The sequence below is a fragment of the Oncorhynchus nerka genome, linkage group LG9b (assembly GCF_034236695.1).
Source record: "Oncorhynchus nerka isolate Pitt River linkage group LG9b, Oner_Uvic_2.0, whole genome shotgun sequence".
In the NCBI taxonomy this organism is placed as follows: Eukaryota; Metazoa; Chordata; class Actinopteri; order Salmoniformes; family Salmonidae; genus Oncorhynchus; species Oncorhynchus nerka.
In genome coordinates this window covers 32,264,050-32,405,718 of record NC_088424.1, presented here as the reverse complement: position 1 = coordinate 32,405,718, position 141,669 = coordinate 32,264,050, and the positions used below count along the sequence as shown (strand labels likewise).

The 141,669-nt window shown below is 43.4% G+C and overlaps 8 protein-coding genes and 3 pseudogenes across 14 annotated transcripts; 8 read left to right on the top strand and 3 right to left on the bottom strand.

Annotated features, from left to right (window-relative positions):
• Nucleotides 1-7,566: 7,566 nt before the first annotated feature.
• Nucleotides 7,567-12,844, top strand: LOC115114651 (nicastrin-like). The gene is made up of 10 exons (XM_065013614.1): nt 7,567-7,886; nt 9,081-9,182; nt 9,310-9,433; nt 9,599-9,725; nt 9,940-10,098; nt 10,218-10,316; nt 10,994-11,081; nt 11,251-11,417; nt 11,534-11,746; nt 11,976-12,844. Exons 1-10 carry the CDS (start codon nt 7,832-7,834, stop codon nt 12,114-12,116), a joined length of 1,275 nt encoding a protein of 424 aa, XP_064869686.1. The 5' UTR covers nt 7,567-7,831; the 3' UTR covers nt 12,117-12,844.
• Nucleotides 12,845-13,613: 769 nt separating this feature from the next.
• LOC135565702 (uncharacterized) lies at nt 13,614-17,766 on the bottom strand. 2 transcript variants are annotated; one of them, XM_065013552.1, is made up of 11 exons: nt 16,929-17,766; nt 16,558-16,628; nt 16,294-16,470; nt 16,142-16,203; nt 15,973-16,059; nt 15,844-15,885; nt 15,601-15,775; nt 15,487-15,522; nt 14,835-15,387; nt 14,476-14,577; nt 13,614-14,381 (listed from the first exon to the last, which is right to left on the bottom strand). In XM_065013552.1, exons 1-7 carry the CDS (start codon nt 17,084-17,086, stop codon nt 15,608-15,610), a joined length of 765 nt encoding a protein of 254 aa, XP_064869624.1. In that variant the 5' UTR covers nt 17,087-17,766; the 3' UTR covers nt 13,614-14,381; nt 14,476-14,577; nt 14,835-15,387; nt 15,487-15,522; nt 15,601-15,607. The 2 variants fall into 2 exon arrangements, with proteins under 2 accessions (XP_064869624.1, XP_064869623.1); XM_065013551.1 differs by having other exon boundaries at nt 14,835-15,522.
• Nucleotides 17,767-20,078: 2,312 nt separating this feature from the next.
• On the top strand, nt 20,079-21,812 carry LOC135565781 (putative nuclease HARBI1). The gene is made up of 3 exons (XM_065013888.1): nt 20,079-20,589; nt 20,870-20,971; nt 21,066-21,812. Exons 1-3 carry the CDS (start codon nt 20,521-20,523, stop codon nt 21,432-21,434), a joined length of 540 nt encoding a protein of 179 aa, XP_064869960.1. The 5' UTR covers nt 20,079-20,520; the 3' UTR covers nt 21,435-21,812.
• A 21,673-nt stretch (nt 21,813-43,485) lies between these two features.
• LOC115114650 (vang-like protein 2) lies at nt 43,486-50,471 on the top strand. The gene is made up of 7 exons (XM_029643067.2): nt 43,486-43,810; nt 44,041-44,164; nt 44,426-45,033; nt 45,234-45,367; nt 47,314-47,449; nt 47,910-48,156; nt 48,394-50,471. The coding sequence occupies exons 1-7, from the start codon at nt 43,740-43,742 to the stop codon at nt 48,652-48,654; spliced, it is 1,581 nt and encodes a 526-aa protein (XP_029498927.1). The 5' UTR covers nt 43,486-43,739; the 3' UTR covers nt 48,655-50,471.
• Nucleotides 50,472-52,476: 2,005 nt separating this feature from the next.
• On the top strand, nt 52,477-54,683 carry LOC115114649 (high affinity immunoglobulin epsilon receptor subunit gamma-like). Of its 3 annotated transcripts, XM_029643065.2 has the most exons (6): nt 52,477-52,638; nt 53,047-53,141; nt 53,423-53,482; nt 54,153-54,215; nt 54,334-54,422; nt 54,520-54,683. In XM_029643065.2, the coding sequence occupies exons 1-5, from the start codon at nt 52,584-52,586 to the stop codon at nt 54,400-54,402; spliced, it is 342 nt and encodes a 113-aa protein (XP_029498925.1). In that variant the 5' UTR covers nt 52,477-52,583; the 3' UTR covers nt 54,403-54,422; nt 54,520-54,683. The 3 variants fall into 3 exon arrangements, with proteins under 3 accessions (XP_029498925.1, XP_029498926.1, XP_064869621.1); XM_029643066.2 differs by having other exon boundaries at nt 54,195-54,215; nt 54,334-54,683; XM_065013549.1 differs by having other exon boundaries at nt 54,334-54,683.
• A 14,596-nt stretch (nt 54,684-69,279) lies between these two features.
• On the top strand, nt 69,280-85,802 carry LOC115114646 (nectin-4-like). 3 transcript variants are annotated; one of them, XM_029643062.2, is made up of 13 exons: nt 69,280-70,616; nt 71,115-71,209; nt 72,828-73,025; nt 73,194-73,361; nt 73,590-73,868; nt 73,956-74,073; nt 76,097-76,248; nt 76,462-76,627; nt 76,864-76,939; nt 77,067-77,129; nt 77,239-77,451; nt 77,574-79,506; nt 85,526-85,802. In XM_029643062.2, exons 2-12 carry the CDS (start codon nt 71,146-71,148, stop codon nt 77,871-77,873), a joined length of 1,797 nt encoding a protein of 598 aa, XP_029498922.1. In that variant the 5' UTR covers nt 69,280-70,616; nt 71,115-71,145; the 3' UTR covers nt 77,874-79,506; nt 85,526-85,802. The 3 variants fall into 3 exon arrangements, with proteins under 3 accessions (XP_029498922.1, XP_064869620.1, XP_029498920.1); XM_065013548.1 differs by having other exon boundaries at nt 69,280-71,209; nt 77,574-77,926; nt 79,379-79,506; XM_029643060.2 differs by having other exon boundaries at nt 69,281-71,209.
• Nucleotides 78,190-81,262, bottom strand: LOC115114647 (zinc finger protein 24-like; annotated as a pseudogene).
• Nucleotides 85,803-93,792: 7,990 nt separating the features above from the next.
• Nucleotides 93,793-95,756, bottom strand: LOC115114648 (zinc finger protein 16-like). Its single transcript, XM_029643064.2, has 2 exons — nt 95,371-95,756; nt 93,793-95,115 (listed from the first exon to the last, which is right to left on the bottom strand). The coding sequence occupies exons 1-2, from the start codon at nt 95,654-95,656 to the stop codon at nt 94,193-94,195; spliced, it is 1,209 nt and encodes a 402-aa protein (XP_029498924.1). The 5' UTR covers nt 95,657-95,756; the 3' UTR covers nt 93,793-94,192.
• A 20-nt stretch (nt 95,757-95,776) lies between these two features.
• On the top strand, nt 95,777-120,730 carry tep1 (telomerase-associated protein 1). Of its 2 annotated transcripts, none has more exons than XM_065013538.1 (56): nt 95,777-95,970; nt 96,933-97,453; nt 97,583-97,759; nt 97,906-98,055; nt 98,168-98,332; nt 98,633-98,770; nt 98,849-98,920; nt 99,938-100,059; nt 100,195-100,352; nt 100,454-100,563; nt 100,813-100,891; nt 100,979-101,171; nt 101,399-101,630; nt 101,933-102,085; nt 102,256-102,330; nt 102,421-102,542; nt 102,771-102,836; nt 102,937-103,083; nt 103,358-103,649; nt 103,840-103,961; nt 104,133-104,246; nt 104,334-104,451; nt 104,546-104,734; nt 104,870-105,054; nt 105,191-105,332; nt 107,762-107,941; nt 108,207-108,299; nt 108,383-108,515; nt 111,931-112,090; nt 112,280-112,416; nt 112,514-112,602; nt 112,694-112,808; nt 112,917-112,961; nt 113,072-113,273; nt 113,392-113,512; nt 113,679-113,803; nt 113,909-114,008; nt 114,100-114,252; nt 114,367-114,579; nt 114,817-114,873; nt 114,962-115,108; nt 115,206-115,425; nt 115,543-115,700; nt 116,188-116,295; nt 116,434-116,538; nt 116,750-116,879; nt 116,999-117,084; nt 117,201-117,336; nt 117,443-117,573; nt 117,682-117,803; nt 118,016-118,147; nt 118,240-118,339; nt 118,461-118,575; nt 118,693-118,775; nt 118,876-118,980; nt 119,095-120,730. In XM_065013538.1, exons 2-56 carry the CDS (start codon nt 96,935-96,937, stop codon nt 119,212-119,214), a joined length of 7,761 nt encoding a protein of 2,586 aa, XP_064869610.1. In that variant the 5' UTR covers nt 95,777-95,970; nt 96,933-96,934; the 3' UTR covers nt 119,215-120,730. The 2 variants fall into 2 exon arrangements, with proteins under 2 accessions (XP_064869610.1, XP_064869612.1); XM_065013540.1 differs by having other exon boundaries at nt 96,930-97,453.
• An 88-nt stretch (nt 120,731-120,818) lies between these two features.
• LOC115114627 (zinc finger protein 672-like) lies at nt 120,819-125,608 on the top strand (annotated as a pseudogene).
• Nucleotides 125,609-125,704: 96 nt separating this feature from the next.
• LOC135565699 (zinc finger and SCAN domain-containing protein 2-like) lies at nt 125,705-128,401 on the top strand (annotated as a pseudogene).
• The last annotated feature ends 13,268 nt before the right edge of the window (nt 128,402-141,669 follow it).

The window sequence follows — 141,669 nt, the reverse complement described above, 5'->3', positions numbered from 1 at the left end:
GTTTAGTCTTTTTCGTCCCTCTCTCTCTATGTTCGCTATATGGATTGTACAGTGCATGTTCTTCTGGAAGGTGACTCCATGGAATTTTGCTTCTTTTTCTACTTTTATTGTTTCACCGTAGAGTTTGAGATCTATGGGTTTCCTGTTTTTTTGCTGGTGCTTCTTGTGAAGAGGACACATTGGGTCTTTTGTGGGTTCAATTTCTTTGCAGCAAGTTGAGGACATTTGGAGCTGGACCAGTAGCAGAGGTCATCGGCAAACTGTGAGGCTTGACCTATGGTGGGTGGAGGGTAGTAAATATCTGATATGTAGAGTAGAAAAAGTAGCGGGCTTAGAACTGCCCCCTGTGGGACACCTGCTTCAGGGGTGAAATGTGAGGATATTGCTGTGGAGACCTTCACTTTAATTGTACGGTTGTGGAGAAAGCTAGTGATGATGTTTCTGATGGAGAGCGGTAGTTTGAGATTGGAGTCTGCAAAGCCGGTAACACAGTCCATTGTGCCACATCTTGTCAAATGCTTTCTCTATATCAAAGAAAACCACCAGGGTAAGTTATTTTTTCTTGAAGTTCTGAAGGATGTCCTCTGACAGTCTTAGAATGTTATTGGTGGTTGATCTTGTTTTCCTGAAGCCTGCTTGGTGGATTCCAAGGAGGCCCATTTCCTCAGTGTGGCCACTCAGTCTTTGGGTGAGTACTCTCTCAAACAGCTTCCCGACATGACTGAGGAGGTTGATTGGTCTATAACTTGTGACGTTGTATGGGTCTTTGCCGGGTTTGTGGATCATTGTGACAACTGCAGATTTCCATGGTAGGGGAAAGTAGCCTTCCATGAGACATGCTGTGAAAAGGTTAGAAAGAAGGTGCAGGTATTCATCAGGTGCTTGTTTGATGAGTGTGCTGTCAATGTTGTCTTCCCCTGGTGCTTTGTTTTTTTTCAAGTGAGTCTTGATTTCTTCAATGCTAACAGAGCGAGTGAGGGGATGGTCTACTGGTGTCGGATTTGAATTGTACACTGTTTTCTGTATTTCTCTGTCGACGATGGTTTTCCAGTCTTTGTCAAAGAGAGGATCGTCGGGACAAGAATTAACATTTTGTAGGTGGTTCATTGTCTTCGATTAGTTGGTTTTGAGACTTTAGCACGGGTATGATATTATTGGTTTTGTCTACGTTAATTGTTTCGATTTTTTTTGCCAGAAGGTCCGGGGGTTGGTGTCTGTATCTAGCTGGTGATAAAAGGCAGTCCACTGTTTCTGTTTGTGGAGGGTGAGTTGATGTCTGATGTGATTCTGCAACCGATTAACTTCTCTCGTCAGTTGGGTGCTCTTGTTCTAATAAAGTCTCTCCGGATCTTTCTTTTCTGCTTGATGAGACTGAGGATATGTGGTGGGAGTTGTTGTTGTGGTGGTCTGATGGTGGTAAGTGAGATAGTCTCTTCCCGGGCCTGGATGAGGATACTCCCTATTTTCTCAGCCAGCTGGTCCAAATCCTTGGGGTTCTGTTTTGTTACTGCAATATTTGTTATCTTGTCTAATGCAATTTCTGTATTTTTCCCCAGTCTGCTTTCTTGTAGTTGAATCTTTGTTTTTCAGGTGCTTTATGGAGTTGGAGAGAGGAGGCAAGGACAGGAAGGTGGTCACTTCCCACGTCATGGCTGATGGAGAAGCTAAGGAGTTTAGCAGCCAAGTCCGGGGAGCAGAGGACAAGATCAAGGATGTCTGCCGTGGAGGTTGAGGAATGGATGTGTGTGGGCACGTTGGTGTTGAGGATGGCCAGGTTTGTGCTGTCATTAAGGACATCCCTTAATACTCTTCCTGAGTGACTTGTGGTATTACAGTTGAAGTCGATGTGTTTGGCATTGAAATCTCCCATTATGATGGTATGGCCGTTGTCTGCAAGGGCAGCGATCAATTTTTCGGAGGGAGTTGTTGCCGGTGGACAGTATATGGTGGCTACCAGAAGAGTTGTTTATGCGTTTAGGAGTATTTTCGCTGCAGTGTACTCATTGTTGTTGAGTTGTTCTTTGGTGAGGTTGAAAACGGCTTCAGAGTACTCGATTCCTCCCTTTAAAAGCAGTCCCACACCCCTTCTGCATCCCTCTAGTCGATCCTTCCTTAGAATGTTAAAGCCAGGAATACGGAATCTTGCATTAGTACTTAGAAAGGTTTTGTTGATAGAGGCAATGCTGGTTTGCTTTTCTAGAAGAAGTTAATTCAGCTCCTGCTTGTTTCTCCTTAACCCTCTGATGTTGATATGTAGAACATTTATTGGAGTAGCCATTTGATTTGGAGTGTAGTTAAGGCTGTAGAAGGCGATTCCAAGTTAAGAGGTGGGGCCATCTCTGTGTTTCCTTATGCTGTCCATAACTCTTTACCATTTCTTCGTCTCTGCATATTCCTTTCAGATCCTCCTGCAGGTGAGTGGTGTTGGTGAGAGGCTGAGAGCCGGAGAGGCTTGGTGTTGTGAGATGGTTGGTAGTGGCTGTGCTGATGGTGGTAGTAGCCCTGGTGGGCTTGGTGGTGGTGAGGGCTAGATAGGTGGGGCATTGTCTGGAGACCGATGAGTGGGCGCCGCCACAGTTGGCACAGGTGGCATCATTTCTCTCTTTGGGGCACTCTTTATGGTGGTGGTTTTCAGCACATCGCAGACATTTGACCTGATTTTTGCAGTCGGTGGATACGTGGTTGAATTCTAGACATTTGTAGCACTGCTTAATGCTGGTGGGGGGTGGCTGTGCTTTTTCCACCCTGAAGGGGAAGTAGTTCATGTAGAATCCCTCTAGCAGTAGGCCAGGCTCGTCGTCCGGGTTGCTGAGGTTAATACGGATGAAAGTAGTCGGTTGCTGTGTGGCTCGGCTGACGATCCTGTATACTTTAGTGGTTGTAATGCGCTGCCTCTCCAGCTCCTGATGGATTTCGTCGCTGGTGGTTTCCATTTGGATGCCCTTGATAAGCTGTTTAGTGGGTTTGTTGTCTTGGGTGGTTTGGTTTCCTCTCTGTGCCAACCTACACTTTATCGTTGTCCCATTAAAGGCCCCTGTGGGCCAGGGGGAGAGGAGGGAGTTCAGGGAGTGGATATCCTTGGCAAATACAAGGATTCCACCTCTTCTCATCTGGATGAGCTTTTACAGTTTATTAAGTAGGATTTCTTTGTAGATGTCTTTGTTTGAAGGAGGTGGGCGGGCATAACTGTTCAAGAAGTCAATTACCACAGGAGACAGTTTCTGCTTGTCGCTTGTGCTTTCCCTTCTGGCCTGTTTTTGTGGGTGGCTACTGTACAGCTTCCCATATCTTCCCATATTCAGATGTGACAGTATCAGAATAGGTATCTTGAGGTGGGGATAGAGGTAGAGCTTGTGGAGGGTTAGTTGCTGTGGTATCGCCGTGTACAAGCGCCGTGCTCATTTCCATGAGGGTATCTTGTATTTGGAGAGCAAAGGGGGTAAGAGGGGTTGATTGGGTATGTTTGCTGAGTTCGCTGGCAAGATATTGGAGCTGGACTAGTACTTCATGGAGCGCTATAGGGTCCATTTTGTCCTTGGTAAGTGGTATTTCTTCTCCGGTGGTGATGCTTGTTGGAGAAATTGAGATGGTGTCCTTGTTCGATTCAATACACTCCTTGGGGGCCCTGGTAGCATTCATTGGTTTGCTAGGTTGGATCACTCTAATATATTGTGAGGCCAGTTGGACATACTGCCAAATTCTCCAAAATGACGTTGGAGGCGCATATGGTCAAGAAATGAACATTAAATTCTCTGGCAACAGCTCTGGTGGACATTCCTGCAGTCAGCATTCCAATTGCATGTCCCTCAAAACTCGAGACTTCTGTGGCGTTGTGTGACAAAACTGCACATTTTAAGGTGGCATTTTATTGTCCCCAGCACAAGGTGCACCTGTGTAATGATGATGTTTAATCAGCTTTTTGATATGCCACAACTGTCAGGTGGATGGATTATCTTGGCAAAGGAGAAATGCTCATTAACAGGGATGTAAGCAAATTTGTTGACATTCTATTTATATATCTACTACTGTACAAAATAATATTATTTTGTGCTTATAGGCATTTACTGCATTATTTGATAGGAACTATGAACACAAGCATTTTGCTGCACCCACCATAACACCTGCTAAACTGTGTACCGACCAATACAATTTGATTTGGTTTGGTGTCTTGGGAATACATCATTACAGAAACTGGTCACTTCAATTCAATTGTTTCTCTTCTTTTGTCTTTCAGATGTGAGTTGTAACTCTGTTGTTCTGCCCCTGAACGAGGCAGTTAACCCACTGTTCCTAGGCTATCATTATAAATAAGAATTTGTTCTTAACTGACTTGCCTAGAAAAACAAAAAATTGTAAAATTGTAAAATGTCAAGAACTTTGAAAGTTTCTTCAAGTGCAGTCGCAAAAACCATCAAGCGCTTTGATGAAACTGGCTCTCATAAGGACCACCACAGGTAAGGAAGACCAAGAGTTACCTCTGCTGCAGAGAAAAAGTTTGAGTTACCAGCCTCACAAATTGCACGCAAAATTAATGCTTCACAGAGTTCAAGTAACAGACATCTCCAAAACAACTGTTCAGAGGAGACTGCATGAATCAGGCCTTCATGGTTGAATTGCTGCAAAGAAACCACTACTAAAGTACACCGACAAGAAGCAGAGACTTGCATGGTCCAAGAAACACAAGCAATGTACATTAGACCGGTGGAAATCTGTTCTTGGGTCTGACGAGTCCAAATTTGAGATTTTTGGTTCCAACCACCTTGTCTTGTGAGATGTAGAGAAGATAAATGGATGATCTCCGCATGTGTGGTTCCCACCGTGAAGCATGGAGGAGGAGGTGTGATGGTGCTATGCTGCTGACACCGTCTGTGATTTATTTAGAATTCAAGCCACACTTAACCAGCAAATCAAATCAAGTTTTTTAAAATTTATTTTATTTTTTATTTCACCTTTATTTAACCAGGTAGGCTAGTTGAGAACAAGTTCTCATTTGCAACTGCGACCTGGCCAAGATAAAGCATAGCAGTGTGAACAGACAACACAGAGTTACACATGGAGTAAGCAATTAACAAGTCAATAACACAGTAGAAAAATAATGGGCAGTCTATATACAATGTGTGCAAAAGGCATGAGGAGGTAGGCGAATAATACAATTTTGCAGATTAACACTGGGGTGATAAATGATCAGATGGTCATGTACAGGTAGAGATATTGGTGTGCAAAAGAGCAGAAAAGTAAATAAATAAATAAAATAAAAAAACAGTATAAAAACAGTATGGGGATGAGGTAGGTGAAAATGGGTGGGCTATTTACCAATAGACTATGTACAGCTGCAGCGATCGGTTAGCTGCTCGGATAGCTGATGTTTGAAGTTGGTGAGGGAGATAAAAGTCTCCAACTTCAGCGATTTTTGCAGTTCATTCCAGTCACAGGCAGCAGAGTACTGGAACGAAAGGCGGCCAAATGAGGTGTTGGCTTTAGGGATGATCAGTGAGATACACCTGCTGGAGCGTGTGCTACGGATGGGTGTTGCCATCGTGACCAGTGAACTGAGATAAGGCGGAGCTTTACCTAGCATGGACTTGTAGATGACCTGGAGCCAGTGGGTCTGGCGACGAATATGTAGCGAGGGCCAGCCGACTAGAGCATACAAGTCGCAGTGGTGGGTGGTATAAGGTGCTTTGGTGACAAAACGGATGGCACTATGATAGACTGCATCCAGTTTGCTGAGTAGAGTGTTGGAAGCCATTTTGTAGATGACATCGCCGAAATCGAGGATCGGTAGGATAGTCAGTTTTACTAGGGTAAGCTTGGCGGCGTGAGTGAAGGAGGCTTTGTTGCGGAATAGAAAGCCGACTCTTGATTTGATTTTCGATTGGAGATGTTTGATGTGAGTCTGGAAGGAGAGTTTGCAGTCTAGCCAGACACCTAGGTACTTATAGATGTCCACATATTCAAGGTCGGAACCATCCAGGGTGGTGATGCTAGTCGGGCATGCGGGTGCAGGCAGCGATCGGTTGAAAAGCATGCATTTGGTTTTACTCGCGTTTAAGAGCAGTTGGAGGCCACGGAAGGAGTGCTGTATGGCATTGAAGCTCGTTTGGAGGTTAGATAGCACAGTGTCCAATGACGGGCCGAAAGTATATAGAATGGTGTCGTCTGCGTAGAGGTGGATCAGGGAATCGCCCGCAGCAAGAGCAACATCATTGATATATACAGAGAAAAGAGTCGGCCCGAGAATTGAACCCTGTGGCACCCCCATAGAGACTGCCAGAGGACCGGACAGCATGCCCTCCGATTTGACACACTGAACTCTGTCTGCAAAGTAATTGGTGAACCAGGCAAGGCAGTCATCCGAGAAACCGAGGCTATTGAGTCTGCCGATAAGAATATGGTGATTGACAGAGTCGAAAGCCTTGGCGAGGTCGATGAAGACGGTGAAGACGTTTATTTGTCACGTGCACCGAATACAACCGGTGTAGACCTTACAGTGAAATGCTTACTTAAAATTCTTGTCATCAAGGCAAAGGGTGGCTACTTTGAAGAATCTCAAATATAAAATATATTTCGATGTGTTTAACACTTTTTTGGTTACTACATGATTCCACGTGTTATTTCATCATTTTGATTTCTTCACTATTATTCTACAATGTAGAAAATAGTAAAAATAAATAAAAACTCTTGAATGAGTAGGTGTTCTAAAACTTTTGACCAGTAGTGTATATATATTTTTTAAGCAATATTTTTTTCCACAAAAGTAGTGCACTGGGCCTTTAATAGTCCTGTATTAGTGGAGCAATATCGCCTTATGAAGCATGGGCAAAAACTCTACTTCCCCAGCTATGCCTGTCTGGCTCCTGGTCTATTTAGAGTGTTTATATGCCGTTTAATATGACATGTAGCCTGTTTGAAATTATGAGCTCTTACATTCACCTTTTCATGTTTATTAATATACTTTTCATTCAAATCATATAAAGTTAAATAAAGGCAACACATTTTTTTCTATGGTTTTGTTTCAATACTTCAAAACCAAATGGTAGGTCCAGGTAGTCACAGAAATAGATGAGTGTTGGTTAAATTGTGATTTTAATGAATGGAGCTTATTTGGAGTGGCAGTTTTTATCCCTGTGGGGCAGAGAGGTTTTTAGCTGGAGTGGTTGGTGTCACAAACCGGCTCAATGCCCGTAACAAAGGGAGACAACGTGGAGATAAGGAGTAACAAAATATATATTTATTAACTAAAGCAACTAAGGAAAATATACAATGGTGTGTGTAATCAGTAATATAAGTGAGTGTTTTGCATGCATGAATGTGATAATGCAGGGTGTTGAAAGGTGCCAAAGCAAACAAACAAAAGGCCACCAAGAACCACAACACAATCTACAAAGGTGTCTGCATGGAGAGAGTCTCTTCCATGAATGTGGAAGAGGTCTATTTATCCTGGGAGACACCTGGCCCAGGTGTTTCCCATGTAGCTGACGACCCTCCCAACTCCGCCCACCGGCATCCTAATAAGGAAACAAGACCAAAGAGAATACGGCAGACAGAGTGGGAGGGTCGTCACATTGGGTAGAACCTGAAGTGGTCTGCTTCATTAGCGGTTCAACTCCGCCACATACTTTGACTGGGTGGGATTTCTATAGGTTTGAAGACTCAATCGCGCTGCCCATGTTGTCAAAGACACTATTATGGCTATAAAGATGAGTCCTCTATCTATCTCTATGTTCTGTTTTCACTGCCGTTTTGATGAGGTTTTGCAATATCGGAACCCAGAACAAGTTTTACTGCAACGCTTCCTGTGTTTTTAACTGTTCTTTATGAAACCAGGAAGATGGTTTTGGAATCATCGAAATGGGTTATGTTCATAGTTGGTTGGCTTTTCAAAAGTAAGAATACCTTTAGTTTGTAACGTTAATACTAGCTACATGCTTTCACTTACCAATATCTTATTACAGTTTTAGTTTGGGTCAGTAAGCTACAGCTAACTAATAGCCCAATTATTTAGCCAACGACGTTGCTGACAGTGAGGTCCTTTGGATTATAATGCTTTATAATTTTACACTAGACAACCCGAATTATGTAGCAAGTTTTTTTTTTATCCCGTATGTGATGCATTTAGCTAGATAGATAGCCAAGTTAACCAGCTGGCTAGCTAGCAAACGTGTGAAACTAATAACTGTTGCTGCTAGGCACCACAACTTGAGTCTGCCACAGCGTGACCACTCGTGAGCTCAAGGCAAGCAGTGGGTGGGCGGCTATACAGGCAACATATACAAAACAAAAATAAATGCAACATGCAATCATTTCAACGATTTTACCGAGTTCCAGTTCATATATGGAAATCAGTCAATTGAAATAAAATAATTTGGCACTAATCTATGAATTTCACATGACTGGGCCTGGGACAATCATAGGTTTTCCCCACAAAAGGGTTTTATTACAGACAGAAATACTCAGTTTCATCAGCTGTCCGGGTGACTAGTCTCAGACAATCCCGCTGGTGAAGAACCTGGATGTGGAAATCCTGGGCTGGCGTGGTTACACGTGGTCTGCGATTGTGAGGCCAGTTGGACATACTGCCAAATTCTCCAAAATGACGTTGGAGGCCGCATATGGTTGAGAAATGAACATTCAATTCTCTGGGGGACAGTCAGCATTCCAATGGCATGCTCCCTCAAAACTCATGACTTCTGTGGCGTTGTGTGACAAAACTGCACATTTTAAGGTGGTATTTTATTGTCCCCAGCACAAGGTGCACCTGTGTAATGATGATGTTTAATCAGCTGTCAGGTGGATGGATTATCTTGGCAAAGGAGAAATGCTCATTAACAGGGATGTAAGCAAATTTGTTGACATTCTATTTATATATCTACTACTGTACAAAATAATATTATTTTGTGCTTATAGGCATTTACTGCATTATTTGATAGGAACTATGAACACAAGCATTTTGCTGCACCCACCATAACACCTGCTAAACTACCGACCAATACAATTTGGTTTGGTTTGGTGTCTTGGGAATACATCATTACAGAAACTGGTCACTTCAATTCAATTGTTTCTCTTCTTTTGTCTTTCAGATGTGAGTTGTAACTCTGTTGCGCAGAAGATTTATGTCGAACTGAATAACACTGTACCATGCGTCCGACTGCTCAATGCTACACATCAGATTGGCTGCCAGTGTGAGTGACACGACACACACACACTCTGCTTGGTACAATACTGTGCTCTGTATCCTTGCTATATTTATGTAATGCTGGATATTTTCATACTAAGACAAGCATTTTTTTTTTCTATCCTGTGTCTCAGCCTCGATATCAGGTGATACAGGGGTGATGCATGTCTTGGAGTCTGAGGCAGATCTGGAATGGCCTTTGAGCAAAGGACCCAATCCTCCTTATATGGTCCTGTTGGAGTCATCCCTCTTCACCAAGTAAGCTACACACACACAGCCGAAAACAGTCAACTCCATCTCCATTGACCTCCAGAACAAAGTTGGAACACACTCACTGTGACTATTGTTCAGCACAACCACAGAATGATATTATCTATATCCTAGTAGCCCCCCTCATACTCAAACATTGTCATCATTTTACAGGTCCATCATGATGAAGATGAAGAATGCCTCCAGCAGGGTGGCAGGGGTTGTGGTGGTCCCAAAAACTAGCCCACCAGAGTTCTCGCCACATACGACATGTCCCAATGAGAACACAGGTAGGAGTAAGGCAATAAATAGGCCATAGTGGTGAAGTAATTACAATTTAGCAATTAACACTGGAGTGACAGATGTGCAGATGATGTGCAAGTAGAAATAATGATGTGCAAAAAAGTAAATCAAAACAATATGGGGATGAGGTAGGTAGTTGGATGGGCTATTTACAGATGGGCTGTGTACAGCTGCAGCGATCGGTGAGCTGCACAGATAGCTGATGTTTAAAGTTAGTGAGGGAGATACAAGTCTCCAACTTCAGCTATTTTTGTTTACCCATGCGCAGGTACTATGAGAGTTTTTATGACAATGCTGCCCACCTGAACCTGACTTATCCATCTAACTTGAGTCCAGAGGAACAGCTAGAGTTTGTGACTGATACTGCAAAGGTATTGTTACCATAGTAAACCCACTGATGGGTTTATTTGTAGTAGTCACAGTTTCCATTACATTGTCCACTGTTAGAATAATATCTCTCTCTCTTCCCTCCCTCACTGTACTCTTTCAGTCTCTTACCGAGGTGGCTACTGCAGTTGCCTGCGCTCTCTTCAAGCAGGCTGGGGGAAACAACTCCCAAGTAAACAAAATCAATGCAGACCCCAAAACAGTAAGACTCGATGATTGATGAGGTGTTGTACAAGTGAAACTGATCAGTCATGGCTTCCCGAGTGGTGCAGTGGTCTAAGGCAGTGCTAGGTGTGCCACTAGAGATTCTGGGTTCGAGTCCAGGCTCTGTCGCAGACGGCCGCGACCGGGAGACCCATGGTGCGGTGCACAGTTGGTCCAGCGTCATCCGGGTTAGGGGAAGGTTTGGCCTGCAGGGATGTCCTTGTCCCATCGCGCACTAGCGACTCCTGTGTCGGACCGGGCGCAGTGCACGCTGACACGGTTGCCAGGTGCACAGTGTTTCGGTCGACACATTGGTGCTGCTGGCTTCTGGGTTAAGTGGGCATTGTGTCAAGAAGCAGTGCGGCTTGGTTGGGTTGTGTTTCGGAGGACGCATGGCTCTCAACCTTCGCCTCTCCCGAGTCCGTACGGGAGTTGCAGAGATGAGACCAGACTGTTACTACCAATTAGATACCACAAAATTAAAATTGGGGAGAAAAAGGGGTAAGAAATGTTTTTTAAACTGATCAGTCATACTGTTATAGTCTGTTATTTTCCATGACACTTTCAATATGCCTGTTAACATATGTCATTCTCAACATCTAAAATCTTTTAAAATTCACTTTTTTGGAACAGTGAGCAGAATTGTTTGACCAACACTGTGCATCTCTCTCTCAGGTGACCCAGATGCTGTATGGGTTTCTGGTTAGATCCAACAACAGCTGGTTTCAGGCAGTGATGGCCCCAGAACTGAAGGACATCCTCCGTGAGTTTTAGTCTGATACTTTTTCACAAGGACACCCTTTGACGCTATAGAGGTATTCTGCTACTACTGACGTCGTAAAACCCATGCAGATATGGACTAGTCACAGACACACTCACATCCATAAAGAAGGTACTTGGGTCTTCATTGCGTTGTGTTTTCTGTCTCTCAGAGCCCAACCCACCCCAGTACTACGTTGGTGTTGCCAAGTCGTCCCATCAGGCTAACGCACTGACCTATCTGGTCCAATATCTCCTGGCTAATTTAACGGGAACAGCCACCAACCTCACCCAGAGCCAGTGCAAGAAGCCAGATGAGCTGCCGAACGAGAGCACATATGTAAATGTGGCTCTGTATCTGTCTGTACTGATGGATAGATGTTTACAAATTAAAAATGTGTTTCTTTGTATTGCTGGAACCACACCGCACTCTGATTCGCTCATTCTCTCCCTCAGTTGTACTCTTATCTCTGGGTTCAGGGCGTGGTCCCACCCAACAGCACCCAGAGGGAGTCTTTCTGCATACGCACAGCAGTACGCCTGGTCAAGGCAGTGTCCCCCGCCTTCGATCTGGGGGATTACGTTTCCAAAGAATATTCCACATGGACAAAATCGCAGTGGAAGTTCATCAAAGCTCGGATTTTCCTAGTAGCCAGCCGGGACCTGGAGGTAAAACTGCATGCAATTTTCCCACCATGATCCATCTGTTTAATTAATTACAGTTTTGTATACATTCATATAGTTATGTTTGAATCTAGTAAGCCTGTGTAAGTGGTAAAATATTGTATTTTTATTGTATATTGTTTTTACATGTTTGACTGTCCATTGTCTGATAAAGATGATGGTAGAAGAGAATCACATTATTTACCTTTTTCTTTCCTCTTAATTTCTCTCGTAGATGCTGGCTGACCTTAGGCGTGGGAGTGGCCGTGTTGTTCACATCGCTACTGGTCACATACTTTGTCAGTACCAAGGCAGATGTCCTCTTCAGCTCCGTCAGGGAACCCAACAACCTCGCATACTGATTGCCTCATACTAACCTGTGACCAGCGACCACTACTCTCACAACCAAACAGTTTTTTTTACACACAATAGGTACACAGACAAATAGACAGACAGGTTAGGGTGACCAACAGACAGGTTAGGCAGAACTTGAGGTTTTAACTCACAGTGAATGGCCCGTTTGGACTCAAACAGATGAGTTTTAACACATAACCGGATTTGATTGGCCTGGATGGATGTGGACTCAACAGGGTCAGATTGCCACCAGTGTAAAATATGTTCATATTTAATTTTTTTTGTTTTGTCAAATAATGTTTTGTTTACTGTATCATGGGATTAGGCACTAAACTTTGTTTGACCTTGACGTGTGTGTGTGTCCAAATGGGAGGTGAGTGTTTGCGAGCGTGTGCAAGTGTGTTTATTGAGTATGCGGTTGTAGTATGTACAATAGCTTTCCTGTCATTTCTCAGGAGAATGAAACCTTATGTCGGGCAAATGGACTTTGGATGTGGGTTCAGCTGAACGACCATTACTATGCTTAAACATTCAGATATCCAAATAGTATTTTTTTGATTTGGGTTGCAGTCTTTAAAAATCAACTTTATTTTAAGTCTAGACATAAATTGCAGGATTTAATAACATCATGCCCACATGTTTTTAATCATGTATTGATGGAATTGTTAATTGACCTAGGGTTTTTTTGTGTGTGAAGGTGATCTCTGATTTTGACCAACTGGGGAATAAATGTGATTATTGCCTTGATAACAGGTTGCAATTGTAAATGAGAGCTGGTTCTCAACTTGCCTACCTGGGGCCTGTTGCAAAAAACTAGGATAAGGGATTAAGCCAGGATATCTTGGTGATCCTGGCTCAATTGATCCGTAATCCGGTTGCACTAAAGATGGATAGGGGGCAGGAGGATATGTTATGGTATAAATTACCATGGAGATTTATTCTGTGGAGCTAGCCTGCTCCAGACCAGGCTAAATTCCAGGATCTATTTAATCTCATCCCTAATGTCAGTCAGCAGTCACCACAAATGGAAACCAATAGTTATTTCACTGCTCACTATACATTGTTATCACATATAACTAGACCCACTGTTATTATTTAAACATTTGTGATCATTAATTTCAATGATTTTGGATAAAAAATGATTTTTAGATGTTGCTATCATTAGATAATTTACAGTTTCCCATAGACTATAAGGCTATATATAAAATGATAGAATATTAGGGCCACAGAGGGGAAAAAAACACAAGTCATAATATTGTAACCAGTTGTTTTAAAGGAGGACAGTTGTTAAAATGACAGATGTGGGGCATTTCGTGAAATTGTACTTCAGTATGGTTTCATAAACAAAGACATGCTGATGTGCCAGAATATTAAGTATCACATTGTCATAAGTATCAAAACTGTAAAAACAATATGTAGCTTTTCTGCAGAAAGAACCAGCCTCATAAATTTATGACTTTATCCTTTTTCTTCAGTGTGGCCCTAGTACTCTGTCATATAAACAAATACACATTCCATATGAATATAAAAACACAATGTGTAACATTATGTTCCTTTATTGAATAAGGACAAAACAAAGCAGGTAAACCATCAGCTCCTTTCAAAACTGAAGTCACAGTGACTCTACAAGATGGAAAGCACAGAATCCAAGCATATTATACAAAATGATACATACACATTCAAAGGTCTGTATAACACACCCTGCATGTCTGCACACTAAAATAAATGCAGGACAAATCCATACACATCAACTGAACAGACAAATGAATGGATGCAGTAGCCTCCCTGCAGCCTTGTATTACACAGTATACCGCACAAACATCATAAGAGGCCAAATTCGTCAAAAAACGAACCCAAAAAAACCCGAATTCCTCTGCCACCGCAGGACATATTTAACCAAAATTGAAAGCACACATACTAACTAAAATAATTCAACACATATTGGTCCCTCAGCAGCCGACCACTGTCGTCATCAGGGAAGATTGCCGGATTGTCCCAGTCCATGGCTGGTGGCACTCTGGGGGCCCTCTCCTTCCTCAGGCAGGCCACATTGTGGAGGACAGCACAAGCCACAGTAATATCACATGCCCTAACAGGGCTGACCCTTAATTTGTGAAGGCAGTGAAAGCGTGCCTTCAGGAGGCCAAAGGTCATTTCAACTCTGGCCCTGGTCCTGGCATGGGCATGGTTGTAGGCCTGCTGTGCTTCCTGGGGTCTGTGAAAGGTGTCAGGAGAAAAGGCTGGCAGCCATACCCCCTGTCTCCCAGCAACACACCAGAGAATTCACCTGTCAACACAAAATCTCATCATTACTACCTCATAAACACAGTGATATTCTTGACACAGCCATGATGGTTATAAATAGGGGTTGTGTGGCTTACCTTGTGATAGATTTCAGAGGCCCGAAAGATTCTGGAGTCATGGACTGAGCCAGGCCATTTTGCCACAACATTGCTGATCACACAGTCAGCATTGCAGACCATCTGAAATCATAAGATGAGGAATATTACACCAATCAATGCACATCACTGGCAATGCAGAGTGTTCGTCAATGGACAATATCAAAAAGTTATGTTCACCTGAACATTAATGCTGTGAAAGGATTTCCTATTCACAAAATTCACACACAAAATGTGTGTGCAGTCCACTGCACCAATGACATTGGGGAAACCTGTCACACAAAGTAATGAGTATCCTACTATGTGTTAACAGTTGTCCTGTAATTTGTAGATCCTCTTACCTGCAATCCTATAGAACTCCTCTTTGATGTCACAGAGTCTTCTGTGGCCAGGGAAGGAGATGAAGACATCTGCTAATGCTTTGATAGCCAGACACACACTCCTTATTGTGCGGCAAATTGTGGCCTTGTTCAGCTGTTCTGCATCCCCCACTGAGTACAGGAAGGCTCCACTAGCAAAAAAGCGCAAGGCCACACAAACCATTTGCTCCACACTCAGTGCATGGCTCCGTGCAGTGCGGTGCTTAATCCTGGGACCCAGTAGTCTGCATAGATACCTGATGCCATCTGCAGAAAACCTGTATCTTTCATATAGATGGTCATCAGGGAAGGCCAGTGGGTCCAACCGGTCCCTGAAGACCCTTTCTCGCCTGAAGGCTCTCCTCAGCACAAGTGCTTCTTCATCCACCACATCTCGCACGAATGGGCATGCCATTGTCAGAGCAGAAAGGAACACACAATTTTGGGCCTTCATATAGGCTAGTGGCCACACCTGGTGCTGGGGGGTGGGCAAAGAGGGCGATGCCTTATAACGATGACTTGGTTGTACTGATTGCTGGGAAAATAAAAAAAAAACTTAGAAAGATGCCACCGTCCTGTGTGCTCACAATAAGAGCTCATATGTCATGGCTCACTTGACTTTACGAGAATATACCTAATTTTTATTTTGAGCTGTGTCATCTTCTTGGAGCTGGGGGAGGAAAGAAAATAATGATTAATACATTTGTGTTACAGTTAGCATACAGTGTACATTGAAGGCATATCTCACCTCCCTCTCAAGTTTTTTTTATTTCAAGGTCCAGTTTCCTAATTGTCCTCTTTTTTATTTCGGACTCCAGTGCAAGATTTTCCATCTTTTTCTTCTTGTACTGAATGTCTATGTCTGCCAGTTCTATTTGGCGCCGGAGGTGGTTGCCATACAACTTTCTGATAGCTTGTGAGCTCTGTGAACACAATACAATTAGCGCAGCTGGAATTTGGCAGGATGTGGTGTCCTTTTATTAATACGCACTATGTTGCCAGGCTGGTTTTCCCACTGTATAGCATCTGGGTCCTGTAAAAGAAATTAGATTTTTTGATTTTGATGAGGACTCCTCACCATTGTAGAGTAAATAGTACTTTCACAGTCTTAACATGATACCTCATGCCTTCTGGAATCCAGAGAGATGGTCTCCTCCTCATCATCGTCTCCATCATGTGCTGTTGCTGCTGCACTGGGGCCTTCACCCTATCACATTTAATCGGATTCATATTGAAGCTAGTAGACAAGACATGCCAGGCCTACAGTATGCCTTTGATGGAGTACTCACTGGATCAGCATCGTCTGGTGCTTGTGCTGGTGGCTCTAACAGGAACACAGTGCTGCCAGGCACTGCAAGGCAATAGGTAAACCAAAGTCAGACAGTCCAAATTGATTCAATATGAATGTGGTTGTATCCCATGTAGAGATGGAAGGACATACCTTGAATGAAGCGGGTGGCATCTTGGGAGGAACCTATGCTCGTCTCTTTCCCCCCAGGGATCCCCTCTAAGACGGGCCTGCCTTTATTTAGCTCCAAGGCCATGTCCTCTGCTGGGGTAAGGTCAGCCTTTGGTGACCCACCACCCGTGCCTTGTCTGTGGGTATTCTTTTTCACTGCTAAAACAGTACAGACAATGTGTGAGCAGGCACCTTCTGGGTACAATATATGCTTGTGCTTTGTTAAATATTAGTCAGGGACCATACCATTCTGCAGAATGTTCTTGTATTTGATTTTGACCTGCTGCCATGTCCGTTTTGGCCCGTTCATGTTTAATCTACACACACACACACACACACACACACACACACACACATTTAATGGAGTCACACTGCAAAATTTACTTGGTATTTTTGTCTTGTTTTCAGTAAAAATATCAAAAAAATTATCATAGCTTTATACAGTGTGATGGAGTTACTTTACACAATTTCACTCATATCTGCAGTGCATTTCAATTAAAAATTTAACCGTTTCATAATTACAGTACAACTGCATTTTTGGAGATGTGAATTAAATATTTGAATTGTAATTGTGATGTTTCAGCGGAGCGGTGAGTGTGTAATTGTGCACTACTTACGCATTCAGGCGGTCTGCAATACTTTGCCACGCTTTTTCTCTTTGCTTTATCACTGTGGCGGTGTTGCCTTTCTTCTTAATTATATATTTTACCTCCTCGTATGCCTCCATGAGGATTTGTGCTTCCGACGGGGAAAAGTACGCGGCTCTAGTTGCCATGGTAAATCAGTTAATCTGTGATCTGTGGCGGGGTCTATTTGAGTGAGCCGTGAGCGCGCACCTATCCAGGATTGGTTTCACCTGGCTTAATGAATCCGTGTCTGCTCATCCTGGCTTGGTCTTTGTGCAACCAATTAAGCCTGGACGCACATGTTTTGGCTTCATTGAGCTCAGCTGAGTCATTTATCCCGGATGTCTTAATTCTACTTTTGTGCAACAGGCCCCTGGTTAAATAAAGGAGAGCGAACTAAATAAACATGGCCTTTTTTCCTATCTAATGTTGCTTCTCTACTATTTCCCAGCATGGTTTTGGTACAGGACATGGTCTAGGACAGGAGAAGGTACTGCAGTATGCAATTACATACAGTGCCTTCAGAAACTATTCACACCCCTTTTTCCACATTTTGTTACAGCCTGAATTTAAAATGGATTAAATATAGTTTTTTTTGTCACTGGCCTACACACAATACTCTTCATTCAAAGACCCAATCATGGACACTCTTACTGACAGTTGTGGCTGTTTCACGTGACGTCTTGTTGTCTCTACCTTCTTGCCCTTTGTGCTATTGTCTGTGCCCAATAATGTTTGTACCATGTTTTGTGTTGCTACCATGCTATGTTGTTGTCTTGGGTCTTTCTTTATGTAGTGATGTGTGTTTTGTCCTATATTTTAATTTGATTTTTAATCCCAGCCCTCATACCCACAGGATGCCTTTTGGTAGGCTGTCATTGTAAATAAGAATTTGTTCTTAAATGACTTGCCTAGTTAAATAAAGGTACATTTAAAATATATACCCCAAAATGTCAAAGTGGAATTGTTTTTTCAAATTTGTACTAATTAAAAATGAAAATCAAATGTATTGAGTTAATACGCATTCAACCCATTTGTTAAGGCAAACCTAAATAAGTTCAGGAAATGTGCTTAACAAGTCACATAAATTGCATGGACTACCTCTGTACCCCACACACAATTATCTGTATGGTCACTCAATTGAGCAGTGAATTTAAAATACAGATTCAACCGCGAAGACCAGGGGCCTGTTGCACAAAAGTAGAATTAAGACATCCGGGATAAATGACTCAGCTGAGCTCAATGAAGCCAAAACATGTGCGTCCAGGCTTAATTGGTTGCACAAAGACCAAGCCAGGATGAGCAGACACGGATTCATTAAGCCAGGTGAAACCAATCCTGGATAGGTGCGCGCTCACGGCTCACTCAAATAGACCCCGCCACAGATCACAGATTAACTGATTTACCATGGCAACTAGAGCCGCGTACTTTTCCCCGTCGGAAGCACAAATCCTCATGGAGGCATACGAGGAGGTAAAAGATATAATTAAGAAGAAAGGCAACACCGCCACAGTGATAAAGCAAAGAGAAAAAGCGTGGCAAAGTATTGCAGACCGCCTGAATGCGTAAGTAGTGCACAATTACACACTCACCGCTCCGCTGAAACATCACAATTACAATTCAAATATTTAATTCACATCTCCAAAAATGCAGTTGTACTGTAATTATGAAACGGTTACATTTTTAATTGAAATGCACTGCAGATATGAGTGAAATTGTGTAAAGTAACTCCATCACACTGTATAAAGCTATGATAAATTTTTTGATATTTTTTACTGAAAACAAGACAAAAATACCAAGTAATTTTTTGCAGTGTGACTCCATTAAATGTGTGTGTGTGTGTGTGTGTATGTGTGTGTGTGTGTAGATTAAACATGAACGGGCCAAAATGGACATGGCAGCAGGTCAAAATCAAATACAAGAACATTCTGCAGAATGGTATGGTCCCTGACTAATATTTAACAAAGCACAAGCATATATTGTACCCAGAAGGTGCCTGCTCACACATTGTCTGTACTGTTTTAGCAGTGAAAAAGAATACCCACAGACAAGGCACGGGTGGTGGGTCACCAAAGGCTGACCTTACCCCAGCAGAGGACATGGCCTTGGAGCTAAATAAAGGCAGGCCCGTCTTAGAGGGGATCCCTGGGGGGAAAGAGACGAGCATAGGTTCCTCCCAAGATGCCACCCGCTTCATTCAAGGTATGTCCTTCCATCTCTACATGGGATACAACCACATTCATATTGAATCAATTTGGACTGTCTGACTTTGGTTTACCTATTGCCTTGCAGTGCCTGGCAGCATTGTGTTCCTGTTAGAGCCACCAGCACAAGCACCAGACGATGCTGATCCAGTGAGTACTCCATCAAAGGCATACTGTAGGCCTGGCATGTCTTGTCTACTAGCTTCAATATGAATCTGATTAAATGTGATAGGGTGAAGGCCCCAGTGCAGCAGCAACAGCACATGATGGAGACGATGATGAGGAGGAGACCATCTCTGGATTCCAGAAGGCATGAGGTATCATGTTAAGACTGTGAAAGTACTATTTACTCTACAATGGTGAGGAGTCCTCATCAAAATCAAAAATCTAATTTCTTTTACAAGACCCAGATGCTATACAGTGGGAAAACCAGCCTGGCAACATAGTGCATATTAATAAAAGGACACCACATCCTGCCAAATTCCAGCTGCGCTAATTGTATTGTGTTCAGAGCTCACAAGCTATCAGAAAGTTGTATGGCAACCACCTCCGGCGCCAAATAGAACTGGCAGACATAGACATTCAGTACAAGAAGAAAAAGATGGAAAATCTTGCACTGGAGTCCGAAATAAAAAAGAGGACAATTAGGAAACTGGACCTTGAAATAAAAAAACTTGAGAGGGAGGTGAGATATGCCTTCAATGTACACTGTATGCTAACTGTAACACAAATGTATTAATCATTATTTTTCTTTCCTCCCCCAGCTCCAAGAAGATGACACAGCTCAAAATAAAAATTAGGTATATTCTCGTAAAGTCAAGTGAGCCATGACATATGAGCTCTTATTGTGAGCACACAGGACGGTGGCATCTTTCTAAGGTTTTTTTATTTTCCCAGCAATCAGTACAACCAAGTCATCGTTATAAGGCATCGCCTCTTTTGCCCACCCCCCAGCACCAGGTGTGGCCACTAGCCTATATGAAGGCCCAAAATTGTGTGTTCCTTTCTGCTCTGACAATGGCATGCCCATTCGTGCGAGATGTGGTGGATGAAGAAGCACTTGTGCTGAGGAGAGCCTTCAGGCGAGAAAGGGTCTTCAGGGCCGGTTGGACCCACTGGCCTTCCCTGATGACCATCTATATGAAAGATACAGGTTTTCTGCAGATGGCATCAGGTATCTATGCAGACTACTGGGTCCCAGGATTAAGCACCGCACTGCACGGAGCCATGCACTGAGTGTGGAGCAAATGGCTTGTGTGGCCTTGCGCTTTTTTGCTAGTGGAGCCTTCCTGTACTCAGTGGGGATGCAGAACAGCTGAACAAGGCCACAATTTGCCGCACAATAAGGAGTGTGTGTCTGGCTATCAAAGCATTAGCAGATGTCTTCATCTCCTTCCCTGGCCACAGAAGACTCTGTGACATCAAAGAGGAGTTCTATAGGATTGCAGGTAAGAGGATCTACAAATTACAGGACAACTGTTAACACATAGTAGGATACTCATTACTTTGTGTGACAGGTTTCCCCAATGTCATTGGTGCAGTGGACTGCACACACATAAGGATAAAAGCCCCGCAGGTGCCCATGAGGCCGATTTTTGTGAATAGGAAATCCTTTCACAGCGTTAATGTTCAGGTGAACATAACTTTTGATATTGTCCATTGACGAACACTCTGCATTGCCAGTGATGTACATTGATTGGTGTAATATTCCTCATCTTATGATTTCAGATGGTCTGCAATGCTGACTGTGTGATCAGCAATGTTGTGGCAAAATGGCCTGGCTCAGTCCATGACTCCAGAATCTTTCGGGCCTCTGAAATCTATCACAAGGTAAGCCACACAACCCCTATTTATAACCATCATGGCTGTGTCAAGAATATCACTGTGTTTATGAGGTAGTAATGATGAGATTTTGTGTTGACAGGTGAATTCTCTGGTGTGTTGCTGGGAGACAGGGGTATGGCTGCCAGCCTTTTCTCCTGACACCTTTCACAGACCCCAGGAAGCACAGCAGGCCTACAACCATGCCCATGCCAGGACCAGGGCCAGAGTTGAAATGACCTTTGGCCTCCTGAAGGCACGCTTTCACTGCCTTCACAAATTAAGGGTCAGCCCTGTTAGGGCATGTGATATTACTGTGGCTTGTGCTGTCCTCCACAATGTGGCCTGCCTGAGGAAGGAGAGGGCCCCCAGAGTGCCACCAGCCATGGACTGGGACAATCCGGCAATCTTCCCTGATGACGACAGTGGTCGGCTGCTGAGGGACCAATATGTGTTGAATTATTTTAGTTAGTATGTGTGCTTTCAATTTTGGTTAAATATGTCCTGCGGTGGCAGAGGAATTTGTTTTTTTGGGTTCGTTTTTGACGAATTTGGCCTCTTATGATGTTTGTGCGGTATACTGTGTGTAATACAAGGCTGCAGGGAGGCTACTGCATCCATTCATTTGTCTGTTCAGTTGATGTGTATGGATTTGTCCTGCATTTATTTTAGTGTGCAGACATGCAGGGTGTGTTATATACAGACCTTTGAATGTGTATGTATCATTTTGTATAATATGCTTGGATTCTGTGCTTTCCATCTTGTAGAGTCACTGTGACTTCAGTTTCGAAAGGAGCTGATGGTTTACCTGCTTTGTTTTGTCCTTATTCAATAAAGGAACATAATGTTACACATTGTGTTTTTATATTCATATGGAATGTGTATTTGTTTATATGACAGAGTACTAGGGCCACACTGAAGAAAAAGGATAAAGTCATAAATTTATGAGGCTGGTTCTTTCTGCAGAAAAGCTACATATTGTTTTTACAGTTTTGATACTTATGACAATGTGATACTTAATATTCTGGCACATCAGCATGTCTTTGTTTATGAAACCATACTGAAGTACAACTTCACGAAATGCCCCACATCTGTCATTTTAACAACTGTCCTCCTTTAAAACAACTGGTTACAATATTATGACTTGTGTTTTTTTCCTCTGTGGCCCTAATATTCTATCATTTTATATATAGCCTTATAGTCTATGGGAAACTGTAAATTATCTAATGATAGCAACATCATCTAAAAATCATTTTTTATCCAAAATCATTGAAATTAATGATCACAAACGTTTAAATAATAACAGTGGGTCTAGTTATATGTGATAACAATGTATAGTGAGCAGTGAAATAACTATTGGTTTCCATTTGTGGTGACTGCTGACTGACATTAGGGATGAGATTAAATAGATCCTGGAATTTAGCCTGGTCTGGAGCAGGCTAGCTCCACAGAATAAATCTCCATGGTAATTTATACCATAACATATCCTCCTGCCCCCTATCCATCTTTAGTGCAACCGGATTACGGATCAATTGAGCCAGGATCACCAAGATATCCTGGCTTAATCCCTTATCCTAGTTTTGTGCAACAGGCCCCAGGGAGGTTTTCCCAATGCCTCCAGAAGTGCACCTATTGGTAAATGTAAAAAAAATATAGACATAAACAGGCATTGAATATCCCTCTGAACATGGTGAGGTAAGCGAGAGAACAGCTCGTTCCTGGGGTGTGTGGGGTCCTTGATGAGGCCAATGGGGATTTTAAAACATTTAAGAGTTTAATGGCTGTGATAGAGGAAAACTGAGGATGGATCAACAACATTGTAGTTACTCCACAATGGTAATCTAATTGGGAATGAAAAGAAGAAAGCCTGTACAGAATTCTTTTAAATCCAAAACATGCATCCAGTTTGCAACAAGGCACTAAAGTAATACTGCAAAAAATGTAGCAAAGCAATTCACTTTTTGTCCTGAAAGCAAAGTGTTTGGGGCAAATCCAATACAACACAGAGTACCACTCTTCATATTTTCAGCATGGTGGTGGCTGCATCATGTTATGTGTATGCTTGTAATCGTTAAGGACTGGGAAGTTTTTTAGGATAAAAAAGAAACAGAATGGAACTAAGCACAGACAAAATCCTAGAGGAAACCCTGGTTCAGTCTGCTTTCACCAGACACTGGGAGATTAATTCACCTTCCAGCAGGACAATAACCTAAATCACAAGGCCAAATCTACACTGGTGTTGCTTACCAAGACATTGAATGTTCCTGAGTGGCCGAGTTACAGTTTTGACTTAAATCTACTTGAAATTCTACGGCAATACCTGAAAATGGTTGTCTAGCGATGATCAACAACCAATTTGACAGAGCTTGAAGAATTTTGAAAAGAATAATGGGCAAATGTTGCACAATCCAGGTGTGGAAGGCCCTTAGAGACTTACCCAGAAAGCCTCACAGCTGTAATCGCTTCCAAAGGTCATTCAAACATGTATTGACCCAGGGGGTTGAATAGTCATCTAATCAAAGTATATATATATATATATATATTTTTTTTTACAAATGTTCAAAATTTTCCTCCACTTTGACATTACAGAGTATTCAGTGTTGATTGTTGACAAAAAAATGACAATTACATCCATTTAATCTAGTTTTGTAACACAGCAAAATGTGGAAAAAGTCAAAGGGTGTGAATATCTGAAGGCTTTGTATCTTTGATATTGGAGTTTAAGTCAGTGTTGCCAACTAATTTTCAGGGTAAGTTGCTAGAGGCAGGTTGATTTGTTGCTAAAAGTTGCTAAATGACATTATGATGTCATTGCGTGATAACGTAAAACTGCATCATTACGTAGAATACACAATAACGTTACTCAAATTGACAGGCCATCTTAGCGAAAAATATGATTTGACATTTCTTCAGGTACAGACTCCCACTCTTTTCTGTACTTCTGGCTGTACAATTTTGATTGAGACATATTGATTGATATTGTAAGTTCTGTTCAAGATCAAACATTCGTGACCAACTAGATTCATTGGGTTTGTCTCGTCGAACCCGTACTACTGCTGCTGCAGTCAGCCAACAATGATTTGCAATTTGCTGAAATTGCTGCTGGCCTGCTGCTGCCTGTGCACTAGCTGAGCGCCTGCAGCTGACGTCACTCACAATGCACTTTTGCAGCCAGGCACGTGTGTTGTGACTGAATGTGTTTTATTTTTTTATTTCACCTTTATTTAACCAGGTAGGCTATTTGAGAACAAGTTCTCATTTGCAACTGCGACCTGGCCAAAATAAAGCATAGCAAATCGACACATGCAACAACAGAGTGTATGTGTCGAATTGCTATGCTTTATCTTGGCCAGGTCGCAGTTACACATGGAATAAACAAAACATACAGTCAATTATACAGTAGAGAAAAAGAAAACAAAAAGTATATATACAGTGAGTGCAAATGAGGTAAGATAAGGGAGTTAAGGCAATAAATAGGCCATGGTGGTGAAGTAATTACAATATAGCAATTAAACACTGGAATGGTAGATGTGCAGAAGATGAATGTGCAAGTAGAGATTCTGGGGTGCAAAGGAGCAAGATAAAGAAATAAATACAGTATGGGGATGAGGTAGATAGATGGGCTGTTTACAGATGGACTATGTACAGTGATCTGTGAGCTGCTCTGAGCTGCTCTGACAGCTCACAGGAAGGAGACGCTGTTAAATCCACTATAATTGAGAATTTCAAAAAGCATTTCTCTACGGCTGGCCTGCCCAAGCCCCCACCATTTCTCCTTCACCCAAATCCAGACAGCTGATGTTTTAAATTTTTTTAAATTGTTTTATTTCACCTTTATTTAACCAGGTAGGCTAGTTGATAACAAGTTCTCATTTGCAACTGCGACCTGGCCAAGATAAAGCATAGCAGTGTGAACAGACAACACAGAGTTACACATGGAGTAAACAATTAACAAGTCAATAACACAGTAGAAAAAAAAGAGGGTCTTGAAACATTGTGTGCAAAAGGCATGAGGAGGTAGGCGAATAATTACAATTTTGCAGATTAACACTGGAGTGATAAATGATCAGATGGTCATGTACAGGTAGAGATATTGGTGTGCAAAAGAGCAGAAAAGTAAATAAATATAAACAGTATGGGGATGAGGTAGGTAAAGTTGGGTGGGCTATTTACCCATAGACTATGTACAGCTGCAGCGATCGGTTAGCTGCTCAGATAGCTGATGTTTGAAGTTGGTGAGGGAGATAAAAGTCTCCAACTTCAGCGATTTTTGCAATTCGTTCCAGTCACAGGCAGCAGAGAACTGGAACGAAAGGCGGCCAAATGAGGTGTTGGCTTTAGGGATGATCAGTGAGATACACCTGCTGGAGCGAGTGCTATGGGTGGGTGTTGCCATAGTGACCAGTGAACTGAGATAAGGCGGAGCTTTACCTAGCATGGACTTGTAGATGACCTGGAGCCAGTGGGTCTGGCGACGAATATGTAGCGAGGGCCAGCCGACTAGAGCATACAGGTCGCAGTGGTGGGTGGTATAAGGTGCTTTAGGAACAAAACGGATGGCACTGTGATAAACTGCATCCAGTTTTCTGAGTAGGGTATTGGAAGGTATTTTGTAGATGACATCGCCGAAGTCGAGGATCGGTAGGATAGTCAGTTTTACTAGGGTAAGTTTGGCGGCGTGAGTGAAGGAGGCTTTGTTGCGGAATAGAAAGCCGATTCTAGATTTGATTTTAGATTGGAGTTTGATATGAGTCTGGAAGGAGAGTTTACAGTCTAGCCAGACACCTAGGTACTTATAGATGTCCACATATTCTAGGTCGGAACCATCCTGGGTGGTGATGCTAGTCGGGCGTGCGGGTGCAGGCAGCGAACGGTTGAAAAGCATGCATTTGGTTTTACTAGCGTTTAAGCAGTTGGAGGCCACGGAAGGAGTGTTGTATGGCATTGAAGCTCGTTTGGAGGTTAGATAGCACAGTGTCCAAGGACGGGCCGGAGGTATACAGAATGGTGTCGTCTGCGTAGAGGTGGATCAGGGAATCGCCCGCAGCAAGAGCAACATCATTGATATATACAGAGAAAATAGTCGGCCCGAGAACTGAACCCTGTGGCACCCCCATAGAGACTGCCAGAGGTGTTCTGAACGAGCTGCAAAATCTGGACTCCAACAAATCAGCCGGGCTAGATAATCTGGACCCTCTCTTTCGAAAACTATCAGCCGAAATTGTTGCAGCCCCTATTACTAGCCTGTTCAACCTCTCTTTCGTATCGTCTGAGATTCCCAAAGATTGGAAAGCTGCCGGCGGTCATCCCTCTCTTCAAAGGGGGTGACACTCTAGACCCAAACTGCTACAGACCTATATCTATCCTACCCTGTCTGTCTAAGGTCTTCGAATGCCAAGTTAACAAAGAGATTACCGACCATTTCGAATCCCACCGTACCTCCTCCGCTATGCAATCTGGTTTCAGAGCTGGTCATGAGTGCACCAAAGCCACGCTCAAGGTCCTAAACGATATCATAACCGCCATCGATAAGAGACATTACTGTGCAGCTGTATTCATCGACCTGGCCAAGGCTTTCGACTCTGTCAATCACCACATTCTTATTGGCAGACTCGACAGCCTTGGTTTCTCAAATGATTGCCTCGCCTGGTTTACCAACTACTTCTCTGATAGAGTTCAGTGTGTCAAATTGGAGTGCCTGTTGTCCGAACCTCTGGCAGTCTCTATGGGGGTGCAACAGGGTTCAATTCTCAGGGTTCAACTCTCTTCTCTGTATACATCAATGATGTCGCTCTTGCTTCTGGTGATTCCCTGATCCAACTCTATGCAGACGACACCATTCTGTATACTTCTGGCCCCTCTTTGGACACTGTGTTAACTAACCTCCAGACCATCTTCAATGCTAAATGACTCTCCTTCCGTGGCCTCGAACTGCTCTTAAATGCAAGTAAAACTAAATGCATGCTATTCAATCGATCACTGCCTGCACCTGCCCGCCCGTCCAGCATCACTACTCTGGACGGCTCTGACTTAGAATACGTGGACAACTACAAATACCTAGGTGTCTGGTTAGACTGTAAACTCTCCTATATCGCAACAAAGCATCCTTCACTCATGCTGCCAAACATACCCTCGTAAAACTGACCATCCTACCGATCCTCAACTTCGGCGATGTCATCTATAAAATAGCCTCCAACAGTCTACTCAAAAAATTGGATGCAGTCTATCACAGTGCCATCCGTTTTGTCACCAAAGCCCCATACACTACCCACCACTGGGACCTGTACGCTCTCGTTGGTTGGCCCTCGCTTCATACTCATCGCCAAACCCACCAACTACAGGTTATCTACAAGTTTGAGTTTGAGTTTATTTTTTATTTTTACAGGGACAGTGCACATTAATCAACGTTTCAGTAAAAGTGCCGGTTTTAGCCAGCCGGCTAATTTTCAACCGCAGTCCCTGGGCAGGTTATTAAAAACAATTACAATATAGACAATAGCAACATAGAACAAGCAAGACATAGCAACATAGGACAAGCAAGACATAGCATACAGACAGAGCAACATAGGACAAGCAAGACGTAGCATACAGACAGAGCAACATAGAACAAAAAGCAGTAAGACAAAATTCATAAAAGCAACAAAGTGTTTCCACACCTCACAAGCTACAGACAACAGACAACATGGAAAGCGACAACACACAGCTAGGGACCATGTTCACAAATCTGATTGACCTTTAGCCATATCTTCAAGCATTTTGTGAAAGTGTGATATGTGGTGCAGTTATGTGTGTCTGATGGCAGTGTATTCCAGACATGGGAAGCTCTCACAGAGAATGCAGATTTACTAAAGGTGCTTTTCCTTAGGGGAACTATACAGTCACCTCTCATGGCAGACCTTGTGGATCTGCTGCCATATGTCTGGGTTTTCTGTATAACAAAAATATTGAGTGGAGGGGGAGCCAGGCCATTAAGGATCTTGAATACAAGACATGCGTCGGTGTATTGCACAAGATTTTCCCAACTCAAGAGCTCATGCTTTCTAAGGATGTGACAATGATGATGGCTATTGGGCTTCCTATCAAGCACTTTGAGAGCCTGTTTGTCGACAGACTGAATAGGTTTTAATGTTGTACAGCAAGCTTGGGCCCAACTAGTCAAGCAGTATGTTAAGTGGGGGAGTATCATAGATTCAAAGTACAGTTTTGCTACCTCTGTAGTCAAACAATTTCGTATAAATCGGAAATTAGCTAGGTTGAATTTGGTTATTTGAATTACCTTTTTCACATGCTTTTTAAAAGAGAGGTTGGAATCAAGTATGATGCCAAGGTACTTAAAATCGGATACCACCTGGAGCTTCTCCCCTGACACATAGACATCTGGCTCAGTAGCATCTGTTGCTCTCTTTGTGAAGAACATGCAAACATTTTTTTTCACATTGAGATGCAAACACGAGTCACTGAGCCACTTTGTAACCTGGACCATTACAGTAGTGAGTTCTTGTGCAGCTTGTTGTTTGCTCTTTGCATGCACATATATCACTGTATCATCTGCATACATTTGAACTTCAGACCCAGTACAGACAGAAGGCAGATCATTAATGTACAGGCTGAACAGGAGGGGCCCCAGTATTGACCCTTGGGGCACGCCCACATCATAGCTACGAGTGGGCGACAGCTCATTGCTCACTCTGACACACTGAGTTCTGCCTTCAAGGTATGATTTCATCCATCTCAAGGCATCAGGGGAAAAGTTGAACTTGGACAATTTTGTGATGAGAATCTCATGGTTAACAGTATCAAAAGCCTTCCTTAGGTCCAGAAACACAGCCCCAACAGCACCCCCTTTGTCCATCTTGGACTTCACATTTTCCAGAAGAAAGCAGTTGGCCGTTTCTGTGGAGTGTTTCGCTCTGAAGCCAAACTGCATGGAGTGTAATGTGAAGGGGCTGTTGTTGAGGTGGGCAATCAGTTGTTCTGCTACACACTTTTCAACAACCTTTGACACCACAGGTAGTATACTAATGGGCCTGTAGTTACTCACGTCAGCAGGGTCGCCTGATTTAAAGATGGTCGTTATTATGGCCGACTTCCATACCCTTGGAAACACACCGAGACCAATAGATGTGTTGGTGACCTTAGTAATGGGGCCAATGAGTGACTCTTTGTAGTTTTTAAGAAAGGTAGTGTCCATCCCAAACACATCTTTGGCTTTAGAGTTCTTTAGTGAGCTAATCACCTTGTTCACCTTTGACTCAGAAACCTCCCTTATGATGAAGACAGGTTGAGTGTCATTCACTAGCACTGAGCCCAAGAAACCAGTGGAGGGGTTCTGTGTCAGTACCCTGACAGAGTCAATAAAGTAGGAATTGAAGGCTATTGCTATTTCGACTGCATCCTGTGTTAGATTGTTATTCACCATGATTTCTAGTCTTTTTGCAGTGTTACTATGGTCTTTCCCTGTTAACTTTTTTAGATTCTCCCATATCAATTTAGAAGTCTCTGCTAGGTAAAGCCCCACCTTATCTCAGCTCACTGGTCACCATAGCAGCACCCACTCGTAGCACGCGCTCCAGAAGGTATATCTCACTGGTCACCCCCAAAGCCAATTCCTCCTTTGGTCGCCTTTCCTTCCAGTTCTCTGCTATCAATGACTGGAACGAACTGCAAAAATCACTGAAGCTGGAGACTCATATCTCCCTCACTAGCTTTAAGCACCAGCTTGATTACTAACAACGACGAGACGGCCTACAGGGAGGAGGTGAGGGCCCTCGGAGTGTAGTGTCAGGAAAATAACCTCACACTCAACGTCAACAAAACAAAGGAGATGATCGTGGACTTCAGGAAACAGCAGAGGGAGCACCCCCCTATCCACATCGATGGGACAGTAGTGGAGAGGATAGAAAGTTTTAAGTTCCTCGACGTACACATCACGGACAAACTGAATTGGTCCACCCACACAGACAGCGTGGTGAAGAAGGCGCAGCAGCGCCTCTTCAACCTCAGGAGGCTGAAGAAATTTGGCTTGTCACCAAAAGCACCCACAAACTTTTACAGATGCACAATCGAGAGCATCCTGTCGGGCTGTATCACCGCCTGGTACGGCAACTGCTCCGCCCACAACCGTAAGGCTCTCCAGAGGGTAGTGAGGTCTGCACAATGCATCACCGGGGGCAAACTACCTGCCTTCCAGGACACCTACACCACCCGATGTCACAGGAAGGCCAAAAAGATCATCAAGGACAACAACCACCCGAGCCACTGCCTGTTCACCACGCTATCATCCAGAAGGCGAGGTAAGTACAGGTGCGTCAAAGCAGGGACCGAGAGTCTGTTAAAGACTGTTAAACAGTCACCACTAACATTGAGTGGCTGCTGCCATACATGTAAAAAATGTATCACTAGCCACTTTAAACAATGCCACTTAATATAATGTTTACATACCCTACATTACTCATCTCATATGTATATACTGTACTCTATCCCACCTACTGCATCCTGCCATCTTTATGTAATACATGTATCACTAGCCACTTTAAACAATGCCACTTAATATAATGTTTGCATACCCTACATTACTAATCTCATATGTATATACTGTACTCTATACCATCTACTGCATCTTGCCTATGCCATTCTGTACCATCACGCATTTATATATCTTTATGTACATATTCTTCATCCATTTACACTTGTGTGTATAAGGTAGCTGTTGTGAAATTGTTAGGTTAGATTACTCGTTGGTTATTACTGCATTGTCGGAACTAGAAGCACAAGCATTTCGCTACACTTGCATGAACATCTGCTAACCATGTGTATGTGACAAATAAAATTTGATTTGATTTCCTAGCCTCGGAGCAGTGGGCAGTTGGGAGGATGTGCTTTTATTCTTCATGGACTTCGCAGTGTCGCAGAACTTTTTTGAGTTTGTACTACAGGAAGCAAATTTATGTTTGATAAAGCTAGCCCTAGCTTTCCTAACTGCATGTGTATATTTGTACCTAACTTCCCTGAAAAGTTGCATATCACGGGGGCTATTCGATGCTAATGCAGAACACCACAGGATGTTTTTGTGCTGGTCAAGGGCAGACAGGTCTGGAGTGAACCAAGGACTATATCTATTCCTGGTTCTACATTTTTTGAATGGAGCATGCTTGTTTAAGATAGTGAGATAGGTACTTTTAAAGAACAACCAGGCATCCTCTACTGACGGGATGAGGTCAATGTCATTCCAGGATACCCTGGCCAGGTCGATTAGAAAGGCCTGCTCGCAGAAGTGTTTTAGGGAGCGTTTGACAGTGATGAGGGGTGGTTGTTTGATCGCAGACCCATTACGGATGCAGGTAATAAGGCAGTGATCGCTGAGATCTTGATTGAAAACAGCAGAGGTGTATTTGGAGGGCGAGTTAGTTAGGATGATATCTATGAGGGTGCCCGTGTTTAAGGATTTGGGGTTGTACCTGGTAGGTTTATTGATAAATTGATAATTTGTGTGACAGAGAGAATAGTTTTTGTGTCATTTAGAGGGGAAATGTGTGCATTTTAGCATTTGAGTCAATTTTCAAAAGTTGCTAAAAGTTCCAAATACATTTTTAAAAGTAGCTCAATTTGTTGCTAGGTGCTGTTTGAAAAAAAGGTATTCTGATAAAGCCAAGGTAGTCTGAAAAGTAGCCAAATCTAGCAACAAAATTGCTAAATTGGCATCACTGTTTTTTTTGTTTTTTTGGCATCACGGGTTTTGGTACTAGTTCTAAGTAGGATGTTACATGGGGGGTCTGAAGTTGGCTACGTCATCAGCCTTGAGGTTCCACAAAAAAAAAGGAGTGGAGGAGGGGCAATGAATCGGGGGCGGGCCCCAGGGTACTACTGTTGAGGGGGGGAAATGAGGAACGTGAGAAAATACCTGAATTAATATTTTGAGACATCTAAGCAGTTTTTCTGTGTGGATAGGTATAGAGAACAATGTTTGGACATCATTGACCATTGAAGTACAGGGGAAGACAAAATAAATAGGCGCTAGAGTCTCATGTTTCTGAAACAATAAGTCTGTTATCGCTCGAGACCGCAGTTGCAGGGAAGTTTAGAGAGGACCCCTGATCGGGCCTATTGTTATTTTCACCCTGGACACGTATCTACGGTATCTAACCAGATATCGGACGGTTCGTAGGGCTGAGTCCTGAGTCCCCAACAATTTGGGAGGAAGTAGCCTACCCTCATCGCGACGGCATGGAAACTAGACTCGGAGAGGATACATGGGTTCCAGCTTCGTGAGAATTTTCGCCGAAGGTTGGTGTTTATTTCAATGTGCATGATCCATTCATTCATGGTTTTCCCTTTCGAAAAGAGGGTGAAAAGATTCGCCGACTGGAAATGTCAGTCTCGCCCCATTGTTTGCCCTAACCCTCATAATGGACGATGCTGATGTTGCATACAATTAGCATTTATAACTTGTTTTTCGTAGGTGAATCTTCGATTAACATATTTTGTTTGCTAGTTTATTGCTCATGTAGTAACAGGTTATTGTTTCATTCAGTCCTTTGTGGTTGTGATGTTTAATTATTAATAGACCTTCATGTTGGTCCCTGTTCTAAACAGGCTGGGCACGAAATGAGGCTGATGCATGCCAGTATGTTACGAATATAACTTGCTACAGTGTATCTGATTCAGCTGGTGGTTAAAGTACATGTTTGTAACACTGTTACAACATTGTAGCAAGGATTGCCCCCATTGTAACAAGATTGTAACATTGTAAAAAGGACTGTAGCTAGGCATGTAATAAATGTATTCTGCAGTCTAGAGATTAAAGTGAAACAGTATGTATGTAGACTACTGCAGCAGCTCAAATGCTGGTGCTTGTTTTACTTTCCGATCAAAGTAAACTACAAAAACTGGGCAGCAAGTAGCCTAGTGGTTAAGAGTGTTGGACCGGTTACCAAAAGGTCGCTGGTTCGAATCCCCGAACACACTAAGGTGAAAATAATCTATATGTGCCCTAAGTAAAGCTCTTAACCCTATTTGCTCCTGTAAATCAGAGTGTCTGCTAAATTACTCAAATGTACACAATTACAATGTTTTCAGTTGAAAGTTATGTTAGGTGAAAGTTAACTTTTGTGTTACACATAATGAAATCAAAATGGTCTTGTAAAATTATCAGAAGCTAATGAAAGTACAACAAATAACCAACTTTGCCACTGCAATCATCCAAAATATATAAACAAAATAACAGCTGGCTACAATATTATTGTTAATTTTATGCCTACCTTTATCATGTAGTAATTGGCCACTAGCTTTTGCTTGGGCTACTGTAGAGTTCCCAATGCCCAGGTTATTGTCCCAGCTGCCGTGGCTCTCAAAATAAACAGGCCAACAAGTCATAGACCTATAGATAAGGCGAAGTCAATGGTGACAGAGGCCAGACTTGGGACAGTGGTAACCTCTAACCCATGCATGGGCTTGAATATGTCTTATGGGCACAGCACAGTTTGTGTTTGGTAAATTGTCTTGCTCCAATCGTAACAAGACTGCACTGTCCAGTCCATAATCTATTGATTTGGCCACACCCCATCTTCCACATTGTATTCTACACACACCAGCTCCACTTCATATCACATGGGCAGATTGGGCACAAAGTTTGAGAGTGCACAGTTGTCTGTTTTCCAGTGGGTTTTTCTGGTGTTTTTGCAGCTAGCAGTAGGTGGGTGGGGTTTGAAATGGTGTGTGTGTGTGGCCCTCTCTCATACACTCTCTCTACACCACTGGTGCTGGGCGTTGTACATTTATTTTCACAGTTGCCATTTTTTCCTTCATATTACTCTGACATGAAGTAACATACCGCGTTGACACTATGACCATTACTCTGACATGAAGTAACATACCGCTTTGACACTATGATCATTACTCTGACATGAAGTAACATACTGCGTTGACACTATGATCATTACTCTGACATGAAGTAACATACCGCTTTGACACTGATCATTACTCTGACATGAAGTAACATACCACGTTGACACTATGATCATTACTCTGACATGAAGTAACATACTGCGTTGACACCATGATCATTACTCTGACATGAAGTAACATACCGCTTTGACACTATGATCATTACTCTGACATGAAGTAACATACCGCTTTGACACTGATCATTACTCTGACATGAAGTAACATACCACGTTGACACTATGATCATTACTCTGACATGAAGTAACATACCGCTTTGACACTATGATCATTACTCTGACATGAAGTAACATACCGCTTTGACACTGATCATTACTCTGACATGAAGTAACATACCACGTTGACACTATGATCATTACTCTGACATGAAGTAACATACTGCGTTGACACTGATCATTACTCTGACATGAAGTAACATACCGCGTTGACACTGATCATTACTCTGACATGAAGTAACATACTGCGTTGACACTGATCATTACTCTGACATGAAGTAACATACTGCGTTGACACTATGATCATTACTCTGACATGAAGTAACATACCGCTTTGACACTGATCATTACTCTGACATGAAGTAACATACCGCTTTGACACTGATCATTACTCTGACATGAAGTAACATACTGCGTTGACACTGATCATTACTCTGACATGAAGTAACATACTGCGTTGACACTGATCATTACTCTGACATGAAGTAACATACCGCGTTGACACTGATCATTACTCTGACATGAAGTAACATACCGCTTTGACACTGATCATTACTCTGACATGGAGTAACATACCGTTTTGACACTGATCATTACTCTGACATGAAGTAACATACCACGTTGACACTATGATCATTACTCTGACATGAAGTAACATACCGCTTTGACACTGATCATTACTCTGACATGAAGTAACATACTGCGTTGACACTATGATCATTACTCTGACATGAAGTAACATACCGCGTTGACACTATGATCATTACTCTGACATGAAGTAACATACCACGTTGACACTATGATCATTACTCTGACATGAAGTAACATACCGCGTTGACACTGATCATTACTCTGACATGAAGTAACATACCGCGTTGACACTATGATCATTACTCTGACATGAAGTAACATACCGCGTTGACACTGATCATTACTCTGACATTAAGTAACATACCGCGTTGACACTATGATCATTACTCTGACATGAAGTAACATACTGCGTTGACACTATGACCATTACTCTGACATGAAGTAACATACCGCGTTGACACTGATCATTACTCTGACATGAAGTAACATACCGCTTTGACACTGATCATTACTCTGACATGAAGTAACATACCGCGTTGACACTGATCATTACTCTGACATGAAGTAACATACTGCGTTGACACTATGATCATTACTCTGACATGAAGTAACATACTGCGTTGACACTATGATCATTACTCTGACATGAAGTAACATACTGCGTTGACACCATGATCATTACTCTGACATGAAGTAACATACCACGTTGACACTATGATCATTACTCTGACATGAAGTAACATACTGCGTTGACACTGATCATTACTCTGACATGAAGTAACATACCGCGTTGACACTGATCATTACTCTGACATGAAGTAACATACCGCGTTGACACTGATCATTACTCTGACATGAAGTAACATACCGCTTTGACACTATGATCATTACTCTGACATGAAGTAACATACCGCTTTGACACTGATCATTACTCTGACATTAAGTAACATACCGCGTTGACACTATGATCATTACTCTGACATGAAGTAACATACCGCTTTGACACTGATCATTACTCTGACATTAAGTAACATACCGCGTTGACACTATGATCATTACTCTGACATGAAGTAACATACTGCGTTGACACTATGACCATTACTCTGACATGAAGTAACATACCGCGTTGACACTGATCATTACTCTGACATGAAGTAACATACTGCGTTGACACTATGATCATTACTCTGACATGAAGTAACATACTGCGTTGACACTATGATCATTACTCTGACATGAAGTAACATACTGCGTTGACACTATGATCATTACTCTGACATGAAGTAACATACTGCGTTGACACTATGATCATTACTCTGACATGAAGTAACATACCGCTTTGACACTGATCATTACTCTGACATGAAGTAACATACTGCGTTGACACCATGATCATTACTCTGACATGAAGTAACATACCACGTTGACACTATGATCATTACTCTGACATGAAGTAACATGACACTGATCATTTGACACTGATCATTACTCTGACATGAAGTAACATACCGCTTTGACACTGATCATTACTCTGACATGAAGTAACATACTGCGTTGACACTGATCATTACTCTGACATGAAGTAACATACTGCGTTGACACTGATCATTACTCTGACATGAAGTAACATACCGCGTTGACACTATGATCATTACTCTGACATGAAGTAACATACTGCGTTGACACTATGATCATTACTCTGACATGAAGTAACATACTGCGTTGACACTGATCATTACTCTGACATGAAGTAACATACCGCGTTGACACTATGATCATTACTCTGACATGAAGTAACATACCGCGTTGACACTATGATCATTACTCTGACATGAAGTAACATACCGCTTTGACACTATGATCATTACTCTGACATGAAGTAACATACCGCGTTGACACTATGATCATTACTCTGACATGAAGTAACATACTGCGTTGACGCTATGATCATTACTCTGACATGAAGTAACATACTGCGTTGACACTATGATCATTACTCTGACATGAAGTAACATACCGCGTTGACACTATGATCATTACTCTGACATGAAGTAACATGACACTGATCTCTGACATTGACACTGATCATTACTCTGACATGAAGTAACATACTGCGTTGACACTATGATCATTACTCTGACATGAAGTAACATACTGCGTTGACACTATGATCATTACTCTGACATGAAGTAACATACTGCGTTGACACTATGATCATTACTCTGACATGAAGTAACATACTGCGTTGACACTATGATCATTACTCTGACATGAAGTAACATACCGCGTTGACACTATGATCATTACTCTGACATGAAGTAACATACTGCGTTGACACTATGATCATTACTCTGACATGAAGTAACATACGTTGACACTATGATCATTACTCTGTTGACACTATGATCATTACTCTGACATGAAGTAACATACCGCGTTGACACTATGATCATTACTCTGACATGAAGTAACATACCGCTTTGACACTGATCATTACTCTGACATGAAGTAACATACTGCGTTGACACTGATCATTACTCTGACATGAAGTAACATACTGCGTTGACACTATGATCATTACTCTGACATGAAGTAACATACTGCGTTGACACTATGATCATTACTCTGACATGAAGTAACATACCACTTTGACACTATGATCATTATTTCTGTTTGGACTTTGCCACTCCCTCAAGCAGTTGGTGAAAGTTTGGATTTGATTTACATTTACATTACATTTAAGTCATTTAGCAGACGCTCTTATCCAGAGCGACTTACAAATTGGTGCATTCACCTTATGACCTCCAGTGGAACAGTAGTGCATCTAAATCTTTTCAGGGGGGGGGGTGAGAGGGATTACTTTATCCTATCCTAGGTATTCCTTAAAGAGGTGGGGTTTCAGGTGTCTCCGGAAGGTGGTGATTGACTCCGCTGTCCTGGCGTCGTGAGGGAGTTTGTTCCACCATTGGGGGGCCAGAGCAGCGAACAGTTTTGACTGGGCTGAGCGGGAACTGTACTTCCTCAGTGGTAGGGAGGCGAGCAGGCCAGAGGTGGATGAACGCAGTGCCCTTGTTTGGGTGTAGGGCCTGATCAGAGCCTGGAGGTACTGAGGTGCCGTTCCCCTCACAGCTCCGTAGGCAAGCACCATGGTCTTGTAGCGGATGCGAGCTTCAACTGGAAGCCAGTGGAGGGAGCGGAGGAGCGGGGTGACGTGAGAGAACTTGGGAAGGTTGAACACCAGACGGGCTGCGGCGTTCTGGATGAGTTGTAGGGGTTTAATGGCACAGGCAGGGAGCCCAGCCAACAGCGAGTTGCAGTAATCCAGACGGGAGATGACAAGTGCCTGGATTAGGACCTGCGCCGCTTCCTGTGTGAGGCAGGGTCGTACTCTGCGGATGTTGTAGAGCATGAACCTACAGGAACGGGCCACCGCCTTGATGTTAGTTGAGAACGACAGGGTGTTGTCCAGGATCACGCCAAGGTTCTTAGCGCTCTGGGAGGAGGACACAATGGAGTTGTCAACCGTGATGGCGAGATCATGGAACGGGCAGTCCTTCCCGGGAGGAAGAGCAGCTCCGTCTTGCCGAGGTTCAGCTTGAGGTGGTGATCCGTCATCCACACGGATATGTCTGCCAGACATGCAGAGATGCGATTCGCCACCTGGTCATCAGAAGGGGAAAGGAGAAGATTAATTGTGTGTCGTCTGCATAGCAATGATAGGAGAGACCATGTGAGGTTATGACAGAGCCAAGTGACTTGGTGTATAGCGAGAATAGGAGAGGGCCTAGAACAGAGCCCTGGGGGACACCAGTGGTGAGAGCACGTGGTGTGGAGACGGATTCTCGCCACGCCACCTGGTAGGAGCGACCTGTCAGGTAGGACGCAATCCAAGCGTGGGCCGCGCCGGAGATGCCCAACTCGGAGAGGGTGGAGAGGAGGATCTGATGGTTCACAGTATCGAAGGCAGCCGATAGGTCTAGAAGGATGAGAGCAGAGGAGAGAGAGTTGGCTTTAGCAGTGCGGAGCGCCTCCGTGATACAGAGAAGAGCAGTCTCAGTTGAATGACTAGTCTTGAAACCTGACTGATTTGGATCAAGAAGGTCATTCTGAGAGAGATAGCGGGAGAGCTGGCCAAGGACGGCACGTTCAAGAGTTTTGGAGAGAAAAGAAAGAAGGGATACTGGTCTGTAGTTGTTGACATCGGAGGGATCGAGTGTAGGTTTTTTCAGAAGGGGTGCAACTCTCGCTCTCTTGAAGACGGAAGGGACGTAGCCAGCGGTCAGGGATGAGTTGATGAGCGAGGTGAGGTAAGGGAGGAGGTCTCCGGAAATGGTCTGGAGAAGAGAGGAGGGGATAGGGTCAAGCGGGCAGGTTGTAGGGCGGCCGGCCGTCACAAGACGCGAGATTTCATCTGGAGAGAGAGGGAGAAAGAGGTCAGAGCACAGGGTAGGGCAGTGTGAGCAGAACCAGCGGTGTCGTTTGACTTAGCAAACGAGGATCGGATGTCGTCGACCTTCTTTTCAAAATGGTTGACGAAGTCATCTGCAGAGAGGGAGGAGGGGGGAGGGGGAGGAGGATTCAGGAGGGAGGAGAAGGTTGCAAAGAGCTTCCTAGGGTTAGAGGCAGATGCTTGGAATTTAGTGTGGTAGAAAGTGGCTTTAGCAGCAGAGAGAGAAGAGGAAAATGTAGAGAGGAGGGAGTGAAAGGATGTCAGGTCCGCAGGGAGGCGAGTTTTCCTCCATTTCCGCTCGGCTGCCCGGAGCCCTGTTCTGTGAGCTCGCAATGAGTCGTCGAGCCACGGAGGCGGGAGGGAGGACCGAGCCGGCCTGGAGGATAGGGGACATAGAGAGTCAAAGGATGCAGAAAGGGAGGAGAGGAGGGTTGAGGAGGCAGAATCAGGAGATAGGTTGGAGAAGGTTTGAGCAGAGGGAAGAGATGATAGGATGGAAGAGGAGAGAGTAGCGGGGGAGAGAGAGCGAAGGTTGGGACGGCGCGATACCATCCGAGTAGGGGCAGTGTGGGAAGTGTTGGATGAGAGCGAGAGGGAAAAGGATACAAGGTAGTGGTCGGAGACTTGGAGGGGAGTTGCAACGAGGTTAGTGGAAGAACAGCATCTAGTAAAGATGAGGTCGAGCGTATTTCCTGCCTTGTGAGTAGGGGGGAAGGTGAGAGGGTGAGGTCAAAAGAGGAGAGGAGTGGAAAGAAGGAGGCAGAGAGGAATGAGTCAAAGGTAGGCGTGGGGAGGTTAAAGTCGCCCAGAACTGTGAGAGGTGAGCCGTCCTCAGGAAAGGAGCTTATCAAGGCATCAAGCTCATTGATGAACTCTCCGAGGGAACCTGGAGGGCGATAAATGATAAGGATGTTAAGCTTGAAAGGGCTGGTAACTGTGACAGCATGGAATTCAAAGGAGGCGATAGACAGATGGGTAAGGGGAGAAAGAGAGAATGACCACTTGGGAGAGATGAGGATCCCGGTGCCACCACCCCGCTGACCAGAAGCTCTCGGGGTGTGCGAGAACACGTGGGCAGACGAAGAGAGAGCAGTAGGAGTAGCAGTGTTGTCTGTGGTGATCCATGTTTCCGTCAGTGCCAGAAGTCGAGGGACTGGAGGGAGACATAGGCGGAGATGAACTCTGCCTTGTTGGCCGCAGATCGGCAGTTCCAGAGGCTACCGGAGACCTGGAACTCCACGTGGGTCGTGCGCGCTGGGACCACCAGATTAGGGTGGCCGCGGCCACGCGGTGTGGAGCGTTTGTATGGTCTGTGCAGAGAGGAGAGAACAGGGATAGACAGACACATAGTTGACAGGCTACACAAGAGGCTACGCTAATGCAAAGGAGATTGGAATGACAAGTGGACTACACGTCACGAGTGTTCAGAGAGTTAAGCTTACGTAGCAAGAATCTTATTGACTAAAATGATTAAAATGATACAGTACTGCTGAAGTAGGCTAGCTGGCAGAGGCTGCGTTGTTGACTAAGTAGGCTAGTTGGCATTGGCTGCGTTGTTGACACTACACTAATCAAGTCGTTCCGTTGAGTGTAATAGTTTCTACTGTGCTGCTATTCGGGGCTAGCTGGCTAGCTAGCAGTGATGATTACGTTACGTTGCGTTGAAAGAACGACAATTACATTTAATACAAATTGTTTTGAAGGGTCTCTCTGTGTGGGCATGTAGTTAAGTGTATATCACCTCCCCTGCTTATATTCACCAAGCGCCATTAAAAGATTAAGCTTTGTGAGAGCGGAAGGAGATGGTGGTGTCATTTGTCAGGCATGTGTGCTGTTATGGTAGTCTAGGTAATGGTGTAGGATCATGTGAAGAGAGAGATGTACTCAGAGAAGGCAAGGCATCTATGATACTCACTATGAAGCAACGAGACGTGCATAGTAGTAATACACTGTCAGGAAAGCCCTTGTCTGACTGGATCATCATCTTTTTTAAATAAAGGTTAAATATAAAATTAATATTTTAAGAGACTAAGGTTCAATGGGACTACCTATTAAAATAAATAAATAGGGGCCTCCCGAGTGGTGCAGCTGTCTAAGGCACTGCATCGCGGTTCTTGAGGCGTCACTACAGACCCGGGTTAGATCCCGGGCTGTGTCACAACCGGCCTCGACCGGGAGTACAATAAGGTGTCGCACAATTGGCCCAGCATCGTCCGGGTTAGGGGAGGGTTTGTCTGGGGGGGGCTTTACTTGGCTCATCGCGCTCTAGCGACTCCTTGTGGCGGGCCGGGCGCCTGCGTGCAGCTGGCTTCCAGGTTTAGTGGGTGGGTGTTAGTACCACGGTTTGGCGAGTCATGTTTCAGAGGTCGCATGACTAGACCTTCGCCTCTCCCGAGCGAGTTCCTTGGAGAGTTGCAGCGTTGAGACAAGATTGTAATTGAAATTGGGAGGAAAATAATAAAAACCATTTTTGTGTGTATATATCTATATATAATATGACTACAGGGCCAGATTAGGCTGCTAAAAGTGAATTTGGTTGATTTGGTACTGGGCTTGCTTGTGTATGGATTTTCTACAAGCACAGGCAGGTGAATCTGACAGCTCTCTATGTTTGTTTAGAATGCTAAGGGATGGTTGGCCTCAGAGCCGAGTATTTAGAGAGTTGGGCCATTTTTAAATATTTTTTATATTGTTGTAATTCTAGACATTCAGTTATACCATTATTTAAATATTCCACATGTTATGTTAACAAGGCGCTAACATGGCTGCCACAGAATGTTGGAGTGTCATGTTAATGCATCATAATGCAGAAACCTCAATGGCCCAACTCTCTAATTACGTGGCTCTGGTTAGCCTTTATGACATGATGATGTGGTTGAGTGAGGTTGGCGTTAGTCACGTGAGGAGTCACCACCACCACCCGCACAGTTAATTAACTGGGTCACAAGACACACAGGGTTGAATAGGGAAAGGAAACTCTATCTAGGCCTATACATCTCTCCAGCAGACCACACCTTGATGGATCAGGTGTTCATCATATCCCTAGTATCAAGCAGACAGCCTGGTCTGTCCTTGGGGGATCAAGTCCAGATCACGGGAATACTAACAGCAAGCTGGGATGAGCATGTCTTCTCCCTGCTCCTCACTATGTAGCGTAGCCTACCTTGTCTCGAATTTCAGGAGTATGCCTATACATTAAGCATACATTTTCCCTCACATCCTTTACACAGCACCTCCATAGAGACTGATTAATAGATTGTGTTTCTTTTCAGCATGCGATGGTAGCTGAAGTTCAGCACATGCTCTGGGGCTCATATGTTTTTATTGGTGTGTACAAAGGCTGTGTTTATTAGCATAAACAGTGGGGCACTCTACTAAGACGAGGTTTATGTCAACTTGTGCAAGCAGACACACACATACTTTTACATTTTTTTATGGAAGGAGGGAACTTGAGAATGTAATGGTATTTTGGTGGAGTTGTTTAATTGAATGCCTTGCAAGGCTATGACTTACTATCGCCCTACATGTGACAAATCAAGCTCTCCAATTAACATGGTTAGCCCATACAATTAACATGGTTAGCCCATACAATTAACATGGTTAGCCCATACAATTAACATGGTTAGCCCATACAATTAACATGGTTAGCCCATACAATTAACATGGTTAGCCCATACAATTAACATAGTGCCCATATCAATTAAGCATGTGACAAGACAGTCACACAAACACTTGTATTTATTTGGCATTTTCCTCAGGGTACGAGAGGGTGGGGTAAGGTCAGGTTCCCATGGAAACTGTCAACCTCAAATCCCCTCCAGCTGAACACCCTCTTTCATCACCATGGCAGCGGAGAGGCCCTGTTACCCAGGGGACCAAGGGAGACCAAGAGGGAATGTGAGATGGGGAAAGAGGGAGAGGTCAAATAAGTTTGTGAAAACACAGTAATCCAATGTGGCTGCCATTGTATCGGATCTGTAGGCTTTCCAGAACCTCATCTCACTGCAGTCTTATGGCCTGTAGAACTACGCTCACGTGAGGACCAACCTTCCCTGAGATCTGAAGGCTTATCTTTACCCCTAGAGCTAACATATTTTAGCTCAATTGGCTAACGTCGTCTTGAGTTGCACAGACAGTTGGGGTCAAATACCAAGAAACTGGTTGGTTTTAAACACCACAGCTTAGGGATAGGAGTTGGTTTTTGTCACTAATTCTACCCCTTTTCTCCTCTGTTTCAGGACCTGTCCACTTCAACACCCGCCTCCTATACTCCCAACCATCATATCTTTTTACTCCCCCTGTCTAGTCTAGCTTTTCTTCTCCTTCCCTCCTTTCTCTAGTCCATCGTTTCCCTGATTCCCTCTATCTGGTGGGCTCTTCTACCTCTCCCTGTCCTCCGGCCTCCAAAATAGATTCCTTCAGGAGTAAGGTTGACCTGCTGAAGCTGCCTCTGGCCCTGTCCACCAAGTCCATCTCTGAGCGCAAGAGCCAGCTGGGCGGAGCCAGGGAACAAGCCACGGGGGGAGGAGGGGCCCACAAACCCTGCCCACCGACCCGCGACATGGACAACGAGTCACAGTACTCGGGCTACTCCTACAAGTCGTCCCACTCCCGCAGCTCCCGCAAGCACAGGTACCAGAAGGGTGGTCACAAATGCCCCAAAAACACACAAGCGTGCACGCACACTGTAAACACTGAGATCAAAGGCATGTGTGTAAAACACATCGATCAAATAGTCAATGGGCACATTGATGAGCAACCACACGCACGGATCACACATGTACCCCCAGGCTTCGGTCACACAATGACATGGGCTTAACACGCTGACATAACTGTGTGGTTGTCCTGTTTCTGTGCTCCAGGGATCGGAGGGACAGGCATCGCTCCAAGAGCAGAGACGGCAGCAGCCGTGGAGACAAGTCTGTGACCGTCCATGCCCCTGGGGAGCCACTGCTAGATGCAGAATCCACCCGCGGAGATGACCGGGTCAGAATCACAACTTCCTCTCCAACCCCTCTACATCTCAAAATCCTTATCTCATAATAGGGCCAGAGGTTTTCCTGACCATGTGACCTAAGCAGGAAAAACTCAGATCAGGTTATGTGGTCAGAAAAACCTCAGGGCCCCAGTCATCTTCCCTACCCATCCAAATCTCAACATCTCTATCCTCTCATATCTCTTTAAAGCCCCCCTTTCCAATCTCTCCTGTACGTTTACATTATCTCCTGTCTCTGTTCCTCTCTGTAGGATGACAACTGGGGTGAGACCACCACTGTGGTCACAGGCACATCAGAACACAGCGTTTCCAACGAGGACCTGACACGCGTCTCCAAGGAGCTAGAGGAATCGTCTCCTCTGGAATGCAAGCGCTTCCTGGGGCCTGTGCTGGGCGGCTGCCTGGGCCTGTTCGCCCTGTTCACCCCCCTGGCCTTCCTGGTCCTTCCCCAGCTGCTGTGGCGTGAGGTCCTGGAGCCCTGCGGCACGCCCTGCGAGGGTCTATACGTCTCTCTGGCCTTCAAGCTCCTGGTGCTCCTCATCTCCTCCTGGGCGCTGTTCCTGCGCCCTCCGCGCGCCACCCTGCCCCGCTTCTTCGTCTTCCGCTGCCTGCTCATGGTGCTGGTGTTCCTGTTCGTGGCGTCCTACTGGCTGTTCTACGGCGTGCGCGTGCTGGAGCCTCGGGAAAGGGACTATAGAGGCATCGTGGAGTATGCGGCGTCGCTGGTGGACGCGCTGCTCTTCATCCAGTACCTGGCCCTGGTGCTACTGGAGGTCAGACACCTGCAGCCTGCCTTCTGCCTCAAGGTGGTGCGCACCACAGACGGGGCTAGCCGCTTCTACAACGTGGGACACCTCAGGTCAGTCTGTGCTGTCTGTGTGTGACTGTAGTGTGTCAGGATGAGGATGATCATTACTAACACAATGATAAAGATTATGATGACGATGGATCTCACAATGATGATGGTCCATCCTGTCATGGTTTTACACAGGGCACGTATGTACATTATAGCTATGTCTGCATGCTCAATGTGATGCTGATGGTGTCTGTGTGTTCCAGTGTCCAGAGGGCAGCAGTGTGGGTTCTGGATCAGTACTACAGGGACTTCCCTGTCTACAACCCTGCCCTGCTCAACCTGCCCAAGTCTATCCTCTCCAAGAAGATGTCTGGATTCAAAGTCTACTCTCTTGATGGTAAATAGCACTGTATACTACTTACTTTCTCTACCTCATCCCTCTATCCATCCATTCATCCACCAACTAACCAACTACCCTACCTCACTCCATTCATCCACCAACTAACCAACCCCTACCTCACTCCATTCATCCACCAACTAACCAACCCCTACCTCACTCCATTCATCCACCAACTAACCAACCCCTACTTCACTCCATTCATCTACCAACTAACCAACCCCTACTTCACTCCATTCATCTACCAACTAACCGACCCCAACCTCACTCCATTCATCCACCAACTAACCGACCCCAACCTCACTCCATTCATCCATCCATCCACTGACTGATGTACAGTGGGGCAAAAAAGTATTTCGTCAGCTACCAATTGTGCAAGTTCTCCCACTTAAAAAGATGAGAGGCCTGTAATTTTCATCATAGGTACACTTCAACTATGACAGACAAAATGAGGGAAAAAATCCAGAAAATCACATTGTAGGGTTTTTAATGAATTTATTTGCAAATTATGGTGGAAATAAGTATTTGGTCACCTACAAACAAGCAAGATTTCTGGCTCTCACAGACCTGTAACTTCTTCTATAAGAGGCTCCTCTGTCCTCCACTCGTTACCTGTATTAATGGCACCTGTTTGAACTTGTTATCAGTATAAAAGACACCTGTCCACAACCTCAAACACTCCAAACTCCAAACTCCACTATGGCCAAGACCAAAGAGCTGTCAAAGGACACCAGAAACAAAATTGTAGACCTGCACCAGGCTGGGAAGACTGAATCTGCAATAGGTAAGCAGCTTGGTTTGAAGAAATCAACTGTGGGATCAATTATTAGGAAATGGAAGACATACAAGACCACTGATAATCTCCCTCGATCTGGGGCTCCACGCAAGATCTCACCCCGTGGGGTCAAAATGATCACAAGAACGGTGAGCAAAAATCCCAGAACCTCACGGGGGGACATAGTGAATGACTTGCAGAGAGCTGGGACCAAAGTAACGAAGCCTACCATCAGTAACACACTACGCCGCCAGGGACTCAAATCCTGCAGTGCCAGACGTGTCCCCCTGCGTAAGCCAGTACATGTCCAGGCCTGTCTAAAGTTTGCTAGAGAGCATTTGGATGATCCAGAAGAAGATTGGGAGAATGTCATATGGTCAGATGAAACCAACATTGAACTTTTAGGTAAAAACTCAACTTGGAGGACAAAGAATGCTGAGTTGCATCCAAAGAACACCATACCTACTGTGAAGCATGGGGGTGGAAACATCATGATTTGGGGCTGTTTTTCTGCAAAGGGACCAGGACGACTGATCCGTGTAAAGGAAAGAATGAATGGGGCCATGTATCTTGAGATTTTGAGTGAAAACCTCCTTCCATCAGCAAGGGCTTTGAAGATGAAACGTGGCTGGGTCTTTCAGCATGACAATGATCCCAAACACACTGCCCGGGCAACGAAGGAGTGGCTTCGTAAGAAGCATTTCAAGGTCCTGGAGTGGCCTAGCCAGTCTCCAGATCTCAACCCCATAGAAAATCTTTGGAGGGAGTTGAAAGTCCGTGTTGCCCAGCAACAGCCCCAAAACATCACTGCTCTAGAGGAGATCTGCATGGAGGAATGGGCCAAAATACCAGCAACAGTGTGTGAAAACCTTGTGAAGACTTACAGAAAACGTTTGACCTCTGTCATTGCCAACAAAGGGTATATAACAAAGTATTGAGATAAACCTTTGTTATTGACCAAATACTTATTTTCCACCATAATTTGCAAATAAATTCATTAAAAATCCTACAATGTGATTTTCTGGATTTGCTTTTCTGATTTTGTCTGTCATAGTTGAAGTGTACCAATGATGAAAATTACAGGCCTCTCATCTTTTTAAGTGGGAGAACTTGCACAATTGGTGGCTGACTAAATACTTTTTTGCCCCACTGTATATGTCTTGATCCACAGAGAACAGCACCAATAACACCAACAGTCAGTCCCGGGCCATGATTGCTGCTGCAGCCCGCAGGAGAGACAACTCTCACAGTGAGTATTACTACGAGGAGGCCGAACTGGACCGCAGGTGCCGCAAGCGGAAGGCCAGGTAAGGCGGACAACATCCTGTTTCCGATACATTTCATAATATACTTTTAAGTGATTACAGAGGGACAAACCCTGTTAATGTTTGTGTTCAGTGAATTTTGTTATGAACGTTGCTAGAGAATGACCAGTCCCTTTCATAGTGTACAGTAATGATGACACTATCCATTAAGCTCTCCTGTATCATGATTTTAAAAAATATATAATAATAAAATATTGAACCTTTATTTAACTAGGCAAGTCCGTTAAGAACAAATTATTATTTACAATGACGGCCTACCCCGGCCAAACTCGGATGACACTGGGCCAATTGTGCGCCGCCCTGTGGGCGGGGTGTGATGCAGCCTGGATTCGAACCAGGGACTGCAGTGACGGCTCTTGCACTGAGATACAGTGCCTTAGACCGCTGCACCACTCGGGAGCATGATGATGGTGATCATAATGATGATTGTTGTGTTGTCCAGGCTGGTAGTGGCAGTGGAAGAGGCCTTCACCCACATCAAGCGTCTCCAGGATGATGACCCCGCAGCATCGTCCCCCAAACACCCCCGTGAGGTGATGGACCCCCGGGAGGCGGCTCAGGCCATCTTCGCCCCCATGGCCCGGGCCATGCAGAAGTACCTGAGGACCACGCGCCAGCAGCCCTACCACAGCATGGAGAGCATCCTCACACACCTGCAGTTCTGTATCACTCACAACATGACCCCCAAGGTGAGAAACAACGTATCACGTTCACTTGTCTATAACGTATAACCTGCAAAGAGAAGGGATACATTGTAACATTATACCCAGGAAGTGACACAACAGCTTTTGGGATAAATAGCATGCATTTGATCAGATCTACAATTCAAACAGTCACTTGTGTTTAACTACTCATCTACTCTGTACCCATTCACAGGTCTTCCTCACTAAGGTTGATTTTGAAAGGCTGTATTTTTGTCTTTTCAGGCTTTCCTAGAGCGTTACCTCAGCCCGGGCCCTACCTTGCAGTACCAGCGCGAGAACGGCAGGGGGCGCCATTGGACTCTAGTGAGCGAGGAGCCGGTGACCTCTGCCCTGCGTCACGGTCTGGTCTTCTCCCTGCGCCGCCTTGACTTCTCCCTGGTCGTCACGGTGCAGCCCCTCCCCTTCCTGCGTATTGGTGAGGAGTTTATCGACCCCAAGAGCCACAAGTTTGTGATGAGGCTACAGTCGGAGACCTCTGTGTAGAGGGGGTCAGTGGAGGCCCCTCATCCTATTGGGATACGCAGGGTGCTAGATCATGTAATCTCCTATTGAACCATTGTCATGGATGTTAACAGAATGTGATGAAGCTACAATCTTCCATAGAAAGAAGATGGATGCCTTGACCATGCTTTATGATACACTGTAAAATTCCCTTGTTTTTCCAAAGGGAGCATTGGCCTACATTTATTCTCATGAATAACAACAATTTTTGCTACTTTGACTGCAACCACTGGAATACATCACTGTGTAGTAGACTCGTCACATAAAGATCACTATCTGACTGCCAGAGGGTCATGGCTAGAATGGATACAGCTTTTGTCAAATTAACATCAAAAGTTGCATTTTAGCTAACCCTTAACCTAATTATCTTAACCTGGTACGTTAATTCTCCTAACCTGCTACGAATTGTCAACCTAACGTTAATTTGACAAAAGCTGGATCCCTTCTAGCCATGACCCCGTTAGAGGGGCTCTGTCATGTCTTACGAAATGACCAATCAGAGTACAACTCTCAAAGGTGACAGGCAGGCTGACGGTTAAAAGCGTTGGGCCAGTAACCAAAAGGTTGCTGGTTCGAATCCCGAGCCGGCCAGCTGGGAAATCTATGCCCTTGAGCAAGGCACTTTACCATAACTGCTCCTGTAAGTCACTCTGGATAAGAGTGTCTGCTAAATGACTCAAATATAAGTCAGCTGACTGCAAAGTTGGTATACTGCTTCTACTCATTGCCAGTGTGTTGTGCTTGAAGTGATGACTAGGCCTGTTTTTATATAGGGTGTGACTTTTTTTAATTATTGAATGTATACGTATTGAGTTAAGGTTTTTCTTCTTGCCTGTAGGCCAACTGTCTTCATCTGTTTGGGAAGGAACTACATTCCTGAGCTTGTTGTACCTGAGACTGTATGTTGTAAGGAGTCATATATTCTGTGTATATGTGGCTCTCATTTCATTTTATGCTTGCCTTTTGACACACGTTATCATGATTTTGGTAACATTGAATGAGGAAATCTGAGAATACATCCCTGCCTTGGGACAGCTTTCTCAGACAGACTGTCCTGAATAACCTGTAGTTCAATTAAGCTTTTTTGAACGGACTCCTCTTGTCTTTACCCTGTGTCCACTGTCCTCCATCCATCTCCCTCTGACCAGGAACATGTGATTGTATCCTCACTGCAAGTCCTCTGCAGTTGTAGCAACTCACCAGATTGTGCCACATATTAAAAGGAGCACAGTATGATTGCGGCATCCAACAGCCTTACCCATGTGTGAACTACGAAACGCTTTCCGATCATCTCTGGCAAAGAACCACTTCTCTGACCACTAAACTTCTCGGTTCTAACCAAGACATACTGTAACTGGCAGCCTGGTGTTGAGACTTGAACTGCTCCAAACTGTTGTCTACCTTATTTTGGACAACTGAGCCACTATGACTGCCAGTCATTTTAATTCAAGCAGAAATGCCCTTCATTTCTGTGAGAACAACCAATGAAACAACGTTCAGAACTAGTTGACATAATTGACGAGAACATCTGGATGACAGAACGCAAATGGTTGTTCCAGTTTTTTATGGATTCTAGAATTTAGGGTTTAGGTACATTTTATATGATGAGCTTGTTTGTTACTTTAAAAAAAAAAAGATGCCTAAGTTATAATGCAATTCAATAAAAATTAAACATTTACTTTTGGAAAAGAGGACAGCTTGTACACGTGTACATTTGACTTGCATTGTTTATTTTATGAATAATAGTAGCTTGTATAGTGTGCTAGATGTTTTTGACATTATTAAACAATTTTCCTGTGCACCTGTTCTCTCTCTCACTCCTTCTTCTCACACACACCGAGTTGGGATTGTCTGTCATTTTCCTAGCCTCATATTACTAGACTGATTACTGCTGAAATCTGTGTAGTGGAACAGAATGTAATCTTGGGAGAGTTCCAGATGGTTGTAAGAGGTTATCATTATCCTGCCCTGTTAGCAAAAATAGTATGGTAAGCCTACTGATTAGAAGATGATTAAAGACTTCATGGAATATGTGAGGTCTTTAAACAAGGAACAATCTACAGTATATCTAATCCCTGATCTCAGGGCTCCTTCATAATTCAGAGAAGGATAAAAAATCATTCAGATTGAGGTTAAACTTCCCTTTCTTACCTAAAACATTTTTTTTCCTGGTCAGTTCTATTGTATTTTTTGTGTGTGCATAGTACCCCATTATTCAATTCAATATAGCTCTTAAGCTAAAGCTACTTCAAACTGCACATTGGCAGTTTGAAGTGACTCATCCTATTATTTGGCATTTCTGATTCGAATCTGTTACATTTCCTGCAGTCTGAACAGTCAAAAAGAACATGGAATATGAAATTTCAAGACACAAATCTGATACAGTTTCAACTGAACTGCCTGCGGCTATGGAACCTTGACCTGTTCACCGGATGTGCTACCTTGTCCTGGACCTGCTGTTTTCGACTCTCTACCGCACCTGCTGTCTTGAACTCTGAATGCTCGGCTATGAAAAGCCAACTGACATTTACTCCTGAGGTGCTGACCAACCACTGTAATTATTATTAATTGACCCTGCTGGTCATCTATGAACATTTGAACATCTTGGCCATGTACTGTTATAATCTCCACCCAGCACAGCCAGAAGAGGGCTGGCCACCCCTCATAGCCTGGTTCCTCTATAGGTTTCTTCCTAGGTTCCTGCCTTTATAGGGGGTTTTTCCTAGCCACCATGCTTCTACATTTGCATTGCTTGCTATTTAGGGTTTTAGGCTGGGTTTCTATATAGCACTTTGTGACATCAGCTGAGGGTTTATAAATCAATTTGATTGATACCTGGCCTTGCGACTTGTGTCTGAACGGTCAAATCTGATTTATTTGCCCTCAAGTGATTTTTAGAATGTTATTTGGCATATCTTGTTGCTTGCTAGCTACTTTGTTGACAAGAACATGTGGTAGGTAACTAGATAATTGTTTACAAAGTAGTGAATGTGCTAGAAAGCTAAAAAGCTACCTAGCTAGTTGACTGCTGTGGCTAGGGACACTCATTTAGAAAGTTGGATCATATCCTTTGAGGCTTTTAAAGGGTTCTTACACTATGATTTTGAACATTCAAATCAACTGGGAAACGTCCAAGGCAGGCATTGTTGTCACCTTAGCTTGCTACATAACTTATGTGTGATAGGAAGCATGAGCACCACCACCAATCAGCCTACACCACTGTGCACACGCCTGTCACTACTACGACAAATAGCGTAGCCATGTCAGCGAATGACTGCTGTCTGAACATGCACAAATACGATTTGGTTACTTGTAACTTGCTGTTTGGACAGTCAATATTCCTAAACAAATTTGAAAAACAAAACTGATTCGAGCATTAAGGCCTGAAGTGTGAACAATGCTTTAGTGACAACATGCAACACCATGTCAACACCCTGAAAAGTAACTTCTTATTTAGCCATGTGTATGTACGTATATCATACTATGTTGAAGTTTCGGACCACCATATTATTTTATATTTACATCACAACTTTAAAGAAAGTTAATCACACTAACAAGTAGCCTTACACAGTATCCATTCTTTTGAATTACAGTATGGTACATAATGAGGTATCCAGGCACAGTGTAATAATGTATGCATCATAAATGTGTACATGTTTGTGTTTCCATCTTCTCATCTCACTGAAGTTAACAAACACTGTATATCTGTGGGTGGGAAGGGGACAAGCATGTGGTTTTAGCATGTAAAAACGGACACCAGTATGAGCCCATAACTTCCTGCTATAGAGCTCTCTGCACTTTCTGTTCAGAGGTGTCAGAAACCCACAGTCAGCCATTGAAATAACACCAAGTACTCCAACTCTCCATCTACTCTCTTTAACCGTGTCTTTCATTTTGTGCCTGCTACGAAGATGTTTCGGGGATCTCTGATCTTGGTCGCTCTACTCTTGAACTTCAGCATGGCAGGTGAGAATCCTGTTTTATTATACATTATGATGTTCAACACTTTTTTATTCCATAATGGACAGGGATATTTATACTATATATATATATATATGTGTATATATATATATATATATACATACACACACACACGCATAGAGGGGCATGAATACTCAGTGTACTGTGATAATTACTCCTTATCCTCAACTTAATGGCCTAGTAATACAGTACTCTATGTAATAGATGATTTATCTTTATATTTAACTACAATGTTCTAAACACTAATGTGTATTACATGTATAATTCATTATTTGCAGTATTACAACATGAACAGATACAAATAGTAGGCTTATGGAAGATAAAACATTTTTTTACATGATGACGGGATAGTGATGATGATGATGATGCAATGTGATCCCATAATGTGTGCAGAGGCCCAAGTGCCAGATGGGAAACTGTGTTATATCCTGGATGGGATTCTCGTGATCTACGGCGTCATTCTCACCATATTGTACTGCAGACTGAGGGTAAGGAATTATAAACGCTCTATAACACATTATAAATCATCCCACCATCCACAAAACATATGATACATCAGGGTATGCAGTGCACACATATCTCCATGACATATTAACAATATTCAAACTGTAAAATTATATTTATATTTCAATTCTATTTATATAATAATAGCACATTCAAAACATCAATAAGAATATAAATGCCACACCAATTAAAGACCAGCTCCCACATAAATAGAATATGTTTCACATTCACACAGCTGTTTAATGATATTTATCATGTTCCTCAGATGCATCCCATCTACATAAACAATGGCGGACCTCCACAGGTCACTGGCGGGTATCCACAGGTACAATAAAAATGTGTGCGTATGTAAGATGGAAAGAAAGAAAGAGCGAGAGAGAAAGTGAATGTGTATTGGGCATGTATAATTTACACAATATTCTCAATAACCAATATTCAACTAGCTTTCTTTACAAACCAAAAAATATATGTATACATCTGAATGTTGATCAAATTCAGCTGGTGAAATGTTTCATCCTGGTTGTTCAACAAATTAGCTATGCAAGAGGAATATGTTAAGTCATATGCCGTCTTACCATGTCACCTCGAAGTCCACAGTTCTGCTTTTCGTCCCTCTCCTTCAGCAACTGTGATAATTTCCTGTTAACAAGAACTGACCACCAACCCTGCCACTTATAAACACAGTTTCCATTACAGTCAGACTAAAATGCAACACTATATCCTGTTATACAGAAATACCCCGGTAAACAGATGCGTAGAAAGAAATTCAAATTACAGTGGAAGCTAAGAGTAGTGAAAGCTTTAAACGGTCGCATCATCACCCTCTGTGTCTAGTCTTCTACACCAATTCCTGTCTTTGCCGATAAAAAGAAGTAGAGAAGGAGAACATGAGAAAGATGGAAGGAGAAATGAGGAATGATGTTCTTCTGTTAAATGTTCTTCTGATAAAATAAATTGTGTGTGTGTGTGTGCATGTGCATGTGTGCCTTCTGCAGATAACAACGCAGATAACAGCTCTCGTAATTTCCATTTTACAGAAAGGAGAGGGACTTTACGCAGTAAGATATTTTTTCTTATTCTTATTATGACTTACAGTATATCATAAATGATAAAGAGTATTGCAGTTTTAAGGATTTCAAGTTGTTTTCAAGTCCCTCATTGTTCTTCCTCTCACAGGGTTTGACCCATAAAGGTCAGGACACCTATGAGACCATCAAGGTGCAGAAGAAAGCGATGCTGGTGTGATAGAGGAAGAAGACAGTAGTGTGAGTGGTGGTAAACAACAAACCACAACCCTGTCTTACATGGCATTTAAATGAGTTTAGATCTATATGACTGCTTGCTTTCCTTTCCTTTCCTTAGGTTAGGTTGGGCCAGTAGTGTTGGTGGCTGTTGACTGGGGGCCTGAGATGGGCAGTGTTTAAGATGCATTTTGGTTATTCTGTAAAGCAGCCCTTTCACTTTCTATAATTGACTATCAATTAACTTGTCATTTAAAGATTAAATGATTCAGAAACTACCTTAAATCAGGGTCCGTTTTCTTTTTGGATTACAGCTTCATTGACATGAATGTATTCTGTCCATGTTTAAAATGATATTGCAAAACCATATGTGTTACTACTGTGTTACACATGAGTGTTACTACTACATACTACTGTGTCACCGTGGGAAGAACCAAAGAAAGGCTCAACAACTGACTGCACAGAGTCCGACTGACTGACAGACTGACTGACCAACTGCATGTGAGATTATTTTATCTGTCAAAGCCAGGTATCCTTGCTTGAGATCAAGAAAGACCACTAGATGGCATTCGCAGATCCATAGTTCCAAATTATTGGTGCCTTTACATTGAGACTTACCCCCACACCAGTGAGATGTCAGTGTTTTATGTTAAAGGTGATTTTCACCCTGAGGGCTTGTTTTCATCATGGTCGAGGCATTTCTAAGACAGTGAGATGTGTTTCACACATAATTACCCAGGAGGATGGCAGGTCTGGGCTTTGCGTCCTGAATGATACACCCTATGACTGCTTCCGGTCTATTGATGGGGGCATTTCTCGAAGGCTTTATGTTATACTGATCACACTATTTATTTTTGTGCGTGTAGATATGGTTGTTCTTGTTTGATAGAGCCATTGGACGTCTTTCAGCAATGTTCCTATCTATACCAAAGAATGGAGCCGTGGGAAATGGCTGCCGTTTTACGGACTCCTAACCAATTGTGCTATAGTGTGTGTTTTTTCGCGTTATTTGAAACTTATTTTGTACATAATGTTTCAGATACTGTCTGTTATGACCAAAAAGAGCTTCTGGATATCAGGACAGTGATTACTCACCTCGTACTGGACAAAGATTTTTTAATTTAACGAGTCGGACCTGAAGGATTTACTTCAGACACCCGACAAGGCCCAAATCCCTGTCATTCACATGAGAAAGAGACAGAGGGGTGTAGGTCAGGGGTAAGGGTGCCTTGTAAGGATCCGACGGCCAGTGGGTAATCTGCCATCAGTCCTATTAGCCAACGTACAATCATTAGATAACAAAATAAACAAGCTACGATCATGAATATTCTACCAATGGGACATTAAAAACTGTAATATTTTATGTTTCACTGAGTCGTGGCTGAGCGAAGACACGGATAACATACAGCTGGTGGGGTTTACGCTGCATTTGCATGATAGAACAGCTGGCTCCGGTAAGACAAGGGGGGGCGGTCTGTGTCTATTTGTAAATAACAACTGGTGCACGAAATCTAATATTAAGGAAGTCTTGAGGTTTTGCTCGCCTGAGGTAGAGTATCTCATGATAAGCTGTGGACCACACTATTTACCAAGAGAGTTTTCAACTATATTTTTCAGAGCTGTCTACTTACCACCACAAACCGATGCTGGCACTAAGACCACACTCAATGAGCTGTATAAGGCCATAAGCAAACAGAAAAACGCTCATCCACAGGTGGGGCTCCTAGTGGCTGGGGACTTTAATGCAGGGAAACTTAAATCTGTTTTACCTGATTTCTATCAGCACGTTAAATGTGCAACCAGAGGGGAAAAAAACTCTAGACCACCTTTATTCCACACACAAAGACGAGTATAAGGCTCTCCCTCGCCCTCCATTTTGCTAATCTGACCATAATTCTATCCTCCTGATTCACGCTTACAAGCAAAAACTAAAGCAGGAAGCACCAGTGACTCGGTCAATAAAGATGTGGTCAGATGATGCAGATACTAAGCTACAGGACTGTTTTGCTAGCACAGACAGGAATATGTTCTGGGATTCTTCCGATGGCATTGAGGAGTACACCATATCAGTCACTGGATTCATCAATAAGTGCATCGAAGACGTCATCCCCACAGTGACCGTACGTATATACCCCAACTAGAAGCCATGGATTACAGGCAACATCCGCACTGAGCTAAAAGGTAGAGCTGCCGCTTTCAAGGAGAGGGACTCTAACCCAGATGCTTACAAGAAATCCCGCTTTGTCCTCTGACGAACCATCAAACAGGCAAAGGTCAATACAGGACTATAATTGAATCGTACTACATCAGGTCCGATGATCATCGGATGTTGCAGGGCTTGAAAACTATTACAGACTACAAAGGGAAGCACAGCAGTGAGCTGCTCAGTGACACAAGCCTACCAGACAAGCTAAATCACTTCTACGCTCGCTTCGAGGGAAGCAACACTGAAGCATGCATGAGATCTTCAGCTGTTCCGGACGACTGTGTGATCACGCTCTGTGTAGCCAATGTGAGTAAGACCGTTAAACAGGTCAACATTCACAAGGCTGCAGGGCCAGACGGATTACCAGGACGTGTACTCCGAGCATGTGCTGACCAACTGGCAAGTGTCTTCACTGACATTTTCAACCTCTCCCGGACTGAGTCTGTAATACCAACATGTTTCAAGCAGACCACCATAGTCCCTGTGCCCAAGAACACTACAGTAACCTGCCTAAATCAATTTGATTGATACCTGGCCTTGCGACTTGTGTCTGAACGGTCTACGACCTGTAGCATTCACGACTGTAGCCGTGAAGTGCTGTGAAAGGCTGGTCATGGCTCACATCAACACCATTATCCCAGAAACCCTAGACCCACTCCAATTTGCATACCGCTCCAACAGATCCACAGATGATGCAATTTCTATTGCACTCCACACTACCCTTTCCCACCTGGACAAAAGGAACACCTACGTGAGAATGCTATTCATTGACTACAGCTCAGCGTTCAACACCATAGTGCCCTCAAAGCTCATCACTAAGCTAAGGACCCTGGGACTAAACACCTCACTCTGCAACTGGATCCTGGACTTCCTGACGGGCTGACCCCAGGTGGTGAGGGTAGGTAACAACACATCTGCCATGCTGATCCTCAACACGGGGGCCCCTCAGGGGTGCGTGCTCAGTCCCTTTCTGTACTCCCTGTTCACCCATGACTGCATGGCCAGTTATGACTCCAACACAATCGTTAAGTTTGCCAACGACACAACAGTGGTAGAACTGATCACTGACAATGATGAGAGCCTTTAGGGAGGAGGTCGGAGACCTGGCCGTGTGGTGGCAGGATAACAAACTCTTCCTCATTGTGATCAAGACAAAGGAGATGATTGTGGACTACAGGAAAAGGAGCACCGAGCAGGCCCCCATTCTCATCGAAGGGGCTGTAGTGGAGCAGGTTGATAGCTACAAGTTCCTTTGTGTCCACATGACCAACAAACTATCATGGTCCAAACACACCAAGACAGTCGTGAAGAGGGCATGACAAAGCCTATTCCCCCTCAAGAGACTGAAAAGATTTGGCATGGGTCCTCAGATCCTCAAAAGGTTCTATAGCTGCACCATCGGAGGCAATCACTGCCTGGTATGGCAACTGCTCGGCCTCTGACCGCAAGCCACTACAGAGGGTAGTGTGTACGGCCCAGTACATCACTGGGGCCAAGCTTCCTGCCATCAGGGACCTCTATACCAGGCAGTATCAGAAGAAGGCCCTAAAAATTGGCAAAGACTCCAGCCACCCCAGTCATAGACTGTTCTCTCTGCTACAGCACGGAAAGGCTTCTTAACAGATTCTACCCCCAAGCTATAAGACTCCTGAACAGCTACTCAAATGCCTACCCTGACTATTTGCATTCCACCCCCCTTTTACGCTGCTGCTACTCTCTCTTTATTATCTCTGCATAATTACTTTAACTCTAACTACATGTACATATTACCTCAACTAATCTGTGCCCCCGCACAGTGACTCTGTACCGGTAACACCTGTATATAGCCTTGCTACTGTTATTTTATTGCTGCTAATTAATTATTTGTTATTTTAATTTCATTTTTGACTTATCTATTTTTTTGTTTTGTTTAAAAAAAAAAGTATATAATTGCAGTGAAAGCCGCTCAACAACTACATCACATTTGTCATCTAACAGCCTCCCATCCAGAGCGTCACACAGAAGCAACCATGATCAACGCCCTACTCAAGGGCATGTTGACAGATCTCCCACCAGGCTTCCAAGATCCCCCCCACAGTACCCCAAGAGCTGCCCCTCAACCATCCAAGACCCCCCCCCTTGCAGTAATTGACTAAAACATACAATATACAGTACTTAAAATGAAGCTCAACAACTACATCACATTAGTCATCTAACAGACTCCCATCCAGAGCGACACACAGAAGCAACCAGGCTCAATGCCCTGCTCAAGGGCACGTCTACAGATCTTCCACAAGGTCAAAAAACAGGGACCCAAACCAGCGATCCATCAGCCACTGGCCCAAGCTCGCAACTGCCAGCACTCCAAGATCCCCCCCCACAGTTCCCCAAGAGCTGCCCATCAACCATCCGAGACACCCCCACAGCCCCCCGAGAATTTTTCTAAATAATAATAATTTAAAAAGATAATTCCATTACCCACCCCAAGGACCCCCCCCCCACACAGTTCCCCAAGAGCTGCCCATCAACCATCCGAGACACCCCCACAGCCCCCGAGAATTTTTCAAAATAATAATAATTTAAAAAGATAATTCCATTACCCACCCCCAAGGACCCCCCCCCCCCAACAACCAACAAAATGAACAAACGAGAAAAAAGATAGACAAAGGAAAACAGAAAACAACAATGCAAAAAACAACAAAGACATCAAGGACAAAAAAATTAATAACAGAAAGGCCAACTGAATATGTTTGAGTGCATGTATGGCACTATTTACCTGTGTGTGTATCCGTGTATATGCACATGTGTGCATTTGAATGAGAGTGTTGTGTATATGCATGTGTCAAACACCTGCACTGCATCAGCCTCAGGCAAACTGGCATTAGCTGTAAAAACACTGCCCTTCAGTGTCATTCAAACATACTTTTTGTTATGGTTTATATTGACTTTATTTTATTATACTGTAATCTTTGACCATCATTCTATCCCCCGCCCAGCAACTCCACTCCCACTTGTCTCCAATTCCCCATCCCAACACGTAGCTTCCGCCAGCCCCTCCCACCTATCTCTGCTGACCACTTTGGATTTCTACGCACCATACTGTGATGTTTAACATACAATTTCAATCTATCTAATCGAATAGAATCCACAGATTGTGAGTTGAAGATAAATACTTTTACTAAGAGTATTAGTATATTTTTAATTGACTGACCTGGTCTCTCCAGATCTCCCAACAGTACTATTTCTAGGGTCAATTTTAGATCAATGTTCTGCATTTTCAGCAATTCCTGAACCTGAGACCAGAAACAGGCTACCTGAGGGCAATACCAAAATAAATGGTCTATTGATTCTGTATCCTCACAACAAAATGTGCAGAGATTTGATGATTTTATGCCCCAAATCTACAACATTTTGTTGGTGGCAAAAATTCTATATAATAATTTTAGCTGAAAAGCACAAAGTCTTGAATCTTGCGTTGTTTTATATATCAACTCATACACCCTGTACCATGGAATCGGTACATAAAAAATCTCTTCCCAACTATTTTGCCATCTGTATGGCACAGTTGTTAACATCCTGGTCCTCAAAAGAAACCGGTATACTTTCCTATTTATGCTATTTTTATTCCTCCGCTAGTTTTGATCCTTTATATTAGGCAGACAGACCAGTTCACTACCTCCTCCCGCCGCCACCCGCCTCCTCCATTTTTGGGGCAATGCTGTAATCAATTGGTTGTACTCTTGGATTGAGCTGACCTTCCCGTACAATTCTGATAACTCCATGAAGGACATAACTCTACCATTACAATTTACAATATCATTTAAGACCAAAATACCATTTTCAAACATCTTTCCCATAAATACAGGTATTTTATCAACCAGCACATTTGAGTTCAGCCATGATATTTGTTCTTTCTTTTCAGGGGGATGAAATTGAAATGATAGCCATCTCTGCAATGCTTGTTTGAAAGAGACACTTTGAAAAAAGTATCATCTTATTTAATTGAAAATGAGACATGTGCCACGTTCTGACCTTTATTTCCTTTGTTTTGTATTTATTTAGTATGGTCAGGGCGTGAGTTTGGTGGGCAGTCTATGTTTGTTTTTCTATGATTTGGGTATTTCTATGTTTCGGCCTAGTATGGTTCTCAATCAGAGGCAGGTGTCATTAGTTGTCTCTGATTGAGAATCATACTTAGGTAGCCTGGGTTGCACTGTTTGTTTGTGGGTGATTGTCTATGTTGATGGCTTGTTTCAGCGCAGCTCGCATTAGCTTCACGGTTGTTATTTTGTTTACTGTTTTTGTATAGTGTTTCAGTGTTCAGTTCTTTCTTTATTTAAACATTCAACATGAACACATATCACGCCGCATTTTGGTCCTCCGATCCTTCTCGCCTCTCCTCTTCAAATGGAACAATGGAGGAGCTTTTCTTAATAATCTACTTACTTGAACCTTTTAGGGTTCAAGTAAAACTTAAGTGAAGCTTTTAGAGAGAGGTTTAGTGCTTTTATATTGAATAATCTCAACCCACCCAATTCATTATATTGATAGGCACGCTTTATCTTGTCTGGTTTAGCATCCTAGATAAAGCGAAATATTTTTTGCCCATATGATTTGAAAAATGAATAGTAGGCAGCGTCATAAGTGAGTAAACTGAGATATGACTAAGGAGTTAATCAAGGCAAATTTTCCATAAATGGACAGGTATTTAACTCTCCATGGTTGCAGGATAAGTTTTCTATTGAAATTCCTTGTGGAGAGCTCATATCTTTTGCGATATGAATACCAAGCATGTCCACTTCACCGTCAGCCCATTCCATAGGTAAACTGCAGCGTAATGTAAAAGTTTTAAAGATACAATGCGTAATATTGTACACTTATCAAAATTAGGTTTTAGTCCAGAAATGTTATCTATATCTTCAATGAGACATTGCAGGGATCTAGCTTGTGGACTTAATATAAAACTTGAGTCATTGGCATACATGGACACCTTCGTTTTTAAGCCTTGGATTTCCAATCATCTAATGTTGTTATTTGATCTGATTTTAATAGCTAGCATTTCGATGGCCATAACGAATAGATACGGTGACAGCGGACACCCTTGTTTAACTCCTCTTGACAATTCAAAACTCTCTGAGAAATAGCTGCTATTACTATTTTACACCTGGGGTGGCTTTACACTGCTTTCACCCATTTTATAAGAGAATCACCAAAATTGTAAAACTCCAGGAATTTATAAATAAAATCCAGTCTTTATCAAAGGCCTTTTCAAAATCCTCTATAAATACCAGGCCTGGCTTCTTAGATGTTTCATTATGTTCTATTATTTCTAGTAGTTGTCGTATATTATCTCCAATATATCGTCCATGTAAAAGACCTGTCTGATCAGGATGAACAAAACCTTGTAAAATGTTTTAATTCAGAGTGCTATGCATTTCTCTAGTATTTTTGCATCACAACATTGAAGTGTAAGAGGCCTCCAGTTTTTAAGATAGACTGGATCTTTATATTTCCATCTGGGTCTTGTTTTAATAATAGTGAAACCAGAGTACCTGACTTATACATTTTTTCTTAACACTTATTTTTCATAAAACTGAATTGTTGGTTAAAAACTTCTTCAGGATTGGTGGGTCCCCCATGGGACCGTTGAGCTAACGTAGGCTAATGCGATTAGCACGAGGTTGTAAGTAACAAGACAATTTCCCAGGACACAGACATATCTGATATGGGCAGAAAGCTTACATTCTTGTTAACTGCACTGTCTAACTGCACTGTCAAATTTACAGTAGCTATTAGAGTGATGCTATTATTTGAGGAGAGTGCACAGTTATGAACTTAAAGTTATTAATAAACCAATTAGGCACATTTGGGCAGTCTTGATACAACATTTTGAACATAAATGCAATGGTTCATTGGATCAGTTTAACACTATGCACATACACTGCTGCCATCTAGTGGCCAAATTCTAAATTGCGCCTGGGCTGGAATAATGCATTATGGCCTTTCTCTTGCATTTCAAAGATGATGGTACAAAAAAAATACATTTTTTTTCTTTGTATTTTCTTTTACCAGATCTAATGTGTTATATTCTCCCACATTCATTTCACATTTCCACAAACTTAAAAGTGTTTCCTTTCAAATGGTATCAAGAATATGCATATCCTTGCTTCAATGCCTGAGCTACAGGCAGTTAGACTTCAGTTAGATGTGATTTTCGGTGAAAATAAAAAAAATATAAAAAAACAGTCTGATGATTCAGAGGCTAGGCACCATATTTGGCATCTGCCTTCTTGGGGCTGGCATCAGCTGTAGCTGAGCTTTTTTTAAATTGTACCTTTATTTAACTAGGCAAGTCAGTTAAGAACACATTTTTATTTACAATGACAGCCTAGGAACAGTGGATTAACTGCCTTGTTCAGAACAACATATTTTTACCTTATCAGCTCAGGGATTCAATCTAGCAACCTTCTGGTTACTGGCCCAATGCTCTAACCTCTAGGCTACCTGCCACTTCTTCTGTTGGCATTACAGACTCAATCAGGGACATGTTGAAAATGTCAGTGAAGACACCTGCCAGTTGGTCAGCACATGCCCGGAGCACACGTCCTGGTAATCCATCTGGCCCCGCAGCCTTGTGAATGTTGACCTGTTTAAAGGTCTTACTCACGTCGGCTACGGAGAGCATGATCACAAAGTCGTCCGGAACAGCTGATGCTCTCATGCATGCCTCAGTGTTGCTTGCATCGAAGCGAGCGTAGAAGTGATTTAGCTTGTTTGGTTGGCTCGTGTCACTGGGAAGCTAGTGGCTGTGCTTCCCTTTGTAGTCTGTAATAGTTTGCAAGCCCTGCCACATCCGACGAGCGTCGGAGCCGGTGTAGTATGATTCAATCTTAGACCTGTATTGACCCTTTGCCTGTTTGATGGTTCGTTGCAGGGCTTAGCGGGATTTCTTGTAAGCTTCCGGGTTAGAGTCCCACACCTTGAAAGCGGCAGCTCTACCCTTTAGCTCAGTGCGAATGTTGCCTGTAATCCATGGCTTCTGGTTGGGTTATGTACGTACAGTCACTGTGGGGACGACGTCCTCAATGCACTTATTGATTTAAAAAAATATATATATTTCACCTTTATTTAACCAGGTAGGCTAGTTGAGAACAAGTTCTCATTTGCAACTGCGACCTGGCCAAGATAAAGCATAGCAGTGTGAACAGACAACACAGAGTTACACATGGAGTAAACAATTAACAAGTCAATAACACAGTAGAAAAAAAGGGGAGTCTATATACAATGTGTGCAAAAGGCATGAGGAGGTAGGCGAATAATTACAATTTTGCAGATTAACACTGGAGTGATAAATGATCAGATGGTCATGTACAGGTAGAGATATTGGTGTGCAAAAGAGCAGAAAAGTAAATAAATAAAAACAGTATGGGGATGAGGTAGGTGAAAATGGGTGGGCTATTTACTAATAGACTATGTACAGCTGCAGCAATCGGTTAGCTGCTCAGATAGCTGATGTTTGAAGTTGGTGAGGGAGATAAAAGTCTCCAACTTCAGCGATTTTTGCAATTCGTTCCAGTCACAGGCAGCAGAGTACTGGAACGAAAGGCGGCCAAATGAGGTGTTGGCTTTAGGGATGATCAGTGAGATACACCTGCTGGAGCGCGTGCTACGGATGGGTGTTGCCATCGTGACCAGTGAGCTGAGATAAGGCGGAGCTTTACCTAGCATGGACTTGTAGATGACCTGGAGCCAGTGGGTCTGGTGATGAATATGTAGCGAGGGCCAGCCGACTAGAGCATACAAGTCACAGTGGTGGGTGGTATAAGGTGCTGTAGTGACAAAACGGATGGCACTGTGATAAACTGCATCCAGTTTGCTGAGTAGAGTGTTGGAAGCCATTTTGTAGATGACATCACCGAAGTCGAGGATCGGTAGGATAGTCAGTTTTACTAGGGTAAGCTTGGCGGCGTGAGTGAAGGAGGCTTTGTTGCGGAATAGAAAGCCGACTCTTGATTTGATTTTCGATTGGAGATGTTTGATATGAGTCTGGAAGGAGAGTTTGCAGTCTAGCCAGACACTTAGGTACCACATATTCAAGGTCGGAACCATCCAGGGTGGTGATGCTAGTCGGGCATGCGGGTGCAGGCAGCGATCGGTTGAAAAGCATGCATTTGGTTTTACTAGCGTTTAAGAGCAGTTGGAGGCCACGGAAGGAGTGTTGTATGACATTGAAGCTCGTTTGGATGTTAGATAGCACAGTGTCCAATGACGGGCCGAAAGTATATAGAATGGTGTCGTCTGCGTAGAGGTGGATCAGGGAATCGCCCGCAGCAAGAGCAACATCATTGATATATACAGAGAAAAGAGTCGGCCCGAGAATTGAACCCTGTGGCACCCCCATGGAGACTGCCAGAGGACCGGACAGCATGCCCTCCGATTTGACACACTGAACTCTGTCTGCAAAGTAATTGGTGAACCAGGCAAGGCAGTCATCCGAAAAACCGAGGCTACTGGGTCTGCCGATAAGAATATGGTGATTGACAGAGTCGAAAGCCTTGGCAAGGTCGATGAAGACGGCTGCACAGTACTGTCTTTTATCGATGGCGGTTATGATATCGTTTAGTACCTTGAGTGTGGCTGAGGTGCACCCGTGACCGGCTCGGAAACCAGATTGCACAGCGGAGAAGGTACGGTGGGATTCGAGATGGTCAGTGACCTGTTGGTTGACTTGGCTTTCGAAGACCTTAGATAGGCAGGGCAGGATGGATATAGGTCTGTAACAGTTTGGGTCCAGGGTGTCTCCCCCTTTGAAGAGGGGGATGACTGCGGCAGCTTTCCAATCCTTGGGGATCTCAGACGATATGAAAGAGAGGTTGAACAGGCTGGTAATAGGGGTTGCGACAATGGCGGCAGGTAGTTTCAGAAATAGAGGGTCCAGATTGTCAAGCCCAGCTGATTTGTACGGGTCCAGGTTTTGCAGCTCTTTCAGAACATCTGCTATCTGGATTTGGGTAAAGGAACCTGGAGAGGCTTGGGCGAGGAGCTGCGGGGGGGGGGGGGGGGGCGGAGCTGTTGGCCAAGGTTGGAGTAGCCAGGCGGAAGGCATGGCCAGCCGTTGAGAAATGCTTATTGAAGTTTTCGATAATCATGGATTTATCGGTGGTGACCGTGTTACCTAGCCTCAGTGCAGTGGGCAGCTGGGAGGAGGTGCTCTTGTTCTCCATGGACTTCACAGTGTCCCAGAACTTTTTGGAGTTGGAGCTACAGGATGCAAACTTCTGCCTGAAGAAGCTGGCCTTATCTTTCCTGACTGACTGCGTGTATTGGTTCCTGACTTCCCTGAACAGTTGCATATCGCGGGGACTATTCGATGCTATTGCAGTCCGCCACAGGATGTTTTTGTGCTGGTCGAGGGCAGTCAGGTCTGGAGTGAACCAAGGGCTGTATCTGTTCTTAGTTCTGCATTTTTTGAACGGAGCATGCTTATCTAAAATGGTGAGGAAGTTACTTTTAAAGAATGACCAGGCATCCTCAACTGACGGGATGAGGTCAATGTCCTTCCAGGATACCCGGGCCAGGTCAATTAGAAAGGCCTGCTCACAGAAGTGTTTTAGGGAGCGTTTGACAGTGATGAGGGGTGGTCGTTTGACTGCGGCTCCGTAGCGGATACAGGCAATGAGGCAGTGATCGCTGAGATCCTGGTTGAAGACAGCGGAGGTGTATTTGGAGGGCCAGTTGGTCAGGATGACGTCTATGAGGGTGCCCTTGTTTACAGAGTTAGGGTTGTACCTGGTGGGTTCCTTGATGATTTGTGTGAGATTGAGGGCATCTAGCTTAGATTGTAGGACTGCCGGGGTGTTAAGCATATCCCAGTTTAGGTCACCTAACAGAACAAACTCTGAAGCTAGATGGGGGGCGATCAATTCACAAATGGTGTCCAGGGCACAGCTGGGAGCTGAGGGGGGTCGGTAGCAGGCGGCAACAGTGAGAGACTTATTTCTGGAGAGAGTAATTTTCAAAATTAGTAGTTCGAACTGTTTGTGTATGGACCTGGAAAGTATGACATTACTTTGCAGGCTATCTCTGCAGTAGACTGCAACTCCTCCCCCTTTGGCAGTTCTATCTTGACGGAAGATGTTATAGTTGGGTATGGAAATCTCTGAATTTTTGGTGGCCTTCCTGAGCCAGGATTCAGACACGGCAAGGACATCAGGGTTAGCAGAGTGTGCTAAAGCAGTGAGTAAAACAAACTTAGGGAGGAGGCTTCTGATGTTGACATGCATGAAACCAAAGGCTTTTTCGATCACAGAAGTCAACAAATGAGGGTGCCTGGGGACATGCAGGGCCTGGGTTTACCTCCACATCACCCGCGGAACAGAGAAGGAGTAGTATGAGGGTGCGGCTAAAGGCTATCAAAACTGGTCGCCTAGAGCGTTGGGGACAGAGAATAAGAGGGGCAGGTTTCTGGGCATGGTAGAATATATTCAGGGCATAATGCGCAGACAGGGGTATGGTGGGGTGCGGGTACAGCGGAGGTAAGCCCAGGCACTGGGTGATGATGAGAGAGGTTGTATCTCTGGACATGCTGGTTGTAATGGGTGAGGTCACCGCATGTGTGGGAGGTGGGACAAAGGAGGTATCAGGGGTATGAAGAGTGGAACTAGGGGCTCCATTGTGAACTAAAACAATGATAACTAACCTGAACAACAGTATACAAGGCATATTGACATTTGAGAGAGACATACAGCGAGGCATACAGTAATCACAGGTGTTGAATTGGGAAAGCTAGCTAAAAGAGTAGGTGAGACAACAACAGCTAATCAGCTAGCACAACAACAGCAGGTAAAATGGCGTTGACTAGGCAACGGGGCCGACAGATAAAACAAACAAGCAGAATGGAGTACCGTGATTAATGGACAGTCCAGCGTGCATCAGCTATGTAGCCAAGAGATCAGTGTCCAGGGGGCAGCGGTGGATGGGGCAGGGAAGCTGGACTGGCGAGTGTTATGCAGGTTAAAAAAACTAACAATGACTAAATAGCTTGTAGCTAGTTAGCTGGTTAGCTTCTGGAGGTTCTTGAGTGTGTTCTAAAAATTAAAAATAATAGCGATTCCGTATCACATTGGGTGAGGCAGGTTTCCGGAAGGTATAAACAAATTAAAATCGAAAAGAGATAGAAAGTAAATATGGGTCCAGTGAGTGTTTGGGACGTGGCGATTTAGACGGTTAGCAGGCCTGTGCTAACAAGCTAACAGTTCGTAGGCCGGGACTAAACAAGGTAGCAGTTAGCGGACTGGAGCTAAACAAGCTAGCAGTTAGCAGGCCGAATTAGCAAGCAAGGAGATAGCAAGGGCTAGAGAGTTAGCCTTTGGGGGACGTCGCGATGGGGTGAGTCTGTTTATTCCTCTTCATGCGGTGACATCGATAGACCGGTCGTGGGCCCGGGTATTGTAGCCCAGGAGTATGCTACGGTGGTAGCACAGGTGCTCTGGCCGGGCTAGCTTCAAGCTAAGTGGGTGGAAACGCTAGCCAGGGGTAATCATCCGGGGTTGCGGTTTAGCTAGATAGCTAGTTGTGAAGATCCAGCTGAAAAATGTTCCGTTTGCGGTGGGAATCCGGGGATGAAAAATAAATAGGTCCGTTATGCTCTGGTTAGAGTCGCGTTGTTCGAACTGGCGAGAGCTTTCCGAGCTAAAGGTTAGCTGATGACCGGTTAGCTGAAGACCGCTAGCATAGCTGGTGGTTAGCTGGCTAGCTTCAGTTGAGGGGTTCCGGTTCCCAAGTAAATATAAATACTTTAGGAAAAATAGCTACATTGGGTGAGGCGGGTTGCAGGAGAGTATTTGGAAGCTTAGGTTTAGCAAAATGTTTTTAAAGAGATATGCGAAGAAAAATATGTAAAAACGAAAAAGAAATGATATATACAAGGGACACGACACGACAGGACGACTTACTGCTACGCCATCTTGGATAAAGTCAGTGACTTGATGTGGTGTATTCCTCAATGTCATCGGAAGAATCCCGGAACATGTTCCAGTCTGTGATAGAAAAACACAGACTAGTTTAGCATCTGCTTCATCTGACCATTATTTTTTATAGACCGAGTCACTGGTGCTTCCTGCTTAAATGTTTTCTTGTAAGCAGGAATCAGGAGGATAGAGTTGTGGTTGGATTTACCAAATGGAGGGCGAGGGAGAGCTTCTCAGCTGTCATCGAAATGGATTCCCCATCAGTTCAGCCTGAAAATCCCTCTGATAATCTTTAGTCACCGCAAGCAGCATCATTCTTGATAGATGCAAGCCACTGGCAGAATTTTGGTAAATCTCTGGTAGATAGAACGCTGAAAGATAACATGTTTTCATGCTTGTTTGTAATTAGCACAGCCAGGCACAGAACACCACACAGGTATGATGACAGTGAAAAACAAATATTGTCCAAAGAAATCTTGCATACAGAAGTTCTGAGATTGCTGTGTGTTCGTTTGAAGTACACATTGGCATCGCTCAAGTTTGTGGGCACGCCCCATCTACCTTAGCGGGCGTTATCTGCATTTGAATGCCGGACTTTGTGGTTGACTATGAGCAGATGAATACATGTAACGGTATATCTTTAGACCATACCCGGGCGCGAACCAGGGAGCCTCTGCATCGTTACCCATCGCTCCACAAAAGCAGCGGCCCTTGCAGAGCAAGGGGCACCACTACTTCAAGGTCTCAGAGCAAGTGACGTCACCGATTGAAACGCTATTTAGCGTGCACCACCGCTAACTAGCTAGCCGTTTCACATCCGTTACATACACAGGAAGTTGAAACTTCCCGATTCTACCACTGAAATGAAAATGTGCTAGTATTAGCTTGTGGTTTGGATAATTGTGTTTATGATGAAAACGTAATAATGTTAATATAGTAATGGCTGTATGCCGTGGCAGAGCCAAGGTGAAATTCCCTTTTGATGTTATTGTTTCCATCAATACTTGTGGCGAGCCGAATCAACAACCTCTGGTTGAAGGTATTGAAGTTTACAGTTAGCCATTGTTATGTAAATGGTGCTGAAAAGTACACAGGGCCTTGCCTTGGCTCCAAGATAGAGCTGGTCCGACAGAGCCATGGCCCAGTGAGATACGGGTGCCGGCCCAGGTAGATAGAAACAGATAAGTCTGAGACTTTTGGGTAAAACACTGGGGTACATCCTCATTGGAAATGAGGCTCAAGTGTCTCCAAGTCTACAATATCTCATGCAACACCATTATTTACATACACAAATAACTGGTCATGGAACTGTATTCAAAACAAATTCAAAACAATAACCACTTCAATAGTTAAATAAAGGTTCAAATCAAAAAATATATAAATAAAATAATAGAGAAACGGCAATATGCAAGATTTAATCTCCACAGTAACATGAACTCTCAAGAACAAAAGCACAATAACATTCTAGTCCTGGTAGTAAAATACATGTCAGTGAACCAACCTATGTTCACTTTTTCAAAATGGTCTTGGTCTGAAACAGGAATGACAAATGTAGACCTTAAATCATGTATTTTTGTAACTCGATCTTGCAACCTTTCGGTTACTAGTCCAACGCTCTAACCACTAGGCTACCTGCCGTCCCCTTGTGAATACCCATAATTAATATCAAACAAAACATCTACAATTCCGGGCCAATATATGACTGTAGACCTCGGTAAGAGTGAAAGTGACCAATTAGACGTCAACGTTACTTATTGAAATGAGATTTTATCTGATTCAATAGTAATTTCCATTAATCTGGCCAAATACGTTTAGATTTAAATACGACTAGAGCCATTTGAGAATAGACCACTTATAAATTAGGTGTACAGTATTGTGCATTGCATTGTGTCAAATAAAATAATTCACTGTTGTATGGTCAGACTTAAAAGACAAAAAAGGAGGCTACTTTACGTTGTATGATAATTAGGGGGTGGAGAGAGACGCAGGCAGTAAAATATGTATTCAACAATGGAATGCAAAAGCTTGAGCAAAGTGTAAATTTGAGACATTTCACAGAAGAATGTTAGTCTTCTGTAGGCTAATGACTTAATCGAATTATTTTCCGATGTTGTAGAGCAAGTAGTGTTACCCGATTGTCTGGTGTTTTGCAACTGTTCGAGTTGGAATTAACATTTTACCTCGTGCGTCAGGTAGGCTACGGACTACGAATACCTGGAGAGTGAGCGAAAGAAATGTTTGAAAATTAAACCGAAAAGTTGGGACCTTTTTTTCTTGTTACTGAATATTTGGAATGTAGTTGTACTGTAGAAAATGTGTACACAATTTGTGTGCTACTGTAAATAAATCGAGCAGCTTTGGTTTGATTGGCAAGACCTACGACGAGACACGAACACCTGACGCACAGTCCACCGCCGTCTACAAATGTTTCTCCAAATAGGCTACTCCAATGGCAACACTTTACTCTCATGTTTTTAATAATAATGAGATTACGAAAATGCATTATTTCATACCATTTTGAAGCTTGTTGTTCAACTTGGATATATTTTGGAACTCCCTAAGATTGATATTGGGAGTGCCACTGAATCAAGGGATGGAGTTACCTGTCCAGGGCCAGAGCCAGTGGGGCACAGCGTGGTTGGTGCTATGGGCATTTGGTAAGATTTGGGAATGTTTATTTTTTATTTTTCTTAAAAAAATACAAATGTGAAGCCTAATTGTATGGTGTATATCTGGGTATGTATGTTTGTTGCATACCTGACACTATAAGGAAAGGGAGTGGTGACAAGTATGGATCGGCATCATAGAAATGTACTAGGGTAACATTCTTTGGAAAACAAAGTGCAGGCTACTTCCCTGCTGTTATCTTTTTGTTTTGATTAGTAGTGAGTGTTTCAACAAACACATTTTTGTAGCATGTGTAGGCCTATACCTGTGTTTTAAAGTAAGCTTCCTGTGTGGTGCACTCTGTTAGTGTGTTAATATAGGCCTTAGCATAACTGCCAAACTGAGGTGTGATAAAGGTCAATGAATGCCATGAACAGGAAAAGCAAGTAACACAGCTTTGTGGCACTAACGACCTCTGTCTGAGGCCCTGTGTGCGCCTGTCTGTTTCTCCCGTTTGTAAAATAGGTCACAACAAGTCCCTTTTTGTGTTCACTAGAAATGTGTGTGAGTTTGTTTGCATTCCTCTGTGGGTCTGTGTCCTTGTTCTTGTGTGGTTGAAATGAACGGAATGACTCGTATACAGGTAACATGCCAAAATAAAGGAAACACTTGGATAAATGAGAGATACAAAATATATTGAAAGCTGGTGCTTCCACAGGTGTGGTTCCTGAGTTAATTAATCAAGTTGCCTATTATTTTGGCTACCATGGCTAGAAGAAGAGATGTATATTTATTTAACTAGACAAGTCAGTTAAGAACAAATGTTTATTTTACATTGACGGCCTACCCCGGCAAAACCCTCCCCTAACCCCAGATGATGCTGGGACAATTATGCACTGCCCTATGGGACTCCCAATCACGGCCGGTTGTGATACTGCCCAGGATCAAACCAGGGTCTGTAATGACACCTCTAGCAGACCGCTGCGCCATTCTGGAGCCTTAAGATCTCAGTGACTTTCAAAGAATGGGCTCAAAGGAGCATAGGGTCGTGGAATAGGGGCCTGAGGGCACACAGTCTGTGAATGTATTGTAATGTTTTTAAAATGGTATAATCTGCCTTAATTTTTCTGGACCCCAGGAAGAGTACTCTGTCAGGGGATCCATAATAAATACAAATAGGGGGTTAGAAGGGTGTGTGTGTGTCTCGGTCACAAAATCTCAACCCAATTGAACACTTGTGGGAGATTCTGGAGTGTCCCTTGAGACTGCGACTCCACCACCATCAACAAAACATGATATAGATTTTCTCGTGGAAGAAGGGTGTCGAGTTCCAGACACTTGTAGAATCTATGCCAGGGTGCATTGAAGCTGTTCTGGCAGTATGTGTTGGGCCAACGCCCTATTAACACTTTACAGTATGTTGGTGTTTTCTTTATTTTGGCAGTTACATGTATGTGCCATGGTCTTTTAACTGCGGGTGTAATCATTAATGAGTGAAGGAATCATTAACTACAGACAGTCTATACCCACCTCAACACTTCAAAGGGCAATGTTTGCGATTCCTTGTTTGTTATAGTGATGATGCATTACTCTTTCTCCACACCGTCACTCACCCTGTTTTGCTTTCTCTAACGCGCACGCACACACACACACCTCTCTCTCATACAGCAGTGTGTGTGAGGGGTGGGTTTGTGGAGCCTCCTCCATCCTTCTCCCTGCGTTCCTTGACGGAGGTTGAGACGCGGCTGCCCTGTCAGTTTCAAGTTCAGGAGGAGGAGCAGGTAGTTCAGGTCAGCTGGTTCAAGGAGCTACCTGATGGCACCAAGGAACAAATCATCACTGCCCACCTCACAGAGGGACACACAGGTTGGTGCATCATGCTCTCACCAACTCACACAGAGTAGACCCCCGATCTTAACCACTTAGTCACTCAATCACTATAATCATAATGTTGTTTTCTTGCATTTGTCTGCAAGGATTGTAATGTTTACCAGGAATAAATCTGTCTTTGTCTCTCTGTCTTATGTCTGTCAGAGTTTGGGCGATACTCTGGGAGAGTGAGGTTTGAGAGCAGTAGCCCCACAGTGGACTCTGCCCTGCTCATCATGAACACGGAGGAGTCTTATGAGGGGAAATACACCTGTCACATCAGCACATTCCCCTATGGGAACTTTGAGAGGCAGCTGTCACTCACTGTGTGGAGTAAGACTAATTACTTTCACCATCCTCTTTATCATAGTATTTCATTGTTATACTCATCATAGTCATTTCCTGTTAATAACCCCACATTTGACTTGATTAGTTGGAGTCAACCACTGAAGGAAATGTCTGTTCTGGCTGACCAAAGCCTTACTTACGCACTCAATTTACCTGCACAACATGGAATCTCATATAGCCTGGCCCTGCCCCTCTACCTCCCTTCCCCCCCAGCCCTACCAATCTCCTCTCTGGACCCAGTGGTTCTGGAGGAGGGCCAGTCCTTCCGCATAGCTGCCTCCTGCCGCTCCGTGGCCCGTCCTCCACCTCGACTGACCTGGGATACGGATCTCCCTGGTCAGAACCAGACCCGCAGCTCCGAGGGCGGGGCCGTGTCCACCCACTTCTCCCTGCACCCCCTGAGGAGTATGAACGGCATGCGGCTGGACTGCCTCGTCTGGCACCCTGCTCTGGAGCAACCCCGGAGGATCAGTAACCGCCTGGTGGTGCAATGTGAGTTTACCCTCAGCTGTCATTGGGGTGGGATAGTATAATTAAATGGCCATGCTTGGATTAAAGTGACTAAGTTTATGTTGACAGTTCCCCCAGATGCAGCTGTCACTGGCTATAATGGAAACTGGTACATGGGACTGAAGGGAGCTGAACTCAAGTGTGAAACTGGAGGAAACCCCAAACCACAGAGCTTCACCTGGACCAGGTATTACCTGTCTGACTGTTTCTGTCTGTCATTATTTGCGTAATGTAACACTTTGCACTATAAAATGTACTATTCAAATATTTGCAAGAGAAACACACACACATGCACGATAAAGTGTCAACTAGAGGAAGGTGTCTTCCTCTTTGTTCCATTCAATATGGAATAAATACATTGTCGAGTTACAGAATTAGAAAACCGATTGAAAGGGATACATTTTCACACGAGTGAGCGAGCCAGGGAGGGGAGGGAGCCATGGAGGGAGGAAGCTCTGGAGACGCCTCTTAAGCACTTAATCATAGTGCCTCGCTTTAAATATCACTCTAATACACTGTAAAACACAGGGTCTGCACGTAATTAAAGATTCTTCTCCGAGCATTACAATAATGACAGCACACACAATTAAATACTCACTATTGCAGCATGCTAACAAATCGTGCGTCAGTTTCCACAGAAGTTAAAATAATTGAAGAGATACTTTTCCGAAATTGCTCTAAATGTACTGTATATAGAGTATCACATGTATGGCATGTTTCTAAAACCTTAATGCATTTGAATGAAAATAAACCCTATCAGTATAATTATTGTCAAACATGTATTCAGTGTCAGATGTAATCTCTGGCTTTGATTCCATTATAAAGGATTGGTTATAAGGTGGGGCTGAGTGAGTAAGAAGAGAAATGTGAGAAGCCCCTTGTTGGGCTGAGCAGTAAAATGGCAGCCTGGCTGGCACAGTGAAACTTGGGCAACTTGAGCCCTCTCAGTGGACCTAGTTCCTGGTGGGATCAGAAACTGCCTCTCTATTATAGTTCCTGGGACGTCTGAGCTTATTCAGGGGCCTCTTAGTCTTCCTTCATATAGTAGTTGGCTCATACCAAGCCAAGCGGCATTTGTCTATTCAGATCAATAGGAGCAGTAATTAAACTGGTTTTACAGATGAAGGCAAATTGCTGGTTTCCCTTTTGTGGTAACCCTGATGAAACAAATGTATTTAGCTAAAACACCTCACCAATGCACACTGACCTATTGTTTGGATGTAATTATAGGCTACTTCTGTGTAGCTTAGTTGACATTCCCTTCAGAGGTTTATATTCTGGTAATGTCTTGCTGAACAAAAGGCCTTAAAAATGTTTTCGTAAATAGACTTAGAACTTTTGAATTGTGTATTGATCAACCCTGTCCAATACATCTGCCTTCATGAACATAGCCGTTGTTTCGTGCAGTGAGTCTGCTATTCCATTAGTCATACAGTGCATTCCCGAAAGTATTCAGACCCCTTCACTTTTTCCACATTTTGTTACGTTACAGCCTTATTCTAAAATTGATTGAATATTTTTTCCCCCTTAATCTACACACAATGCCCCATAATGAAAAAGTTAGTTTAAAAAAAAATGTTAGCAAATGTGTATGTATATATACAGTGGGGCAAAAAAGTATTTAGTCAGCCACCAATTGTGCAAGTTCTCCCACTTAAATAGATGAGGCCTGTAATTTTCATCATAGGTATACTTCAACTATGACAGACAAAATGAGAAAAAATATCCAGAAAATCACATTGTAGGATTTTTAATGAATTTATTTGCAAATTATGGTGGAAACTTTTGTTATAGACCAAATACTTATTTTCCACCATAATTTGCAAATACATTTTTTTTAAATCCTACAATGTGATTTTCTGGATTTTTTTTCTCATTTTGTCTGTCATAGTTGAAGTGTACCTATGATGAAAATTACAGGCCTCTCATCTTTTTAAGTGGGAGAACTTGCACAATTGGTGGCTGACTAAATACTTTTTTGCCCAACTATATAATAAAAAAGATTCTTTACATAAGTATTCAGACCCTTTGCTAGGGGGGACCAACTCCATATTCATGCCTATGATTTTGGAATGAGATATTCGATGAGCAGGTTTCCACATACTTTTGGTCATGTTGTGCATGTTAATTAGGTTATGATTACATTGTTGAGTAGCTCAGTATTAATATGGGCAATCTTCTTTAATGTATGTGTTTGTCTCCATCTGCAGGGGTGGTAAGGCCCTGCCAGACGGTCTCACTGTGAATGGAGCAAGGCTTCTGTTTGGCCGAGCCCTGAGACAGAATGACACTGGAGTTTATGAATGTGTGGTGAACAACGGCATTGGGACAAGGAAAGTAGAATCGAACATCACAGTGACAGGTAATGGGCAAAGTTACTCCTGTATTTTGGGAGAACCTGGACAGCATAATAGAACTTATCTCCCGCTGTGTTTGGTACCATTTGTGCAACATTGCTGCCCCCTTGTGATGATCTGAAATACCAACTTTGCTCAAATAGAAAATCTGCAACGTATCTCTATCACTGCAGTTGGTTGTTTGTTTACAATTGTGTATGTTCCCATCCCTCACATAGAGAAAATTCACAGTGTGCAGGAAACCACTGTTGACACTCTAGTGATGATCATTATAGTTGTGGCTGCTGGGGTTTTGGTCATCGTCATGATCATCATCATCATCTTAGTCAACCGATACCACAGGCGCAAAAACAGAAAATTAGAGATGGAGCTTAGCGAAAGAACGTGAGTTGATTTCCACAATAATTTGCTCCCCCTTTCCATTTTAATCATTTAGCAGATTGTTATCCAGAGTGATTTACAGGAGCAATTAGGATTAAGTGCCTTGCTCAAGGGCACATCTGCAATTGTTCACCTAGTTGGCTCTGGGATTCGGACCAGCAACCTTTTGGTTACTTGCCCAATGCTCTTAACCCCTATCCTCAAATCCCCTTCAGTTTGACATTCTCTGTCTTTCACAGGTTAAAAATCAACACACTCTCCAGACAGAACTCCTCCCGGAGACTCAACTCTGTCAGCACAGACCCCAGAGGACAGGTACTCAGTACTTTACATACTCAACTGAAAATTGGAGCAAAATAGATGATGAACTATCATGATCAGTTAGTATCTACTTGTGAATGACTGTGATACCCCAAATAATTCTCTCTACTTTTCACCCCAGAATGAAGACTGTACACTACTCAGACTAGACAGTAGAATGAAAAACAGCCTAATGTCCCTTGAGGTGAGTCCATAAAATATTTTTTAGCAATATTCTACATTTACATGTCCACTATCAAAGATGTTTTTCATTTATGTTTAATCTATGGCATTATTTGGATCCTTCCTGTTAGGACCGTCCCATCTACATAGGCAGTGAATCATCCCTGGGTGGGAGGCGGGGGACTGTTGGAGAGGGGGATGTGGACTACCTAGGACGCCCTGTCCTGTACCAGTCTAGCTGGCATGAGGGCAGAGAGAGTATGAGGGGCGCGGAGATGGAGGGAGAGAGGGAAGAGCGCAGACGAAGGGTGGAGTCGTACCTGAAGAGAAGCAATATGTCCCTGGTGTGTATTTGTTTGATCAAGGAAGAGTATACGTAAAAGTTTAAATGCACATAGGCCTGTGAGTTATTACAAAATAAACTGTTTTTCTCAATGCCTTGCAATATGTGGTCTCAATTTTGCAGGACTCTGGCCTTCCTTCCTCCCTTGTCCCCATCAAGCCCCAGGACCAGGATGGCAGTGTGGGGCCCACAGACATCCCCCCAATGCTCAGTGACCTGTGTGGCCAGAGGGAGGGGGTGACCAAAGGGGAAGACTGGGGCCACAGAAGGGCAGTGCTGGAGGTTGATGAGGCAGACTGTGACACCAGTTCTTACCAGATCTCAGAGGCGCTCTCCAACCACTTCCACTACAGCAACGGGTTCCTGCGGCCCAAACCACACTCCAACGCCATCCTCCTACACCCCAGAGGACAGATCATCTAGACATGAGGCTTGGCTGAAAAGGGAACTGCACTCAGCTCCACCCTAACCTAGAAGTGAGGGTTTGGCAACATGCTCACGTTCATTGCCATTTGTCTTTTCTTTTTTTATCAGCATTGTCTTCTTGTATGTCCTAAGTAGAGATTGGACAAGATTGCACCATCACTTTGTATCAACTATAAACCCAGTCTTGTGTAAGCACTCTGTGATTGTGCTATCATTTTAGCTAACCTTATAGTTCGGATATCCAAATATATCCTGACCTTGTGAGTTAGTTATTTTCATGTTCATTTCAACAACAAATCAAAAGGGCTCAAAGTTGGATAATTCAGATTTTTATTCAGACAAATGTATGCATTGACAAAAGCATGTCCATTGTAGTGTTAGTCTGGCATATCTCTACAAAAACCTAAAGATGCTGGAGATCCTCCTCTTAAGCGTTCCTTAAAAGGTTACAAGCAGGAAGCTGTAAACCTGCAACTCTGATCCCTCACTACAGTATATAAGCACCACTAGTGCAACAGTTGTGGTAGGGTCTCACTGCTCTCACTTTATAGAATGGGAAGACAAAAGTAACACACTGCTGCTTTCTGCAAGTGTCTTGATGGTCTTATCAACTCTGTTCTCAGTCATTAGAAAATGTTGTTCCACAATGTTCTTAGTTGTCTAGTCATGGTGATAACGATCAGTAGACAGTTTGCTTTGTGAGGCCCTGTGTACTCGCTGGTGTCTGCGGAGATTACTCTGCTGAGCGAAACACCTCCCGCACGTGACACAGCTGTACGGTTTCTCTCCCGTATGAATCCGCTGATGCATCTCCAGGTGACCAAACCGGTCAAAGCTCTTTCCACAGAAGGAGCAAACAAACCACTTCTCTCTTGCTGGGGTTCTCCTTGGGGATACCTTTGCGGAGTTGAAACCATTTGAACAATTTGGGGCAAGTGAGAATACGTTGTTTAGCCAAACATTGGAATATCCTGCACCCTCATTGGCTAGTGTTTGTTTGTCTGATGGCACTCTGGTAGTTGTCCCATCCTGGGTTCTCTCTGGGTGCATGGTTTCTCTGTGCTGTCCTGGCTGTGCCTGAGCCAAATCTGTAGGGGTCCTTCTGTAATTCCAAACAGACTGTGCTCGCATCTCTTCTTTCATAACTCTGTTAATGTCACCCATCTCGGACGATGGAATGCTTTCGAGACCCTCCACTGCACTTTGAATGAGCTGTATGTCTGTATCTTGATCCAGTGGATATTGTTCTGTGCACTTATGGTAACCTGGACCCTCCGAGTCACAGTTGCGCTCTGTTAAAGACTCCCAGAGCTGAGTCTCTCTCTCATCCACAGCAAACTCAGTTTCCTGATGATCTGATCTCTCTGTGCCATGTTCACTTACTGATGTATGTAGTGAAATGACATCATACTCTTCCTGCTCTCTCTTCACTAACTCTAGTCCACTATCCTTCTCTCTGTGGCCTGACCTGTTCTGTTCAAGTCCCTCTACTTCTTCTGCAGGTGGCTGTGGTCTATTTTGATGCAGTTGGTCGTCTTTCTCTCTGGCGTTCTGCTCAAATGAAGTCCTTTCACCAGGATCCTCATCACAGCCTTTGGACCCTGAAAGGGAAGGTTTAAAGGAACTGTCAGTATGTAATGTTTTTTTTAAATAAAAATATTTTACTTTATCTATACAGGGTGGGTCACCATTGAGACCAGGGTCTAATTAAGGGTGCCTTGTGAACAAGAACATACTAAATTTAAGAATGATCAAAACAAACAACTCTCACATATCACCTCCCTTAAACTCGATCTAAACTGTCCAATGAAGACCAGTGAGTCCAATTTCAATGTGGCCTGAAGGCTATTCCATGAGCTGGGGGTATAAAAACTAAACGCATTTTCCCCCAGGTCAATGTAGACCTGCGGGACCTCCAGAACTAGCCAGTATATAGAGCGGGTCTGAAAATGGCTGTATCTCCAATTAACACATGAGCTGAGGTAGTGGGGGAGTCTGAAGAACTGCTTTATATACAAAAAGTAGCCAATGCTGGGCTCTTCTGGTAATCAGACTCCCAGCCAACAGAACTATATAAAATGCAGTGTTTTGTACAAAAATGATCACAGTGCTGAGTGAGACCATCTAAAAGGTTTTAAAACAGAGGCTGCTGCATGCATGTAGATTATATCACCATAATCAAGTACTGGGAGAAGCATTGCTTGAACAATCTTCCTTCTACTTTCCAAAGTGAGACAGGATTTATTTCTATAAAAGAAACCAATCTTAATTCTCATCTTTTGTCAGTTTTCAGTGTGTTTTAAGAGTATCATCAATCCAAATACCTAAGTACTTAGAATGGGGTACTTGCTCAATTTGGGCTCCCGTCAATGTGCAAATATGCAGGTCCTCACGAGTCAACATTACGAGATCTACATAACAACAAACTTGGGTATATTAGCATTTAGCACTAGTTTAAGATAAGTAGGCAATTTTTGAGTTGAGTCAAAACCATGTTGAAGGTCATGGATGACCTGCTGTACTGAGTGTGCACAGGAGTAAATAACTATCTGCATAGAGATTAATGTTAGATTTTGAAATACCAAAATTGAGAGCACAGCAATAGCAACCCATTATCTACACTAGTTAGGCATTGAGAAATAATTGCCATTGTTAATACTGCATATTTTTTAAGAATTGACCCTTGAGTTGAGATGGACAGCAACACATTTCAGATAGGTCTAGCTAGCTAGTACAGTAAGCCGGAGCTGACTCACCCTGCTCTGTTCTGCTGGAAGACGAAGAGCATGTGGAAGAACAGCCTGCTTCTCGCGCTTTGGACCTTGTCGTTTGCCGTTCGTTCTCCATAAACAATAATTTGATTTTTAAGGCTTCTATTTCATTTTCTCTTCTGCACATTTCCAAGCGTAAAACAGCAAACCCATCATCGAATAATTTACTTATTTCTGCCACCGCAGTTTTGGCCAACACATCCATAACGGAGGTTAATTTGGTCTGAAAAGTAACATAATTTGGCATATTCTCCTGGAATAACATTTTCTGACTAGTGTTATGTTTCTACAGATTTTCAATCTAAAAAAAAACAAAACAAGAAATAGTAATAGATGCTCTGCTTTGTTTAGCTACCTCATTGACAGATTTTACTTCCGCGAAAGCAAACGGAGGGGAGGAACGAGTGGTCATATGATCATTAAAGAGTCCTATGGTGTTTGTAGAGTAGGGGATGCAGTCCAAACACATTTTTACCCTCTCAGCACTCGCGATAGTCACTTCCCTCGGCGAAATCCCCGTCGAAACCGGATGCAGTTTAATTGCCATTTTAGGTCGAGAATCAATTCACTAACGTTGCCCCCTCGGCCCTCGATTTACGGAGCAAGTGAAGAACTTGGCTGCAGTCCAAACACGTTTTTTTTTTTTACCCCCTTAGCCCTTGCCATCGTATGTGGAGGTTGCCCCTTTGATTTAGCTCGAGGGAGCGAGTGAACAACGTTAGGTTGCATTCCAAACACGTAAGACACACTCTATCCCCTCAAATTAAGTGGACACTTCTGATGACGTATCATGACGTCTGAAGAGTATGCAGGGCAAGGTGCAAGGGAGGAAGGAATGATTTTTAAATGGACTTCCCTTGCTCAGAAATTCATCCCGCCATGATTGTGTTTTCAGCCACCGGTGGCTTGTGGGTGCTTTATATGTTCTGCAGTCAATTATGATTGCATGTCAAATCAAAGTTTATTTGTCATGTGCTCTGAATACAACAGATGTAGACCTTACAGTGAAATGCTTACTTTACAGGCTCTAACCAATAGTGCAAAACAGGTATTCGATTAATTAACAATAGGTAAGTAAAGAAATAAAACAACAGTAAAAAAGACAAGCTATATACAGTAGCGAGGCCACATACAGACACCGGTTAGCCAGGCTGATTGAGGTAGTATGTACATGTAGATATGGTTAAAGTGACGATGCATATATGAACAGAGAGTATCAGTAGCGTAAAGAGGGAGGGGGGGGGGGGGCACACAATGCAAATAATCCGGGTAGCCATTTGATTACCTGTTCAGGAGTCTTATGGCTTGGGGGTAAAAACTGTTGAGAAGCCTTTTTTTCCTCGACTTGGCACTCCGGTACCGCTTGCCATGCGGTAGTAGAGAGAACAGTCTATGACTGGGGTGGCTGGGGTCTTTGACAATTTTTAGGGCCTTCCTCTGACACTGCCTGGTGTAGAGGTCCTGGATGGCAGGCAGTTTATATTAACTATATAATTATTAATATACACCTACTGTGTGATAGCTAGCTAACTAAAGTTAGTCTGCCTAGTTACTTCTGAAGGAAAATGTTTTAATTCTATAATTTCCAAAAGCTAACCAAACAAAAACATGAGACGTGTTTGTGCATTAGTGGCACAATTTCTAACTTAGTTAAATTCGTTTTTACTTACACTTGTATGTTGACTCCATATTAAAGTTGAGGTTTTAAGTTTTGGCAGAATTTTCTTAGCGGATGTAATCATCGTGAATGGAATTATGGGACGTTTTCAGGCCCCGAAGTGAACATAATTGTACACTCGCAAACTCCATTAAAAACGAGGGCTGAGGGGCTTACGTTGCAAACTTTCCTTGCTTGGCTAATCGTTTGGACCAATGACAAATATGGCATTGGAGATTCCCCCAAGGGCATAGGGCCGAGGGCTGTCTACTTTGAGTTTGAAACGCAGACACTGTCACTTGTGGTGTTGATATGACCCACAATTCATTGCAAACTATAGTCACTGAAGTGTCAAATTTAATCAACAAGGCTGCATTTTCGGCATGTTAGACAAAATTATGCTTGCATGCTAAAAAATATATAGAAATTACATTGATTTTAGCGTTGGCAAATGGGCTTAGTCTCGTAGTGAGGAGCTTATAAAATGTAGCTAGCTTCATAAACATTTTTGGCAATTCTGAAATATATTGGAATAAATGACCAAACTATAAAACTAACTATGGGTAGCTAGCTACCTGACAGCAGTGCTACCTAGCTATGTTAGCTTGCTATGTACATTAATAGCTTTAGGTTGGTTGTTTTTAAGCTTCAACTTCAAGATTTTCACCAAGGACATTGCCTTTCCGATCGTTACTGTCCCTCGCTTAGGCAAGGGACATTTAAGATACACTCGTACGTGACAACCTGCTTCATGAGGTAGTCACCTGTAATGCATTTCAATTAACAGGTGTGCCTTGTTAAAAGTTAATTTGGTGAATTTCTTTCCATAATGCGTTTGAGACAATCAGTTGTGTTATGACAAGGTATACAGAAGGTAGCCCTATTTGGTAAAAGACCGAGTCCATATTATGGCAAGAACAGTTCAAATAAGCAAAGAGAAACAACATTCCATCATTACTTTAAGACATGAAGGTCAGTCAATCCAGAATATTAAGAACTTTGAACATTTCTTAAAGTGCACTCGCAAAAACCATCAAGCGCTATGATATAACTGGCTCTCACGAGGACCACCACAGGAAAGGAAGACCCAGAGTTACCTCTGCTGCAGAGGATAAGTTCATTAGAGTTAACTGCACCTCAGAAATTGCAGCCCAAATAAATGCTTCACAGAGTTCAAGTAACAGACAGATCAACATCAACTGTTCAGAGAAGACTGTGAGTCAGGCCTTCATGGTTGAATTGCTGCAAACAAACCACTACTAAAGACACCAATAAGAAGAGACTTGCTTGGGCCAAGAAACACGAGCAATGGACATTAGACCAATGGAAATCTGTCCTTTGGTCTGAAATGTGATGAGTCCAAATGTTGTTTTTTTTGGTTCCAACTGCCGTGTCTTTGTGAGTCGCAGAGTAGGTGAACGGATGATCTCCGCATGGGTAGTTCCCAGTGAAGCATGGAGTAAGTGTGGGGCTGCTTTGCAGGTGACACGGTCTGTGATTTATTTAAAATTCAAGGCACACTTAACCACCATGGAAATCGCAGCATTCTGCAGCAATACGCCATCCCATCTGGTTTGTGCTTAGTGGGACTATCATTTGAAGGAGAGTGATGGAGTGCTGCATCATATGACCTGGCCTCCACAATCAGCCGACCTCAACCCAATTAAGATGGTTTGGGATGAGTTGGACCGCAGAGTGAAGGAAAAGCAGCCAACAAGTGCTCAGCACATGATCCAGCCTGTATCGCATCCGGCCGTGATTGGGAGTCCCATAGGGCAGCAAACAATTGGCCCAGTGTCATCCGGGTTTGGCCGGGTAGGCCGTCATTGTAAATAATAATTTGTTCTTAACAGACTTGCCTAGTTAAAAGGTTAAATAAATGAAAATAATTATATTGGGAACTCGTTCAAGACTGTTGGAAAAGCATTCCTCATGAAGCTGGTTGAGAGAATGCCAAGCATGTGCAAATAAGGCAAAGGCTGGCTACTTTGAAGAATCTAAAATCTACTTTGATTTGTTCAACACTTTTGTGGTTAACACATGATTCCATATGTGTTATTTCATAGTTTTTCTACACTATTATTCTACAATGTAGAAAATAGTAAAAAAAAATAAGAAAAGCCCTTGAATGAGTAGATGTGTCCAAACTTTTGAACTATTTTTATGCAAGCTAACGTCATAATTTTGTCTGACATGTCGATAATGCAGCAGTGTTGATTAAATTTGACACATGTCTACAGTTTGCATTGAATTGTGGGTCATATCAACCCTCAAGTGATCAAAGCAAAGATAGAACAATGATACATATTTCACCATATGTATAAATGTGACGTATCCAAATATGGTAGTGAGAGGAAGCCCAGTGGTTGGCAGTGGGAGAAGATGGATTTTGACCGACTTTCTGCTTGTTTTGTCATTGATTAAACATTTGATCTGAATACAGTTTTGTGTTCCTTAAACTAGAATCAGAGTGGATTACGTTTTTAGACTGGACCTTTTCCCAAAGTAAAAATATTTTTTTGATTTGTTTAGGAGTGCAAAGTCGAATTAGCGTTATGGCACACGCGCACTTCAGAGTATGCGTTCTCTAACGGAAATATGCAAATGATGCTAGAACGCGCCAATAGGATCTCGCTAGCTCGTACTTGGCTCTGCCCACTTCCTTGCTTGTTCTGCCCACTATTACTAATTTGTTCCCGTCTGAAACGATGGGATGTGGTCTCTTGGTTTAGTTATAACATATTTAATCAAAATTCTTCAATTGCTCCCTAGAGAGCAACGTTTGTGAATTGGACCTCCGCTAACAGCATTTCTACTTTATTTCAACAAGTAAATGTTTTGTTTTTGTAATGCCTTGATAGAAAACATAGATTAAACAGTGTCACTGACATTGTCACATTTTCTGTATGTCAGGAGTTATGGCAGGTACTGTGAGGTTCTGTGTTATGCACTATAGCCCGTTACCATATCATATGTGATTGAATATTATCTGCTGTTGGCTTGTGTGGATGTATGTGTTATGCAACATGGCTGACTTGAAACATTGTTAACAGTTTCAGGGCCATGGGCCTTTCTCATGATGGAAAAATACAGAATGACATGAAGACAGGAACTGTGCAATGAGTTGGGGGGGACACATTCAGAACGTAGTGTTGAGAGATCAAATGGTCTTTTGTTAGATAACAGGAGCCAGGTGCCTGATAACTGTATATTCTACACAGCTACAACGACTGACCGCTGAAGCGCTTAGGGGGCTGGGACCAGCCTCTGCGCCAACAATCAACGATAGGCTGGGTGAGTCTAAACCACACCCAGTCTCTACTCTGTGACAGGCCGGCTCGGAAGCAGGAACTACCTCTGTCAGAGTATATTTATAATATCTTTGTCAGGAACAAGTCAGTTCTCTGTTTGCCCTGGGAGGTGGGACAGAGAGCCCGTATATACGAAAATTGCATTTACCATTTATTGCTTGAATTTAATTAAAGATAATTAACGACAGATTCTGACTTTTATTCTTCCTGATACCGGATTCGAAAGATGCCACTCTAACAGTACACAGGGCAAATGGCAGGCATTACCACAAAAGCCCATTGCTGTGAGGAGGACAGGAATTGAAGGGGATCCTGAAGGCATTAAAAGTCAAAGATTATTTAAAGACGGCTGAAATCATTGGTGGGAATATATAGGATCACAATAGTAAATAACGAAATTCATTAACCTTGACTTCAAAGTAATTTATTTTTGGATTTGATAGCTTTGAGAGACAGAGAACAGGCATTTTCTTACAGAAGGATTTCAGTCTTTACACCAACTCTTTTCTTATTTTTAGGTGTAGTCGCCTTTTTTTAAAACATATAATTTCATTTATTTTTGGTCTATTTCTACATAATTCCATGTCCACAACCTCGAGGACCCCATACCAGTCAGCACAGCCTCACCTGGGAGGGGAATTTGTTGAGGGCCAGGATCTGATCGGCAAGTTCTCTGCACACTTTTCTCGTAAACATATTTAAAAAAATAACCTTGGTAACAGTTAACCTTAAGTATACAGATGTTGGATCTTAATTTGATCACCCTGTTGCAGGACAACTTATGCAACGCAGGACATTTTTTACTTATAGTGTATTTGAGGTTTTGAAAGGCTTCTGAAGTTTGTAATTTCCACTTTGAAATGTAGACTTTATTTTCCCTTACGAAAAACGTATCAACCCTGACAAAATGTACATTTATTATAATTCACTTCACTCACATTTCCTGTTGCTGCAGGATAATTTTCCTGCTGTTGCAAACGGACTCAAATTAAGATCCTACATCTGTACATCTATAATGCCTTGAACACACTCATACAGTACTGTGCCCATTTTGTGACATCTAGGCCAACCTAGGCTGGAGGTTGGGCTGCACCAGGACCTGTGTCTAATTCCCCTGAAGTTGGTAATAATATATACAATTACACAGTGTACAAAACATTAAGGACACCTGCTCTTTTCATTACATAGACTGGCCAGGTGAATCAAATTGATCTCTATGATCGATCACTTGTTAAATCCACTTCAAATCAGTGTAGGTAAGGGGGAGGAGACAGGTTAATCCCCTAGAGTCAATTGACTCATTGGTGCGTTAATCTAAATTACATAACTAAAAAATCCCCATCAAAACCTGTCAGTTTAAACTAGAGACATGTTTTTATCTTGCATTGGATGCGTCTCAATCCACCACATCCGCCAGTGTCGCACTTCTTTATCTGCGTTGAAAGGAGGCAGAGCTAGAGCGGTGTTTGGCAGACCATGACACATTCCGAAAATCGGTATTCTCACGTAAACGTCTGTAGCGTCCAAACGGTTATGACCATTCTATGGAAAGGGGAGACTCTCACGAACACGATGGTGTTATTTTGCTCTACGACCCCCACAAGCGTCACGGGACTTTTCTAAAGGTAACTGGTACCGGTTTTTTAAAAACGAATGGAAGTAAGGTCGTTTTGTTCCTACCACAAAAAGGGATTAATTATGTAAAAAAAAGGTTCTCTCTTAGATTTAGGACAGACACTTCAAAACCTTGTTTCTTATTCTACCATTGTTTTATTGTCCATTTTGACATTTATGAATGTGTTATTCAATGTGTTTCTATGGTCTACTAAACGAGTCCTAAAATTCAAAATCTCCCCAATGTCTTAGACTGAAGAATTAAATTATTTTTAAGCCTTCATACAATTGAGACATAGATTGTGTATGTGTGCCATTCAGAGGGTAAATAGGTGGTATGGAAGTAGGTGCCAGGCACACCGGTTTGTATCAAGAACTGCAACGCTACTGGGTTTTTCCACACTCAACAGTTTCCCGTGTGTATCAAGAATGGTCCACCACCCAACATGACATCCAGCCAACTTGACAATTGTGGGAAGCATTAGAGTCAACATGGACCAGCATCCCTGTGGAACACTTTGTAGAGTTCATGCCCCGATTAATTTCTTCGAGAGGCTGTTCTGAGGGCCCCCCCACCATTTAAAAAAAAAAAATGATAATATGCTTTACAACAGCAGCGTAAAAGAGGGGGGATGGGGGGCAATGCAAATAGTCTGGGTAGCCATTTGATTAGATGTTCAGGAGACTTATGGCTTGGGGGTAGAAGCTGTTTTAGAAGCCTTTTGAACCTAGACTTGGCACTCCGGTACCGCTTGAAGTGCGGTAGTAGAGAAAACAATCTATGACAAGGGTGGCTGGATTCTTTGAGAATTTTTAGGGCCTTCTGGTAGTCCTGGAAGGCAGGAAGCTTGGTCCCGGTGATGTACTGGGCCGTACACACTATCCTCTGTAGTGCAGCTGTTAAACCTTTGTGGAGTGGTTGAAAAATGAGTTTTAATGACTCCGACCTAAGTGTATGTAAACTTCCTACTTCAACTGTAGGTGTTCATTTTGTCCAGGTGGGAAAGGGCAGTGTGGAGTGCAATAGAGATTGCATCATCTGTTGGTGCAGTATGCAAATTGGAGTGGGTCTAGGGTTTCTGGGAAAATGGTGTTGTGAGACAGCCTTTCAAAGCACTTCATGGCTACAGACGTGAGTGCTACGGGTCGGTAGTCATTTAGGCAGGTTACTTTAGTGTTCTTGGGCACAGGGACTATGGTGGTCTGCTTGAAACATGTTGACATTACAGACTCAGACAGGGAGAGGTTGAAAATGTAATTGAAGAAACTTGCCAGTTGGTCAGCGCATGCTCGGAGTACACGTCCTGGTATTCCGTCTGGCCCTGCTGCCTTGTGAGTGTTGACCTCTTTAAAAAGGTCTTACTCACATCGGCTGAGAAGAGCGTGATCACACAGTCATCCGGAACAGCTGATGCTCTCATGCATGTTTCAGTGTTTCTTGCCTCGAAGTGAGCATATAAGTTATTTAGGTCATCTGGTAAGCTCGTGTCACTGGGCAGCTATCAGCTGTGGTTCCCTTGGAGTTCTGTAATATTTTGCAAGCCCTGCCACATCAGATGATGACGAACTGACTTGTTGGAAAGGTGGCATCCTATGACAGTGCCATGTTGAAAGTTTATGGAGATTGCATGGCTGTGCGCTCAATTTTATACATAATGTATGGCATGGCTGAAATAGCCAAATCCACAAATGTTAAGTGGTGTCCACATACACTATATATACTAAAGTATTTCCCCTTAACATTTATGAAGAGCATTGAATTCATAATATACAGTTGAAGTCGGAAGTTTACATACACTTATTTTGGAGTCATTACAACTCGTTTTTCAACCACTCCACAAATGTCTTGTTAAACTATAGTTTTGGCAAGTCGTTTAGGACATCTACTTTGTGCATGACACAAGTCATTTTTCCAACAATTGTTTACAGACAGATTATTTCCCTTCTAATTCACTGTATCACAATTCCAGTGTGTCAGAAGTTTACGTCCACTAAGTTGACTGTGCCTTTTAAACAGCTTGGACCATTCCAGAAAATTGTCATGGCTTTAGAAGCTTCTGACTTAGCTTCTGGCTAATTGACATAATTTGAGTCAATTGGAGGTGTACATGTGGATGTATTTCAAGGCCTATCTTCAAACTCAGTGCCTTTTTGCTTGACATCATGGGAAAATCTAAAGAAATCAGCCAAGACCTCAGAAATAAAATTGGAGACCTCCACAAGTCTGGTTCATCCATGGGAGCAATTTCCAAATGCTTAAAAAGGTACCATGTTCATCTATACAAACAATAGTATGCAAGTATAAACAACAGGGGACCACGCAGCTGTCATAAAGCTCAGGAAGAAGACGCGTTCTCTCTCCTAGAGATGAACGTACTTTGGTGCGAAAAGTGCAAATCAACCCCAGAACAACAGTAAAGGACCTTGTGAAGATGCTGGAGGAAACTGAACAAGGCAGAACAGTTGAAACTGGAGCAGCAGCACGGTCAGGTGGACTGGGGACAGCAAGGAGTCATCATGTCAGGTAGTCCTGGGGCATGGTCCTAGGGCTCAGGTCCTCCGAGAGAGAGAAAGAAAGAAAGAAGGAGAGAATTAGAGAACGCACACTTAGATTCACACAGGACACAGAATAGGACAGGAGAAGTACTCCAGATATAACAAACTGACCCTAGCCCCCCAACACATAAACTACTACAGCATAAATACTGGAGGCTGAGACAGGGGGGGTCAGGAGATACTGTGGACCCATCCGAGGACACCCCCGGACAGGGCCAAACAGGAAGGATATAACCCCACCCACTTTGCCAAAGCACAGCCCCCACACCACTAGAGGGATATCTTCAACCACCAACTTACCATCCTGAGACAAGGCTGAGTATAGCCCACAAAGATCTCCGCCATGGCACAACCGAAGGGGAGACGCCAACCCAGACAGGATGACCACATCAGTGAATCAACCCACTCAGGTGGGTTGATCATGAGCTCTTCCTGAAATGAGGACATTCCGTTTCTTAGATTGCATTGCAATACTTTACTGCCAATGTTGGTGAGATGCATGTCTTAAGAACTTTCAAAATGACTCCATATTTTCATCATATCCCAGCTGCGCTCAGGTCGGGAGGGATTCCACATCAAAAAACACCAGGGCAAACAAGCTCTTTTCCTCTTGCCATTAACCACACAATTCATTCAACGTACATCAACCCCTCCAAGAATTCTCTTTAGTATATCAATATCTGATGTTGCCTGGCTACCCATCCACATTGCTCTAGTTCAACTGACATTTCTACACCACAAAGAGTCTGAATTTGCCTCCCTCCCCTGCGACAATTTCTAGAATGTGAACACTTTCTGACCGTTCTGATTGGTCACAGAAACGATGGGTGGAGCCAGAGCCGGCCTACACAATGATGTTATCAACTTTTATACTCGGATGTGGATAGATTTGTTAGAGGCGGTCCAGTCGTTGATTCATTTGTTTTGTACAATGCCCCCCCCCCCATTTTGAAGTCACACAAACAACTTCTAGAATGGCAGATTCGGACTGAATGTATGAAGCGATCGATAGAGCAGCGGAATTAAATTCAGGGTGAGTTGTCAGGCAATGTCTGTGGCTCATGCAGTGGAATGTATTTTTTGTAATATCGTGCTCGTTTGTTCCCTCCAGGCCTTAGGGCACACACTATCCTGTAGGCTTAGATTGAAGAGATGGCAATATAGAGGAACAGATTTGTGAAAGTTAAAAAATGCACATTAAGTTTACTATGTAATAACTCTCAGGCCTATCTATTTCTCTCAATGCCTGGCAATATGTAGCTCTCAATAGAGTACCACAGTATGAGTCATAATAACCATAAAACCTAGCGGTCAAACAAGGAAATGGTTCCAATCGTTTTTTCACCATTCATTTTTCCCATTATAGAAACACTTCAAATAAGGGCTGTGTTTCATGTAGGCTTACCCTGGTGTGACATTTTGATAACCGTGTAAATCTCTCTAGGACAAAGTGACTTATTAATATATTCACCTGTATTTAACCCCCAAAAATGAAACACTAATTAGCTGCTATTGTGGCTATCATAAAGAACTACAAATGCCATGATGATCTGGACGAGACTGCCGAGTCGAGGAAAAATGTCTTTAAATTGATCATTCTGTGAACCGTCTTGTGCAAGTTTTAAATTGACATAACTGTTAGCAAAGGTGTCAGCTAGAGATGCTAATTAGCATTTTCAGATCTGAGAGTAAATAGAGCTGAATATATTAATAAAAGTCCTTGTCTGAGAGATTTACATGGTTATCAAAACATCACGGTAAGCCTACAATAAAACAACCCTTAAGTGTTTCTAAAATCCCCTATGAGAAAGATGAATGGTGGAAAAACGATTGGGAACATTTCCCTGTTTGACCGCAAGGTTTTATGACACCTCCACTGTGGGGCTCAATTTCTCAGGACTGGCCTTCCTCCCTTGTCCCCATGAAGCCAACCTGGTCCCAGAGCAAAACTTATAATATGGCAGTGTGGAGCCCACAGACATCCCTCAATGCTCAGCGACCTGGGTTGTCAGGAGGCTTGTTACTTATTCCAGTGAACTGAACGGGGATACAGTTTGACTGAAGAGTAAGCGTTTGGCAATCTCATGCTCACTTTCATGGTTGATTTTTGTCCTTTTTTACATCAGCATTGCCTTCTTGTGTTCCACTATGTAAACAATATTTACCAGCGAAGTAGAGATTAGACAAGATTGCAGCGTCACTGTGTCAACTATAAACCCAGTCTTGTCTAACCACATCAGTGGTGCTTGTGCTGTCATTTTAACCATATACACCGAACCAAAAATATAACTATATATTGTAATGTGTTAATCCCATGTTTCATGAGCTGAAATAAAAGATCCCAGAAATGCTCCATACACACAAAAATCGTAACAATATTGTTTACATCCCTGTTAGTGAGCATTTCTCCTTTGCCAAGATATTCCATCCACCTCACAGGTGTGGCATATCAAGAAGCTGATTAAACAGCATGATCATTACACAGGTGCACCTTGTGCTTGGGACAATAGAAGGCCACTAAAATGTGCAGTTGTGTCACACAACACAATGCCACAGATGTCTCAAGTTGAGTGAGCTTGCAATTGGCATGCTGACTGCAGGAATGTCCAACAGAGCTGTTACTAGATAATTTAACGTTCATTTCTCTACTGTAAGCCGCATCCAATGTAATTTTATGGAATTTGGCAATAAGTTCAACCAGCCTCACAACCGCGAACCATGTGTAACCATGCCATCCCAGGACCTCCACATCCAGCTTCTTCACCTGCTGGATTGTCTGAGAAAAGCCACCCAAACAGCTGATGAAACTGTGGGTTTACACAACCCGAAGAATTTCTGCACAAACTGTTAGAAACCGTCTCAGGGAAGCTCATCTGCGTGCTCTTCGTCCTAACCAGGGTCTTGACCTGAATGCAGTTCAGCGTCAACCGACATCAGTGGACAAATGCTCACCATCCATGGCCACTGGCATGTTGGGAGAAGTGTGTTCTTCATGGATGAATGCCAGTTTCAACTGTACCGGGTAGATGGCAGACAGCGTGTATGACATTGTGTGGGTAAGCGTTTTGCTGATGTCAACGTTGTGAACAGAGCGTCCCATGGTGGCGGTGGGGTTACAGTATGGGCAGGCATTAGCTATGGACAACGAACACAATTGCATTTTAGCGATGTCAATTTTAATGCACAGAGCTACGATGACGAGTTCCAGAGGCCCATAGTCGTGCCATTCATCCTCAGCCATCACCTCATGTTTCAGTATGATAATACACGGCCCCATGTCGTAAGAGTCTGTACATCATTTATGGAAGCTGAAAATGTCCCAGTTCTTCCATGGCCTGCATACTCACCAGACATGTCACCCATTGACCATGTTTGGGATGCTCTGGATCGACGTGTAAGACAGCGTGTTCCAGTTCCCACCAATATCCAGCAACTTCGCACAGCCATTGAGTGGGGCAACATTCCACAGGCCACAATCAAGACTGATCAACTTTATGCGAAGGAAATGTGTCACGCTGCATGAGGCAAATGGTGGTCACACCAGATACTGACTCATTTTCTGATCCTCACCCCTACTTTTCTTTAAGGTGCATATCTGGATTCCCAGTCATGTGAAATCCATAGATTAGGGCCTAATGCATTGATCAATTGACTGATTTAAATGAACTGTAACTGCATGTTGCATTTATATTTTCGTTCAGTGTAAATACACCCCCCCCACACACACAAACATGTTGGCTTAAGACGTTAATAAGGGTTGAATTCAGTGGGGTACAACGTTACAGAATGTTCTGTGTAAAAATGTAGAAATACATTGTGTATAATAGATATGGTTCTCATGTACATCAAGGACCCATGTCAGTTCTATCTGCAACATTTCAGATGTTAGCCCTCCTGAACATTTATCCTGGCACCTATAGAATCCATTTACATTTACATTTAAGTCATTTAGCAGACGCTCTTATCCAGAGCGACTTACAAATTGGAATCCACACACACGAAAGGGCTCAAAGTTTGAGAGAATTCACATTTATTCATAAAAATGTATGCATTGACAAAAGCATGTCCATTGTAGTGTTAGTCTGGCATAGCTCTACAAAAACCTAAAGATGATGGAGATCCTCCTCTTAAGCGTTCCTTAAAAGGTTACAATTAGGAAGCTGTAAACCTGCAACTCTGATCCCTCACTACAGTATATAAGCACCACTAGTACAACAGTTGTGGTAGGGTCTCACTGCTCTCACTTTATAGAATGGGAAGACAAAAGTAACACACTGCTGCTTTCTGCAAGTGTCTTGATGGTCTTCTCATTAGAAAATGTTTGTCAATGAGGTTGTGTTTCATAATGTGTGGGATGGGCTTCTGGTTTCTCCAGGATGCTCTAAATTGTCTCGTCATGGTGATGGATCAGTAGACAGTTTGGTTTGTTCTGAGGGCCCTGTGTACTCGCTGGTGTGTGCGGAGATTACTCTGCTGAGCGAAACACCTCCCGCACGTGACACAGCTGTACGGTTTCTCTCCCGTATGAATCCGCTGATGCATCTCCAGGTGACCAAACCGGTCAAAGCTCTTTCCACAAAAGGAGCAAACAAACCACTTCTCTCTTGCTGGGGTTCTCCTTGGGGATACCTTTGCTGAGTGAAAACTATTTGGGGCAAGCGAAAATACACTGTTTAGCCAAACATTTGAATATCCTGCACCCTCATTGGCTAGCGTTTGTTTGTCTGACGGCACTCTGGTAGTTGTCCCATCCTGGGTTCTCTCTGGGTGCATGGTTTCTCTGTGCTGTCCTGGCTGTGCCTGATCCAAATCTGTAGGGGTCCTTCTGTCATTCCAAACAGACTGTGCTCGCATCTCTTCTTTCATAACTCTGTTAATGTCACCCATCTCGGACGATGGAATGCTATCGAGACCCTCCACTGCACTTTGAATGAGCTGTATGTCTGTATCTTGATCCAGTGGATATTGTTCTGTGCACTTATGGTAATCTGGACCCTCCGAGTCACAGTTGCGCTCTGTTAAAGACGCCCAGAGCTGAGTCTCTCTCTCATCCACAGCAAACTCAGTTTCCTCATGATCTGAACTCTCTGTGCCATGTTCACTTCCTGATGAATGTAGTGAAATAACATCATACTCCTCCACTTGCTCTCTCTTCACTAACTCTAGTCCACTACCCTTCTCTCTGTGGCCAGACCTGTACTGTTCATCAAGCCCCTCTACTTCTTCTGCATGTGGCTGTGGTCTATTTCGATCCAGTTGGTCATTTTTCTCTCTGGCGTTCTGCTCAAAAGAAGTCCTTTCACTAGCATCCTCATCAGACCCCTTGGACCCTGAAGAGGAGGTTTTAATGAATTGTCAGAAGCATAACGTTACTGGTATGTCAAAATCAATAGAGAGAGCACTGCACAATTTAACAAAGTAAACAATACTACTGAAACCTAGCTACAGTAGTTAGGCATTGTGCTAAAGGATTCAATCCTACTGCATTTGATATATTTTTGAAGAATTGACCCTTGAGTTGAGATTTACAGCAACATATTTCAGAATTATATTTCTATGAGTACAGTAAGCCGGATGTGGCTCACCCTGTCCCTCCTCCGTTCTGCTGGAAGAGGACGAGCATGTAGAAGAACAGCCTGCTTCTTGCGTTTTGGACCTAGTCGTTTGCCGTTCGTTCTCCATAAACAATAATTGTCTTTTCAAGGTTTCAATTTCATTTTCTCTTCTGCACATTTCCAAGCGTAAAACAGCAAACCCATCATCGAACATTTTACTTATTTCTGCCACCGCAGTTTTGGCCAACACATCCATAACTGAGCTTAATTTGGTTTGAAAAGTAACACAATTAGTCATATTCTCCTGGAACAACATTTTATCTGACTAGTGTTATGTTTCTAAAGATAATTTTCAGTCGGAAAGACAAATGTTAGTTAGCTAGCTACCACATTGATAGTTTTTACTTCCGCGAAAACAAACGGAGGGGAGGAGCGCCTGATCATATGATCTCCTACGGTGTCCGTAGAGGATAGATGTATAGACTGCGCTCGTCTGACAGACAGCTACATGGCGGAGACGTATGCGGAAATAATATTTCATCTGGCTGCTCTGAACCAGTGATTTGGAAACTGAACACATATAGAATTATTTTTGAAGTGTTACCCAGTAGTTGTCCCGCTACTTATTAGGTAAGTTTGCGTCCCTGTTTGTGACTTTCAGAAGACTTAGCTACAGTCACGCCCATTCAAAGTACCTGTAAGTCTGGGTAGCCTAGCTACTTCAATGTGCTTTTTGATTACTACCTGGTTTTAGACTTTCATCCCTGTGCAGTTCCCACAATATTGTTCTATGGGCACAATGTATTCTAGTCTGGACATTTGTGTTTCCGTGTTATTATATTTGTAGGAAGAACATTGATGCGCTATACTTCTGGTCCAGGGCGTTAGTGCGCGTCCCTAACGCCCTGGACCAGAGCTAAGCAGTACTGTACCAATCTATCATTGTGTACAAGCACCACTTCTGTCTGGTGTTCTGGACATGGACAGAACAGCATTGGTGCATGGTTCTGGATTTGTCATTAATTTAATGAGCCAGTCATATCTAAAGCACAAGGCAATCTTTATGTGTGTCGAGTGAACTTTGTTCTTTTTTTACCACTCTCTTTGTCATTCAAGCGACCCACCCAAACACATGAATGGCCTTTTGTATGTTTTACCGTTGACTGTTTAAATAAGACCTGGCTAGAATGCGGATGAACTGCTTATCTCTAACAAACGTAGTCAGTCGAGTTTCAAAGTTTACTTTCCACGTGCACAGGTTACAATCGGTGTAAAACAGTACAAATACATTCTTACCTTGAGGTACTGTGTAATCTGTTTGTCCTAGAGCTGTGTTTCTCAAACTCTCCTCGGGACCCCAAGGGGTGTACGTTTAGTTTTTCCCCCTAGCATAACACAGCTAATTCAACTAATCATAAATGTTTTATTATTTGAAACAGCTGTGTAGTGTTGGGGCAAAAACCAAACTGTGCACCCCTTGGGGTCCTGAGGACTGAGTTTGGGAAACGCTGTCCTAGATGTACTATTAAAAAGGACCCTCCCTGTGCTGAGTGAATATTTGCCTGACAGTCTATTGACCTGTCTTCCAGCAGAGATGAAGGTGCTGACTTTGCTCCAGCCTCATGGGGCCCAGGACCTGCAGGCTGCATCAGGGGGGCTCTACTCTAACTACCTTGGCCAGAGCATGGAGAACAGATGCCTGATCCATGCATCTGTGCTGCCTCAGTCCTTCTCTGGACCAGTATCCCAGCCCTCCTCCTGCCCCTCTCTCCAGCCCTCCAGGCTCACCTCCACCACCTCCTCCCTCCTCTCCACTACCACATCCTCCCTCACTTCTCCCTGTCTTACCTCCCCCCTCCTCACCTCTCCACTCCTCAGCACAGAGAACAAATTCCTAAAGAAGGATTCACTAATCTTCCCTCATTCCCTCTCTCTCCCCTCTCCCCTCCCCCCTCTGTTCTCTTCAACCCTGGCACCCTCTACACGTGTCCTGCCTCCTACCTGTTCTCTCCCCCCTCCGGTTCTGAATGTAGACGAGCAGATTGGGGGAGAAGGAAGAATTAGGCAGCCTGCCTCTGAGGACGCGCTGTCTTACCATGAAGAGATGACTGTGGTATATGGCACAATGCATCCTTTTCAGTCTGGCTTTGTTGATGTGGTTTGCACAAGGTCCATTCCAGTCCAGGCACAATTTGTTGTCATTGTACCAAATGTGTTTTCTTTCCTCCTTATGAAATGGTAGGATTCTGACTGGGACAGCCTCATGGCTGAGGAGACTGAGGCATTCACAGAAATGCCTGTCCTGGACATGGCATTGGATGAAGAGAAGTTGGACCAAACCATGCCATTCGGGGAACAGGACTTTGGTGAGATGGAGAGGGGGAAAGATGAACTGGAGGAAGAACTGAAAGACAAAAAGGTGAGGGAGTAGATTCTGCATTTAGTCTCGCACAGAAAACCATGTATCTCAACATCAACCTGAACCTCAAAACCATTCTCCCTCCCCTTTCCTGCTCTCTCTTTCTACCCCATAATTTATTTTCCTCACACTTTCCCTTCAATCAGTACCTGCTGCTGAACGAGGTGTGCTGTTCTCTGGTGAATAAGAACACTGCTCCCGGTCAGAAGGACTGGGATGTAGAGGAAAGTGTCTGGAAAAGGATCCAGAACTTGTCCAAGGCCATCTCTATTGACGATCCCCAGTTTCTCCTCAAGGTGTGTGTTACTGGAGAACCTCTCTTGGTAATGTCCAACTAGGGTCCTCTATGGATTTTCGGGTGCATTAAACAGTTATCCTTTTTTACCATATTTTCCTGTTCCCCTTTAGGTTGCAGTTTACACCAGACAGGAGTTGAACATCCGTATCACAGCTAACTTCCTTTTGGCTCTTGCTGCCCATCTGCCCACCACTAAGCCACACGTGCGTAGGTACTTCTGTGCAGCTGTGCAGCTACCCTCTGATTGGCTGGAAGTGGTGAGACTCTACAGCACGGTGAGTCTTGGTCAATCTCAGTGAATCTCTTACTAATCTCAACTGCTCTTTGTTTGTCTCTCTCTCTACATGTGACAGACTCAGTAAGGTACTGCACATGTTTCTCGCTCTCGCTCTCTCTCTCTCCCCACATGGGACAGACTCTGTAAGGTACTGCACATGTTTGCTCGTCTTGATCACTTAATGAGTAGTTGTTTGGGAGGCAAACTGATTTGTAGATCAGGGATTCTGTGCAGTGCTTTGCTCAGGCCGATCCACTGAATATCTCTCCTAACCATTCTACTGTGATGTCATCTTCAGTGTTTTGGCCACTCTTTACCCACCTGTCTGAAGAAAGCCCTGGGAGACAAGTTCAAGCAGTTCAACGAGTATCAGCTGGCCAAATACAACACACGCAAACATCGCTGCAAACACAGTTGCTCTAGACCCAAAGGCAAGGTATGGCAAGCGTGTGTACACACACACACACACCTTGTTTTTTCTCTTCTCCATCTTCTCTCTTTCTCTCCATCACAGAAACCATCCACTCAGCAGTTGGAAAAATGGGCAAAAATGCTTGGAAGTGATGCCACCAATCTGCAGAAATATGTGAGTGTGGTGCTAGGTTTCCATCCTATTGGCGACAGATTTTCATGTGAATGTTCTAAAATCCGCATGAAGAAAAATACTAAATTTCCCACTAGTGGTGTTTCCACCAAACAGACTTGTTGGCGGATAACAATCTGTGCATGATGACTTGGTGCACACAGTTTTCATGTACTGAATAAAAATGTGTTTTAATGCATTTTCAACTCTAGCGGTTAGTTTTGTCACAGTCTGTTGTAAAATAGCAAATTCTTGGCATGTGCACTCTAGCCAACAACTGCTGGCAGATACAGAGCGGGTAGGCTAGTCTAGAGGAGATTATTATGGATAAGATGAATATTTTTAAGCATTGATCATCATGTCACCAGAATAAGACCCTCAATATTTATTGGAAAGGAGCATCATGCTCATCGCTGTGCACTTTTACTACCCTTTGAAGTTAATTTATTTAATCTGTAGCCTAATAAACTGCAATAAACTGAGTCGTAGTGGGAGGTTTATTAGGCTACAGATTAAATAAATGAACCACACACCATATCATCGCGTGATTCCAAGTTTACATCGATATGATGGTTATTATATCACTATATGCGCATGAAGGTGTTTCCACTGCCATTTTCTTGCTAAATACATTTTACTGACAGAAGATGTCGAACAAATAAATTACCTGCCAGCATTTATACAATTGGATTCTTTTTCCTACAGTACGACTCTACTTGCATAAAACTTGGATGGAAACGTATTTTGCTTGTGTATTTTGTGTGTACAGTCTTGTGTTCTCTAGCATGCTAATAATCTCTTTTAGCCTTTGTGATGTCTTGGGAAATGTTGATATTGTAGCCTATACTGTGTGTGTGATATCTCTGTTTGAAGCTAGGAGATTATGAAGCTAGGACAGCAGTCTATAGCCTTACCCATCTTCTGAAAATATATAAACCCACAGCTATTTTAAGATTTTGCATGAACTGTAAGCTCCGGATAAGAGTGTCTGCTAAATTACTATAATGTAAATGTTTGAAGTTGAAAATGGAGGAGAGACCTGTGGTGGATAAGAAGCAGAGTGAGTTCAGTCTGAAAAAGATGATCAAGAGGCTCCACATCAAAGAGCCTGCTCAGCATGTCCTGGCCATACTGGGAAAGCGGTACTGTATACCAAACACAGAAGTTGACAGATGTTTTTCTATTTTACAGATCCAACGATCTATTAGCTAAATTAAAAAAAAAAAAAATCTGAGCTGTATACAGTCTCGATACTGTGCTTTGTATGTGTGTTTCAGGTACCCTGGTGACCCCAAGGCGTTCTCCCGCAGTGGGCTCAGTGGGGTGTGGGACAGGGAGCAGGCAGGGCAGCGCATGAAGCTCAAACAGCCAGACACATGGGAACGCAAACTCAGCCAAGAGGGAAACAAAGCCTCCACCTGGGAGAAACTGATAGGTCTAGTTTAAAAAAAACACACACACACACACTCACAGTGAATCAATGCTGCAGATTGTGGCTGTAATATTGTTATAATGCTGTCCTTATGTATTTTACAGACAGTAACTCTCTGCCCTTCATGGCAATGCTGAGGAACTTGAGAAATATGATAACCCAGGGCATCAGTGAGCGGCATCATCAGAAGATTCTGGGAAGACTGACCTTCAGGGTGAGTAACCATGATAAATTAAAAAACAAAAATTCCCACTTGTTTTATAATATGTTCAAGCAATCGGCAATACATCATTGGACAAATAAAACATATATTGTCAGCACATGTCCAACATCCATGTAGATTTTGACCACTAGGATACAAGTCTAGCGGAGGATCAAATAAAAGTTGCTAGAAATTACAGTAGGGAATACAGCATATTTACATTAACACCTATATCCCAATAAAACACTGGTGTTGTTACAGAAAGCAGTGATTCAGAGCAGACAGTTTCCCTTCCGTTTCCTCTCCGCCTATAAGGTCATAATGGAGCTCAACAACATGGGTTAGTATCTTTCACACAAACATACATTCTAGTTTGGAGAAGTCTACATTTGATGTTATCGGAAAAGCTTTTACCTCCCTCTTTTAGCCCGTGCATCAGAGAAAGCGGTCTCCAGCTCTAAGGAGATCCTCAGGGGCATTCTGAAGAAGATGCCTAAGAGCAAGAGCCTCAGTCGTTTGGATTGGGAGACGGCTGGGCAGAAGAGGCTGAGGGTGGCGTTAGGTGTGCCCTTTGTCTACCGCATCTACAACATGAAGAAGAGTCAGTTGAAGAAAGCCAGGTACAGACATCAACACCGGGTATTCACCTGGGAGAGGAATCAGGTGATCCAGACAGGGGAACCAAGGGACATGGGAGATTTGATCATGAATATTTATCAGGTAGAGGAAGTCCAGAGGAAAACTGTAATATTAAAATCTGCATTACTGTGTTTGCGTGATAATAATTAGATATATGTTTATACTGAGTAAGGACGATGCACCCTGAAGTGTGTGTGTGTGTCCACAGCCAGAGACTGTATTCGCAGGCCCTTCTGGAGCAGTACCGCAAGGCTCTGGAAACAGCGGTGCAGATCTCGTGCCGTTACAACGTGCCACCCCTCCCTGGTCGCACCGTGATCTTGTTCGCTGGTAACATGGCTGAGGACGACACCTGGAGCGCCACTCAGGACTTCTGCTGCCCGCCTGACGTAGAGGCAGAGAAAGTAGATGAAACTAAGGAAGAGAAACTCACACCCTCTGTAAGAACCCTCAACACACTACGTCCCTGACCAGAAACAACCCCTAGCCTCTACCCTCTACACACTTGTGTAGATCAACAACAACAAAAATGGGGAAGTATAGTCAGTATTGGAGCAGCTTCACCCTTTCCTCAGACATGCTAGGTCACATTTTCTCCATATTGCTTAGACTTGTCCAGTCCTCCCAGACAAGTGCCTAGTGAGTAGAGGCTAGGGATCTTTTTCTAGATGGGGCCACACTCTACAATGCCTAGCAGCTGTAATCTGTGCTTATTACTGCTGATTTGTGTATTTCCTCACAGATGCAGGAGGTGGCAGTGTTGCTGTCACTGATGATAGCCCACAGCGCTGAGCATCCCCAGCTGATCCACTTTTACTGGTGGGGTTGTGCAGAAGTAGAGCTCAAGTCGGACGTGCTGTTGGATAATGTCAGGCATGTGATGAAGCAGATAGAGGTGAGGCTGTCGCTTCCTTTCCCTCATGTCTATCTACACACTGTTGTAACGGTTTCAATACACTTCCAACATAATGCCATTGCTGTGAAGTCCTTTTAAATAAACTGAAGGGAATATTTAAAGTCTGTTGTATTGGAGATTGATAGTAGATTGAATCATTTCTCTTACAGGAGGCTCAGAATGCCTATGACAAGCATGAAACATTCTCTTCTTTCATGACCAGAGAGATGACGCAGAAAAACAAGGTGTGTTTATTTGCACATTTTGAATTGTTTTCAGGGCTCCATTTGACTTAATTGTACTTTGAATCGTGACCTTCCCGTTTTCATTCTCAGGTGGACAATATCATCGTGCTGGGGGATCGTTACTTGGATAATAACATGGACATAGCGCTTGACCGATACAGGAAGGATGTGAACAACAACGTCCTCGTAGTGAAAATCTTCTTTGGGAAAGGGTAGGGGGTGCTTTTCTGTGTGTGAGCAGCAGCATATCTCTGCCACGTAGGAGAGAGCAAGCAGTGGGCTGTCTCCATACATTTGCTATTCTATGAGAAACTACCTTTTCTATAGTCATCCTGCTTGCTTTCTTTCCTGGAAGGAGCATTTTCAGTCCATGTTCTGTAACACACTGGGGATAACAGCTACAACCTTCGCCGTGTATGTCCTGCCTCTGTCTGTTGCAGGAAGATAGACCAATCCACAGACAGGAACTGTGTGGTACTCCAAGGCTTCAGCGAGCAGATTCTCAGGCAAGCTTTCTTCTCATTTACCCTCTTGTCTCTGACACACACACGCACACACACACATATTGTGGCATGGTGTCTCTGAAGTGTTTGTTTAACTCTACAGGTTTGTGGCTGAAAGAGGCTCGTCTAGACTGCTGGATCACGTGGAGCACATAGACAAGCTGCATCACATTATCCCGCCACAGGGGGGTGCTAAAGAGGCTGAGCGAGAAGCTGCCATCACCCCACTTCCTGCCACTCCAAAACTGAGGTACTGTGGCAGGGCAGGTTGAATACGTTTCCTTCAAAACTGGTTTGGTTGTCCATGATTATCCATACTTGATGATTGGGCTGTCTCTGACAACATAGGGTAGCCATAGGGTTACCAAGAGAACCATAGAGCTGAACGAACACGAAACAAGCTGAGCATTACTCTCTTTTCTCTCCTCTTGCATCACTGACTCTCTTATCCCCCTCCTTTTCTCTGCCTGTCGTTTGCTCTCTGTCCTCCTGTCGTTTGCTCTCTGTCATACCTGTCTTTTTAGATGGCGAGGCGTGCGTGTGTTTGTCTCCTCAACGTTCAGAGACATGCACGCTGAAAGAGATGTTCTGGTGCGCAGTGTTTTCCCTGAGCTCCGGCGTCGTGCGGCGCCACACTGCCTCTACCTGCAGGAGGTGGAACTGCGCTGGGGGGTGACTGAGGAGGAGACTGGGCGTGTCGTGGAGCTCTGCCTCTCAGAGGTGTGCCGTAGCCAACTGCTGCTAGGCATTCTGGGAGAGCGATATGGACTGCTTCCTCCCTGTCCATCCCTACCAGACCTCCCACAATACAGCTGGGTAAGGCCTGCCTTCTCAAGACGCTATCTTTCTTTCCATCTCTCTCTTTCTTAGTCCTACTAAGCTGTCTGGTTGCACAAAATGTCATGTTTTCTATCAGGAGAGAAGTTTTTATTTGCAGCCACATCTAGTCAGAAAATATGCTTAATAAGATAAAGATATTTCATGATTTGGTTACCATTCTCTACAGCTGGATTCTGCTCCTTCGGGGTTGTCCATCACCGAGATGGAGATTCGACAGTTCCAGGCCCTTCATCCAGACACAGCTCAGAATCGCATATTTTGCTACTTCAGGACACCCCATCTGTCTAGGTACACTATCAAATCAGTCCACTTCACTTATCTAGGTTCACACCTTGAAAAATACTAATTTGTCCAATTGTTAATCTGCCAATGATTCATATGAACAATAAAATTGACTGTATGCATTTGAATATGAAATAATATAATGTTAATAATCATCGTACAATGTTTGTTTCTCAGGTCTGTTCCTGTGGCGTGGAGGTCAGACTTTGCTCCTGAGTCCAAGGAGGCTGAATGTAAGATGGCTGACCTGAAAAGAAGAATAGTGGATAGTGAAGCGAAAGTCACAGAGAAGTGAGCTCAGTTTTTGTTCCTTACACATTGTCTTGAAGTAGCTTTGTTAAGATTATTGGTCTCATGGGCTCTGTCTCTCTGTCTCAGTTACCCCTGTGAGTGGGGTGGTGTTGTGGATGGGAAGCCCTATGTGAAAGGCCTGGAGGAGTTTGGGAAGGTGGTGCTGGAGGACCTTTGGGGGGCACTGTTGAAGCAGTTTGTGGAGGTCAGAGACTTTAAAAATGACAGGCAACTTAACATTGAAGCCATTTTGGGTTCCACTTCCACCAATCATTGTATTGATGTTGTTTCTCTGACAGAAAACGGATGAAAGTGATTCCAGGTCAGATCTGTCAGAGCAGGAAGTGCACCAGGGCGCCTTGCAGCGGCAGTTCTTTGGCCGTGCCAAGCTGCTCTCTGGGGCGGTGGGGAAGGTGCACGAGGCTCAGCTCAAAGGAGGATTGGTGCTGCTGGAGGGAGCTCCAGGAGAGGGCAAGACTGTCTTCATGGTAAACCATAGCAGCAGCTTTAGCAGAGATACACAAACACAATTTATTCGCTCAGTATAAAGATGTTATCCATCTTTTAGTCCTCCCCGGTTTCTGTAAGGTTTTTCTCATAAATTGTCTCCTCCCTTCACACAGGCTGCTCTGGCGAATGCCTTAAGAACTCCTACCAAGTCCCAGAAAACCCCTAGAGGTGATGTCATCTCCTACTCCACTGCTGCTACCCAATCAGCATGCACTGTGGAAAACCTTCTACGCTGCCTTGTACAGTGGTTACGGAGAGGCAATGAAAAAGAAGACTTGCCTCTCCCTTCCTCTTATAAGTGAGTGCAGACAGCAAACATTTTATCCAGATTTTGTCAAATGGCTTTTCAATGACCCTGCCAATAAATGTGCTTGAGTCAGTAGGAAGGGCCAATACTGCTCAAGACTAATCCAGCCATATCTGTTTTATCATAGAGATCTGCTGACAGAATTCCACTCCCAGTTGAGTGACACCAGGAAGGACCAACCACTGGCCCTGCTAGTTGATGGGGCAGAGCATGTGCAGGATGGTACAGGACAGCTGACCTCTGATTGGATACCACAGCACCTTCCTCAGGTCAGAAACTCAGCCTAAATGTACACAGACGTTTTCAGTTTATCTGTGTACATGGTGACCAAAGGAAGTTGATGGCACCTTAATTGGGGGGGACGGGCTCGTGGTAATGGCTGGAGTGGAATTGGTGGAATGTTATCAAACACATGGTTTCCATGTGTTTGATGCCATTCTGTTCTATCCGTTCCAGACATGAGCCATCCTCCCCTCAGCAGCCTCCACTGATGGTGATGTAGTATCATATACAGTGGGGCAAAAAAGTATTTAGTCAGCCAAGTTCTCCCACTTAAAAAGATGAGAGGCCTGTAATTTTCATCATAGGTACACTTCAACTATGACAGACAAAATGAGAGAGAAAAATCCAGAAAATCACATTTGTAGGATTTTTTTAAATGAATTTATTTGCAAATTATGGTGGAAAATAAGTATTTGGTCACCTACAAACAAGCAATATTTCTGGCTCTCACAGACCTGTAACAACTTCTTTAAGAGGCTCCTCTGTCCTCCACTCGTTACCTGTATTAATGGCACCTGTTTGAACTTGTTATCAGCATAAAAGACACCTGGCCACAACTTCAAACAGTCACACTCCAAACTCCACTATGGCCAAGACCAAAGAGCTGTCAAAGGACACACATACAAGACCACTGATAATCTCCCTCGATCTGGGGCTCCACGCAAGATCTCACCCCGTGGGGTCAAAATGATCACAAGAACGGTGAGCAAAAATCCCAGAACCACACCGGGGGACCTAGTGAATGACCTGCAGAGAGCTGGGACCAAAGTAACAAAGCCTACCATCAGTAACACACTACGCCGCCAGGGACTCAAATCCTGCAGTGCCAGACGTGTCCCCCTGCTTAAGCCAGTACATGTCCAGGCCCGTCTGAAGTTTGCTAGAGAGCATTTGGATGATCCAGAAGAAGATTGGGAAAATTGTCATATGGTTAGATGAAACCAAAATATAACTTTTTGGTAAAAACTCAACTCGTCGTGTTTGGAGGACAAATAATGCTGAGTTGCATCCAAAGAACACCATACCTACTGTGAAGCATGGGGGTGGAAACATCATGCTTTGGGGCTGTTTTTCTGCAAAGGGACCAGGACGACTGATCCGTGTAAAGGAAAGAATGAATGGGGCCAGGTATTGTGAGATTTTGAGTGAAAACCTCCTTCCATCAGCAAGGCATTGAAGATGAAACGTGGCTGGGTCTTTCAGCATGACAATGATCCCAAACACACCGCCCGGGCAACGAAGGAGTGGCTTCGTAAGAAGCATTTCAAGGTCCTGGAGTGGCCTAGCCAGTCTCCAGATCTCAACCCCATAGAAAATCTTTGGAGGGAGTTGAATGTCCATGTTGCCCAGCAACAGCCCCAAAACATCACTGCTCTAGAGGAGATCTGCCAAAATACCAGCAACAGTGTGTGAAAACCTTGTGAAGAATTACAGAAAACATTTTACCTCTGTCATTTTTTTATTTTTCCTTTATTTTACTAGGCAAGTCCGTTAAGAACAAATTCTTATTTTCAATGACGGCCTAGGAACAGTGGGTTAACTGCCTGTTCAGGGGCAGAACGACAGATTTGTTTGTACCTTGTCAGTTTGGGGATTTGAACTTGCAACCTTTCGGTTACTAGTCCAACGCTCTAACCACTAGGCTACCCTGCCGCCTCATTGCCAACAAAGGGTATATAACAAAGTATTGAGAAACTTTTGTAGGTGACCAAATACTTATTTTCCACCATAATTTGCAAATAAATTCATTAAAAATCCTACAATGTAATTTTCAGGATTTTTTTTTTTTTCTCATTTTATCTGTCATAGTTGAAGTGTACCTATGATGCAAATTACAGGCCTCTCTCATCTTTTTAATTGGGAGAACTTGCACAATTGGTGGCTGACTAAATACTTTTTTGCCCCACTGTAGTATAGGACTTGACACTAGCAGCATACCACCCTGCATACCACTGCTGGCTTGCTTCTGAAGCTAAGCAGGGTTGGTGCTGGTCAGTTCCTGGATGGGAGACCAAATGCTGCTGGAAGTGGTGTTGGAGGGCCAGTAGGAGGCACTCTTTCCTCTGGTCTAAAAAAAATGCCCCAGGGTAGTGATTGGGGACACTGCCCTGTGTAGGGTGCCGTCTTTCGGATGGGATGTTAAACGGGTTCCCTGACTTTCTGAGGTCATTAAAGATCCCATGGCACTTATCGTAAGAGTAGGGGTGTTAACCCCGGTGTCCTGGCTAAAATCCCAATCTGGCCCTCAAACCATCACGGTCACCTAATAATCCCCAGTTTACAATTAGCTCATTAATCCCCCTCCTCTGTAACTATTCCCCAGGTCGTTGCTGCAAATAAGAACTTGTTCTCAGTCAACTTACCTGGTAAAATAACTAATACTAACTATCTTTCTTTTGTTGTGTTCTTCTGACAGGGTGTGTCTTTGGTGCTGAGTGTCACCTCCACTTCGGCCCTGCTGCGAGTCCTTGCCAAGAGGAAACTGGCCTTCTTGTTTCCTTTAGGACAGCTTTCTTTGCCGGACAGAAAGGAGATAGTTCAGAAGGAACTTGGCGTTTATGGGAAGAAGCTTAGTGACTCAGCTTTCAATAATCAGGTTATTATCTTTACAATTTAGTAATTTAGCAGCTGTTCTTATCCAGAGCAAGTTACAGTAGTGAGTGGATACTTTTTTGTACTGGTCCCCTGTGAGAATCTAACCCACAACCCTGGTGTTGCAAGCACCGTGCTCTACCAACTGAGCCACATGGGACCCCATATCATCACTCTGAAAAGCCTACTAACAGTGTTGTGAATAGTATGACCTGCTCTGTATAATTTTGTCACCATTAATTAACTCTTGTCTCTGTGTACCTGTATAGCTTCAGACCCTTCTGATGAAGAAGGGAGCAGTGAGTCCACTTTATCTGCACCTGGCCTGTGAGGACCTGAGGAACTTTGCCTCCTTTGAAAAGGTCAGACATCATGCATGTCACAATGACCCGACCCATAGTCATGATGATCTGTGTCAGATGATGAATAAGTGTCTGTGTTCCAGATGAAGGAGAGCCTGCAGGCTCTTCCTCCGTCTCTGAGTGAGCTGGTGCAGCACAGCCTGAGCAGACTGCAGTCCCAGTACAGAGAAGTGGGACTTGGCTGGGCGTTGGCCGCCTTGACTGTCAGCAGCACCGGTGAGAGCCAGGGCACTTCAAAACCACCTTATTCACAAACTGCATCCACTGTCTTTTCTTTTTTGTGTGTTTAAAACAAAAAAATTACCCCCTTTTTTCTCTCCAATTTTGTGGTATCCAATTGTTTTTAGTAGCTACTATCTTGTCTCATCGCTACAACTCCCGTACGGGCTCGGTAGAGACGAAGGTTGAAAGTCATGCGTCCTCCGATACACAACCCAACCAAGCCGCACTGCTTCTTAACACAGCGCCATCCAACCCGGAAGCCAGCCGCACCAATGTGTCGGAGGAAACGCCATGCACCTGGCAACCTTGGTTGGTGTGCATTGCGCCCGGCCCGTCACAGGAGTTGCTGGTGCACGATGAGACAAGGACATCCCTACCGACCAAGCCCTCCCTAACCCGGACGACGCTAGGCCAATTGTGCGTCGCCCCACGGACCTCCCGGTCGCGGCCGGTTACGACAGAGCCTGGGCGCGAACCCAGAGTCTCTGGTGGCACTGCGCCACCCGGAGGCACCATCCACTGTCACCATCCACTGTTAACCACTGCGCCACCCGGGAGGCACCATCCACTGTCTTTTCAACACACAAAGTTGAAGTCGGAAGTTTACCTTAGCCAAATACATTTAAACTCAGTTTTTCACAATTCCTGACAATTAATCCTAGTAAAATTCCCTGTCTTAGGTCAGTTAGGATCACCACTTTATTTTAAGAATGTGAAATTCCAGAATAATAGTAGAGAGAATGACTTATTTCAGCTTTTATTTCTTTCATCACATTCCCAGTGGTTCAGAAGTTCACATACACTCAATTAGTATTTGGTAGCATTGCCTTTAAATTGTTAAACTTGGGTCAAATGTTTCGGATAGCCTTCCACAAGCTTCCCACAATAAGTGATTGGTGAATGTTGGCCCATTCCTCCTGACAGAGCTGATGTTACTGAGTCAGGTTTGTAGGCGTCCTTGCTCGTACATGCTTTTTCAGTTCTGCCCACAAATTTCCTATAGGATTGAGGTCAGGACTTTGTGATGGTCACTCCAATACCTTGAATTTGTTGTCTTTAAGCCATTTTGCCACAACTTTGGAAGTATGCTTTGGGTCATTGTTCATTTGGAAGACCCATTTGCAACCAAGCTTTAACTTCCTGACTGATGTCTTGAGATGTTGCTTCAATATATCCACATCATTTTTCTGCCTCATGTTGCCATCTATTTTGTGAAGTGCACCAGTCCCTCCTGCAGCAAAGCACCCCCACAACATGATGCTGCCACCCCTGTACTTCACGGTTTGGATGGTGTTCTTCGGCTTGCAAGCCTCCCTCTTCTTCCTCCAAACATAACAATGGTCATTATGGCCAAACAGTTCTATTTTTGTTTCTTCAGACCAGATGACATTTCTCCCAAAGGTACGATCTTTGTCCCCATGTGCAGTTGCAAACTGTAGTCTGTCTTTTTTTAATGGTGGTTTTGGAGCAGTGGCTTCTTCCTTGCTGAGTGGCCTTTCAGGTTATGTCGATATAGGACTCATTTTACTGTGGATATAGATACTTTTGTACCTGTTTCCTCCGGCATCTTCACAAGGTCATTTGCTGTTGTTCTGGGATTGATTTGCGCTTTTCTCACCAAAGTACGTTAATTTCTAGGAGACAGAACGCGTCTCCTTCCTGAGAGGTATGACGGCTGCGTGGTCCCATGGTGTTTATACTTGCGTACTATTGTTTGTACAGATGAACGTGGTACATTCAGGCGTTTGGAAATTGCTCCCAAGGATGAACCAGACTTGTGGAGGTCTGCAAAAAAAAATTGAGGTCTTGGCTGATTTCTTTTGATTTTCCCATGATGTCAAGCAAAGAGACATTGAGTTTGAAGGTAGGCCTTGAAATACATTCACAGGTACACCTCCAATTGACTCAAATATGTCTATCAGAAGCTTCTAAAGCCATGACTTCACTTTCTGGAATTTTTCAAGCTATTTAAAGGTACAGTCAAATTAGTGTATGTAAACTTCTGACCCACTGGAATTGTGATGCAGTGAAATAATCTGTCTGTAAATAATTGTTGGAAAAATTACTTGTCATGCACAAAGTAGATGTCCTAACCGACTTGCCAAAACTATAGTTTGTTAACCTCTTGGAACCACCCCCCCGGATCCGGGATAATTGTCATCAACTACACTAAATAGCATAGCGCAACGGTCAAATAATCTTGCTAGAAAATATTAATATTCATGAAATCACAAGTGAAATATAGCAAAACACAGCTTAGCCTTTTGTTAATCACCCGTCTCAGATTTTGACATTATGCTTTACAGCAAAAACAATACAAGCGTTTGTAAGTTTATCGATATATAAACAAAACATTATGTACACCTAGTGGCAGGTAACTTGGTCATGAAAATCAGAAAAGCAATCAAATTAATCGTTTACCTTTTGAGCTTCGGATGTTTTCACTCACGAGACTCCCAGTTAGACAGCAAATGTTCCATTAAGATATTTTTTATATCCAAATACCTCCGTTAGTTTGATGCGTTAATGCCTAGGAATCCACCGGAAATAGCGGTCACGTGAACGCAGACAAAAATTCCAAATTATATCCATAATATCGTCAGAAACATGGCAAATGTTTTTTATAATCAATCCTCAAGGTGTTTTTCAAATATCTATTAGATAACATATCAACCGGGACAGTTGGCTTTTCACTAGGACCGGGAGGAAAAATGGCTACCTCTCTGTGTAGCGTAAAAAATCACACTTAGAGCCAACAACTGACCACTTACGCAATGTGGACGTTTACGCTCATTCTTCAAAATAAAGGCCCGAAACTGTCTAAAGGCTGTAAAACCCTTAGGGAAGCCACAGAAAAAGGAATCTGGTTAATATCCCTTTCAATGGGCAATAGGGATGCATAGAAAGACAGGGGTTTCAAAATAAGAGTCCCTTTCTGATTGGATTTTTCTCAGGATTTCGCCTGCAATATCAGTTCTGTTATACTCACAGACAATATTTTTACAGTTTTGGAAACTTTAGAGCGTTTTCTATCCTAAGCTGGCAATTATATGCATATTCTAGCATCTGGTCCTGAGAAATTGGGAACGTTATTTTTCCAAAAATAAAAATAGTGCCCCCTAGCTTCAAGAGGTTAACAAGACATTTGTGAAGTGGTTGAAAAAACACGTTTTAATGACTCCAACCTTAAGTGTATGTAAACTTCTGATTTCAACTGTACTTCCTATATGTTACCCAAAACCTAATTTGGACATGCACTCCTTACCTGGTGGCTGATGGTGGTGTGGACAAACTTTTATATCTGCTCAAGTGACTCCAGTGGCTAAAATCTACCACTCACTAATATTCATACCCTCAGCAATGCTGCTCTGTGACATGTCATAACAATTCCCTGCTGGTTCCATTGCAGGCCTAAGGGAGAGAGACCTATATGCCATACTGAACATGTGCAATGGCCTGACCTCTGGAGGTGAGAAGGCAACATGGCAGGATATGCTGCACTTGGCCAGAAAGCCCATAAAGCGTGTCCCAATGGCAACCTTCTCCCACATGGTGCGGAGTCTACAGAGGTATGAGGCTGTGTCAAATGATGGGCAGTCGGAGGTCAGATTTGGGTTAATGAGGCAATAAAACTAATATTGGATGATGCTCAATTCTCTACTCTTCTCCCAGAAGTGTTCACTCCCTCTCATGGAATGCACTGTTGTAAGGAATTGAACGTAAACACAGTCCATCTCTTTGTTGACTATGTTCTGCAGCCTGATTGATCCATCCCACTGTTACGGCCCGGATGACCTCCTGGCACTGACCAATCCCGAGGTCAAGCTGGCCTTTAAAAAAGAGCTCCTCCTACCAGGAGAGGCTGACTGGACCAGGGCTCATATCCTGTTGGCAGGTAGCTACTATTATAAAGATCCTACACACAAATGCACTGCTTACATCTGTATATAAACAAACATGGATACATAAGGATTTGTTTATTTCTCTCTCAGCCCATCTTTGGGTGCTGGCAGATCCTCAGGGAACATGCACATTTCTTCACTGTGAGGCCAGCTCCATCTTGAACCTACCATTCCACCTGGTCAGTGACACTTCCTCTAGCTTTTTAACCTCTCTCCCAGTTGACCTCTGTGTCACTGACCACACCTTAACACTTGGTTGTCTTTGGTCAGATGAGAAGTGGCCAGTGGGACGCGCTGCATTGCCTGCTCTCTAGTTATAATTTCCTGTTTGCAAACGTGCGCCATGGCCTCCTTCACCACCTCCTGGAGACCTACAGCTTGTTTGGTAAGTCACCTCTCTGGAGAAATGGAAGAACTTCATTCGATAATGGATGTTCGGTTATCTAGTAACTAATCTACTCTACTTCCACTTTTATTATTCTCTTCACTGCAGCCAAGAGGTTCGAGTCGGAAGGTATTGGTTCATGGGACACTTTAGGTAAAATAATTTAGGCCTTTTTACTGGTTACCTGTATAGAAAAGTCTCTAGAATCTGTTCCTCAGACAGAAAGCCCAGAGTTGAGTCTTTCTCTCCTTTTTCCTCTGAAGACCAGAGCGGTCTGACAGATTGTGTTGGGTTCCTGCAGCGCAATGCACCCATCCTGTCCTCATGGCCAGCCCTGTTTCTGCAGCAAGCTCTCAACGAGCCCAACCACACTGACGCCCATGTATGGGCACAAGGCATGATGGGAAAAGGGGTGCATGTGATGAGGTGGATGAACAATGAACAACATACCCAGACGGAAACCAGGTAGCTAATCTGATTTGTACAGTTATTGCAGTTAGACCATATTGACCACTGTGCTCCCTACCTCAGTGAGTTAGTTATATTGTTATCTTAGTGATGCTGGTGTCCTCTGTTACCACAGTAAGCTGGTCTCCACCTTCTCCTCTGAGCCCACCTGTGTGGTTGTGAGTCCAGGGGGTGAGATCATGGCAGTAGGGACTGGACAGGGCACCCTCCACCTCGTCCACACAGAGACTGGACAGGTAAACTCCTGCTCTATTTTCATAACAACAATATGCCACTGACCTAACAGACTAGGAAAGGACTTACTACTGACTGTATGCCACCATCAGCACTAAAATATGACAGTAATATCTTTCAAATGCTCCATCTTTGAATCTAAGTCCATTTTACCTTGACCGTTAACAGGAAGTGAGGTCACTGGTGAGCAGCTGTGACGGAATCTCAGGATGTGTCTTCTTGAGGGAGGGGCTTATGGGAACTACTTCATTTGATGGACGGATTGAATTGTGGGATGTTGAGAATGGCTGCAGGTGAGACAATGCTTGGAATAAAAAAAAAGTTCCTAAGGCCTATATGGGATTACGAAATTCCAAACTTGCAGACATACAAAATGGTTAACTGTCTTGTCTTTCTAGAACTGCCCTCATCGATGGCCACTCAAACAGAATAACAGGAAGTGACGTCAGTGCAGATAGGAAGCACCTTGCAACTGTGTCTCTGGACTTGAGCCTTAAAGTGAGTCTCACATCAAGACTATGCCAGTCGCTCTGATTCCTACTTCAGCCATTCATTTGAACGTTAATGTTATCAATGTTATTCTCCACAGGTGTGGTCATCTCCAAAGGGCAGTCTGGTCACAGCCCTCTCCAGCACTAGCCCTCTGAACTGTGTGACCTTTGACCCTGAAGGTCATCTTGTGGCAGCTGGGGGTTGGGATGGAGCTGTGCGTCTCTGGAACTGGCTGAAGGGTGAAGTTACGGTGAGTCGAATGAAGGACCGCATTGCAGCGAGAGATGTCACACTGTTAAATGTTTAATTCGTTCGTTGTTTTAAAACAACCTTTCATCATTCCTCCTTCCTTCCTCCCTTCCAGACTCTCTCTGGTCATCAGAGGTCAGTACGCAGTCTGTCTTTCTCTCCCTCCTCTTCTCTGCTATGCTCTGGCTGTCTGTCTGGAGAGGTGAGGATGTGGTCAGTTCCAGCCTCTACCTGCGTGGGGCGCTACCAGGCTCACAGCGGATCTACAGAGGTGCTCACCTTCCTGCTGGGCGGGACGGTACTCCTGAGTGCTGGATCTGACCACACGGTGAGAAGGATTGTTTACCTACACACACACAGGGAAGATCTCAATTTGCATACTCCTTGCATCCTCTCCTTGTCAAAACCCATTGTAGGAGTAGTTTCAGAGAGGAGGGACCTCTGTCTTTCTCATCCAATGGGTTTTGAGGAGAGCGGATGCGAGGAGTAAGCAATTGAGATCTTCCCATATGCGCACACACACTTTGAGAGGTTCCTTATTTGCCTGTTCCCCCTTCCTCCACAGGTCCAGTTATGGTCAGGTGGTCTGGGTCGCTCTGTGAATGTATTTGGAGAATCCAAGGTATGCTGTTCCACTCATGTTTCAGAAGTTCCTCAATTTCTATTTCTGTCACTTGGAATCTCAAAAATCAGTTTCTTTGCCTTGACAGGAGTCTGTTATTCAGGAGTCTGTTATTCAGAAGGGAAAGAAGATGTCAACCACGGAGCCCGCTGCTCTATGTGTGGCTGTCGCTGGTGGTTATGCTGCAGTGGGTTACCATGGTGATGGGTTGAAGCTTTTCAGTCTTGAATCAGGTATATGGTTTTAAGTTTTCCAACAAACACAACTCTGCAAGCCAAGGAAATGAATCAATTTAATGAATCACTTAACACACTCCAACCCTATTGTGCAGTGAGAGGACATGGGCTAGCAAGGACCTGCGGGTGTCTATCCTCTGCCTGATGTGGCTGGCTGCAGACGAACCTGAGCTGCTGGTGTCTGGGGGCGGGGACCAGCGGCTGAGAGTGTGGAGACAGGAGGAGGCAGACATGGTGTTGCTGGGATGTTTTGGGGTGCAACAAGGCCCCATCCTGGCCCTGGCACAAAACTCCTCTTATCTGGCCTCTGCCTCAGGTCAGACCAATAACTTAAACACTCAGTTGATCAGTAGTAAACTCATTTTGTACTAATCACTAATTCATCTAATCATTTTATTAACAATTTACTAACTTTCGCCATCTCTTTCCTCAGATGACTGCTCCATTGCTCTGTGGGCAGTGAAGGACTTGACCTCTGACCCCTGGGTTGACCCCAGTGTGATCTCTGTCCTGAGAGGTCACAGTGGAGGGGTCACCTGCCTGGCCTTCAGTCCAACTGGGGAGGAGTTGCTGTCTGGTGGAAAAGATCAGGTATAGGTTTAAAGAGTGTGTTCATATTTGAGTTTCGGTTGGTGTTCGTAATCTCAGTTAACCCAGAACTAAAGTGGTCAGATGCTCGATTTAAGTTCTGGGTCCATACGTGTTAAAGGAAGAGGGAGAACGAGGATCGGAACTAAGAGCTCTACCCCCTCTCTTTGCAAGTTACGGGCAAGTCTATGGGCCAAATGTCCCCTTCAGAAATGTGAAAGTTGCAAACACCTGTGAAATCGTGTTTAGTCCAAATAACCATTGACAAGTACTGAAATGAATGCTGCTCGTTATCTCATGCATCCCGTTGTGTCATGACAGATCTACGGTACCTGTTGTTTACGTAGTCAGTCCACGAGAGATTATTTAGTGTCTTGAAATTGTACTTTTATTGTGAATAGTGGGGATGTTGTTGATGGAAACAACCAAGAATATTAAGAGCTGTCTGTTACTTGTGGCAGTTATAGTGATAATGTGACTTTCTTTTCAGGTTCTAATGGTGTGGAATGCCAGTTCCTCTCCTCCTACTCTCACTCAGTCTCTACCACACTGCCATGGAGACTGGATAACTGGCTGTGTCTGGGGCCCAAACTGTGTGGTTAGTGTCTGTTTTTAGTGTTTTTTTTCCTTCTATGTCCTTTTGTTGCCTGTTTTTATCTTGATGATAATTATCATTTCAACTACAAAGATACTTCTGAATTAAACCCAAGTAACTTGATGTCTGTTTGTCTCTCAGGTGAGCTGTTCCAGTGACTGCAAGATCCGTATGTGGGACCTACAGAAAGGTCGCAGTGTGAGAGAGATCCTGGCGAGATCCTCCCTCAGTGCAGTCTGCTGCCTGGTGAGTCTAACAATAGGGGGCAGTATGGACCTCTTTAAAATGGTGCTGGATGGATGGCTTTAAACTGTAGTCTAAATGGAGAAGGTGTTGAGGGGAAAAAAAGTATCTTCACGGTGAAATTGTGCTGTCTATATGTAATGAGGCACTGTAAGTTGTGATGGTGTTTCCATTTTGTCTTGATGATGTTTGTGTTGTCTTGGGGGGTCCGCAGGGAGAGTTTGTGATAGCAGGCTGTGCCGAGGGGGAGCTGCACGTGTGGAAATGGGATTCAGGGATGGAAATCAGCAGGATTTCAGCTCACAGGTCACGCATACACCACTGCTCTGTGCTACCTGACCCAGGTACTGCATCTTTACTAAATAATTAAATAATATTAATATTATTCCCCTTTTAAAAAATACTATGATACACATACCATTGTGGTCATGTAGTGTATTGTTCCTAAATGTTTTGTATTCAGACAAGACCAAGGAAACTAAGCAGGAGGACATGGTGGTTGCTACGGCATCTGATGATGGCACAGTGAAGCTGTGGCACCCCTTCCAGGTGGGATTAATGCAATTTGCTTGTAATTTCTAGGATTTAGGTTGATTTTGAATAAGATGCATGTGTCAATATGCAGTGATGCTTGGTCTGATTGTCTCTTTGCCTCCTAATTCTAGGTACAGCATCACAGCACCTTGCAAGGCCACAGCGGAGGGATACATGGAGCAGTCTCAAAGCAGAAAGGAGTCCCGGCATTCCTCACTGTGTCTCAAGATCGGTCGTTGAGGTCTTGGAGCGTTGCTGCAGCAATGGGTAACACATTTATCAACCTGAATTGTCAACCTAAACCAATCCTCCAATTTCTATACTTGTTTTTTTAAATTTATTATTAATTTCCCCTCTTTATTTTTTCTTCCAGAGAGTCCTCTCAACCAGAGGGGCACTGTTACCGCTCTGTCCTTCTGCCAGAGTGGGGATTTGCTACTGTCTGGCTATGAGTCTGGCAGAGTGGAGCTATGGAAACACAATTCTGCAGTTGGCCACAAAAAGGTATCTCCATACAGTGCCAACCATTCAGCACCTTGTAGTGTAATTGTGATTCTCTCATTGACTAATAGAACAAAGTTGGTTTATCTTTGATTTGCTTGTGTCACTCAGGTGTCTGACAGTAGTGTAACAGCGATATGCTCCATGCCTGATGACCAGTTTGCTGTGGGATGCAGGCAACGCTCTGTGTCAGTGTGGAAGGTGGAGTGGAATCCTCAGCACAACGCTGCAAGGTCAGCTCTTGGCCATTATATGTCAAGTTTTCGCACTATGGCGATGGTTGCTATTGGCCCAATTTGGCATTTGTAAGAGATTGATTCAGGCAATATCTGCTGGTTGCAAATTTGTAGAACTTTCATTAGTACATGGATAAAATTTTAGTCAACATTTGTTCTTGTACTCCTGCATTGCCTGCCGGCAAAGACTGTCATCCTGTTGTCCCTAGTCTGTTGAAGGTGTCCACATACTCAGTGCCTACCCCAGTGATGCACCTGTACTACTGCTCCATCCTGCTGGGAACCTGTGAGGATGGAAATATCATCAATGTCCGCGCTGACGCTGATAGAGAGATTGACAAGTAAAGCACTCACTCACTCACTCACTCATGGTATACACATTATTAGATGAAAAATACTGACTTGAAATGTACATAACTTGCCTAAATTGCAGTTGGAAGGATGACACACAAATTCTTGGGATGGTGGCCAATGATGAAAAAAGCACTTGGCTGGTGGGCGAAAAGAAAGGACAGATTGTGCTTGGCTTCATGGTAAGTTTTACCACCATCACTGATATAATCATCATCAATGACAACACTGCTGCTGTTTTAGATTGTTTTAATAAGAGTTCTATTGGTCGATTTATAATATGGTCCTATCTACCTTCCCTAGTATGCCATGGGCCCAAAGACTGACCTGCAGTCATCATGTGGTAAAATTGAGCTAGAAATGGAGGAGACTTGTGGTGGAAAAGGTGTCTGGATAACTGCTGTGACTGTGGAGAGAGGTAGCTGCACTACAGTACAATGACACTCACATACTCATATTAATTTTGATACTACTTGTGAATCATCTGTAAATTAATAATGTATTAACTGCACTGTAATTTGTGTCCTGTCTCCAGAGTTGGTGGTGTGTGGAGATTCCAAGGGGAATATGTGGTTCAACCAGCCACCAAACATCAACTCCTGGAGCAGCAGGAAACCTGTAAGATCCCTCCCCTTTTCTCTGATGGTGATGGTGACTGTCTTGAAGAGGAAACTGTTGTCTTATTTTACTATGATCATTTTGATTGATTTTTCCCTAGGCACACAGTGACAGGATCAGTGTTCTGAGACTCACCAACAGCACTATCATCTCGGCATCCCATGACAGAACGGTCAAAATGTGGGACAGAAACACCAAGAAACAGGTGCATGTCATTCTAACTCTTTCACGCACTCAAATCATTTCACAAAGAACAGATGAATAGTCACAGTAATGGTGTGTGTGTGTGTGCTTACACTATCTCTGTGTTTCTGCACAGGTGGGTGTGTTTGTGTGTGCGGGTCCTGTTCTGGTCTTGGAGGTGAACCCACACTGCTCCAGTGAACTGGTGTGTGGCGATGCACTGGGCGAGCTCTACTTCCTCTCCTGGAGAGAATAACCACCCAGTGTAAACACATACATTGTATACACGCACAGAGTCATAATTAACTTACTCTCACACAGATATACACTATATATACAAAAGTATGTGGACACCCCTTCAAATTAGTTGATTTGGCTATTTCAGCCACACATTTTACATTGACATTTTTGTCATTTAGCAGATGCACTTATCCAGAGTGACTAAAGGTTAGTGCATTCATCTTAAGATAGCTAGGGGGACAACCACATCACAGGCATAGAAAGTAAAAATGTTCCTTTAACGTAGCTGTCAGAGCTAGGGGGGCCATGCAATCTCCATAGACAAACATTGTCAATAGAATGGCATTACTGGAGAGCTCAGTGACTTTCAACGTGGCACCATCATAGGATGCCACCTTTCCAACAAGTCAGTTCATCAAATTTCTGCCCTGCAGAACGGGACTGCTCACAGAACGGGACCGCCAAAGCGTGTAAAAAAAATGGTCTGTCCTCGGTTGCAACACTCACTACCGAGTTCCAAACGGCTTCAGGACGTAACGTCAGCACAAGAACTGTTTGTCGGGAGCTTCTTGAAATGGGTTTCCATGGCCGAGCAGCCACAGACAAGCCTAAGATCACCATGCACAAGGAACAAGCGTCGGCTGGAGTGGTGTAAAGCTCGCCGCCATAGGACTCTGGAGCATTCTCTGGAGTGATGAATCATGCTTCACCATCTGGCAGGCCGACAGAGGAATCTGGGTTTGGCGGATGCCAGGAGAACGCTACCAGCCCCAATGCATAGTGCCAGCTGTAAAGTTTGGTGGAGGAGGAATAATGGTCTGGGGATGTTTTACATGGTCGGGCTAGGCCCTTTATTTCCAATGAAGGGAAATCTTACTGCTACAGCATAGAATTACATTTTAGATCATTTTGTGCTTCCAACTTTGTGGTAACAGTTTGGGGCAGGCCCTTTTCCTGTTTCAGCATGACAATGCACCCATAGAGAAATGGTTTGTTGAGATTGTTGTGGAAGAATTTGACTGGCCTACACAGAGCCCTGACCTCAACCCCATTGAACACCTTTGGGATGAATTGGAACGCTGACTGCAAGCCAGGCCTTATCGACCAACATCAGTGCTCGAACTTACTAATGCTCTTGGGGCTGAATAGAAGCAAGTCCCCGCAGCAATGTTCCAACATCTAGTGGATAGCTTTCCCAGAAGCGTGGAAGTTATTATAGCAGAAGGGGAGACCAACTTCATATTAATGCCCATGATTTTGGAATGAGATGTTTGACAAGCAGTTGTCCACATACTTTTGCATGTAGTCTATCAGTACTACTGTACTTTTTTTACACTATCTTCTACACACCATGTAATATGCATACTAATACCCAATACTTATAAGTACATGCCTTTAAAACCTAAGAGAAGGACCTCTGAATGTTAATCAGCTATAATGCATGTAGTATGCAATAGTTACCTGAAATAAAGTGTGGGTTTGTGTGCTCTCTCTCGCTCTCTCACACAGTACCAGTCACAAATTTGAACACAGCTACTCGTTCAAGGGTTTTTCTTTTTTTTTACTTTTTTTTTTTTACATTGAAGAAAGCAAAACTATGAAATAACACGTGGAATCACGTAGTAACCAAGAAAGTGTGATAAAAATGTATTTTGATTTGTTTATTTTAGATTCTTCAAAGTAGCAACCCTTTGTCTTGATGACAGCTTTGCACACTCTTAGTGTTCTCTCAACCAGCTTCACCTGGAATGCTTTTCCAACAGTCTTGAAGGAGTTCCCACATATGCTGAGCACTTGTTGGCTGCTTTTCCTTCACTCTGCGGTCCAACTCATCCCAAACCATTTTACATTTACATTTAAGTCATTTAGCAGACGCTCTTATCCAGAGCGACTTACTCTGTATGGTTGAGGTCTGGTAATTGTGGAGGCCAGGTCATCTGATGCAGTACGACATCACTCTCCTTCTTGGTGTCAGCTAGATATGTCAGCTAGAGATTTGTAGTCTTGCATGATGTCTTTGATGCTTATTAGCATTTTTGAATCTGAGAGTAAATCGAGCTGAATATTTGATAAAAGTCATAGATGTATTTGGTTCTCAAAATGTCACGCCAGGGTAAGCCTACACCAAACACTGCCCTTATTTTAAGTTTTTCTAAAATTCCCTATGGGAAAAATGAATGGTGGAAATAGCAATTGGAACAATTTCCCTGTTAGGTTTTATGGGTATTATGACCTCCACTGTGAGGTTATATAGCTATCTAGCACCCCATCCGCAAACACGCGTTTTCCAATGTTCAAATCAAATTGTATTGGTCACATACACGTGTTCAGCAGATGGTTATCGCGGGTGTAGAGAAATGCCTGTTGGTTACAAGGCGATACTTATGTAAATTAGGTAAGAGGATATCATGTTACCATTGGTGTATTAAAATGAGAGTTAGGGCGATGTCACCCTATTCCTTTAATAATCCTCTGTGAAACTGCAGGTCACAATTTGGGGTGTTCCTGCATGTGGGCATTACTGCATCTGTCTCCCGATTGTCTCCGCCTCCCGCTCGGGTGACACCGTGTACCAGCTATCTTGATAGTTAGCGATATCATGTACTAACTAGTCCCCTCATTCCGTGTACCGGAGTCATTGACAAACTATCTAAACTAGTACACAGTGTACTTCGCTCCCGCCTGCCCTCGTTAATGGAACTCGGGAAAAACAGTGCCCGACCCTACTTCTGTGGGGTTTATCAGGAATGCTCAAATGCATGAACACTCCAAATCACAGGGCGCAATTGCACCCTTCTCAATAAGCGTGCCTCCTGAATCCAAGTGTTTGACATGGAGGAAGGGACCAGTAACTTTATGATCAAATTGTATCAATGTAGAACCAACAGTATTTTTTTTCATACTTTGGTCATCATACATGATCAGGTTTCATCCAAATTACCATCCAATCTCATGAAAAACATGTATTGTTCATGACCTGTAATAACCATGTGCGCCACTGCATTACACTACATGTCTTATATCTTGTATTGACTAATACGTTTTACGATCTGAATTCTTTAAAACGGCGTCTTTTTTGGTCAATAGATATGGCTATCCTACATGCAGACTATAATAGACCCTGCTATTTGTTGTGCTAATTCTAACAATTTTGAAGGTTTGTTGCAATCTCATATTTACGGTAATAAATACTTAGGTCACGAGTTGTTGAACGGAAGTGCAATTGCGCACGCATCACGCGTTGTTTTAATTTATCGACATTTACGGCTTGTTTATTGAACATTAGCTTGGAAATTGTAGACTTTACTTCACACAGATAATACAAATCTGTAATTTGGGCTGGACAAGATGGCCAGCTGCAATTTTCAGGTGCAGTTTATATCCATTATGGAGGTATTGGCTAAAGCAGCGGTAGCCGAAATAAACAATCGTGTAGATGATAGCTGTGCTGTTATACGCATGGAAGTTATCCAAAGCCAGCGAGATATTGATGTACTGAAAAGGAAGTGTCAAATGATGGAGAGCGAGCTGAAGAAGACACGAGGACGAGTCAGGAGAAAAGGTAGTTGATGTTATTCATGTTAAATTGATTGCATATGCAACACGTAAATGTGTTAATAGCCCTAATAGTTGACTGAATACAATTACTAGTATTTCCCCGTGTTTTATCCCATGGCACCAGAGAGATCTTCATATCCAGTCAAGATAGTTTTGAACAAGCAGAGAAGTAGTTCACAGTGGAGAGGCGGAGAGATGGCTGTTGAAGGGGACTCTCAACCCAAGGTGTGATACATCACATTTTACAATGACAGTTCTGATATTGGAATATCAGGACAATTTACTTATTTTGTGTGATTCATGAGTATGAAAAGCATTAGACATGGTGTTTCCAGAGTAATAACCTCAGTTTCTGTTACAGCCTACTGATGTGGAGCAGAGAGTGGAGACTGAACCCATACTGATCAAAGATGAGGAGACAGCAGAGGACGTGTGGAAGACTGACCCTCAGGAAGAGTTCAGGATCACTGGAGAGGGTGGGTGTGACCATAGGGGGTACTGCTGTCTGTCTATTGAAGACTGTGGTGTTTTATGTTCTGGCATATGGAGTGCACGTACACACAGTCAGTTCTAAAGCAGTCATATTTTGCAACTGTTAAGGGTCTTTTGTTATGTTTATCTCCAAATCTTTAGAGTCTGGTTCCAAGCTTGGGAAACCACCATCCTTTGAGCAACGGCACTGTGGTGAGGACTTCATCACACAACCCAATATATCTCACGAAGACTCAGTGGAACATTACCCCAATTCTGATCGTCCAGAGGAACCAGGAACACCCCGGCTCGTATCTACAGAGGTGTTCAGCACAGAGCAGCACCGGCCAGACGAGGACTCACTAGACCTAGTGATGGTGAAGAATGAGAAAGAGGAGGAGCTGGATCAGACCATGACCCTGGCAGGACCTGACCAGTTTGTCATGGATGAGACTGATGGGCAGCTGTTGACCTCTGTGGATCCAGGCAGAGACACTGACCCTGATGGCCACCCAGATTTCTCCTTTCATTCAACAGAAGAGTACTCTCATAATATCTCAATTTTCCCATCTCATAGTGGGCTGTCATCTGTTCCTACTATGAGGGATGATGTAGGGCCGTTGCTTCACTCTTCTATATGGAAACCACATGCTAACGTGTTCAGTGCAGCAAAACATGTGAAAAGACATGTCAGGACATTGGCTGATGAGACTAGACAACAGATGCCAGAGGGACAGAGCAGTGAGACGCTGAACTCAAATAATGATGGAAATAGTTTAGCTCTACAGCCAAGGCAGCATCAATACAGGGCTTCAGAAGCAACAGTGAGATTGAGTGAGTGCATGACAGGGTCAAACATGGCCACCACCTCCACCTTCTCTGGATACAGCCTGAGTCACAGTGGTTTTAACATGGTGAAGAGAATGAGGACTCAGTGGAGATCAGGCAGCACCACCGAGAGGCGTTTCAGCTGCACCTTCTGTGGGAAGAGCTTCCCGCGTTTCTGGCAGCTAAAAGAACACCTCCGAAGTCACACCGGAGAGAAACCGTACACCTGTGAACAGTGTGGCAGGAGTTTCACCAAGCAATGCAACCTGATCAGACATGCTGTAGTCCACAGTGGGGAGAAGCCCTACAAGTGCACACAGTGTGGGAAATGCTTCCCCCAGCGCTCTGGTATGAAGTCACATCAAAGAACTCACATAGGAGAGAGTCCAGTGTCTCAATACGGGGCACCCACATACCCTGGGGATCCACACACAAGTTTAATGTTGTCTCAGACCAGATGGAACAAATAGTTCATACTTGCATAGTTCTTTCTGTAACACTTTATGGGTAAATGTGGTACAGAAGGTAAAATGGTGTTCATGTTTGACTGTTATCGACTCCTCACTTATAAAATAATAATCTATTTGTTTAAAAACAAACAATATATTCTAATTTACAATGAAAATGACTCCAAAATGACACTACATTATTTACTTTTAAATTCTATTGGGCACAACATAATGGTGATAGAAAAGTTGGGCATACGCACATCCTTAAATGTGCTGGGCTAAGAAAGAATACATGTGCAGATGAGGAAGGCCCTTCACACTGTTTATGCTCCCAATTCACTGCTTTATTGACACATTTTTGATCCAAACACAAAAAATGCAAATGTTTCCAACAAGCATGCATGTTTGTAGTCATTGCGTGCTAGGACTATGGGACAAAATACTAAATGTTTGACAATGTAATACTCTAAGTAAATTTTTCCAAATCCTTATGAAACTTTCATGGGGGCGACTAGATAAAGGTCATACATTTCTAAATGGTAAAGAAGTTATGTATGAAAATACCCTCAAATAAAAGGTCACCTCATAAAACATTTGATATCAAATCCAAAATGGAGTATAGGGCCAAATGAAAAGTTTTAGCTTCACTTTATAAATAAATACATAGGGGAGTGTATATGAAGAGTTTTATTCCAAAACACTATATCCATTTTCAGAAATGTTAGTAAATTGGTGGTCACACCAGATACTGATGGTTTTCCTGATCCACACCCCTGCCTTTTTTATTTATTTTAAGGAATCTGTGACCAACAGATGCATATCTGTATTCCCAGTCATGATGAAATCCACAGATTCATAAAATAAATTGTCAATTGATTGATTTCTTTATATGAACTCTTAACTCAGTAAAATCTTTGAAATTGTTACATGTTGCGTTTGAAAGTTTTATGGTACGTAATTGCTTTTTTTGTTTTTACACTTACAGATAATTTCAAAATGTTTCAATTCTTTCCATAACAATGTGAAGAGAGGTTTGTTCTCTGCCTGCTTCATTTTATGGATAAAGAATCTGCCATGAAAAATAAACTAACAATGAAAGTTAAATCAGGGGTCCATATAATTTGCAATTTTTCTTAAAATAAAATATAACTCACTCCAAAATCTTGTAACATAACAGTCCCAAAATAAATGGTCAAGAGTCTCAGGGTCACAACCACAAAATACACATTTGTTATCAATAGCAATTTTGAATCTGTACAATAATGGTCTTTAGAGGGTAGATTCTGTGAATGAGTTTGTATGATACTTCTTTCATCTTATTATTAGATACACAATATTTGCCAGACAACGAGACTTTGTTCTAGTTCGCTTGTAGTCCTAAATTCTAAAGATTTGGGCAAAAAAAAACATTTGTAATGTTTCTTAATATTTATGCCCAAATCTTTAGAATCTGGTTTCAAGCCTGGGAAACCACCATCCTTTGAGCAACAGCACCGTGATGAGGACTTCATCACACAACCCAACATATCTTCTGAACACTCAGTGGAACATTACCCCAATTCTGATTGTCCAGAGGAACCAGGAACACCCCGGCTCGCATCTACAGAGGTGTTCAGTACAGAGCAGCACCGGCCAGCCGAGGACGAGGACTCACTAGACCTGGTGAAGGATGAGGAGCTGAAACAGACCACGACCCTGGCAGGACCTGACCTGTTTGTTATGGATGAGTCTGGTGGGCAGCTGTTGACCTCTGTGGATCCAGGCAGAGACACTGACCCTGATGACCACCCAGATTTCTCCTTTCATTCCACAGAAGAGTACTATGACAGATGATGTAGGGCCATCGCTTCACTCTATATGGAAACCACATGCTAACATGTTCAGTGCCGCAAAACACATGAAAATACATGTCAGGACATTGGCTGATGAGACTAGACAACAGATGCCAGAGGGACAGAGCAGTGAGATTGAGTGAGTGCATGACAGGGTCAAACATGGCCACCACCTCCACCTTCTCTGGATACAGCCTGAGTCACAGTAGTTTTAACATGGTGAAGAGAATGAGGACTCAGTGGAGATCAGGCGGCACCACCGAGAGGCCAGCTCAAAGAATACCTCCGGAGTCACACCGGAGAGAAACCGTACACCTGCGAACAGTGTGGCAGGAGTTTCACCCAGCAGTGCAACCTGATCAGATGTGATCCACAGTGGGGAGAAATCCTACAAGTGCACACAGTGTGGGAAATGCTTCCCCCAGTGTTCTGGTATGAAGTCACATCAGAAAACTCACATAGGAAAGAGTCCAGTGTCATAGTACGGGGCACCCGCATACCCTGGGTATCCACACACAAGTTTAATGTTGTCTCAGACCAGATGGAACAAATAGTTCATAATTACATAGTAACACTTTCTATGTGAAAAATACAATACAGAAGTTTTTAGAATTTTTGACAAGCTTTTCCTCTTTTTTTTTTATTTAACTAGGCAAGTCAGTTGGGCTGTCGTTTCTGAGATACTGGATCCAGCGCTCCTGGCACAGATGATCATACCACGCTCAAAGTCGCTTGGGTCACTTGTTTTGGCCATTCTAACATGCAATCAAATGGTAACTTTTATTTTACCTTTATTTAACTAGGTAAGTCAGTTAAGAGCAAATGAACTGAATGCCTCCGGTCTGCCTGCTTTTATATAGCAAGCCACTGTCTTTAGGAGCGATCCATTTTTTGTGAATGCTGTGGTGTACCTTTTTAAACTGGCCTGTGAGTATATAATGAAATTAAGTTTACATGAAACTGGTTTATCGACCTTGTTCCCCAGCTGTGTGTCATACAAGTTATATCCATTTTCCTTAAGTAAATACCATACCACCGTTTCAGAATGGTTTCATTAGGTTGTGTGGAGAATGGAAATGACAATATTAATGACAATATTTGATCATATATAAACTGAGTTATGAATGGTTGAAGAAAGTGTTTTGTATTTTACCACAGTGCATTGTGCATTTAAATGCATATACAGTGCCTCAAAGACAGTATTCATACCCCTCGATTTACATATTTTGTGTTAGTCTGAATTAAAAATGGATTAAATTGATATTTTTTCTCACTCATCTACCCACTTTACCCCATGATAACAAAGTGAAAACATGTTTTTAGAAATGTTTGATTTATTGAAAATGAAATACAGAAATATCTCATTTACATAAGTATTCACACACCTGAGTTACCTTTGGCAACGATTACAGCTGTGAGTCTTTCTGGATAAGTCCTTAAGAGCTGTACAATATATGCAGATTATTATTTTTTTAATTCTTCAAGGTTGTCGAGTTGGTTGTTGATCATTGATCATAGATTTTCAAACCAATTTAAGTATATTGTAACTAGGCCACTCAGGAACATTCAATGTCGTCTTCGTAAGCAACTCCGGTGTATATTTGGCCTTGTGTTTTAGGTGTTTTGTCCTGCTGAAAGGTGAACTTGTCTCCCAGTGTCTGTTGGAAAGCAGACAACCAGGATTTACTCTAGGACTTTGCCAGTGCTTAGCTCTATTACAATTTTATCCTAAAAAAATCGCTATTACTTGCCGATGACAAGCATACCCATAACATGCAGCCACCACCATGCTTGAAAATATGAAGTGGTACTCAGTGATGTGAAGGATTTGCCCCAAACATAATGCTTTGTATTCAGGACATGAAGTTAATTTCTTTCAAACATTTTTTTGCAGTTTTACTTTACTGCCTTATTGCAAACAGGATGCATATTTTGTAATATTTTTAATTCTGTACAGGCTTCATTTTCACTCTGTCATTTATGTTAGTATTGTGAAGTAACTACAATGTTGTTGATCAATTCTGTAACTGTTTTAAAGTCACCATTGGCCTCATGGTGAAATCCCTCAGCGGTTTCCTTCCTCTTCAGCAACTGAGTTAGGAAGGACACCTATATCTTTGTAGTGACTGGGGGGTGTATTGATACACCATCCAAAGTATAATGAGTAACTTCACCATGCTCAGAGTGTTATTCAATGTCTGCTTTTTTTTTACCCGTCTTCTAATAGGTGCCCTTCTTTGCAAGGCATTGGAAAACCTCCCTGGTCTTTATGGTTGAAATTCACTGCTCGTCTAGGGACCTTACAGATAATTGTATGTGTTGAGTACAGAGATGAGCTAGGCATTCAAAAATCATGTTAAACACTAATCCATTCAACTTATTACGTGACTTGTTAAGCAAATGTTTACTCCTGAACTTATTTAGGCTTGCCATAACAAAGGAGTTGAATATGTATTGACTCAATACATAAAACAAAAAAAACATAATTCCACTTTGACATTATGGGGTATGTGTGACAAAAATGTCAATTTAATCCATTTTAAATTCAGGCTTTAACGCAACAAAATGTAGAAAATGAATACTTTCTGAAGCCACTGTAGACTTTAAATGCATTTATAACCATGTGAGCCACAGCACTGCACTCTCCCGTACATGTAGCTATATCTATTTACTTAAAACAGAAGACATTTTACTATCAACATTTAAAAAAAAAAAAAAAAAAATGTCAATAGATATGGCTGCCCTACATGCAGACTAGACTACCCCAACCGGCCGCAAGAATGCAGTATTATTCCTTTTACGTCGTTGATAAGCTCACAAACGACGTAAAAGGAATAATACAACTAAATATTTTTATAACTAAACAAAGATAGAACACAACTTGTCGTTTCTAAAGGAAACAAATTAGTCATAGTGGGCAGAGCCAAGCATGCACTAGTGATATCTTATTGGCACGTTTTAGTATGCGTCTGCATATATCCGTTAGGGAACGCCTACTCTGAAGTGCGCATGTGCAATAACTCGATACGCCTTTGCGCTCCTAAACTGCGATTTCTTTTGCAAAAGGTAAAGTCTACAAAACTTAGCGAGGCTGACGTGGGAAACCACCGGAAGTTGCTAGTCAAAACAATGGCGTGGGCTAGTTTAAAACTGTTCAAATCAAATTTTATTTGTCACATGCGCAAAATACAACAGGTGTAGACCTTACAGTGAAATGCATACTTACAAGCCCTTAACCAACAAAGCAGTTTAAAAAAATATTATATATGACAAATAATTAAGGAGCAACAATAAAATAACTGTAGCAAGGCTATATACAGTGGGTTCAGGTACCGAGTCAATGTGCGGGGTCACCGGTTATTCGAGGTAATTGAGGTAATATGTACATGTAGGTAGAAATAAAGTGACTATGGATGGCTAATAAACAGAGTAGCAGCAGCGTAAAAATGGGGGTGGGGACTATGCAAATAGTATGGGTAGCTGTCAAGAAGCCTTTTTGACCTAGACTTGGCGCTCTGGTACCACTTGCCGTGCGATAGCAGAGAGAACAGTCTATGACTAGGGTGGCTGGAGTCTTTGGCAATTTTTTGGGCCTTCCTCTGACACCGCCTGGTATAGAGGCCCTGGGTGGCAAGAAGCTTGACCCCAGTGATGTACTGGACCGTACGCACCACCCTCTGAGGACCATGCCAAATCTTTTCAGTCTCCTGAGGGTGAATAGGCGTTGTTGTGCCCTCTTCACGACTGTCTTGGTGTGTTTGGACCATGACAGTTTGTTGGTGATGTGGACACCAAGGAATTTGAAGCTCAACCTGCTGCACTACAGCCCCATTGATGATAATGGGGGCGTTTTCGGTCCTCCTTTTTCTGTAGTCCACAATCATCTCCTTTGTCTTGATCACGTTGAGGGAGAGTTTTTTTTTTTATCCTGGCACCTCACTGCCAGGTCTCATCATTGTCTGTGATCAGGCCTGTTGTGTTGTTGTCATGGCAAACTTGATAGTGTTGGAGTCGTACCTGGCCATGTAGTCATGGGTGAACATGGAGTACAGGAGGGGACTAAGCACGCACCCCTGAAGGGCCCCTGTGTTGAGGATCAGTGTGGCAGATGTGTTGTTACCTACCCTTACCACCTGGGGCGGCCCGTCAGGAAATCCAGGATCCAGTTGCAGAGGGAGGTGTTTAGTCCCAGGGTCCTTAGCTTACTGATCAGCTTCGTGGGCATTATGGTGTTGAACATTGAGCTGTAGTCAATGAACAGCATTCTCACATAGGTGTTCCTTTTGTCCAGGTGGGAACGGGCAGTGTAGAATGCAAAAGAGATTGCATCATCTGTGGATCTGTAGGGGCGGTATGCAAATTGGAGTGGATCTAGGGTTTCTGGGATAATGGTGTTGATGTGAGCCATGACCAGCCTTTCAAAGCACTTCATGGCTACAGATGTGAGTGCTACGGGTCGGTAGTCATTTAGGCAGGTTACCTTGGTGTTCTTAGGCACAGGGACTATGGTGGTCTGCTTCAAACATGTTGGTATTACAGACTCGGTCAGGGACAGGTTGAAAATGTCAGTGAAGACACTTGCCAGTTAGTCAGCGCATGCTCGGAGTACACGTTTTGGAAATCCGTCTGGCCCTGCGACCTTGTGAATGTTGACCTGTTTAAAGGTCTTATATTGGCTACGGAGAACATGATCACACAGTCATCCAGAACAACTTATGCTCTCATACATCGACTTATATCAATAAATGGGCAGATGAAGACGGCTCAAGGCAGTCCAACTGAAAGGTTACAGTTACTGGATCGAGGGTTACGTTCACGATGTACAAGGTAAGATTATGTATATGTGGGGTTTTTTTGCAGACAGTTTGTTGCTAGCTCGGTAGCTACTGTTTACAGCAGTTGGCTAACGTAATGTCGTACGTAGGCTGAAAAAGGTGTAAAGTTGCCATTTTAACATGTCTTATTTGACTATTGCTGAATGTTTTCAGCTATTGCTACATCCAACCTTTGTAGCTAAGTAGTTAGCTAATGTTTCCTGTTTTGTTGTGGCTGTGCTTACCATCTTTGAGTGAGGCAGGTGTAGGGTGCATTCTTAAATTCCCTCTGGCTATCTACTCCGATTTCAGACCACTCTCGTCTGAGTGTGCCAGAGTGCAGAATAACAGATTTATTTATGAGCGCTCAACACCCATTGAATATGGCCGGTGTCAGTAAATGTTTGCAAAAAAAGTGTAATTCAATTATTGCTTGCAGCCCAGTTAGTCATCAACGCTCTGGATAACATGAAAACAGCCTATCCAGCTCTGCTAGGGCGAGTAAAATCAAATCTAATCACATTTTATTGGTCACATTTACATGGTTAGCAGATGTTATTGCAAGTGTAGCGAAATGCTTGTGCCTCTAGTTCCGACAGTGCAGTAATATCTAACAGTAATCTAACAATTCCACAACAACTACCTAATACACACAAATCTAAGTAAAGGGATGGAATAAGAATATATACATATAAATATATGGATGAGCGATGACCGAGCGGCATAGGCAAGACGCAATAGATGGTATAAAATACAGTATAGACAGTTGAAGTCAGAAGTTAACACACACTTAGGTTGGAGTCATTAAAACTCGTTTTTCAACCACTCCACAAATTTCTTGTTAATTAACAAACTATAGTTTGGCAAGTCGGTTAGGACATCTACTTTGTGCATGACACAAGTAATTTTTCCAACAATTGTCAAAACAGATTATGTCACTTGTAATTCACTGTATCACACATCCAGTGGGTCAGAAGTTTACATACACTAAGTTGACTGTGCCTTTAAACAGCTTGGAAAATTCCAGAATATGATCTCATGTCTTTCGAAGCTTCTGATAGACATAATTTGAGTCAATTGGAGGTGTGCCTGTGGATGTATTTCAAGGCCTACCTTCAAACTCAGTGCCTCTTTGCTTGACAAAGAGGAAAATCAAAAGAAATCAGCAAACAAATTGTAGACCTCCACAAGTCTGGTTCCTCCTTGGGAGCAATTTCCAAACGCCTGAAGGTACCACGTTCATCTGTACAAATAATATTACACAAGTATAAACACCATGGGACCACGCAGCCGTCATACCGCTCCGGAAGGAGACACGTTCTGTCTCCTAGAGATGAACGTAGTTTGGTGTGAAAAGTGCAAATCAACCCCAGAACAACAGCAAAGGACCTTGTGAAGATGCTGGAGGTAACAGGTACTAAAGTATCTATATCCACAGTAAAACGAGTCTTATATCGACATTACCTGAAAGGCTGCTCAGCAAGGAAGAAGCCATTACTCCAAAACCGCCATTAAAAAAGCCAGACTACGATTTGCAACTGCACATGGGGACAAAAATCGTACTTTTTTGAGAAATGTCCTCTGGTCTGATGAAACAAAAATAGAACTGTTTGGCCATAATGACCATCGTTATGTTTGGAGGAAAAAGGGGGAGGCTTGCAAGCCGAAGAACACCATCCCAACCGTGAAGCACGGGGGTGGCAGCATCATGTTGTGGGGTGCTTTGCTGCAGGAGGGACTGGTGCACTTCACAAAATAGATGGCATCATGAGGCTGGAAAATTATGTGGATATATTGAAGCAACATCTCAAGACAGTAAGGAAGTTAAAGCTTGCTCGCAAATGGGTCTTCCAAATGGACAACGACCCCAAGCATACTTCCAAAGTTGTAGCAAAATGGCATAAAGACAACAGAGTCAAGGTGGAGTGGCCATCACAAAGCCCTGACCTCAATCATATAGAACATTTGTGGGTAGAACTGAAAAAGTGTGTGCGAGCAAGGAGGCCTACAAACCTGACTCAGTTACACCTGCTCTGTCAGGAGGAATGGGTCAAAATTCACCCAACTTATTGTGGGAAGCTTGTGAAGGCTACCTGAAATGTTTGACCCTAAATTTAAAGGCAAGGCTACTAAATACTCATTTAGTGTATGCAAACTTCTGACCCACTGGGAATGTGATGAAATAAATAAAAGCTGAAATAAGTCATTCTCTACTATTATTCCTAAATTATTCCTATCCTAAATGACCTAAAACAGACTTTATTAGGATTAAATGTCAGAATTGTGAAAAACTGAGTTTAAATGTATTTGGCTAAGGTGTATGTAAACTTCTGACTTCAACTGTACATATGAGATGAGTAATGCAATATATGTAAACATTATTAAAGTGATTAAAATGGTCAGTGAGGTGTTCTCTCATTTGTGTCTGGAAGTAGCTAGCAAGTTTGCCAACATTAGAGTTTGTGAGGTCAGAACGCATCCTGTGTGCGCTCTGAATGCTCTAAAGAGCCTAACGCTCTGAATTTACGAACACCCAGAGTGCGCTCTGGCACTCCAGATTGAATTTACGAACGATTTTGCTCAATGTGAAATAATGAGCCGTACATAATTCATGTAGTTTGCTGGTCAGTTAGGTAAATGTGGGTGTCAGTTGAATATGTCAGTTTCTACGTGCAAATTAGGATAAGATTACTTTAGAATAATCCGGATAATGAGTTTGGATGCAAGATTCGAATTGTGGTGGTATGTGTTCTAGTCGTGCGCTAAAATGCCACGAACTGTGCGATATGTGTGTCAAATGTAGAACATTTTTATTTGCATCCAGAATAATATATTGTTAAAATAATTAATAGCCACTTTCTCTGAAATGACATGCCTTTGTATTCAAGTTCAACCTGTTTCAATTCGCAACATGATTTCAAATCTGCTTGCTAAACACGCTGCTGAAATGCAAATGTTTATGGATTTAATTAGATTTAATATACCGAATTGAATAATTTTGGCCCTACCAGAAAGTTACAATAACAATACTTTGTAGTCTTTAAAAACATTGTTGAAAATCCGTAAATCTATGCAATAATCAAACCTTTTTGATATTCATTTCAGGCAAGTACTCTGTTATGCATTGTTCTCCTTTTGGCTTCTCCTTTGTTTTAGCCTAAGTTAAAAAGAAAAGAATAATAACAATTGAACCTTTATTTAACTAGACAAGTCAGTTAACAAATTATTATTTACAATGATGGCCTACCCCAGGTCAATTGTACACTGCCCTATGGTACTCCCAATCACGGCCGGATATGATACAGCCTGGATAAGTTCATGCATTACGGAATTGTATGGACAATCCATATCATTCTGTTCTGTCTGTGACCCTTATGGTGTATTGAAATAAATATTAGGCCAACTTGTCTAACTCAAGTCTCTATTTTTTCCCCCCAGGTGGAGTTCTCCTCTGAAAGTCAATTTTTCATGGAGACTAAATACAACTGCAAAGCTGGCCAGGGAAAGTGCAACCATGCCATCGGTTTACTGTAAACCTTAGCTCATTACAATAAATTGTGCTACACCTCTGCACCTCTGAATTCCAAACCTGTAAAGACAGTTCAATTATCTAAAGTTAAGCCACCTTAGGAAAGACAATGCACCTGCCAACAAGGTCCAGAGGACTTGAGGGGATAAATAAGTGTTTACTTGATTCAGTGATTTACTTGACTTTGAAATCTGTTTAGAATTCCAGTTACATGATTGAAAAATGTCTATAATTGTAGTTATCCTATGTTTGAAGCTTGAGCTTTTAAAGAAGTGTGTTCATAACTGTTGTGAAATGATTGATGCTGGAGACCTGTATTTTGTCATCTTTTGGAGAGAAAATAATTGTCATGGTATTCTTTTCAGGTAGAAATGCAATAGATTGATGTACTGTACATCACAGACATTCAAGGTTCTCCCTTAAGTGTTAAAGTGGTGTTGTACATTACACAAATGTATAATTTCTTACAATAAACAATCATTCTTAATTCATGCGCATATAGTGAAGGTGGGTAGGGGCACAAGATAAATGTTCTATAAAACAGTGACCCTTTGAAAGTTGAGTATAGGACATACCAACAGCTGATTAACTGAACCGGCGAGTGTCAACTCTAAGCCTGGCAAACGGATTTCATGGTGTCCTTCTGAACCTAGTGTATAACATTGTTGTGTCTTTGGCTATGCCGGATTAAGTGATATGACATGCTATTCTATAAAATAATTTACCCCGTAATTAATATTACCTGATTGAGTTAATCATGTAAATGTGATTAACTAGTGATTCGGGGCACCACTAAATAATATTTATAGAGCTGTTATCTTCCAAATAAACTGTTAAAGACCTAGTAATATTTTACATCAATAGCAGTCAATATTAATCGGCATCTTAATTCAGTCTCATCTGAAAGTTTTAAATTCTTAGTTATCTGCACGAACCCTGGCTAACAAGTTGAATCAGCAATACAAAATTGGTTTTAATTATTTATTTACTAAATACCTAACTAATCACAAAGAAATACACATAATTAAATCATAACTTGATTACAAATTACGTCATAAAGGAAAATGTCCCTAGCGGGTGGAACAGATATGACAGCTTGTTACACAAAAGAAAAGGGCTGGTTTTGAGTGAAAGAGCTGGAAGACTGAGGAACAAAGGGCGAAGCTGTGCTATCGTAAATACAGAATCTTATACATTCTAAATTACCGCCCATTTGGAAAAGGAAAATGCAATAAATATTTACTCTGAGCTGCGCTTCGTTAGGTTGGTGGTAGATGGAAGGCCGTGTTGCCCAACCGAGTCCTTTGTCCTTTGAAGAATGTCTCTGCTGGTAAATTGGGTATGTTGTAGTAACGCCGTTGTGCGGTAGATGGGATACCCTGTCTGTTCCTTCCTAACCTGCGTTTGCAGCTGCTGTTGCTAATTCAACGGCTAGGAGGTATCACTTCTGTAGTGAATAAGAGTTCAAAGTTCATACCATTCGCAACCAAAGCTCACGCTGATGTTGGCTTCGTTCTGTAGTTATTATCTGAACCATTCTGACATCGGACCGTCGTCCTCACATCCTCGGAACAGGAGTTTATATTGTCGTCAAGGCTTTATATAGGAAGGGAGAGGAGGGCGTGTTTGAAAAGTTTTATAGCCCATGTCCCTTCACCGGGGCGGGCCACTGATTGAGCAGAGCCCTACCTTATGAAAACCCAAATCTCACATTTTAGAAGCTAAAATCATATTTCATCCCATCACAAATAATTTCATATTCAAACATTTAAATTGAACAACAATTCCATGTGAATCCGATAACTCTGATGTATAGACTTTCCACTGTAGAGTTTATGTCATCTTATCATTGATGAGAATGTCTCAGATGACAACCGAACTGACATCATATTCATTAAGTACCACCGCATATGTTCAATTGGTCGGATTACCAGAATATAGTTCATTTCCACCCACCTTCTGATGTTCCCAGAATCTCTATGTTATGTTAACAAAGGGTTTTGCAAATGTAGCATCAGTATGGTAGAGAGAGGAAAAAGGGGGGAAGAGGTATTTATGACTGTCATAAACCTACCCCCAGGCCAACGTCAGTTTGGGTTGATTTGTCATCCTTTCAGTTGAGCGTACTAGCTCTTTCGCCTGTCTAACGAAAGTTGATGCTAGCTAGTTAGCACAACAAATGACTAGTTAGACATGTTACGACTTCGGGTGTGCTCTTAAATTCAATCTGGAGTGCCAGAGTGCGCTCGTAAATTCAGAGTGTTGTCAGATTGTCCGTTTGTAAATTCAGAGTGTTTCACTCTCGGAGCGCAGGCACAAGACGTATGTGGCAGGGTCCACAGGCAATTACGAACAAAAAAAAGAAAACCAGCCACGTCACAGACACCGACGTCTTGCATCCAAACAAACTAAACACCTTCTTTGACCGCTTTGAGGATAATACAGTGCTACCGACGCGGCCAGCTATCAGGGACTGCGCCCTCTCCTTCTCCGTGGCCGACGTGAGTAAGACATTGAAACTGTTAACCCTCGCAGGGCTGCTGGCCCAGACGACATCCCTAGCCACGTCCTCAGAGCATGCGAGGACCAGCTGCCTGGTCAATCGCTCCCTATCCCAGTCTGCTGTCCCCACATGCTTCAAGATGAGTACAGGAACAATGGTGGCCAAGACGGCAAAGATTACTGGGGCGGCAGGTAGCCTAGTAGTTAGAGCATTGGACTAGTAACCGAAAGGTTGCAAGATCGAATCCCCGAGCTGACAAGGTAAAAATCTGTCGTTCTGCCCCTGAACAAGGCAGTTAACCCACTGTTCCTACGCCATCATTGACAATAATTATTTGTTCTTAACTGACTTTCCTAGTTAAATAAAAGTTTTTTTTAAAATACTATCACCCCCTAGCAATCACTTCTGTCATCATGAAGTGTTTTGAGAAACTAGTCAAGGATCATATCACCTCCACCTTACCTGCCACCCTAGACTCACTTCAGTTTGCAAACAGGTCCAGAGACGATGCAATCACATTGCCCTATCCCATCTGGACAATAGGAATAAAGAGTTTTCATCTATATTTTTTGGAGCTGTCTACATACCACCACAGACTGGCACTAAAACCGTATACCACCATAAGCAAACAGGAAAACACTCATCCAAATGCTCATCCGGGGACTTTAATGCAGGGAAACTTAAATCAGATTTACCTCATTTATATCAGCATGTTAACTTCTTTGGGGTAGGAGGTAGTATTTTCACGTCCGGATGAAAAACGTGCCCAGAGTAAACTGCCTGCTCCTCAGGCCCAGATCCCAGGATATACATATTATTAGTAGATCTGGATAGAAAACACTCTGAAGTTTCTAAAACTGGTTGAATGATGTCTGTGCGTATAACATAACTCATATGGCAAGCAAAAACATGAGAAATAATCCAACCAGGAAGTGGGAAATCTGAGGTTTGTAGGTTTTCAACTCTTTGCTTATCCAAGATACAGTGGAAATGGGGTCATGCTGCACTTCCTAAGGCTTCCACTAGATGTCAGCAGTTTTTAGAACCTAGTTGATGCATCTACTGTGAAGTGGGCCCGAAGGAGAGGGGAATGAGTCAGAGGTCTACCAGAGAGCCACGAGCTGGTCACGTGCATTCACATGAGAGGTAGCTTGCGTTCCTTTGCTTTTCTACAGACAAAGGAATTCTCCAGTTGGAACATTATTGAAGATTTATGTTAAACATCCTAAAGATTGATTCTATACATCGTTTGACATGTTTCTACGGACTGTAATGGAACTATTTGGACTTTTCGTCCATACTTTCCGCTGGACTGATTTGTCGTCTGAGCGCCGTACTCAGATTATTGCATGGTTTGCTTTTTCCATAAAGTTTTTTTGAAATCTGACACAGAGGTTGCATTAAGGAGAAGTGGATCTAAAATTCCATGTATAACACTTATATTTTCACCAAAATTTATGATGACTATTTCTGTAAATTGATGTGGCTGTTTGCAAAATCCCTGGATGTTTTGGAACTACTGAACATAACACTCCAATGTAAAATGAGATTTTTGGATATAAATATGCACTTTATCGAACAAAACATACATGTATTGTGTAACATGAAGTCCTATGAGTGTCATCAAAGGTCAGTGATTACTTTTATCTATATTTCTGCTTTTTGTGACTCTTCTCTTTGGCTGGAAAAATGGCTGTGTTTTTCTGTGACTTGGCTCTGACCTAACATAATAATTTGGTTTGCTTTCGTTGTAAAGCCTTTTTGAAATCGGACACTGCGGCTGGATTTACAACAAGTGTATCTTTAAAAGGGTGTAAAATACATGTATGTTTGAGGAAGTTTAATTATGGGATTTCTGTTGTTTTGAATTTGGCGCCCTGCGAGACGCTACCGTCCCACATACCCTAGAGAGGTTAAATGTGCAACCAGAGGGAAAAAAATGTAGACCACCTTTACTCCACACAAAGAGACTTGTACAAAGCTCTCCAACGCCTTCCATTTGGCAAATCTGGACGGCGAGGGAGATAATTCTATCCTCCTGATTCCTGCTTACAAGCAAAAATGAAAGCAGGAATCACCAGTGTCTCGGGCTATAAAAAAGTGGTCAGATGAAGCAGATGATAAACTACAGGACTGCTTTGCAAGCACAGACAGGATTCTTCCGAGGGCATTGAGCAATACACCACATCAGTCACTGGCTTTAGCAATAAGTGCATGGAGGACATCGTCCCCACAGTGACTGTACGTACATGCCCTTTCCCACCTAGACTATAGGAACACCTATGTGAGAACACTATTCATTGACTAGAGATATCCCTCTAGTGGTGTGGGGGCTGTGCTTTGGCAAAGTGGGTGGGGTTATATCCTTCCTGTTTGGCCCTGTCCGGGGGTGTCCTCGGATGGGGCCACAGTGTCTCCTGACCCCTCCTGTCTCAGCCTCCAGTATTTATGCTGCAGTAGTTTATGTGTCGGGGGGCTAGGGTCAGTTTGTTATATCTGGAGTACTTACATTTACATTTACATTTAAGTCATTTAGCAGACGCTCTTATCCAGAGCGACTTACAAATTGGTGCATTCACCTTATGACCTCCAGTGGAACAGTAGTGCATCTAAATCTTTTCAGGGGGAGGGGGGGTGAGAGGGATTACTTTATCCTATCCTAGGTATTCCTTAAAGAGGTGGGGTTTCAGGTGTCTCCGGAAGGTGGTGATTGACTCCGCTGTCCTGGCGTCGTGAGGGAGTTTGTTCCACCATTGGGGGGGCCAGAGCAGCGAACAGTTTTGACTGGGCTGAGCGGGAACTGTACTTCCTCAGTGGTAGGGAGGCGAGCAGGCCAGAGGTGGATGAACGCAGTGCCCTTGTTTGGGTGTAGGGCCTGATCAGAGCCTGGAGGTACTGAGGTGCCGTTCCCCTCACAGCTCCGTAGGCAAGCACCATGGTCTTGTAGCGGATGCGAGCTTCAACTGGAAGCCAGTGGAGGGAGCGGAGGAGCGGGGTGACGTGAGAGAACTTGGGAAGGTTGAACACCAGACGGGCTGCGGCGTTCTGGATGAGTTGTAGGGGTTTAATGGCACAGGCAGGGAGCCCAGCCAACAGCGAGTTGCAGTAATCCAGACGGGAGATGACAAGTGCCTGGATTAGGACCTGCGCCGCTTCCTGTGTGAGGCAGGGTCGTACTCTGCGGATGTTGTAGAGCATGAACCTACAGGAACGGGCCACCGCCTTGATGTTAGTTGAGAACGACAGGGTGTTGTCCAGGATCACGCCAAGGTTCTTAGCGCTCTGGGAGGAGGACACAATGGAGTTGTCAACCGTGATGGCGAGATCATGGAACGGGCAGTCCTTCCCCGGGAGGAAGAGCAGTTCCGTCTTGCCGAGGTTCAGCTTGAGGTGGTGATCCGTCATCCACACGGATATGTCTGCCAGACATGCAGAGATGCGATTCGCCACCTGGTCATCAGAAGGGGGAAAGGAGAAGATTAATTGTGTGTCGTCTGCATAGCAATGATAGGAGAGACCATGTGAGGTTATGACAGAGCCAAGTGACTTGGTGTATAGCGAGAATAGGAGAGGGCCTAGAACAGAGCCCTGGGGGACACCAGTGGTGAGAGCACGTGGTGTGGAGACGGATTCTCGCCACGCCACCTGGTAGGAGCGACCTGTCAGGTAGGACGCAATCCAAGCGTGGGCCGCGCCGGAGATGCCCAACTCGGAGAGGGTGGAGAGGAGGATCTGATGGTTCACAGTATCGAAGGCAGCCGATAGGTCTAGAAGGATGAGAGCAGAGGAGAGAGAGTTAGCTTTAGCAGTGCGGAGCGCCTCCGTGATACAGAGAAGAGCAGTCTCAGTTGAATGACTAGTCTTGAAACCTGACTGATTTGGATCAAGAAGGTCATTCTGAGAGAGATAGCGGGAGAGCTGGCCAAGGACGGCACGTTCAAGAGTTTTGGAGAGAAAAGAAAGAAGGGATACTGGTCTGTAGTTGTTGACATCGGAGGGATCGAGTGTAGGTTTTTTCAGAAGGGGTGCAACTCTCGCTCTCTTGAAGACGGAAGGGACGTAGCCAGCGGTCAGGGATGAGTTGATGAGCGAGGTGAGGTAAGGGAGGAGGTCTCCGGAAATGGTCTGGAGAAGAGAGGAGGGGATAGGGTCAAGCGGGCAGGTTGTAGGGCGGCCGGCCGTCACAAGACGCGAGATTTCATCTGGAGAGAGAGGGGAGAAAGAGGTCAGAGCACAGGGTAGGGCAGTGTGAGCAGAACCAGCGGTGTCGTTTGACTTAGCAAACGAGGATCGGATGTCGTCGACCTTCTTTTCAAAATGGTTGACGAAGTCATCTGCAGAGAGGGAGGAGGGGGGGGAGGAGGATTCAGGAGGGAGGAGAAGGTTGCAAAGAGCTTCCTAGGGTTAGAGGCAGATGCTTGGAATTTAGAGTGGTAGAAAGTGGCTTTAGCAGCAGAGAGAGAAGAGGAAAATGTAGAGAGGAGGGA

Excerpts from the sequence above, each read along its gene's own strand:
- LOC115114651 (XM_065013614.1), top strand. The coding sequence starts at position 7,832 with ATGGTTTTGGAATCATCGAAATGGGTTATGTTCATAGTTGGTTGGCTT. Across the intron at positions 11,082-11,250 it reads AGAACTGAAGGACATCCTCC|AGCCCAACCCACCCCAGTAC; the intron begins GTGAGTTTTAGT and ends TCTGTCTCTCAG. Across the intron at positions 11,418-11,533 it reads TGCCGAACGAGAGCACATAT|TTGTACTCTTATCTCTGGGT; the intron begins GTAAATGTGGCT and ends TCTCTCCCTCAG.
- LOC135565702 (XM_065013551.1), bottom strand. The coding sequence starts at position 17,086 with ATGGCAACTAGAGCCGCGTACTTTTCCCCGTCGGAAGCACAAATCCTC. Across the intron at positions 16,629-16,928 it reads ATTGCAGACCGCCTGAATGC|ATTAAACATGAACGGGCCAA; the intron begins GTAAGTAGTGCA and ends GTGTGTGTGTAG. Across the intron at positions 16,060-16,141 it reads CACCAGACGATGCTGATCCA|GGTGAAGGCCCCAGTGCAGC; the intron begins GTGAGTACTCCA and ends TAAATGTGATAG.
- LOC135565781 (XM_065013888.1), top strand. The coding sequence starts at position 20,521 with ATGTCTTCATCTCCTTCCCTGGCCACAGAAGACTCTGTGACATCAAAG. Across the intron at positions 20,590-20,869 it reads GGAGTTCTATAGGATTGCAG|ATGGTCTGCAATGCTGACTG; the intron begins GTAAGAGGATCT and ends TTATGATTTCAG. Across the intron at positions 20,972-21,065 it reads CCTCTGAAATCTATCACAAG|GTGAATTCTCTGGTGTGTTG; the intron begins GTAAGCCACACA and ends TTGTGTTGACAG.
- LOC115114650 (XM_029643067.2), top strand. The coding sequence starts at position 43,740 with ATGGACAACGAGTCACAGTACTCGGGCTACTCCTACAAGTCGTCCCAC. Across the intron at positions 43,811-44,040 it reads CGCAGCTCCCGCAAGCACAG|GGATCGGAGGGACAGGCATC; the intron begins GTACCAGAAGGG and ends TCTGTGCTCCAG. Across the intron at positions 47,450-47,909 it reads TGCCGCAAGCGGAAGGCCAG|GCTGGTAGTGGCAGTGGAAG; the intron begins GTAAGGCGGACA and ends TGTGTTGTCCAG.
- LOC115114649 (XM_029643065.2), top strand. The coding sequence starts at position 52,584 with ATGTTTCGGGGATCTCTGATCTTGGTCGCTCTACTCTTGAACTTCAGC. Across the intron at positions 53,142-53,422 it reads TATTGTACTGCAGACTGAGG|ATGCATCCCATCTACATAAA; the intron begins GTAAGGAATTAT and ends CATGTTCCTCAG. Across the intron at positions 53,483-54,152 it reads TCACTGGCGGGTATCCACAG|ATAACAACGCAGATAACAGC; the intron begins GTACAATAAAAA and ends TGCCTTCTGCAG.
- LOC115114646 (XM_029643062.2), top strand. The coding sequence starts at position 71,146 with ATGGAGTTACCTGTCCAGGGCCAGAGCCAGTGGGGCACAGCGTGGTTG. Across the intron at positions 77,130-77,238 it reads ACAGCCTAATGTCCCTTGAG|GACCGTCCCATCTACATAGG; the intron begins GTGAGTCCATAA and ends CCTTCCTGTTAG. Across the intron at positions 77,452-77,573 it reads AGAGAAGCAATATGTCCCTG|GACTCTGGCCTTCCTTCCTC; the intron begins GTGTGTATTTGT and ends TCAATTTTGCAG.
- LOC115114648 (XM_029643064.2), bottom strand. The coding sequence starts at position 95,656 with ATGTTGTTCCAGGAGAATATGACTAATTGTGTTACTTTTCAAACCAAA. Across the intron at positions 95,116-95,370 it reads CAGAACGGAGGAGGGACAGG|GGTCCAAGGGGTCTGATGAG; the intron begins GTGAGCCACATC and ends CCTCCTCTTCAG.
- tep1 (XM_065013538.1), top strand. The coding sequence starts at position 96,935 with ATGAAGGTGCTGACTTTGCTCCAGCCTCATGGGGCCCAGGACCTGCAG. Across the intron at positions 115,109-115,205 it reads TTTTCAGTCTTGAATCAGGT|GAGAGGACATGGGCTAGCAA; the intron begins ATATGGTTTTAA and ends CTATTGTGCAGT. Across the intron at positions 118,776-118,875 it reads CCTGGAGCAGCAGGAAACCT|GCACACAGTGACAGGATCAG; the intron begins GTAAGATCCCTC and ends ATTTTTCCCTAG.